This window comes from Drosophila pseudoobscura, chromosome X, assembly GCF_009870125.1.
Source record: "Drosophila pseudoobscura strain MV-25-SWS-2005 chromosome X, UCI_Dpse_MV25, whole genome shotgun sequence".
In the NCBI taxonomy this organism is placed as follows: Eukaryota; Metazoa; Arthropoda; class Insecta; order Diptera; family Drosophilidae; genus Drosophila; species Drosophila pseudoobscura.
This window is the reverse complement of record NC_046683.1, coordinates 45,839,072-45,983,250: the sequence shown is the minus strand read 5'-3', so window position 1 is coordinate 45,983,250 and position 144,179 is coordinate 45,839,072. Positions and strand designations below refer to the sequence as shown.

The window sequence follows — 144,179 nt, the reverse complement described above, 5'->3', positions numbered from 1 at the left end:
CTTTTAGCTCGGAATTTATTATAAACAAGTTTTGAGTCGTCGTCCGATATTTTACTCATATCGGCACGTGCAAGAAAAGCTAGTGAGCCGGGGCTGCAGGGGGAATTATAACACTTATCTGAGGGGCTCTCGGCTTATCAAATTTAGTATTAATAATTCATACACATGGAAATCAAATATTTTCACATATAAATGAATGATTTTACATATTAAGATTAAATATATTTCAAAGTCTTTTATATTCAGATTAAATATGGGCCGTATTAAAAAAACTTCTTAAGAAATTTCCATGTTTAAATGAAATTTAACTCTATTTAATTTCCCTGTATTTATGAGTAAGGCTGTGTTTCTTTTTCCAATGCCGTTTTTCTCCGAGTGGAGGTACTCGCATCGTACATATACATTTTTAATCGAAATACACGATTCTATGGATAAGCGGTAGACAAATTTTGGGCTATTGGAAGCTGGGAATTGTGGTTGAAGCTTCAACAACCCGCAGATGTGCTTCGGGAATAAATTGGTACCTGAAAAGTTCGTGGTTTAATCAAATATGAATGAGTCCAATAACTAGCCGTCATTACACTTTCTGATTGGTGATATGTCTGTGCTGGGCTGTGCCGTGCTTGTGGAGTACAATCGAGCACTACAATCCTCTGGCCATTCTCGTGAGGCGTTACTTTTGTTTAATTTAGCAAACAGTCGTTTATCACCTCACATACTCGTATTTGCCTTCACTTATCGGTTTGGGTTTGAGTTCGGGTTTGGGTTTGGGTCTGGGTTTGGTTTGGGCCGTGTGTTACGTTACCGAAGAGCACACTCTGTGCTGTGCCTGTGCCTGGCACTGGTTGCAGTGTTAGTTCTGGGCACACGAGGCTACGTATTGGTGGGCCTGCTTTCAAAGGTAAATAGAGTTCGAAGTGACAATGGCATCTGTCTGCCGATTGTCTTGTTGTCTCCAGTGCGCGCAAAGCCCTTCTTTTAGCAGCCCCTGTCTGTGAGCAGCAGCCTCTGTTTCAGAGGCTTTTGCCTGAAATTTCGTTTCCCCCGTAGCTCCGGCGACGCATCGCATTCCCATTCGCTCTTGCTCTCGCACTCGCTCTCGCTCTCGCTCTCAGCTATTTAACGTGTTTTCATAATTGATTGCTAAACTGTTTTGTTTAGACCTCTGCATATATTTTTATGCAAATAATTACGAACGAGCACATAATGGGTTGCTGTTGTGGCCTTTTGCTTTTGCTGTTGCTGTTGCTGTTGCTCTGGATCGTTGGCTCTGGTGGCACTGGTGGCATTGGTGGCTCCGATGTTGGTGCTGGAGCGCATACCAGAGGCATTGGGATGGTTTCTCGGACTGGGGTTGGCTGGGGTCTTGAATGCATGCTCGATGCTCGCTTTGTTTGCGAACATTTGGTTTTGTCATTAAAATATTTTCGGTTTTGTTCAGATTTAGCCGCAGTCCTTTTGCACGTCCCCATAGCATTGTACTTTTTACTTGTTCCTTTTTCCCCATATCACGCGAGTATGAACACATGCATATATTTTACTCTTTTTTTCGTTGTTGTTTTTCTTTCCTTTTGCCAGCGCCAACTTTTTGGCGCTCTTCTATTTTCATTTCAAACAGAGCCTGAGTTTAATTATGCCCCGGCCTGGCTCGACTCGGGTATATTTTTGTCTCGTTTCACTTTTTGTTTAATGATTAACAATAACGCCGCAGCAGAGGAGTCTTTCAGAGACACATCGGGAGACTGTCAGGATATGCGCCATTCGCCATTCGCCGGATGCCCGATGCCCGATGCCCGTGGTACGAGTACGTATGCATATTCATATTAAAAAAGTTTCTAACAATAAGCTATTATCTATGCATATTACATATTATACTGCAGCTGCCACTGACGCTCCTTTGCTAAAGGACCCCGCAAGTAAACCCTTTTTCAGATAAAATATTAATTCCGAGCTACTTTAATGGAAGGCAGCAAAAAGAGTTGTCTATGCGAGCTGCCATAGACAAAAATTACCAATATAAGTACTTTGACATGTCCTATAGTATGTACCTTGCTATTCGAAAGAATTCCCTTCTGCTGGCCACGCAAGGGAATGTCCTCTAACGGATTCCGCATTCAATCTGTACAAGTTCCCCGAGGAGCAGGAGAAGGAGAAGCCGCTTACAATAATTAAAAAGTTGCAAATTTAAGTATTAACTCTGCGAATGCGCAAATATGGCCAGACCCTAAGCGGATTTCGCATTAACTGCAGACAATCGGCAAAACAAACTGTCCGTCGGACAAACACTCCGCCTGGATATGTATCCCTTCTCATGCAGCGCGGACAGGGCCTGAGATAGAGAGAAAGAGAGATGGAATGCCAGAACAGATGGAAATTAGAATGGGCGAAAACTGGCAAAAGAGACATCACTAGCAACATTGCAATTATTAAACGGATGAAAACAAACAATGTCGAACAAAGGAAGTGACAGTGACAGCCGGCGAATAATGGTCGGCCGTCCGGAGATACAAAGGGCGAGAGGATTTGGATGAAAATGGGAAAATCTCGGATATTGTCCGACGACACTGGTGAAAAGCAAACCCATGAAATGAGCAAATTTTTAATCTTCTCCGATCGGTGTGAACAGCACCAAGCACAGAATTTGACTAATAGAATTATTCCAGAGCCACAGGTTCTTGCCGATTCAGTGAACTACATATACTACATATCCTTATAGAATGGTGTTATATATATCATTTGATTTATTTTGATTGAAGATATGCTGTTCCATTATAAAGAATTATCCCTTTACTCGACTTTATTCCTCCACATTTGATGAAAAAATACATTTTTTACTGCGGCAAACGGCGCAAAAAGGACAATCTCACAGCTCTTTATCCTTCCTGTCGTCTGCGCTGGCAACATGTGTCTCTGTTATAGTTGAATTATGTCCTTAATAGGATTAAAGTATTTGCCAGTTGTTTTGACCTTTTTATCGCCGGCTGCCGATACAGGAATTCCGCACAACTCATGATTGTTCCTTTGTCCCTTCGCTCGCTCTTTCGCTTGCCTTTTCGTTTTTCCATCAAAGGAGCAGCAGCCTTGATTTTCGGTGAATGTACTGTATGGCCCCCTTTAATCTAATTAGTGCGGAAAAATTGAACAGCACTGTTAACTAACGTCAACAATGACAACGCCCATAGAGCCGATGCGATCCGAGCTGAGCCGCACGTATCCGGCGGACTGCGGCAGACTCCGATGTCATTGACGTGACGAAGCCAATCGCATTTCAAAATCCGGAACGCATTACGGAGTTCGAGTCAGCGCAAGCAGAAATGAGTGTGCGGCCTATTCGATTGGATTGTGCAACAGCGAGGGCCTCGCAGGATGCAGACAGAAGGATGCTCGTTAATGTTGGCATCGATTCGCTTGAGTCGGAACAGGAGCGGAGCGTGAGATAAGCCCCGGGCGACTGGCTACTTTTCAGCCATTTACACCAGCACTATCACGCTTATTAATAAACGTAGAAGGGCAAAAATACTCGTACACGTGCACGTACGTCTACCAAATATTGATCTAAATGATTGCTTTTTGTGGTTACTTTGCTTTTCGTCTCACTGCTAATATATGTATCTGGATAGCTCTTGGTTGTGTATGATTTGGTTAAGGTTTTGCTAAGTAGAGCTGGACTTTTTTCCGATTTCAAGACTAAATATAGGCATTTTCATGCCAAGGAACATTAAAAGCCAATACAAAGAGTTTTCCATATACCTTCTGTTTATTTATTCAAAGTTTACCAAGTTCAAAAGAGTGTTGATAAATAGTTCTTTCGCAAAGTCTCTCTAACATATTGAACTATCTAAAGAAAAGCCCAGAAAATGTACCCAATCTCGGCGAACGGTACACTCGGATTTCTTTGAACTTTTGTTAACCCCGGAATTTGGTAAGGTAATGCCAGTAACGTCACAAAACAGGAACATTTTCTTGTTGGAAAATGAACAATGTATATTTCATATGCACAACAAATAAATATTATACAGATATTTTTGCAATTTTGTGGCCCAACCACAAAAATCAATTCTTTTTTTTTGGTTTATATATTCAAAACCGTACGTTCGATTGTTGTAATTTTTTTTTTTTTATGAGTACAAGGCTAATTAAATGCAAAAAACTAGTTATCAAAATTTGATTTTCCCATTTGTCGTACGAATGAATTAGAACGCTAGAATGGAAATGGTTAATGTTTCTAGAGATACCAGATAATATTTTTTCATATATTAACTTAAAAATATCCTTAAATTTTAATTTTATTAATATTAATATTAACATTTTTCACAGCGTTTAATGTGGACTACAAGAAAATGTTTGAAAAAAACCTAATTTTCAAAGTGGGCGCCTCAATAGAGAAATCAGGATTTTACGTTTTGAAGCTACAGTACATGTGTTATTTATATTATATATTTCGAGCTATGAATATATGTTTGTATGTATGTACATAGGGTGAGTACATAGATGAGAGATCGCTCGGTAATGACAACGATAATTTTGTAAGTACCTAAATTGAGTTACATACAAATTGGCTAAGGCGGAACCAACCCTAACCCAAGTCGAAGCCCAAGCCCACCACGCCGCAACCGTAGTGGTGCTGATGGTACAAATGGCCAAAAGTCCCACCCTGTCTCCAGTTCCGATTGAAAGCATTCCAGTTCTTTGAATACCCGCACCCCGCGGTGCGTCCGTAATAAGGCAGCGCATAACCCATAACCCATAATGCATAGCCGTCGCCGCGCCTCGCCAATGATCGAATGGGAACCGCCGCTGGGGAGAATAGGGTACGTATGTATTCACGATATGATAAATACTGCCAGAACATGGCAGAGACGAGGCATATAGTACAGCGTACAGCGTACAGCGTACAGCGTATAGCGTGAAGGGTAGGCCACCCCGGTCGGTCTCGGTCTTGGGTGTCGCTATGAATGTGGCTCTGGAAAATACCCGTGAGTGGAGGGGCAATGACAATAGTAGGATTTCAATAAAATATGGCCGACCATTATAACCAAGGTCGACTCCTCGCCAGCTCTGCCCGCCATAGCAGTGTTAAACACTCGGAACAGAAAAACATCAGCCCGCTTTTTATCAAATGGGAGGGAGATATAATCGTATTTGCAATGTGCCATGTGTTAAGCCCTAATTTGAATCAAATTCGATTAGAGTTACGTGGACAAATATGAACGAAAAAGAAGACTGTGTGAAAATGAATCCACCGCTGGAGCCTCTTTTAATAGTAGTACGACTGCAATGTTTTACACTGAAGGTCGGGGCGTTGGTGTCGGTTCAAAGGACTTCACTTCCAATCCTGCCACAATCGCGGACGCAGGTGCTGTTAATTTTCTTTGGTGCACTTAAGAGGACAGTTGGCATGTCGGAAGCGTCTTCGGCGCTGACACAGAACACGAGACACAGGCCCAGGCCCAGGCCCAGGTCCAGGCCCAGGCACAGACACAGACACGAGTTCACCCGCAGCCCAGAGAACAGAACAAGTTGCGTGTCGTAAATTTGCGTTTGCTTGGAGGTTGGTTGGAAGCCGAACTTCTTGGGCTGCCTGAAACTACAAACATACTATTGAACAGGTGCGAAACATATTTTCCGTCGACAGCCCGCGATGCCCCCCCATCTCAGACGTGCAAGAGTCTCGGCGGGGTCCTGCTACCAGCCCCAGCCGCAGCCCAGCTCCAGCTCCAGCCCCAATCCAGAAGTAAAGTGAATGTTGTGTTCTCGGTGTTGAAACAAAAGCAATTATTTTGTTTGATTTATTTCATCATTGCGTGTTCGCGGTTATGCCGAGTATGCATTTGGGAGCGGCGCGACGGTGTAGGTGCGTGAATAAAGTGAAGTATTGTATGTGCGCGGTGTAATTGCAACTTTTTTGGGGAGACCGAGACCCTTCCGATTCCCGATAAGTGTGGCCTAGACACTAAAATTACAGCACAGTGTCTCAGTGCCTCAGTGCCTCAGTGTCTTGGGTGTCTTGTGTGTCTTGTGTGTCTCGCGCCATTCCTTTGCAATCGTTTTGACACCCAAAATTATACACATTTGCCAATCGCAATTTACTCATTGTAAGCGTGTTCCTTGGGGGTTAAGGAAAGTGTTCCGTAGTTCCGTACTTCCCATTTATGCCTACATACATACGCACATACCTACTGGTAGCCGACTTTGTTATTATAATAAAAAGAAAACAACATAAATTTCCCATGATGATATTGTTGGGGGCGGGTGGAGTTGGAGGTGGAGCCGGTGCTACTTCCGTATCATCCCTCGAGTGGCACAGCTGCGAGTATCTATAAATGAAGCTATTCGAGAGGCTGAAACACTGCCTTGCCCTGCTCCTTGGAAGCACGAGTTTTCTTCGTGCGGCAATCGAATATTTGAGGAAGAGCAGAGTCATTTACCAGCCATGTCCGAATACGGAATTACACCTTTTAACACCACAGACCACCAGAGACCACCGCAGACATTGGGTTATTTATTTGTGCATTTTGTTTGGGGGGAAAACGATTACGAATATTTGCTGACCGCATTGTTGGGGCGCGGTAATTGTGTGTTCATTATCGCCTGCCTCTCTGATAATAAATCGCGCTGCTATCTCTGCCTCCATTGTCATACATTAAAATTATAGATTATTTTTGCAGATGAAAGTAAATAATAGAGAAACGATAATAGTACACTTCCGATGATAGCGCGTCGAGTCGAGTATACCTGATTACCATTTCAATAAGCGTAATCATTTTACCCCCTTTCGCCGAGGTTTGCAAACAAACTTTAATTAGGACACACATTCTCCCATATATAAGTGTACACGTATTTATTTCGCGACGGATAAGTATTCTCAGCGAAGGGAAGGTCACAACGAAGAATCTCCTCCCCACAAAGACATTAAAAGGTAGGTGTCAGGCTTAGCTTCTGTGTCAGTGCCGGTGTCGGGGTCTGGCCCGTGCCTCGCCTCACGGTGTCTGACAAAAAAGCGGAGCCAATTATGAGGCACGGCGGGTGGCTTATCTGTATCTCAGAGATACTCTCATACCCGAGAGCGTCAGACATCCAGCCAGCCATCCAACCAGCCAGCCTAGACAGAAGCCACCGCAGCAGCAGCTCTTAAATGGCTTCTAAATTAATTATTTACGCATTTGAATTGAGGCATCCATTTAAGAACTGATTTCGAAATGGCTGGCCGTAGCAGCGGGTTGCCGCGTGCCGCATTACGGCTCGGGTCCCCTGCCCCTGCCAAAGCCCCAGCCCCAGCACCGGCCCCCGTCCCAGTCCCAGTCCCAGTCCGGGACGAAGCTCTGGGGCAGCAACGATAGCGACGACAACAAAGCCCGCCCTGGGCGCACAGCCTTAATTTACCAATCAAAAACTCGTAATTAACCTAATAAGCCGAGGCGAAGAGGCAACGCGTTACGTCGCGTTGCGTCGCGTCGCGTGCCCCATGCGGCACGGCGTACGAGTATTGTCTGCCTCGGCTCTGGATCTGGCTGTGGATGTGTGGATGTGGATGTGGCGCGTCATATTTGGGCAAGCGATCTAAATGGATTTACTGGCTCGACGCGGCTCGCTTGAGAACAAATTATGGCGTTTACTGCTACGCGGAGCTCCTCTCGGAATTGAGGCTTCAACATGGCGCGCATGCGGGCAACGCACTTGCTAGGGAGTGGGCATAAATGGAGTCACACACAATATACACATATCCATATATAAATAAACACTTCCTATATATGCACCCATTCATATATGCCTTGCCAGACGAGAGCGTTAATTAAACCCTTCCAGAGGGCACTATGATTTGTCCCAGATGTTTAAAATGCAGTAAAGGAATCATGAGGGTACATATATACTCTTCAAATCAGTCAAAGTTTATGAAAATCGGTTAAGTGTATATTTTCCCCGGGAACTAGAGAGATATTCCTGTGGTTACATGTTTTTCCGGGGTAACTTCCGTTTGCCATTTGATTCCTTTCCTCGTTCCTTACCTATACACACACACATAAATACAATAAGTACAATAAATACATGCATATGTACAAATGCCTGAAAGATCGTATTTACATTGGTATTTTCATGCCTACAACGTCAATAAATTTAAGCGCTAGGCACAAACAGAGATTTTCACACAATAACCACTGTGGCAACCACTAAATCCCTGGCAAAACAGTCGCCAAACAAACATCATATAAGCATTGTGGACCTGGCCCTGGCCCTGGACCAAAGCCACGCAGGGCTAATATTTGTTTAGGGCTCTCTTGCGCTTGATCTTTCTTGCGCCTGCGCATGCGCAGCCACAGGATGACCTGAGGTCGTGTGGCTGCTGCGTTAAATGTTACAGCTAGACGGCCAGGACACCAGATGAGCAGACAGTAGTTACATGTGTATATCGCGCAAAGAGTAAAGTATGTTCTAGTACTTCCACTGATGCCTCATACAAGTCTTGAATAAAGACCACAAACTATTCAGATTCCACAGATATGTACATATATATTTCATTCAAATTCGATCAGTATTAGTAGTTGTGGGCTTTCATACTTCAACTAAAAGCAGGACACCCATATAGCCAAACCAAGACAATAAAATAATAATAACTCGAAGACCGGAAAAAACGCCGTGACATCATAAATTATCAATAATCACACTTTGTTTTGACAGGATGACGACTGTCGGAACTGAACCGCATTGTTCGCCTTTTGCCTGTATTGACACAAGCGCGCACACATCCGAGTAGTCCTCCCTATGCGAGTCCCTATCCTATGCACATGAACTTCAGAAATAAATAACTGCACAACAGCCAGCTGGGAGGCAGAGGAATGGAATCCATTCAACTCTCATTGTCAGCCACTATGATGCGTCAAACGCTCCCAACCCCCAACCCCCTGCCAGTCCTGTCCCGTCCTATGCCGTCCCGTCCCGTCCCGTCCCGGATGGAGAGTTTGGTAAATAAGTAGAAATAAATGGCAGGATACTCGTACGAATTTTCATATGCTCCGACCGACCACCAGGCTCGATTCATTTCATGAACAGAGACAACAACAGAGACAGCGGATATACAATATATTTCCTATATACGTATACTCGTATCACATACTATTTTCCGGTGAAGGAATGACGACCCAGAATGGTTCCAAGCAGACTAAAAAAGGCTTAGATACTCTTCCAAATTAGTGAAAGTTTGCCAAGGAATCTTTTTTGATTCGCTTTGGCTCACAGAAGAATTCCAACATTACCAAATAATTTGTTTTTTTAGATGTATTTTTACTGTGTGACAAAATGAAAACTTTTGAATTTACTTTCCACAAGACAACAATTTGGCTGTAGGCTTGGATATATACGCAAATAGATATTCTAAGTGTATTATAGAAAACTTCGTGCCTTTGACATTCTTTGGAGGATCTACAAGAGGAGAATGGCGTCCAAAAAAATATTAAAAATTCTACAGAAACTTAAACTTTGTGTCGCCTTATCTTCCGGCATATCCATTCTATCGACACGAATCGAAAATCTTGTGAAAGGTCATACAATTCTTTTTAGGCTTTTGACTTTGCTATTGGATATTCGCTGCTTAGATGTCGAATAAAATAAATTAAAGTGCGCAAAGTTACCAAATCACGGTCATATATTATACATTATATATATTATATTTACAAATTTTAAGTATGAGGAAGTGATCTACTCATCCAGGCCTAAAACCTTATATTTCTCTTGTACAAAATACAAAATGAGAGTCAGTGTTAGATTATAGAACCCATCGTTATGGCGACTACTGTGACGGTTTATTTGATACCCAATTTTAGAGATGAGAAGGGCTATACCAAATTAAGCTTACGGCCCAATCGATAGATCTGGAACTTCTTCTCTTGAGTTCCGTAAAACTAAAATATGCAGCCAAAGGCCTCGCTTAAAATACAAATTTGAATGCTTATCGCCCAAAGATAAAGGGGAGCAGGTACTAGCCATTAAGCACACCAAACACCAAACAAACCACATACCTACATACATACATACATACATACGTGTGTCATTTCAAATCTACAGTATTAATAATAGTGATAAAAGGCGAATAAAGCCGAATATGGAGAACCATTTATTTGAACCTTTCGAACCCGGGGCACACCGATTGCGGCAGCAGCAGCAGCGGCAGCAGCAGCAGTAGTCAGGGCGACAGATTCGGCTATGAATTTGGAGTCGGACACACAAAATCCGATACGATACAGAAATGACAACGGAAAACACATACAGAAAATAACAACAATCAGGCGAGAGTAGCAACAAAAAGCTTTTTAGTCGGCGATAACACTCATGTATATATTGTACACGTATTATTAAATGTCATGTTTTGTTAACGGCCGAAACCGGAGAGCCGTTCCCAAAATTGTCAGCATCAACCTACACACACACACTCAAAGGTGGTGGGGAGAGAGGCAGAGGCAGAGGCGGAGTCAGGGGCAGAGTCAGACAAAAGGCAACTCCAACCAGTGTTCCTCTTGTTGTTCGTATCCGTGTTCGGGCTGCTGTTGCTGTTGGTGTTGCTTTTGCTTTTGCTGTTGGTGTTTCTGGGGGTCTCGCTGGGGGCGCACACTTTGTTAATGTATTTTATAGTGATCCGAAAGGAGACAAAATAAATAGATGTAAATTAAGCATTTCGGCTGCCACTGGTTTCCAATTATGCATATTATTCATAGCCATACAAATTTGAATACATACCTACATATATCTATGTATCTATTCACGCGACCCGACCCAACCGGGCCGTACATTAGTTGTGGAAGAAAACACCTGAGATTCCAGCGGAAGATTCGCAATTAAATATATGTAGTATAGCCGGGGGCCTGCAAACGCGTACCTATGATTGTAATTGTTAGAATGTCGGTACCGTTTCGCTACGAACAAAACACTTTAAGTGAAGGTGAAGTTGTAATTGAACTACTGGATGCGGCTCCTAGCTTTCCAAAGAAAACATCGTTAGAGAGAGAGCAGAGCCAAGACCCATCCGCATCTTCAGCTCCAGCTCCAGCTAGAGCTCCAATCCAGCTCCAACTCCAACTCCAATCCAACTCCAGATATACTCGTAGCTACAGCTACAGCCACAGCTCCAGTTCATGCTCGTATCGGTTCGGTTTGAATGACAATGACTGAACTGGGGCGCTGAAAGTGACTTGCCATTAAGCATGGAAAGTCTTGCAACGTCAGTTCTCATAATTGTGTTGAGAGTCAGAGACGTTGTTGTTGACTCTTAATGTTGTTTTCTTTGCATGCTGATTAGTTGAGCCCGGGGAATGCCCCTGTTGTTCCCCGATATAGACTCCCTCCGCCAGATACTCCGTTTCGAGCCTCGATTGCAGAATGAATATCGTTATACCCACAAATATGGATACAGATATCTGTATGTGTGTCTGTGTGTGTGTGTTAAGAAACCTTCTTCAACATACATACATATGTATGTGTGTATGTATGGACTCATATTCATATCAACTCTCAAGGCACTTTGCCTGCTTGTTGCCAGCGAGTGTTTTGATTAATGATGATACATGAAATTAATTTCAATTCCTACTCAACGCGATTGTTTGCGTTTGAAATGAAAGCCTTTTCACACCGCCGTCCGGCCGTCCGTCCGGCCGTCCGTCCGACAGTCGCTGACGCTGTCACTGTCTTGGGGCCTGGCCTCCCTCCTCCTCTCGTTCATGTTCGAATTCGGATTCGAATTCTTATTCAAAAAATGTACTAGTCTTTTTTATTAATATTTCTTCTTTTGACTGCATCGATACGTTTACTGACACCGCGCTACAAAATCCGATCCCAACATCGATCGACTCCAACTCCAACTTCAACTCCGGGTCTTTGAAGAAGTCGTGCTCAATGTCATTAGCGCTGCATCATCCTCTACATCCACATTCACATCCACATCCACATCCCTACCCTATCCCTCATTCCAACCACTTAAAGCTGTTGAATAAATCTCGTCAGAAAGAGGCTTTGTTGTGCTTACATTAGCCTCCGTAATGAGCTGATTTTGATTGGAGAATTCTACTTTGCACCACTCCACATACATGGTGTTCATTATGATCGAACAGTCATCGGCAGTCATCAATATTATTATTCTACAATGCATATGAAACTATGTCCAGAGATGACACTTGTAAAAGATGCGATGCCACCACTGCACAGAGTCGGCGATCAAGGTTATTCGCGGCATTGAAGTCGTCTTCTATCCCGATGCTCCATACATTTTCGGAGGCACAATAAATCCATTACTTAATAATGTAGGCCCAGCAAGGACCTGCCAGCCATGCATTGCGGGACCAATCCTTTCATGCCTAAATTTATTGAATTAAATGAAAGAAATGAAATGAGAAAACGCGATGGAAATGAATACGAAATCAATATTTAGTATCGATTCACAAGAACGAATCTTCCGTTTCTCACATATAGACAGGTCTGTCCGTCTGGCTGTGTGGCTGTCTGTCTGTCTGTCGGGGCATTCCACTAATGAGACTGGAGAGACTTTACGACATATGCCTGGATGTATGCATGGATGTAGGATGTAGGATGCAGGAAGGGGGCTTGGGTATCGTATCAACGTACGCATGTCCGTGAGTATATAACACAAATTTAAAATGTTAACGTTTCTACAAGCTAACATTGAAAATCGTTTAGCGGCAATTACCATCAAATGTTCCCAGCTCTTTGAAGTGTACCGATGTTTGGACGCCAGTAATCCCAGCTCGGCCATGAGCATTTCAAGCATTCCTTTAAAAAGTGCCGCGGATCTACAGCTACAGCTACAACTACAGCTACAGCTCCACCATCTCTCAAGCCGAGCTGATCCGTGGACTCTTGTGTGTGCATGCGCCAGCCATCCAGAGAGTCAGCCAGCGAGCCAGCCAGCCAGCCAGCCAGCCAGCCAGCCACAACGGCCCATGTACACGCGCACGCGCACTAAACAAACTATCGGCGTCTGTTTCTGTTTCTGTTTTGCAAGCTGCAATGGCAGCACCACCACCGATCCGATCCGATCCAAGCCGAACAGAACCGCAAAGCGATGGATGGCCAACTCCCAGGGCAGGCCAGTGCAGGCCAGTGCGGGCCAGTGCGGGCCAGGCCGGTCTTAAGCCACTGCTAATGCGTTTTCAGCCACAGCATTAGCAGGGAAAACACGCTATGGCCATGCAAATCGCTGGCCTACGCAGGGACTGCTTGGACCTGGCTCAAACACGGCAATGCAAATATGCAGCTCGCTCGGGCATTTCGAAAGAGAGACAACACAACACCAAGAGCAAGCCGAGCCGTGCCGTGCCGAGCCGAGCGAATGGGCAAATAAGACAAATGATAAAATGCAGCAAAGCAAAACATCGCTGACGATTGAGGAACAGCGCGGCAGTTCGTTTGGTATTTGAACACTTGTCATTCAATGACTCGGAACCGCTCACATGGCTGAAGAGATCTGAAGAGCAGTCGCTGCGACATGGATCCATCGATTTCTATTTGCTCACAGCAGATGCAAGACCGAGAGTAGCACACACAATCGTACACATACATCGCATGCATACATCTATGATCTATGGGCGGGCCTGGCTCGTTGGAAATGAAGATCCCATGATCATTGGGACGCATCCGTCGCCGATGCGGTGCTTTTATTTGCCAAACGTATCCGCCATCGCCATCGCCGTCACCGCCATCACCATCAGCAACCACTCTGTGTAGAGACACCCGGGACAAACCCAGCAATCCGTTAAATGTGGGCAAATAGCAGTGTCGAATGTCATAATGGAACGAACGAACCCCGTGGCTATTCAAATATTTGAGGTAGTTGCTCACACAATTTCCCTAATCGCACATCGGCCGGGCATCTGCGACTCTGCGGCTCTTACATAGAACAAGCTCCTACGGACAGATGGGATGGGAAGGGAAGGGATGGGATGGAGACGATCTGGCCAAAAGTACGCACAAACAAATAAAGACAATCCACATAAGCTGTTCCCGACCCAAACACCGCCAGAGCGGAGGAGTTCAGTTCGCGGAGCAATAGGCAAGACCCTCAGAGAATGGAATGCGTGTTGCTCGACAAGGCATTGCAATAGGAAGGACAAAGTCCGTTTATAGGTTTGACAGTAGGGCAAAAGCAAAAGCAAAAGCAAAATCAAACAAGACAAGTACTCCGCCAAGTGTTCGCCCGATGCCTGACGTACTTCTGTACGCATACGCATATGCATACCTAATCGACCACAACACAACACAACACAACATGTGCGGATTAGCAGCAGCTTTTTTTGCGTGCAGCTACGGCCGGGTGCCCCTTGGTGGCGACAGAGTCATAACTATCGGGCCGATCGAACGAACAATCGCACAAGTGACGACAAGAGTCATTGGCAGTAGAGGCATGTCGCCGCAATTAAAAAACGCCTTCTTTGGCATCATATCCACTGGCTTTTGGCATGGCATGTAGGCGCAGGTGCGGCATATGTATGCAAGTTGCGAGCGCATGACGCACGACCCCCCCACACCCACTCCCACCTCCCACCACCCGGCCAACGGGTGGGGTATTGTCTATAGAGCTGGGTGGCTCCATACAGCACGCACAATAGCTATGCAAATTTTGTAATACACGCAAATTAACGGCCAAACAAAGACCTGGGCAAAGATCAATCGCTGAGCTGGCGACACTCATCGATGCAGAAACGATACGCTCAGGTTGTATGCCATATACGATACGCATGTCCTATTTGTACATATTTTGGAAGAGGGTATTCCGATTTTGCCCATATGTTTGCAGCAAAGACAAGGAAGACACTTGGACCGGATAATCGTATTCTATATGTACATACAATATACATACATATATGAACCCCGCATGAACAAGCAACCGAATCGATTCGGCGTGATTGATTCGTGAATTCGAGAGTTCGAATCTAGTGATTCTAGTGATTTGGGGTCATCCGAATCTTACTGAGTATAGCTGTGATTTTGTGAATACTGTGGATTCATGCAGGGCTCTAATAGATACTCGTGTATGGACAGATATCTTGGAAACCAGTTGCTAAAGTAGCTCAGATATATTAAAAACTGAGCGGCTTGTCTACAACGAAGATATAATGATTATGATCTAAAGAAAGACGGAAATGAGTTGATCGTAAGTGTCCAGAAGTCAGCGCATACACATGTATTAAATATATGTATCTTGCAACTCTACTAGTACGAGTACCAGGTGTAATTTTCCTCTCAATTATCCCGTATAAGTCAGGGTGTCAGAGTGGAGCTGGCTGTAGGAGCACATACTCGTTATACTGTCATTCAACGGCAGGGCGGGGTGTGACCAAGGCAAGCATAATGCCAGTGTACATATGTACATATAGTAGGTACTACATACATTTCTATATAGTACATAATTATCGCCTAAGCATCTCGTTGAGCATTTTCCTTAAAACAGTCCGCAGCTTTGCTCCGTTTTGTATTACTTTGTTCCGAGAAAACTCATAAAATTACTGCGTAACAAGTGCAACAAGGTGTTATGACGGTGTAACGCGCAGCGCAGCACAGCACAGCACAGCACAGAACAGAACAGCACAGCAGTGCCTTCTGCCACCCTGGATGGCAATGGCAATGGTAACGTAACATTGTTAGGGCTAATAGAAGTAAAATTGTTAATTGCCAAACGCTTGAGTTGGGTTTGCCGGTTGATTTATACTGTATACAGTCGGGGCGGGGTTGCCCAGGGGCCCAGGTTGCCCAGGCATACGTGAATAATTACTGCCAGCTATGTGTCAAATGCTCCAAATGTCATGGGAACGCACTAAGAACCATTCCTGCTGCCGTTTCACGGAACAAAAGCTCTAGGAATTCAGCGGCACATTGCAAGACGAGGTGGGTCCATTCAATAGGTCCTGCTCTCCACGGCCGTCGCACTGCAGTTGTACGATATCCACATGTCACATGTCGCATGTATTCTTCATTCAACATTCATTGAGGGGCGAATTAATTTCTAATTCGCATGCAGCCCGGCGATGTCTCGTTGGCCCCGGGCCGGCACTCGGGAGGGAGTGAGTGGTGGCACTACAAACGATATACGATATAAGCAGTTAGCTACACATGTTTTTCGTCCAAATCTGTGCTGTCACGCTCTCATCACGTACACCTCCCTCCGCGCGAGTCGTATGCGCATGGGCATTCGATCGCGAAAGGTATTAAGACTTATTATAATGCAGACTCTGCCTAGAACCCTTGCCCCTGTAGAATTTCACAAATTTCTGGATAAAGTGGTGGCTATACATGTGTTCTGTATCACCTTACGGTTACGGGGGAGATCAGGCTCTAAATGAATTCGTTTTTTTTTCATTGATTATAAAGGAAACAAAATAAACAATATATATTCGCATTCAAAAGTATCCCTCTGTTAAATAGAAAAGTTGTAGGTCGTTTTCGTAGTCCGATACTTTACACATATCGATGGGAGCGAGTGAGCCGGGGGTTGGCGCATGAGCAAGGCGAGAGCGCAGGGGGCTTAGACCTTAAATACATTTTGCGACTAGTGCCTTAAGATAGTAAAAAATACGCTTTCTAGTTTCTAAGTACATATAGTACATATCTTTTTGGGAATGTACACACATACATACACAAATAAATGCATATGTATGTATGTGCATATCTGACTCCAAAGACGAAGCTAATTAGAAAACTGGAGAACAAGTGTTTAGAGCATGTTTATACGCTGCATGAGCAGGCACGATGACTGCTTCATCTAAAATATATGCATTATGTTTCATGCATATGCAGCAGACGTGTCTGAAAAGAAGTACACCTTGACTGCCTTGAATTGCTCACGCAAAACGCTGATAATGAGCTGGCAATTATCACTTCTTCAGCTGCGACTCCGACACCGACACCGACTCAAACTCCAACTCCAACTCCGACTCCGACTTCGACTGTGGCTGAAGAAGCACAGTTATCACTTCGCGAACTTCACACGGAATTATATGTGATACACGAATGGCAAGAAACACGGTCGAAATGCATAAAACACTATTTGCTATATGCACCACTATTGCCAGTGGTAACGGTAGACTAGACCCGACTCGACTCGAGACCATGGAATACTTGTGGTAGCTGCAGCCCGTTTCGTGTGGCCAATCTGGGGTCTGCTTCAATGGGATAGCGCAGAGTCGGGGGCCCCGGAATCGAAGCTCTGCCTTGTCGCGTGCACTGGCGCTAAATTGAAGAGAGATTGAATCAGTGACATCGCCTCCAACAGTGTCGTCTCTCAGCGGAACAGTCGAGAGTCGAGCAATGCGAAAAGGCAGGAAGCCCATGCATCCGACGAGGTCCAAGCAACCAAGAACGATACGATCATAGGATACCCTTTACTTGGGATGGCCAGGAAAGAGTTGATTTCACCGGTTCTTGTAAGCGTTCAAAAGAGGGGGCCACCAAATATTGTTGGTGCTGGCGATGTTCGGAATTTCATGTGCACTCCATATAGAATAGAACGACTGTTTATGCTGATCAGGAATACATATATGTTACACACATCTGCGAGTATATAATATACCCCTTAACAAAAAATCTTTTGCCATTGAGTGCAAACTTATAATTGATTTTGTGAATTGGTATGCTCCGTCCGGGAGAGTACGACTGTGTGTATGTGTGTAGCCGACGTTTAATAACATGCTTCCATAAACAAACTTGTTTATGGCCCCAGCTCGACACAATCCGCTAAGAGACCGAGACCGACCGAATGATGTGAAGGGCTCTCGCCACGCTAGCATCTCCAACTCCGTCTCCAGCTCCGTCTCCGTCACTTCTTTGCTTGGCTCTGCATTCATTTCTGCTGCATTTGCAAAAGTCAATAGCACAGCCGCCCACGAAATACTCGCACCCAGGGCATCCGGGAAGGTTGTGAAAACGTAGCCGGAGAGTGAGAGGGAGGGTGATGAAAATGGGCATGGGTATGGGTATGGGCTATGGGGAGAGTGCCGGAGAAATTAATAATAATAAGTGCTGAAACAAAACAAAATGTAAACAATTAAAATGGGCTTGTGGTGCGGCTCGCCGATGCGGCGCGACGTTGCCAATTTGCAATTCCAAGCACCGCAGAATCATCATCGGAGGCGGAGCTCCATCGAGAGCCCCAGACGTAGACACAGCGAGAGCCAGAGCCAGAACCGGAGACAGAGGCAGAGCCAGAGGCACGGGCAGAGGCAGAGGCAGAGGCACCCACCCTCAACTATCTCTCTGCCACAACGTGTGACATTGAGGCGCGAATCGGGCAACTGTTTGGAGCTTGTTTGTAAAACAACCGAAAGGTCACAAACTATTTATGTAGCAGTCCGACCTCTGGCACTCTGTACATTTCCCCCCCAGCGACCAACACCCGTGCTCGTACTCACACATGCCACACGCGTACGCATGTACATACATACATATACATATGTGTATGTATATGTGTACGATACAAACGTAATAATAGTGATAAAGATACAGAGATACAGAGCGTATGTGTGTATGTATTTCCGAGTAAGTGTTTTAATTGCAGTTTGCGCAAAACAGCAGAAAGGCAATTAATTAATTGGGACCACCCATAGCCCTAGACCTAGCCGGTGCGCATCCACTCCGCCCACTTTACACGCACGCACACCCACACACACATAGATATTTATGTTCGAGTAGGTGTATGTATGAGTACGAGTACGCCGGAGATCCATCCGTTGAATGGTTTTGGTGACTGTGTGTATGGGGGATAGATGGTTGTGGGTGTGCAATGTAGGCATTCACACACAAATACATGCATACATACATACATATTCGTACATATTCGTACATATTCAACAGAGTACATGTGTTCATGGAATGTTGACATGTGTTCCCATAGATGTACATGTATGTACTGCTACAAGCACGCCCGCACACACCCGCACAACCGCACACACACTGCGACACACTCACTAACTGCCACTGCCACGGACAGTTGCAGTTGTCATGTTCTGTTCGTGAATTTCCTCCAATGGAATGGGGAGCAAAACTATGCAGCGCACTACTGCGCGTACATACTCGCACAACCAGCCAGCCAGCCAGCTCCACGGCAGCTCATTTAAATAGCAAATCAGGAATATTAATGGGAATGCCGATCGCCACTCCACACCCCGTCCACTCCCCGTCCACACCCATCCACAGTACTCGTGTCTGACTTAATGAAATTAAACTTATGTGTGCACACAAATGCATTCGGTATATAGGGAAATAAATGCTAAGAAGGGGTGCTGTGCTACTGTGAACTTGAATGATAATTGCCCTCCTATCTACGAGGTATACTCGTCACACGGGGAGTATGCGTAAATATAAAACATTGCAATATACATACATATAAATATATTATTAATCAGCAATTATACATTCATACATATATGTACATATATTCCATTTTGTAAGTTCAGGATATTTTTCATTTCAATATCCATACAATAGCCACAGAACAAACAGAACGAAATCTTTAATTCCATTTAAACCATTTTGAAACAAAGCAAGAACAAGGCCAATAAATTAAAAAATTATATTTGTATACCTACGTATTATGAAACTTACAAAAAAATATATTCCCTGAAGAAATGCGAAGGTATGGTATACATTTTTTACTCCAAGTTCAATATATTGAAATCTCAGGGATTTGTTTTCTCTTTGTGTCCTTTTTCCCTTCACTATGCATATATTTAGTGATCTACTTAGCAAATGCATCCGAGGTTACACAGTTAGGGAGTATTTATTAGTCGTATTTTCGGATCTATTTCGGATTGGGGCACTCTTGTTTGGTCAACCTCTGACATTATTTTTGCTAATTATTGCTGTTTCGTATTAGTAAAGAATTAGTAATGGGGCCATCAATCAAAATCCATTAACATCGGCTGCGTACTTTGCTTTGTATTTTCAATTGTATTTTTTAGATTGTTAGATCGTCAACAAAGCTAGTTTTTTCCCCAAACTCGTATGAGAACTATTTATTTCTTCAGCCAGATCTCCTGCTTCCTCTGCATTTAAATAATCTCAAAGTGCTTTGACATACACACACACGCATTGTGTAGTAGTATTCTTTAATCCGAAGCAATCATGGGAACATACATACATATGTAGTGATCTGATCGGTGTGGAAAAAAAGAGAAGTCCAGATCTCCATTCCAAGATCTAAACGGGTTACTCTCACAGGGCGATATTAATCGCTCATCAGACAAATTCCAAAGCTGTTTGAGCGGCATTTAACAATCTTTTGACCATTTATCTATCATTCTCCCTAAGCTGAAGCCACACACTGAACACTGAACGGCCCGGCCCGTCCCGTCCCGGCCTGGCCCGTCGTCAGACATTGTGTCGTCGTGTGTCAGGCGGAGCGATTCTTGGCATAGATGGGCATCAGATAAGTGCATTGGGGCTACGGCTACGGCTACGGCTCCGGCTACCGCTGCTGCCTAATTTGTTTTCAAAGAAATGCCGCGGCAAGCCCTATTTTGGTAATGCCATCGGATGGACGGACTCTCTCTCTTTCTCTCTCTCTCTCTCTGTCTCTTTTCCCCTCTTTGAAGCGTCCATGGATGGTCGTCATGAACAGTAGTTTGATTAATACTCGTAACATGGGTTGTACGACCTTTAAAAGCGACAATAAAGGAATAAAATTCAATCGAAACACCTACGCTCCAAAGAATTGATGTACTCTTGATGACATGTCAATGTCAGCCACGAGGAATTTCCCTCTCAAAGATGGGACTGAATCAATCAATGAGATTTGCCACGGATCATACGTATATGTAAGATTATCTCTGCCGAGGCTTAACCTCAATGTCCAAGGACATTGTCCATCTAGAGAGCTTTCCACTATCGAGGCTGATGATCTCAATAGTGGGATAAACAGAAACGATGTCATGATGGTTTCGAACACGTCCTGATCTGTCTGGACATCCACTTAATAAGTAAACATACATACATCCGAGTATCTACACTCATTAAGTACGTCTCGAGGAAGATACGCACTATCGAAAGTGTATAAAACGGATGTCAGAGCTGATACGCTGTGTCATCTGCCCCGTTAATATATTGTACCTTTTTATTCATATTTTTCGTTCCTCAAGAGCCCAGTCTCAGGCTGTGGTGCGCCCTTTACCCTGCGCCCTGCCTGGCTGCCCATTATCAACGCCTCCAATCTAAGTGAAAAGCAAATTGAAAAAATTACTCATTTCCACTTCCAAGGAAACGGTTGGCGAGCCGCTGCCGCTGTCGCTGCCGATCGACCGACCAGCCACGGCCTGGTAACGTATCTGCTGCGTATCTCATTCCCATTAATAAATTTTAGTTTGGTTACTGCTGAGCGTGCTCGTTAGCTATGCTACTGGGCATTTGGTGCTGCTGTTGGTGTTGGCTGCCCCTTTCAATTTCTCGACGGGACCACCCGATTCGACTCCGAGCGGCAGTTCGCGCGCTCATTTGACTGTTTTGGGGAGGCCTGCCTGCCTGGTGGTATTCGTGGCTGAAATTCTTAAAAACAATAAAATAAAATTAAGCAAAACGGCATTTTAATAATGCTGCTGTCGCTTCTGCTGCTGCTGCTGCTGCCTTTCTTTCCCTTAGAAGGTCTCTGCATGATGGAGTTTCAGGTGGAGGAGGCTCACCGCTCACCGCTCACCGTCCACCGGCTGCGACTGCGACTGCTTCAACGGCTACCGGTGTCCGTCCGGTAGCAGTAGCTGTGTGTCGGTTGGTGTCCGTAATGGCCCATAATGGATCTTCCTAACAATTTGATGATTTATGTTGTGCACATAGCGGTTGTTGTTTCGTTTTGCTTCTTTATAGTAGTTTTATTATGTTTATAGCGTTTTTGTCTGCTGTCTGGTGTATCTTTATCGCCAAAACCCACACTCTGTTTCCCAAAACGCTGCCCTGGCCGGGCTAGTTAGTGTTGCTGTTGCTGTTGCTGACGATGATGATGACGATGACGATGACGGCTCCGGCGGCGGTCGGGCCGGGTCGTTGCTGCGCCTGGACGGATCGCCGCCGCGCATGCGCAGTGCCCCGCTAACGCTTGGAGTGCTGGAGCGCTGGAGTTTTGTTTTGTCATAATAAACCACTAAAATGAGCATATAAAAAGTAATTTTCCGCACCTGTCTGCCAGCGGTACTTCAAGGGCTCTCTCCCTCGAGATAATTTACGATCTCTGTTTAGATCTAATCAGCTGACAATGTTGCCATTTCATCATTTTATCATTTCAGTTAATTGAATTTATGTCTACACGTATGCAGTATATAAAAAAATACAAAGAAATCAATATTTTATTATGTGATAAGATGTATTCGTATTCGTTTTGAGAAATTTTGAACAGTTTTTCGCATAGAAAATCCCCCCCATGCAATAGACGAAATATGGAATTCTATGGCGTCGCTTTTTTCGACTTTTTTCGATTGTATAAAGTTTATGTAAATTGATTTTCCCGCGGTGTGTGTTAGACTTTCATCAAAGCCCATCCGGTGGATTGGTGAGGGGGGGTTGGGAGGGGCGGTCTTTGATCGGCAAAGAACTAATACCCAGGCACGACGCGTAGCGCATATATATGAGGATCGGATCGGAACGGGTCGGATCGGATCGGGTATGTACTCGTATGATATTCCATCGATAGATCGTTCGATCCGCATATCGTCTGCTTCTGCTTCTGCGTTTGGTTTTGGTTTTGGGTTGTCGTCGCACGCAGTTAACAATCGCGTTACAAACAGCAAATGTGTCAGAAATATTGTCGTGAGTCTTTCACATTTGTTTCTGGTACAATGCTCGTAATTTGGGACTTAAAGAGCTTTCAATGTGTCGTTACGGCGTGCGCTGATGGAATTTTAAATTAATTATTTCTTTGACCCCACACAATGTTCGTGCCTTGGAGTGCCTCGCCGGCCTGGGTGCACGGACGGACAGGGCCCGTCGTCTTTGAATACCAGTATGGGTACACACTCGCATACTCGCATACTCACTTATGTGTATGTGTATTTGAATCTGAATCTGAATCAATAGTATGTACATATGTACATGGACAATGTACTCTGCTCCGCCTCGGTATCGGTCTCCGACTCAGTCCCATTGATAGTTACTGACATAATAAGCATTATTGTAATGTTCCGATGGGTCTTTGTTCGATTCATTCGATGAACGGATGACCGCCCTCCTGTGCCACTTTTCGTCCACTCACGCACTGGCATGGGCATGGGGCATGGGCATGGGGCAGGGGCATGGGCATCGTTATTTATTAGACAAAGTTACGGCTCTGCCTACGAAATGAATATTGAACTGATTCGTGAGTGCTGTTTGTGAGTGTATTTACATGACGACTGGATACCACTGGGATAAATACCAGGCCTAAAGCTGTGCTGTGCCACCACCAGGCCAGGCCAGGCCAGGCCAGGCGCTTATGCTGGCCGGTGGCCGGTGGCCCCTGTCTTTACTGTGATACTTATGGGACCTACATCCCCGGCAAACTTAATTCGTAAGAAACAATTTGCATACACATACACGAGTATACTCGTACGTCTTGGCGTTCAACAATGGATTGGCAAGGTGTGAATTAATTTGCTCCGCACGCCAACAGTCAACAGAGAGCTGAGAAGGAAAGCCACACACACATCACACACAGAGTCGAAAAGGGGATCGGATCTGGAAGATGCCACTGCCACTGGCACCGCCACCCTTCCTTCCTTCCGTCCGATGGCCACATTCTGGACGTATTTCTACGAAAACCCCTGCATTTAGCATCCCTTTAGCGACAACAGCAGGCCAGGCTTCAGACTTTAGACTTCAGCACTGCGGCCGACTTATCAATGACAAATCTCCAAAATCGTTTGCCTTTGCCTTTGCCTGTCAATTTGGCTTGCTGACACTTCTGCAGCCCTAACACTAGAGAGTCCCCAGTCCCCAGTCAGTCCCCAGTGTTCCCAGTGTTAACATCCAGACAGGTTTTGTGTACCGTACCACACGCCCGCCATTCAATTCAGTCGCAGCACACCTCACTCCCCTCACAGCGCTCCTCTCTCCACCATTCGGCAAGAATATCTCGCCACACATACCGCACTTTTTTGTGATTTCTTGTCTCGACTCCTTATTTTCCCGGTGGGATTTGAGGCTTCATGAATGAAGGGCAAAGCCCGTGCGATGCCGCCACATTCCTCCGAGCATTCACACAACGGATGAGCGGAAGTTGCCTTAGACGGTGGTCTTTCCTTCAATTGAGACAATAAGTAAACATTCTCTGGTCCCTTGGTGAAAGCCCCATGCTTTCCTAGAACATCCATCCCGTCCCGTCCTACCAAAGAAGGGAAGGAAGCAAGGAGAAAGTGTCCAAAAACTCTATAGTATCGGTAGCGGCCATTAGGTTTGAAATTGCTTCAATTTATTGGGCTTCAACTCCTACTCCTACTCCATAATTGTGATTGAAGGGGCTTGCTGTTGGCCCAGGCACATTATCTAGTCCGAGAAAAGTAAGCCCAGCCCCACTGGGACACAAATACACCTAGTCCGTGTAGCTGTAGCTGTAGCTGTCCCTACAGTCGCCGCAGAGATGAAACATGAATTTGTCGCCTTATTGCGGGGCTCTTCTGGGGTGTCAAGGGTGATTAGATCTCCGAGCTTCATTGAGCAAAAGGATAAATATCAGCCACGCCACCAGTCGTCAGAGCTTCAGTCTTCAGTCTCCGTCTCCTTCCATTGCAATATTGTCAGCTTTTCGCCAGGTCCCGGTCCCGGTCCTGGTCCCTGTCCCTGGTCCCTGTCCCTGGGCCCTTTCCCCCATCGAGACACATTTATTTAATCCTCACGTTGCAAACGGCGATTGCCGTTGCCCAGTGCTGCTTAAGTATTTCGCGTTTTGCCAGACAAAGGCAAAAAATACAACAAAAAAATAAAAATAAAATACACAGCGACACAGACACGCTGACAATCGAAATTCGAATTTCTGAATGAAGGCGCAAAGTAAAACAATATCTGATTTGAAGCATCCGGTCGCGATTGTCATTGCCACCTATGCCATGCCACCGACTTGGAGACACGCGTGGTGGCAGTGGCGGTGGCGGTGGCAGTGGCAGTGGCGGTGGCGGTGGCGATGGCCCCATCCATATCCAGCCAGAGACCAGAGACAGAGTCCATGCCGAAATGAGGGCCCCAAAACTCACTTCCTGCGACTGTCTGTCTTTCTGTATGTCTCTCCGTCCGGCCATTCTGTTGCCGTGGCTCTGTCCTTTAGCCGTGGCTGTTGCTGCTGTTGTTTTGCTGTCGCCATTGTCACTGCTGTTGTTGATGGTGATGCTCCAGCCAGCTGCCTGCTGATGCTGCTGGTGCTACCACCACCCGACCCAGTCCAGGCCCAGGCCCAGTCCCAGTCCCAGTCTCAGACCCAGGCACAGACCCGGCCCAGAGCCAGAGCCAGAGCCCAGGCACAGACCCAACACAGAACTATAGTGCGAGTGTGAGATCAATCGTATTTGATTGCAGAATGCGCGGTAGGTAAGCGTTAACGACGTTTTTGAAGTTTCTGTTTCTGTTTCTGCTCCGTTCAACTCTGCTCTTTGGCTGTTCTGTGCTGTTCTGTTCTGTTTTTTGGAGGCAGGAGAGGAGAGGAGAGGAGAGGAGAGAGGAGCTGAGCAGAGCAGCGACAAAAAATTGCGACACGTTATTTCAATTTAAAATGTTTATAATTCAGAGTGTTCCCTGCTGCTCTTTTTGCTGCTCGTTCCCTGGCATTTCGCGAGTACGTACTGCGGGCGAGCGAGCTGTCGCCACTTTTGTCATGGTTGACAAAAACAAAGCGCTGGGAAGCCGAATACGAATCCGAATCCGAATCGGATTCAGAATCCAAAACCAAAACCAAAACCAATCCACATTCTACTCTACTCTGCCGGGCTCCATCTCCATCTCCGTCTCCATCCCGGGCACAATGCCATGCCATTAGCGTATTGTATTTAAAGTTTGAACACCGGGACTGTCGCTGGGTTAGCGTTAACATTCGACACTAACCCCCAACCAAACGGCCATTGCTGGGCTGCTACATTGTTGGCTTTTGCTTATTAAGTGTACGGGTTGCATGCCTCTTTCCCTCTCTCTCTCTCTCTCTATATATATATGTATATATAGATTACCACATCATTTTGTTTTTGCGGCGTCTTGCACTTGCAGAGCCACACAAAGAAGCAAGGCACAAGGAACAGCCACAGGCAGAGGCACAGGCACAGGCACAGGCCCAGGAGGTAGACGTGCTAATATCCAATAAATGCAAATTAAATGCACTTACGGCGCCTGTCTTCAGCTCCAGCTCCAGCTCCACTGTGGGTCCCCACTCTCGCCTCATACATCAGGATGTTTTCACAGTTTTATCACTTTATAGTAGTTCCACAATGAGCGAAGTGGAAGGGGCGGGGGCTGGGGGTGGAGGGAGGCAAACGGAGTAGAGTGAAAAAGGTTCTCGACTCTCATTCAACTTCAACCCAGCAGCCAACAGCAGCGGCAACATTGTTTTCCTGGGTGGCCGAGAAGGACAAGGCTCGGGCATGGGCTCGGGTGACCGATGCTGGTGGGTCCATTAAATGGCAAATACATTTATGACCGTAATTACACCATAAAATTCAAATTATATCAACAAACCAAACCAAACCAAAAACCGCACATTGTGTCCACGGCATGACTCAATCCGAAGGCGAAAACGAAGGCAAAGGCGCTGCCGCTGGCGCTGGCCGGCTCTCCTTGGCCTTGCGGTTCGCCCTGGACATGACACTGGCCATAAACAGACAGCCAGCTGTGTGCCGGCAGCCACAGGCCAGAGAGTCCAGAGCAAAAAGCCAGCAAGGCAAAGCAAAGCCTATTAGAGCTTCAAGTTTAGCAGAGTCACCATTTACCATACACAGCCCCTGTCCCCATCCCCATCCCCATCTCGGGCTACTCATTTATTTTTACAAACTTGTAGCACAATAGTCAGCAGAGGCTTTGTCGGCACGCCTACGCCTACACGCCCGGAGAAAGCCGCCGTCGTCGTTGACTTAGAGACCCGGCCCGGCCTGGCCCGGCCCGGGCCCGGATAATCCAGAAATGCTAAAAACTTTTTAGAAGTCATTAAAACCTTGTAGTGGTAAAATTAATTACTTGTAGTTGCAAACAATGTAGCCACGCCGCAAGCAACGTTTCCACTCTGTCCCCGCCCCCGCCCCCGACCCACTGTTCGTTCTTCTTGTTAGTCGGTATTCTGTTTGGCTTGCCACTGCCACTGCCACTCGAAGTGGCAAGGTCCGAGGCGAGGAACGGCAAGGCAAGGCAAGGCAAGGCGGCTCCGTTGCTCCATTCGACCAGACTAAATGCATGTTGGTGAAAACATATTCACTTTGGAAATTTATGAACTTTGCGTGTTTTGTCGAATTAAGAATCCAAACGTAAAAGTTTCGAAAAATGTTAGCCTAAAAGCCATAGACCCATTCGCCGGGACTCATGCATATTTATTTACTTATAATTTTGCCCCACGAAAAAAAAACAATGAATTCGTATTAACACAAACAGCGGCTTAAAGCGATTTCATTCAAAAGTACCTCTTTCATACTCGTACATTCATGCCTCTCCTCTCTGTACCGTATAGAGGCCCATCGAATGGATTACCTTACGGAATCGAACATCTGCATTGACGTACCTCGAGTGTAGTACATGAAGGCCTTCAACTACTGGATATTATATCATATTATGTTGTACGTATACGAGTATATGTATGTACAATGGACATACATAGGTGGGTCCGCTCATTTCCAAGTGCCATTTCCGCGGACTCAATTCCGTCGCTTCCATTTGTCGATAAATGTTCATTACTTTCAATTAACGCTTCTTAATTGAACATGACGTATTTATGAGTTTGACATCGGGCCAATCGGCGTGCCACCATTGAGAGAGAGGCAGAGAGAGGCTGGGAGGCAATTGCAATTGCAGTGCGCTCTTAATTGATACCAAAGCCTTTATCACGAGGGAGCCAGCGATGCGGACTATAGAGCAAATCGGAAATCGAGAATCGGGAATCAGGAGTCGCGTGTACTCTCTCGCATGCAACAAAATTAGGCACTATCTCTGTGGGCAAAAATAACACATGCCGAACGGCGAAGCGACACTGCTTTGGTTATGAAACCCCATCATCATTAATTGTTTATGGACGACAAAAAGTGCAGTGCCCGCAAACAAAGCCAAAACGAAAGTGCAGAACGAACGCCATGAATCATATTTTGCCAATTAAGCATGATCCGATGTAAGCGGCATCGGCATCGGCATCGACATCGGCAAAACCCCAAGCCCATGCCCATGCCCATGCCCAAGCCCAAGCCAAATCGTAAGCACTAGCATAAGCAAAAGCCATTGAAGGCAGGCATTCTTACACCACGCCGGAAATCCAATGTAGACAGCATTGGCGACTGGGGCGTCGACAACGGTTCGCGGCATAGCCCCGCACGGACGGACGGACGGACTGGCGGACTGGTGGACGGACCGACCGGATGGGCTATTGGGACCACCAAAGAGCAACAAAAATGTGCACACTTTCGACTGCACTGCAGTGCACTGCTTTGGACGGGCCGGGCCGGGCCGGGCTGGGGAAATTAAATGCAAACGCTGCACTCCAGAGCCACCAGAGTCTCCACGATTACATTTGCGTTTGTAAATGCGATCGCCGATCATATTTCAGTCGCTGCTCCGTCCGATCTCCGACAGGCAGGGGCATGGGCAATGACCAACGCCCAGTGCCCAATGGGCATGGGCCCCCGATATGTGTGTTGTCGATTTGCTGTGGGGGTCGGACCCCCCAGAACTTTCATTTGATTACATATTTGCATGCGATTGGCATGCAAAAGGCTTTGTAATGTAATCACGAAAATTAGTTCGCGCCTTTGAAGGTCGTGATCGCGAACAAAACTGACGAACACACAAAAGGCCTGCGACATGTGGTACTTTCGGTGTGGCAATAGCTGGAGAGGCACCAGCAGCGGCAGCACCTCTAGACTAATTCTGAACTAATTTTGAATACTATATTATTCTAGAACTGAGCATTGAATCACCATATGAGAAGTCTTTAGAACGCATTCAATGTAAATACCGAAAAATTTTGTTATATGTTAAAAGTTTTAAAATTAGTACAAGTTTTCGTCAGCGTCATCGGAATCTGTACATAGCCAAAACGAAAGAAAAAACGAACCCATTTAATGAAATATTCAAGAACTGCATTTCGTTCTGAATGAAGCCCCAGCGCTAAACGATGTCAGCAAAGTTAATTGATCGACCGTTCCACAACCATTCACTAGGTAAATACCCATAAATATGTAGGTGTGTACGAGAGCACCATATTGCTCAGATCGGGGTTAAAATAAGTGTGGAGAAAAATACCGAAAATCTGTGAAAGCAATTCTTGATGGAAGGGAATCTACCTATTGCTAGAAAATGAGTACACGTACACGTCTACGTCTACGTATACGTCTATTTGCTAGAAGGTAACTCTGAAAAGTTTCACCAGCTCTTCAATAGTTCCTTTGTCGGCTTCCGAAAAACTGGATACTGCTGGTGTTTTCTGCACTTTTCAATTAATTAAATTAAATAAATGCCCGATAAAATCGGCGGGGCCGAGGAAATTAAATTTATCTTCTTATGCATCCATATTTGGCCCGATATACAGGGTCGAGGCGCCAGCTTATCGCCTGGGTGTCGGTTAGTCAAACGAAAGGCCAGTCCAGCCAGTGTTCAAAGTGCAGAAAGTTTACCGAGTATCGGGAGGTGGCTCTGGCTCTGGCTCTGGCACTGACACTCGATTGTTCTTGACAAAACCTCTTGCCGGGTGGAAATTAATTGCCGGCCGCACGGACATGACACGGTAGATCACGAGACCGAATAAAATCGAACTATTAATCGGCGCACAAGAGTGACAAACATCTATTAGGCATTTAATTAAAAGTTTCGCACTGAACAATGCTTTGACTACTGCCATGGCCGTGTGCAGGGGGCGGAGAGTTGGTTGCTATTGTTTCCATTGATAGCCAGTAGAGCCAGCAGAGCCAGTGGAGCCGAGCAGTAGAATCCACTTCTTGTTGTCCGATACTTGGACAAAGTGTCAAATTCGTGCATTTCAAGTTGCCGCTCTCTCAGATAGCGGCAAAGAGCAAACACAAATATTTGCCTACAATTACTTACCGACCGATAGATAGGCCCTGGCCAGTGGATGCGACAATTGTCTCGGCATATGCTCGTGTGTGTATGTACATAATTGGGCTATCAGCTAGATAGATGGCCAAAAGAGGCGGATGGGCACAGAACGGCAATTAAATTTTCGATGTGGAGATACGCCACGCCGTCCGTCCGATCAAGCATGAAGTGGTTGTGGCGACAGGCTGCCGATCACCCACACCCACAGCCCACACCCATAGCCATAGCCATAGCCATAGCCCTTCTTCTTTGACTGTGCATAGTATGTGGAAAGTATACTCGTATGTGGTATGCGGTATGTGGGACCGGGACTGACGCTGCTGGCGCTGCTGGCGCTGCTGGCGCTGCTGGCTCCACCGAATCAACGTTAATTGGTGTTGAAAGAGCGTCTGCTATTAGCCATCAGCAAGAAAGGAGCTCGCTCACCCCAGGTTCTCAGACTCAACCCCGAAATTGCAACACCTGTCGTCTGGTCGGCTGGTCGGCCGGTCTGCTCTGTTCTGGTCTGGTATGGTCTGGTGCCGATGCGGAAAGTCAGTGACTATGTAATACACTGTGTTTTGGTCAGCCTAACCGCACAGACTACACTCATCCGATTAAACTTTTAAATAGATGTCAAACAAACTACATTCTGCTAGAAACAAGGACTTTCGTTGTCACCAGGTCCAGTCCAGGTCGAGCCCCGAGGCCCACGGCCCAAGGCTTGTCCTCGATGCCGATGCCGATGTCGATGTCTATGTCTTAGGCCTGCATATTCGCACTCGTACGTCCCTCGGGTCGGCGGACACACACTCCTGCATATACTTATACGGGTGTGTGTACGTACATACATATGTACATACGTACGGCCATTCGAGCATTCAACCACCGTTGGTCAGGGTCGTGACGGACAAATGTCCGAAATTTGAAACTTTAAATAACAGTCTTTGGAAGCTTGTGTTTCCGGGGCGGGAGGAGGTGGATGACAAGTAAGGTGTCTATTAGACATACTCCGTAACATTCAGCGGTTGGGCGGAGCTTTGATGGGTAGACCTTCTGAAATTAGTTCTGATTTACCATTGTTTCTACGGCCTGACATCGGTGTGACATCGGATGGGGGTTCTAGTTCTCGTTCCCGTTCCCCGTCCCCGGCCCTGCCCCGGTCCCGGTCACATTCTCTTGTCGCAGATTGTGGGCGTATCGTGTAAACATTAGAGAGGACCACCGCAACCGCTGTTGCCGGATAGAACATGCAGGGAAAACTACAGCTTATATTCGAGAGTGGACTCATTAATTTGTTATGAGGAGTCATTAGAGCAGACATTTAGCCAGGCTCATGCAGCGATAGTTGGAGCGCTTGAACATTCTGATGAATCGAGAACAATGTGGCCTTTTTTCGGATTTGCATATGTACACGAGGGAAACGGGAGGGAAAGTATAAATATTTCAGGACCCTAGGTATTATAATGTAATCGCGGTCATGGTAATAGCACGGGTAAACAACTCTGTTGCTCTATCACTTTAGATTCACCTTTGCTCTTCTTACACAATCCTTTACAACTTTTATCAGCACTCTTGACCACTATCTTGGCATTTGTATCAAAAAAGAGGATGGGTACAGTACATGGTTAATCTAATAAGCGAGAAGCGTCTAAGGATTTACAAATCCATACCCTGAGGAAAAAACCCTAATAATTGAATAGGCACCATTAGATTGGACGATGTATACAAATAAACTTGTTTCAAGAGTGGAAATATTTGATCGAAAAGTATTTTATAATTAAAACAATTATATTTCCTATTTAAACTAAATATTTTCATATTTCGATTAAAAATATTTCCCTTTATATTTTGATTAAATATGGGCCGTATTAAAAGACTTCTTAATGGAATATTTCAGTTTGTTTCATTTTAAGTTGGGTATGGTTCTTTTTACTATGCCATTTTTCTCTGAGTGTACTTGTGTTACAAAAAAAAAATTCGCGTCGAATGTCCAAAGGCGTATAGCTCATTTAACATAATTTACCCCATATCCTTCATATCCTATATGCAGAGAAACTTTATCCTTTTAAAGATATGTTCGCTTACTGTCACAATTGGGGTTGAGAATTTTCTAGCGACCCTTTTTCGACTACGTTGAAGAAGAATACTTTGGTAATGCTGAAATTGAAATATTCATACTAGAAATATTCCTTTTCGTCACTCACGGAGTGGAAGCTATAAAAATGAAGTCTCTACAAGAGGAAATTTATTTATTTATTTACATTCGGTTCAGTTGCAATGAGAAATATACTTTTAATTTAGCTATAAATACTTAAACATTATAATATTTGAAAATATTTAAGCTTTTGCTCACGGGCTATGTTAAATGCCACTAGGATTGCTACTGGTATTCAGATTTCGGCTTATCAATTCTGTGTTATAATATTTGAGATCAAATAGGGGTTGTGCGGGGTTCATGGTAGTGGTTCTTCGTGGTTGCAGATTATGAAATAAATAACGCTAAATGCTCAGAGCTACCCTCCTTCTGGATTTTTCTTAAATTTCTGGTGCAGTGCACTTCGTTGTCATGTATTTGCTGTGCTCTTTCCCAGCTTCAATAATAGATTTCCACATTCTCTCAAAACCAAAATGTATCTCTGGCTGCTGGATATTGCTCCAATTTGGATGCGACTGTCCCCATTAAATGACAGCTTTTCCTAATGAAAATGGAAATGAATTATCAAGCATCAAAGTGCGCCACAAACAAAAATCAAGCAATTGGATTCTAAGTTTAGAACGTCCATTCGATTTTCGTTCTGTTCTTCAATATTTTAGTATGTCTATGTACGTCTGTATGTATCTATCGACATACTCGTATGTGTTCTCGGTATATGGCTTTTCGAGTGCTGCTCAACCTGGAGTCCACTTTTGGCAGATCAATATTTTAACAAATGAAATGTCTTGAAATCTATTTTCGCAGCTGCAATTAATGGAATTTAAATATGTGACAATGTTTATGGGTATTTAGTTTCAAAACTACAGAAGAATATGATTGATAGAGAAATAAAACATCTATCCTCTAGCTCTCTTTTTAGTAACAATTAGATCTTAAAGTAATCTTAAAGTTACAAAACATTCATGGAATTGGTCCAAAAATTATTGTTCTGCTACTTTTGAAGTATTTCATACCACAGCTGCGCATTTATACCATCCTGTGAAAAATTATAATAGCGTTCCTTGTCTTTGTTTCAGTAAAAGTTCTATACAATAACTAATTTCAGTTATTTGAAACTGACAATAATTTTTTTAAGTTGGTTTATGTTTGCACTCTTCAAGATAAAAGTGAAAAGTCCAAGTGTACTGTTGTTACCGATATTTCATATATTTAGTTAAAAATATATTTTGTTAAGAGTTGTTGTGTTTTAAACTACTGCGAGTAATTAGTTAAGTATTTTTTGTATATATAAAAACATACACAAGACAAAGTTACTACTTTTAGGATGGTAGCAATGCCCATTTATACAGGAACATTAAAATTGTCCACAATAATGGATTTTCCTACCGGAACATTGCCGAAGATGATTCACATGGCCTGTAAACTAATGGCGCAATATCCTTTTCTCGGATGAGACAAAATGATTAAAAATATTTAATACCCCTATTGTGGCAGACCAAGAAAGAAACAAATTATAGCCTGTTAAAACTATTAAATGTGGAGGAGTGTCAATTATGGTATGTGGTTGCCATGTGAAAATGCTCCTCAACGACAAGCGTCATTCTGGGACATCCTTCTTCGATAGAAAAACCCACTTGACAGGAATAAGATCAGTTGAAAATTTCGGAAAATAGTCGATTAACAGGGTTTTTGCTGAAACATAGCTAAGTGTTTTGATTATTATTCCCGTGACTCTATGTACTCTATGAATGTAAATATGTAGTTATTTTAGCTATTTATTTTCCAATCGATTTGTAATGTTTTCGCAGGATCAAGGCTGTGCAATGCTCGACTCCTGTTGACGAGAGACACATATCAAAGTTAAAGTTTTGCACAGATTTTTTTTTAGGTAAAAATACATAAAACCTGTATTGTGGTTGTTTTGTTGATGTGAAGGGGAATTGTCTGCGACACTAGAGCTGCCTCGCTCGCACCAATGGCTGAAGGGCCGCAGATAAATGCGCAGCCATTTTGCGGCGCCTAACTAACGAGTAGCAGACAGCGCTGCTGCGCAGGGGAAAATAGTGGGAAATTTGAGCGAGTACGTAGTACGTACGAACGATTAGCCCAGCAGCTGGCTGGCGACGAGGAAATTTTTCGTGTCGAGGAAAATGCTGCCCCATTTGGCAGGAAATTTCCCAGCCACATGCAACGCCAAAGTTTCAGTTGACGAAACGAGGGAACTATATCGGAGCCATGCCATGCACTACGAGCCGAAAACAGCTTTCCCCGAAATCAGTCGGAGCCAAAGCTTTGAGCTTTTTAATGGTGCAACTTGTGAAGCTGCTGCTGCTGCTGCTGCACCCTACGCTGTGTGGCCACCGCCACTTGCTCAAAATGGCGTCGACGGAAGAGTGCTGTTGTCGGAATGAAGGCCGATAAATCAAAGTTCCTCGCTTCGAACCTAATTTGAAAAATGCGCACACTGCGAGAGCCAGTGCCCGTGCCAGTGCCAGTGCCAGTGCCAGGGGCAGTGCCAGTGCTAGGGGCAGAGGCCCACTACGGAGGCAAGTGGCTGCCGCAGCGGCATTTCATCAGAGGGAATTAATCAGAGCAGATGAAGCGACAACCGAAAAATAACGACGCGGCATCTCTTAAAGACCTCGCCTCGCCTTATCTCCTCAATCGCCAGAGCCACAGCCGGCTTTCAGTGCGTGTCCGTGCCTCTTCCACGACCCGTTTGGTTGCAGCCTCTCCTCGTACGTACTCCTCGTATACATACATACATATATTATTGAAAACTGGCGCTTGGAGCGACATCAGCGGAATGTCATTGAGGTAAGTTCCCGTTCTCGTTCTCGTTCCCGAGACCATAACCGAGACCAAGACCGCGACCGCGACCAAAACCGAGACGGAGACGGAGACAGAGACCGAGACCCTTCAGCGTATTCAGCGCCTTTGGCGGTGGCGGTGACGATGGCGATGGTGATGGTGATTGTACTCCTCCCATCCCAGCATCCATTCAAGCATCCATCCGAGCGGGCATCCATCAAATGCGCGCCCAGTTCATGTCAAATTATAAATTCCCAAAAAATTTAAATCTAATTTCCGCGCCTGGGCCAGGCCAGGGCCAAGGCGATATTCAAATACATAATGGATTTTACTTTCGCCTGACAAGTACAAGCCCATTTAATCAATAATTAACGTAATCCATCAAGTACAAAGTGTCAAATGCACTCGTGAGCAGCGCCTCCCGAGCCGGAGTCCGTGGCAGGGGACGGGGGACAGGGGACGGAGAAGGGAACTACAACAGGCCTAAAAGGATTTTCCTGAAAGCGCATCCATTCCAACGAGAAATCAAGTTGTCCCTGTCACAGAGCAAAACAGCGAAAAAGATACACGAAACAAATCCGCGCTCGTCACATCTGCATGTCAAACCAGCACAGGGTCCCAGCCGCACGCGGAAACAACCCCTAAGAGGCAGGAGAGCGCCAGAGCCACAGCCACAGCCAGAGCCAGAGCCGGTGGCAGAGTTGACAGTAACTTTAACCCTGAACACCGTCTGTCACTGTCGAGATAGCAAGAGCAGAAGCAGAAGCAGGAGCAGGAGCGCCAGCCAGCAGCAGCTTATCTAAGCCGAAAAGTCGACCCTGATCAACCACTTGCAGCCCAGCCCAGGCCCCAGCCCCAGCCCCAGCCCCGGGCTATATTCGATAGATATATAGCCCTTGTTTTACGAGTACGTCCGAGAGCATGGCGTGGGTAAATGGATATCTAACTACAAATGTCCATTTTTCAATTTACCTGGCCCTTACGCACTCTCCCACTACCGTCTCTCCCCCCCCCGGTCGTCCACCACATTCCCCTTCCCCTTCCTATTCCCATTCGGTGGGCATAAATTGAATCTCAAATGAAATAAAATGAAATGAAGTGAAGGGAAATGAACAAACAAAAACAAACAAACAAACACCCACCGAATCGCTCTATAAATTAGCCCTTGACTTGACTTGACCATCGACCGATGACCAGTTGGCCGCTCGCTGGCGGCCAAAAGACCGTGAAATTTTCCCAATATGCTGCATTTTATTTGCGTTTGCCGCTACTTCCCCGCCATCGAAGGGTCATTCGCAGTCGCAGTCGCTGTCACAGTCGCTCTTTCTGCCACCCCCCGGCCACTCAGCTCATTTCTCTCGTCTGACATTGCAGTGCATGGGCATGGACATGGGCATGGGCATGGGCCATGGGTATCATCCCGAGTATGGGCCTACAAGTACACTCAGAAAAGTATTTTCATCGAAGGTTGATTGAATGCTGTTTCCCTAGTATTATCCTCTCGCGTCTTCGGGGAGAATTGGTCCCCTAATTTTTTCGAGTGCATCCCAAACGATGGGTATGGGATGCATGGGTGTGCATTTTTGTGGGGACTTCGAATGACATTCTGTTTGACGTATGAATAAATTATGCCCCTCGTGCGTCCCTGCTCGATCGGCTCTTGGCTCTTGGCTCTCTTGGCTAGTTAACATAATTTTAAAGAAAAGACAAAGACAAACGCAAGCGCAAACGCTCTATATATTCAACCGTGGCAGGAACAGTTGACGTTTCCCCGCTGCCTTTAAGGGGGGAGGGGGGAACAATTTATATGCCACAATTTGTCATTTGTTGCAATTTCCTACAGATGCTTCCTACAGTTCTTCCTCCATTCCTCTGCTGTACAAAATAAATATACTACTGATACTTATTCCGACTCAGAAGTTCATTAGCTTTATTAGCTTGGAATCTTTTCTCAATTCAATAAATCCAAATTCGATTAATAAAACTATGTTATGATCATTTATGTGACTAATCTCCATTTGTGTGGATATACTCGTATTTATTCGCAGAGATGTACGATGCTTGTACGGGAATAAGGGAGCGGGAGCGGGAACGGGAATGAGGGAATGCAAACATGTCCGGTCTGACGTTTATGAAAAGCCATCCCATCGCAGCATCAAAGCCAATTAAGATACTGGACTCCACTCCCAATACAAGCTCTAAAAAGGAATACGCGGCTAATTTCTGCGACAAAGCCGACAAACGATCCAGCGTCCAGTGTCCAGTGTCTCTGGAGTCGAGAAGCGGCACTTTTGTCGCAAACACACAGGCCGTAAAATTAAGAACTCTGATTGGTAACAAATGTTTTTGTTCATTCGAGTGATAAAAACGTAGCGAACCGAAAAGATATAAAATTCTCTTTAGTGTCTTCCCAGCCCAGAGATGATAAAATATTTAAATGAGCCGAACGAACGAACGAAAGAACGAACGAACGCCGAACGCAAAGGTTCTCTCTCGGACATTTAGGAAATCAGAGACCCAGAAGAGACCTTAATGGCCGCGCGCACGCACTCGGACTCGGACTTGGACTCGGAGACGGAGTTGGATTCTCGAATGTGAGCAGAGCGGCCTCCTCCCTGGATATGGAGGACATCGACAACCGACAGCCGACAACAGACAACCGTACAGTGGGTACCACAGCGACGGCGACTAAGACCAAGGGCAAAGTGTGAAACACCGACTGGGCGTAACGCCAATAGCGCTCGCTCGTCGATAACCACTGTATCCGAAGTAAGTCGGTCGGCTGTCATGATTAAATAAAACTCCAATGCAAACGGTCCGGCTAGGATATTAAATTACAGCCATAACGGCTTTGGGATTGACTCCGAGAGTGGTGAGTGGAAGGAGTGACAGGGGCAGAGACAGAGGCAGAGGCAGAGACAAAGGTAAAGGCCATACCGGCAGGACAAGCAACCCAAAAGGCTTGTCTTGCCAGCGTCTTTTGGGCCCAAGCCGCAGGGCCCAAGCCCAATCCAAATCCAAGTCCAGGCCAACAGGCACTGCGACAGATACACAGATACACAGATACAGAGGAAGAGAAAGAGCCACGACAAAATCATAAAAGACATAAACAGTTGTAAAGACCCAAACCACAAAGGGCGTAGAATCAAAATTGAGCACTAAAACGTTATCGAGGTCGTCTCAGATTAACTAGCCTTTTGCTGTGTCGATGACAGGACCGACGACACACTGGATGTGGCCGGCCGGTAAGGCCAGGCAGGCGGACAGGTAGTTCATTCTGAAATATCGAATGCATCTTAAAGATACTTGTGCTACATTACGATCATTACTCTTTGTAACAGATATGCGAGCGTAACGCGTCGGTGGGACCTGGGACCTGAAACCTGGACCACGCAGGGGCAGGGGCAGGGGTCTGGTCTGCAGACAAGATGACCTGCCTGCCGTGTAATCCGGACCTGTCCTGCCCTGTCCCGTTCTGTTCCCCCCGCTGGCTGGACGGTGCCTCGTCGACGACCCACAACAGTGCTATTGTGCGACAAGTTTGTCATTCACAACCGTCTCGCCGATAAGAAACCATTACGAGTGTACGAAAGAGGAAAGGACTCTGTACAGAGAGATCTTTCACTGAATGGCGCCAGTTTCACAATGAATTCTGATTCTGGCCAAATTATGGGAATATTTTCAGCCATTGATTCGTAGCGGGGTATGCTGGAAGACCTCCATAGATGAGAAATGATATGAAAGCAAGGGCTTCTTGTTTTAGAGATGGCTGTGACTTGAAATCCCACTGACATCCCAAAAATATGCTGATTTATTTATTGTACGAATACTAGCAATTTTTCAGCTACGAAAGTGGCTCAATTTTATGGGATATTAGGTACGAGTGTACTGTATATAAAAATATAAATACCCACGTAAAATATTTTAGGTTAGCGTCACATTTTTCTACCCCCAATTGGATTTTATGAGACTCGCACAGGGCCAAGGCATCGACGTTGATTGCGGGGTGTATCCAAGGAGGCACTCGTCCTAATGCCTGGCCCTTTAAGGAACATAATTTCATCCACGTGTCGGGGATAACACATTAACATCGCTACTGTGTTCATTTGGAGGGCGTGTCACTACAAGCGGCTGCTCTTAATCTTCATCCTTAGGATAGGAATCAATTTAGTCAGGCAATAATTTCCTTCTCTCTGTATACGATACATATGTACGAGTATGTACACTCGAATGTATTCTTAAAATAAGTAATGATATAGCCCTGTAGACGATGAATGTGTTGTCAATTTGTAGCATACATATATGCAGAATGTATAAACCATTAGAAAACGATTAGACAAAAGAAAGTTGTGATATGTAATTTCCATAAGGGAAGTGTCAAAAATTGACTAGCAGAAAAGTCAGGATCGAGTGCGGATCAATCGGTTCTATATCGGTTCTAAAGGTTGTTATGAAATAAGTTAAGCGAACGAACATATTTATTAAGATCCAATTGAAAAGGTCGTAGTTTACGCTGAGAAACAAGAGACGTTTTGTGTCAGATTGTGTTCTCTTATATGTATGTACAAAAAAACATTGTGTCTGCGTCGAAGAATGAGAGTTTGCTGGAACTATGACCCATCCCACTCTCTTCTCATATTTAAATTCAAATCGGCGCCGGCGCCACCTGTCAGTCCGTCGCTGTACTTTTGCACGATCCGATCCCCATCGTGTACTTGCCTCACTTGCATCCTGCCCCCTTTGCGACTCCTGAAGCTCTTCAGAAACGGGGATCGCCAACGACGCGCAACTGCAGTGTGGCCCAAAGAAGAGAACGTTAAAAACATTGTTCTCGTTATACAGAAATCATGTCTGCTCCGCCCGGCCCGGCCCTTGGAGATCGGTTCGGTCGTGGCCAGTACAAAATGGCAAAATGTACGATCCGATTGTGCATGCGGGCCACACAGAAATCAGGGTAGGGACAACGAATGCTGGCGATAAAAGTGCAGCAAAAGATGTTTTCATTGAGCATTGATACCAGGCTTCTAATGACATCTATGCAGACCAGTCAGTCGGTTATCTCTTTCCCCGCAGAGACTGTCCTAAACCGCAATGACCCCGATCGCCGCAGGAGCATTGTCTGCTAGACTATCGTCCCTGTCCATTCAAACTACTTTCCAGAACAGGGACCAAAGACCAGAGACCAGAGACCATAGGGACGAAGAGTAAAAACTATACTCGTACGAGTATACGAGCATAATCGTATAAGGGGCCAATGCCAATGCGCCGACACCCCGCTGCGGTGTGAGCACACAGCCGCCTATAATTGAGTTATACATTCGTCTGGCTGGCCGACTGACCCCTGGTGGTGCCGGTACCTCTTCCCTCCTCCCTCTACCCTCTTTCCGAGGGTTCGCAGCAGCTTAGCGGACAATGTTTTGACATAAATAAATGCTTGAATGACTTTAAGTGATGGCATTTTACGTTGACTTTCTATACCCCAAAACAGTTTGGCATGATTTATGGCGGACGATCTGGCGATCTGGCGACCTGGCGACTTCTTAGGAGATTACTTTTGTATACTATCCATACGAGGAGTATGGATTGTGCCTGTGGCAGACGGGGGATGCGGATGCTCCTGATGCTAATTCGTGGTTCAGGTAGTAAGCGGAACACAATATTTTTCCCATCCGCTGCCATTTATCGGTCCGCTTTCGGACAGGATACTATGTCTTATTATAACGCAGATGATACTGTTACTTCACATCAACAATAGTATTGTATGTTCTATTGTTATAGTAATTAATTACTGGTATTATTCAATTATAAAACCAAAAAGCTAGCAATTCAGGTTTAACCTATTTAAAAAGGTTGTTCATTTGTTATCACCAAACTTTTCTGATGATTTTTCAAATATAAAACCACATATGTGCTATCTAAAAGAGGATCAGGATAATATAACTTGCTTATTCAAAGATCAAATCAAAGGATTAATTTTAAATTTGTGTAAATAATTAAAAAGGGCGAAAGCAACAACAAAATTCGTATATCTCTTAAGCAGAATAACAATAATAATAGATTATTACAGCAATCAATTACAACAGTGCAACCCCGAATGCAACAAAATGACCATGTAACGTATCGCGTAAAAATTACATGTGCTAGTGGCGCACCGCACTCAGCGGTCATTAATGGAACTTCAATGATCGAAAACGTCGGACAACGTTGCATACTTTTTGGCGGACCCCAGACGTTACCCAACACTGCCAACAAGATCAATTTACAAAACAAAACAAACCAATGCAACACCAACAGAAAAAGTTTATAACAGTGTTGAAATTACAACCGTTTGATTTGATCAATTTTTAGAATTTATATCTAAATATTTAAGTCGAAAAGCAACCTTCTATAGTCCCATAATTTTCTTGGTCATACATCTGTGGGTTCGTGAAGTTCAAAGAGACACTCCGTAATATGTGTATCGTATTTTCGTATACTCGTATATTAATGATCAGAAAGTCAAATTAAGTGCAACTAGCCATGGCGATCTCTCTCTATAATGTAAAGTCTCAATCGAACATTGCAAAAAGCGTTTTTTCTCTTATCTGGAAATTGGGAATTATCGGATCGATCGATTCTTTGACAAGTCTTTTTGAGATAACATTTATATTTTCTAAACCTAATCGAAAGAACAAAATGCTTCTAATTGATTGTTATAAAGTATGCTATTAGACTATATCTTGGCCAAATGTGACCGACATCATACTCGCATTGTTATTATAGGAAATTTGTTATGTCATTGATTGTGGCGAATTCCGCATTAGTTTAGAATAATTCTTAGTAACTATAAAACTTATCCAATACATGTAAGAGCGGTCAAAACAAAAAAAAAAAACTATTTGACCTGCGCGGCCTTAACTGGGATGCAAGTGAGGGATTGCCATCTTATCAGAATGGATTGCTCTCAATAAACCTGCATTCTTAATTAATCGTCTTATTGGTCCGCATAAACTTCACGATTACTATAATATCCACTAGAAACTATGTATACAACGTTGTCCCTTTCGCTTGGTATATTAAATATACTATTAATTCCCTTCTTCTTCTTAAATTACTGATACTAGCATACCAGTATTAGTTTTCCATTTTAAATGCATGCTTATCTCCTTTAGTCAGTTTAGTTCTAATATTACTCGAATATTAGCCTAACATCTATCTTTCCTGCATGTAAGCGATCCTGCGGCAGGGCCCCGGTCGGCTGGGCAGGCGCAGGGCTGCGTCTCTGCCTGTGATCCGCGCGTAACAGGCCTTGGCTTGGTGTCTCATGGCCCACTTGGTGGTGCAGTTATTGCATATCAACGTCCAAATATTACTTCTCCATTTGAATCTCTTCATTGATTTGATAATCACAAGTACTACTGCATAATTACTTATCAGATAAACTTCTCAACAAGATGAACTTAATCGAACGAGTTAGGTCTTCTGCTGATTCTAGTTTTGATTACAGTGGACGGTAGATAGTAAGATACCTTGATACTGTGACATGCATTACTATAAGTGTTCCGTTTTCTTTTTTTTTGTTATTGACGTATAATTAAAGGTAGAAGAAATTGCGATACTCAAGGAAGCTCGTGGAATGAAAATGACAGTATCGGGAGATTGAAAAACAGATATCTGGTGATACCTATACATCTCTGACAAAAACGTTTTTTGGTCAACAGCGAATGGTGCATGGATAGGCTGTTAGCTGGTCTGTCTGAGAATTCTCAGCGCAAATAATAGCCCAGCCCCCCACAACAACAGAAATATTAAAAACTTTAATAAGTTACAATCTTTAAAATGCACCAGAATCTTCGAGATTCCACTTAAGAGTACACTACATACTACACTACATATGTACATTTGTATTATTATTATTATTATTATTATTGTAAGGCCTTGTTGCACTTTGACCTGGCATACATACATATATCTTTGGATCTTTGGACCGGCCAGTTGATGTGGTAGAACCAAAGAACCCTGTTCCTCAAAATGTTGAGGTCTCCTGCTCAATAGTGCAGAGCCTTCACATGTACAGAGAGCCCCGCATGAAAACGCAACCGAGTCGAGTCGGTGGGATTGACTCGGTACTCGCTACGTTCGGTCAGTTCAAATCAGCGACTCAAATTTCTCATTATATCGAATCGCACGACCAAAACGGACTGCCCGAAGCAGGTATCGTCATTTTTACTGTGGCAGATCCGAAAAGTTCACTTCACATTGAGTATGTTGCATGAGTATCCGTAGTGCTCGCACTCGGTTCGGGGTGATCCGGATCTGACTGAAGAAAGGATTCGTAATGATCGAAAGCTTTAAAGATGTATGAGTGTAGCTGTGTTTTTATGAATACTGTTGACTCATGAAGCATAAACCTACAAGAAAATATGGTGTTTACTCTTTTCATGTCTAATGCATACTCGTATACACCATTGATACTAGAGTTATTATAAATATTCAATAATGTTTCTTAAAATATTATTTTTCCCATATAGTTAATTTTCGATCCATCCATCCATCCATCCATCCGTCTTCTGTTCCAGATGCTCTGAAAATTAAAGAAATTATTAGTGATCTGGCCAGAACAATGTAATTTCAAAATAATACACAAACCATATCGATCCGAGAACATTATTTTATTGATGGCGTGTCAGTTTTCAATCTGAAATAGAAAACAAATTTCATAAATAACTTATCCAAATTACATTTAAAGTGAAAAAAAGGTTTTATAAGCTCGCTTCAGCTGATGCTGAAAAATTATCAAAGTTTCACTTTTCAGCGTCGTCACAAGATTCTTGTTAAAAATATACAATTTTCTACAAGAGTATGCCGAGAGAAGACATATCGTCTGCCGAGTGGAGACAGTCTGTCTGCTTTGACTACCTGTTGGGGATGCACACTATTGAAAGTGCTGAGGCTGGCTGGCCCCGACTCATCCATCGGATAAGAATCTGACTCAATGGATTGAAAATGAATGAATCAATTTCATACCAAAGCAAAGTTATTTTTTGTTTTTGTTTTTGTCTTAATGTCGGAATTAAGAACGCATCGGCCTTTTGGCTTTTCCACATCTGAAATATCAAGAAGATTAACCGTAAGATAAAGAGTTTCCGGTCAAACAAAATAAATGACAAAGCCAGATGGATACAGTGGTGGAACGGAATAAAGGTGGCACTGGTACTGGTTTTCTAAAGAGCATTTCTGCCATGAAAATGATCGGCTAAAGGACTGGTAGGTCATTTAGTACAATCCTTATAGAACTTTGGAAATATGTATGTTTATATAACATAAAGCTTCCGAGGGAAAGTCTATCTTTAATGAAAATTAGTCTGCTATTTCTGATGGGATTGTTCACTTATTGTGACAGAGCTGTGCTCGGATCGAACCTGGTCAAAATGTATCGAGTGTGTAGAGTAGCGGCACGACTTTTTCGGACATGCCTGTGTGGTGCGGTGCGGCATACATTTCAAAACAAAAGAACTCCTAAATGAAGCCCCAATGCATTGGAGATGTTGAACGGGCACACAAACCAAATAAACACGTCGCTTCCATACGGACCATACGGTCCCCACACTTCAGGTCCAGCTAATTAATGACGTTGCTCAGTTGGTTCCCTCTCACTCGATCAGCCCGACCAGGCCAGGCCAGGCCAGGCCAGGCCGAAAGGCAGGCACTATAGAGGGCCGCTATAGAGTGATGCCATTTTAGTTTTCGTTTTTCCTTATTCTCGTACTTTGGGGACGACGGTGTCGTAAGTGAAGTGCCAATAAACACGTGATTTACTTAAGCTGTGATCGAGGGTAAGGGAGGAAGAAGGCTGTCTCTCTCTATCTGTGTGTGAGTGTGTGTATGTGTATGTGTATGTGACAGTCAAAATCATGGGGCTTATCGCTTCCATCGGCCATCAAGATGCCGCTCATTAATTTTAAAATTAGGCGGGTTTTCAAGAAGAGCCAAGAAATGATGTCCACCTATAGCTTAAGTCGGACTAAACTGGCAGTCTCGACCCATTCCATCCCATCCCATCCCATCACATCCCTCCTGCGCAGTCCCAGTCCCAGAGTCGATGTTCCTCCCGGACCGACCGACCGACCGACAGGCCGACCCGATGCATTGCGACCGACCATGAGTGCATAAATTAATTAAGCCGCTCGGAATGGGAACGTGTCGACCTTTTGTCTGGCATTCATTGTGGAGAAGGCAGCGCAGCGGTGGAAGCAACCGCGCGATGGCGGCTTGGCGGCTCTCTTGCCCATGTCTCGGTTGGCCCTGGGCCTGGGCCCATCCATTGGTGGACCCATTCGATGTGAGTGCATGTGCCGGTGCCGGTTGCCTGTGCCGGGTGCCTGTGCCTGTGCCGGGGTCCAACCGGCTCGGAGGACGCTGTAAATTAAAAGCCGCGCCGCGGCTGGTCCTTTATGCAGCTCCGACCGACACGGGGCTGAGTCATTTGCATTTTGCCTACTGCCGGTCGGTCTGATTATGAAAGATGCTGCGTGGGTGATAAATGGTTGTGTCAGTGTCTAGGCCCACACCCCACCAGAATAACCATGGACAAGCAACGCCTTGCGATTGTTGCATTTTCGAATACCACATTTTCAACCCCATCTCGGATGCCGGCGCTCGTTAACCCCTTGCTGGGCCGTCGGTGGGAGATTAGCTGCCGTCCTGCCAAATTTATCTGTGTTCATCCCTCTGCTGGCTCGGTCACTGGGCCCTGACAAGGGCCATGGACCGAAGCCAAAGCCAAAGCCAAAGGCAACATCAACATCAGCATCAGCATCAACACAAATCTAATAGATCCCGATTGAGATTTAATTATTTCACTTAATTTTCTGGCTGAATTGATGCGGCCGACTTTGTGCTTAACTTTCATGTCGACGTCCTTTAACAAGTTAATGAAGCGAATAAATTTCTTGGCAATTATTTTGTGGATTGTTTTAATTGACCGCAAGACGTTTGCTTCTAGACGGACCCGAGACCCTGCTGCTGCTGCTGCTGCTGCTCCTGCTGATGATGCCCTGCCTGCCCGCAGATGGAAATGGAGATGGAACCAGTAGGAATCAAAGGATAAGGCGATAATTATCCCAGCTGGAGCTCGATAATTAACTAATTGGGCCAGACATTAAATCAGAAACTATGTAAGCCCAAGTGAGATATTCACCTGCCAGTCTTGAGTGTGTGAAATGTCTATTCATTTTTTGTGCAAACTGAGCAAACTAAGGAAATGGCCTTCTGTAATGCATAGGTAACATACGATACAGGCACTGTATAAAAGCAACCAACCTACTCCTAGCGAGAGCCATCATCAGCTGTATCTCCCTGTCCGGCCGGACTTTGTTTATGATGAGTGATTGTTATGAGTTGTCAAAAAGGCATGTGACCCGAGGTGCAGGCTCGTGTGTGGTACAGACCAGGGTGCAGGGCGGCGCAGAGCGGTGTGGGGTGGTGCTGGTCCCCGTTAAGCAGGAAATCCAGGCAGGATCTGTTAGAATATGCCGTCAACATATGCAAATGTTCACTTGTCTGGTGCCGGGGCGGGCTGGGGCTGCTGTGCTGCGCCGGAGTCGCGTTGAAGGTGGCATAAGTCGGTAGTAGACGACCGACCACCACGTGACGCCGTGCTGCAGATATATTTCAATATTTCCACCCTCGCGCACTCCAAGTGGAAACTTGACGGAGCACACGGTGCTGCTGGCTGTCGACACCGCCCCTCGATAAGAATCAACCCTGTTGTGGGTGCTTGCCTCGCCGAGAGTTTACTTTAATGTTTTGACAGTAAAATAAACATATCCAAGTACTGCTCTGCCCTGCTCTCCACATCGTAACATATGAGTATGAGTATGAGTATGGGAACGTGCATGGGTGCGTGTCTTTGTACAGGAGGCATACGGCTGCGCAGGCCGGCTTCCCCAGTGCGGCCCAAAGCCCATAGTTGTCAAATATAATTCATCATTCCATTGAAACATCAAAGCCGGGGCAGGCTGGCCCTGCACAAGGCCACCGGCATAAGTAAACACAAAGTCGCCAACAGCATCATTATCAGTTTTGGCTTTGACTTTGGCTTTGGCTCTAGCGATGGCGATGGCGATGGCGAGTGTGTTTTTGCTGGGAAGGAAGAGGAAGGGGAAGGTCCAGTACGTCTGGTCAAGTACGTCAAGTCAACGTCCTGAGTACCGTCTGGCTGGGGCCGTCGAAAGCACTGCCAACAGGGGCCAAGTGGCAGACAACACTATGGAGAATCTCTGAAATAGTCTGGCATTCTCGTTACAGGGATTACTTTAAATTGCGACTGGTAGCCACTGGAGCTACTGGGAAAAGCGGCCCAACACTTTACCGCAGGGGCAGAGCCAGAGCCAGAGCCAGAACAGAAACACTTTGGTCGAAAGATTCGCATGACGTCCTTTTAAATAATTAATGTCAATTAGAGGAAAACCTAACTTTGGCCATCAGTGGAAAAGGTACACGGACGAGTGCGAGTTATTCGTCCCGGAATCAGTACTCAGAACACTCTCACAGAAGGGCAGGTAACCTGGCGAGGACTGCCTGTATATCTGTAGCTGTCTGTCATAAATATTTTATAAGATCAATTACAAAGCACTTAACTTTCATGAATTTAATACGAAAGATGATGCTCCCCCTGCCGCTGATTCTGCTTCTGCTGCTGCTCTCCTCCTATCAATCTCCGTGCCTATATATAGTACAGCCAATACAGCCAAGTATATGCCAAACAATCAACACTCAACACAGGAAGAGCAATCGCTTTTCCCTTGTCGCTATCTTCCATGGGACAAGTGTAAGCCGGAAAATGCACACATATGCGCACACGGACGCCCCTCGTATGTTTTTGGCCTCGCCTCGAGTCCTAGTCCTACAGTCCATCAGTATCGGCCAGGGGCAATCCGTATATATTGTAGTAAATGGATAGTCATAGTCGCAGCAGCCTCACCAACAACCAACAACCAACAACCCCAAAAGTGCCACTTTGCTACCGGCTTGAACACCGACGGCGCCTTGTGCACGGGGACTCTACTCTTCTGGGGACTCTCTGCTGAAAGTGCCGTGATTTACTTCCCTTAGATTCCCGCAGTAAAGCAAAGTAAAATCCCAAATAAAATAAAATTAAATACGCATCAGGAGCACAAGTGCTTAAGGCCCGCGGCCAGGTCCTGTCCTATACTGTCCCGGTCCTTGTCCTTGTCCTTGTCCTCGTCCCCCGTCTGGCCGAGAAATCGAAGGTCCGTAGACGCTGATAAAAACAATATCAATACCCACTTGCCACTTGCCACTTGCCACGGACGAGGCACAAGCACTAAGCCCCAGTATCGGATGAAGCGGGCGCGTGCCGATGGCGGCACACACTGAATTCCCCCATTGATATTCATGGTCGATTTTGGTCTGATATTCGTATAAGCGAAAGCAGAAAACAAAACGGAACATACATAAATAAATAAAATTTATGGCAGCCCAGTCCCAGGCCCAGGCCCAGTCCCAGGCCCAGTCCCAGGCCCAGACACAGGCCAGCCTCGATGCAGCAACCTTCCCAATTGGATTGGGCCTCGATGTGTCGGATTATTTTCATTCCGTTCTATTGTTTGATTTGAGCCAAAGTGTATCAATCTTTTCATATGTTTCCCCAATCAATTTAGTTATCATTTGGTGTGGGCATGTACATATGTACATATAATAAGCTGGTTTAGTGGAATACGCTGACTAAGTAATGACTTCTAAAATGTTACGTCTTACCGAACTAAAATGTTCATAAAACTATTAATAGAGGATTATTTTTACCTTCAAACAAGAAATTACAAATAATCATTAATCATACAAAATATATAAATAAATAAATTAATTTAAAATTTAAAAAATCGAGTATTATAAAGATTAAATTAATTAGTTTGTAAGTCTTAATTAGAACTTCCCGAAAAAAGTTGTTTTTCTAAGGATTAATAAACAATAATAATGACGGGAAATGTATATTATCAGAGGACATAATGGCGTGCAGTGAATGCCTACCGAAACTCGGAAAATCTCGAAGTAGAAGGATTGATTTCCCCTTCTCCGAGACTTGCCAGAAGTGTGGGCATTGGTGTGCGTACACACTTATTAAGGGTCGAAAGTCGAAAGAGCTCTAAAGTTTCTGTTTATCTAAATGCTGCATTGTATTTCTAAAATGTCCCAAGAGATTTTCTGAGGCGTTGAAGCGTGCCACCCCGGTTTTGGGCCAACAAAATGCAGTGGTTTCCGGTTCGCCAGCGACCCGGCCGTCCTGCCCGCCTGCCTGCCTGGCCGGAGAGTGCGGTGGGTGTGGGCGTTGCGGAGGTATGGGGGGACGACCCGGCGAGTGGGAGTTAATTCGCCAAAGTCAGTAACCTCATCAAAGAACAGCTAGCTAACCGTCTGTCGGACGGGGCGTGCCCCGGGTGGGGTGTCGTCGTCTACCATCGCCACATTAAATTTGCGCCAAACGACGTGAGGCGCATATGTTTATGAGTCTCGTCGAGATTGAGTAGTCAGAAGAGTCGGTTGCGGCGGAGTGCCGGGCCGGGCAGGGCCTGCAGGGCCGGGGCATGCCCATGGTTAACCGAAAACGGAGCAGGACGCTTCGTGCATAAAAGCCTCATGGTCACCGTTCCTCTAGCCTGTAGCCTGTAGCCAGTTGCCTTTGCCGTTCGCCGCACGCTGCCTGCTAATGGATTTCGTGGCTGCCGCTGCCACTGCCACTGCCAATTGAAGGGTTAGGGTTGAGACCGCTTCGCAGCATGCTTTCAATTTACTTCCACTTCCACATCCACATCCACTTCCTCCACTAAGGGCTCTGCCCTGCCCCCCTCCGAACTCCTCTGTTACTGTTGTTGCCGTTGCCGTTGCTGCTGCTGCTGCTTTGCTGTGACTTACGCACCGTGAATGAATGCGCTGTTGATGCGGGGAGGGGGAGAAGCTTACCCGGGTCCAGGGCCAGAGCCAGGGCCAGGCCCAGGCCATGCCAGAGCAGAGCACGGGGGATGCCCTCGGAGGACGCCGCCGGGCGGCTATTGGGGTTTTTGGTGCACGCGACTTTCACACTAACGTAATAAAGAGCTCAACGACACTCAAATTGAATACGTCTCATGGTGCGAATGGCGTAATGATTTTCTATGTGGAACTCGATGCAGATAATGGTGCGACACCCACGCTCCCACTCCCACTTCCATTCACCCCCTCTCCTTCTATATATATTTCACCCCTCTTGATGGTCGCATCCGGATCCGGATCCGCACTCGCTCGCCCCATTCGCAGCCACCCCACGTACGTAGTGTCTGGCGGCGGCGGCGGAGGCGAGCTGGGCGTTTCGTTTTTGTTTTGTTTGCGTGGTGATAGAAATTAACCCCTCAATTGAGGTTGAATTTAATTTGGCGCAAAATGGCAAAGGGGGTGTGCTCTGTGTGTCCTGTGTGTGTGTGTGTGTCCTGTGGATGTGGATGCTCACATCGCCGCCCAGTTTGTACAGTTGAAAATGATATCGCTGTTAACGCTAAAGGGCCATTGTCAAATTGTCTCTTATTAATTATGATGATGCGTGTGCCGCTCTGCTCTCCGCTCGAAGGGGTGGTGTGGTGTGGTGTGGTATGGTGTGGAATGCAAATTTCGGGCCTTGGTATGGGTTTGGGATTGGGTCTGGGTCTGGCGTCTTTAACGTAATTTATTGCGTGATGCTCGGTGGCAGGCTTAGAGTGAAAAGTTAAGACCGGCAGAGAGAGCGTTGGGAGAGGTCCATGAGTGAAGTTGGAGTGTGTTCTGTTCAGAGCCTGCCTGCCAGATGGAAGGAGGCAGGAGACAGGAGACAGGGAGTGTGGAACATGCAGATAAGGTGGTATGCCATACTCTGAATGAATTGACTTGCTTGGGTGCAAAACTATGCATGGGGCATGGGGTATGGGGCATGGGATATGAGGCAGGGGGCACCCATGCAAAGTTTGCTTAATTTACTCCAGACAATGGAAGCCGCATGAACAATGGGCCACACAATGCCATAGAGGCCTTTGGCCACCCACTCCGGGATGACCACTCCACCTCCCACCATCACCACTTTTAATTCCATTCGAATGCAATTCGACAGCTGAAGTTTCAAGGGAATTCGACGTTAGACTGGCTCAAAATTTCTTTTGCCAAAGAAACTTTTTAATGAAACCGAACCGAAGATCCCAAAAAATAGTTGTTTCCGATCCGCTGTTTCTGTTTCGATTCATCTATTAGTTGGGAATCAGTTTGGGAAAACGCTGGGGGAAATTATCTTCCTTCTGCCTTGGGCCCTGAATGGCTCATTTAATCCAGCTAATTCTCCAGGTGCCTCTGTGCCTCTCTGCTTTCGAAGGAGAAGCCTCTCTTCGATGTGGATCCGGGCAGAATTATCAACAGGACTGAGGCCACAGATTCGCATCACATCCGTAGGGATCTATAATCCGAAATATATCCGAAAAAAGAATACTAATTCCCATGAGCATGGATCTAGCATTATGTAATCCCCCAAGTTTGATATAAAACAATGCCATACGCCCTGCCCTTTGAAATATTCATGCAGCTTCTTTTTGTACTCCAATCAGGTCCAATTTGAAAGCCCACGGTAAAGGGCAATTATTCACCGGATACTGTGGCTGATACAAAGGCAAAAAGCAGCAGACACCTGAGGTGTTGCAGGGTGCCACATCTCGGCGTTAGCTGGGTCCCTAAAGTGCCACAATTTATGCAGTCGCAGCAAGGCACAAAGCGCCTGCTGATCGAGTCGCAATTCGCGTTGGAATCGCCTTGGATCGCCTTGGAATCGCGTTTCATTCGCGGGCGATATTTCATTGCTTTATTAAGTTAATTTCATATATCACAACTGTGGGCGCCAGTCTCGTATAGAGGACATCTCCAGTCTCCAGGCGAGGCTGTGGCGCGCAGCTTGAGCTCGTTACTTTGATGCATTTGGGGCGTGCATCGGTCAGGGCGCGTTTATTTGTGGACGGACGCCTCTTGAGCAACAGCGGGACATTACTCGTACTTCACGGGCGATCCGTTCCCCTGTCCTCGTCCCCGGCGAACTCGTTCTGCCCGCATAAAACACATACATGGCAGGGGGGAGGGGGTGGGTTGACTTGAGCCAGTTCACTCTTTGAATCTAACTCTCAAGCAATGTTCTAGGACTCGATAAGATAGCTCCCTAAGCCAAAAGTTCAAGCAGGGCCCAATTGGCAACATCATTCAAATGATTTGCAAGGAGCCCCAGTCTCCCACCCCACCCACATACGAGTATATCCCTATGCTGAAACATCGAACATTGGAGTGCCAGAGTGGCAGCAACAGCAACGGCAACGGCAACCGCCCATTAGCCACATGCGCGCCTGCGTGACACATCGGCATCAATCAAAGCTTCACCCGTTCCCATGACTTATGCGGGGTTGGGGTTGGGTCTAACGTGGGGGTTGGGGTCACACGAACCTGTAGAAACGACTCTCTCTCTCTCACTCTGGGTCTAGGCGTGTATTGTATTTTCGTTAGGCTGGGCTGGCTGGGCTGGCTGGCTGTCTGTGCCTGCTGCGCCTCAAGCGCGTAAAAAGACATTTTGACAAATTCAAGTAGCGCCATCTACACTCGACTTTAATAGCTTTTATACTGCTTGTCACGATATTTCATCAGTCACAGGGCCATTGCCCAACCACGACCAACGACAACGATACAAAAATAAAAAAAATAAACGAAACGAAACGAAACAAAAAGAATGGATTGACACACATGGAAGTGGCAGTGGCAGTGGCAGGCAGCCGGGGCCAGGGAAAAGTCAAGGAAGACGGCGACACAGTAGCGCGAATTTTATTTGATGTTATTTCCATTTGAAAATGAGTTATTGACACATGTATCCACCCCCGAAAAGGACCAACCCGCAACCGCAGGACCAGGACCAAGACCAGGACCAGCGCCCCTTTCCCCATCCACAGATCTACTACCTACCCCCACCCTCCCGACTAGGCCAAAGGGCGGGGGGAAGGTGGGGGGTGACATTGCGTGGGAGCGGCCTGGGCAAAGAGCGCGCGCATAAATTTTGGGTGCCAAACACGGCTCCCCTTTGTTTTCGTAGCTGCCAGCCCCCTATTACACACTTGCCTTGATTCAGACTCTGCGATTTTCTTTTTCCTTCCATTTCCATTTCCCGATTTGATTTATTTTATTTGCTTTCTATGGCACCCGCAAGTGCTTCCACCCAATGCTTTGCTTTATTAATATCGTAGGCGTTGCTAGTAACGTGTGGGTGGCATCTACGAGAGGGGGGGCGGATTCATTATATTCCCACAAACAACGCCAGCAGAGAGCGGTTAATCAAATATCCCTTAATACGATAGTTATACTCGTACTCGTACTCCTGCCCGAATCCTGGCATAAGTTATTGCTCGTCCTTAAGGGGTCTGCGGTTTGTTTTCTGTGCAAATAGTGGCGCTTGTTTAACTAATTGTGAGATTTTCTGGTGTTTAATCATTGAAATCCCATCACATTTCGATTACCCAAAGATATTTAGCCATTTAGAATGAATTTTTTTAAACACATTTTGTCCTCAAATCGCATAGAAGATTTTTCCAGCATTTTCTTGCTTAAACGCACTTTGTCTGTCTTTAAAGACTGATGCTTTGTTCTATTCCTAGAGTCGGCAAATTGACTAAGACTTTGGAAATAGTTAGATGACTGATTGCTGAAGTACATACATACATACGTTCATAGATGAACGAACGGAGCTGATTACGTACGTGTACGCCACATTAGATATTCATACGTATACGAATACGCATCCGAATTGAGCTTCAGGGAGGGATGTGGGTTGTGGGATGTGGGTATAGGGGATTGGGGATGGAACGATGAATGTCCTGGAGCTTGGAGCCTGGTGCCTGGTGCCTGGTCCCGCCCAGCCACTGTTGCTGTCTGATAAATCACATATTTTCGCTGATCAAATCAATCTAATTGACATCACTCAAAATGATGGCGAAAAAGTTTCCACATTCTTTCTTGCAAAAAAATGCGAATAAATGAGTTCGCAGAGGATGAGGGGGCCACCTCTCAATCGTGCCCCGCCCCAGGCTCTGTTTTGGCTTAATGGTGGCTCTGTTTCGCCCCTTGTGGTGCGTTGCGGCCCCGTGCCCGTCCCCCATCCCATCCCCCAGTTGCCTATGCGGTAAAGCAGCGTGATTTATTTTCATTCCGATGCCACTGCCACCCAAATTCGACGCTCCGTCATCCTGACATTCGAATTGAAATGCAAATTCTGACGAATGTGCGCGCTGGTTGCGTCGCCCGGATGGAACACGGTCCGGGTCCTGGTCCTGGCCCGGGTCCGGGTCCGGGTCGCTGGAGAGGACGGGACGACGAACGACGACGGATTGACTGACGAATGACTCCCGGCAGTAGCGAGAGTAGGCGGTAAATGAGTGCGCTGCTACATGCCATGCTACCATGCCATGTGTGTTACTTACTTCTCTGAAATATGTACAGAGCCAGCACGGCACACACATGTGCGAAAAGCCCGCCACATAGTACATATACTCGTACCTATCCGTATCCGTATCCGTCCGTAGGGGTATGTGCGTATCATTTCACATGCATCCCACGCCATTTGAATTCAATGGCACATCTCATTTACTTTCGCATCATTATTTTTGATGCCAGTGAGTACCTAAGATGTTTCAGGACCGAATCCGATCGATTATTGGAGTGTATTGTTGTCACAGCAGCGGCAACATTGAACCCCTGAACCCCAGAACCCCTAAACAGCTAAGCCCCTAAAAGATATTCATGTTCCATGTGCACCTTTTGGGATAACACTTTGAAGTTTAAACGGGGGACTTAACATTCCGAAAATGGCAAAAATCCCATCTTAAATTTAAGAATCGTTCGTTTCCAACCAGAGAAACTCTTTCAGTAGTGCAGCATTGTTTGTTAATTACTCGTATTTGCAAAGCAGAGGCGAACTTACTAAAGGGAGCACTTTATGGTATACATATGTATTATATACATGTTCTTAGGTACGAGTATGTGTGTGGAAGGAATGTATGCACTCACCCAGACAAGTTCTGAACTAGGTTCATCCTCTGGATCTAATGAAAGCGGCGGCCAGCTTCATAAGTTGATACTCGTACAGCATCTGCGAAATATATGCAAGTATGTAGGTATTTTTTAAAACAGTGTCTGCTACCAGAGTGCGCCTACTTAAAGCCGAGCGGCTAGCAGAGCCCTTCCGTTCCGTCAGAGAGGGCACCAGCCACACATGAGCTCTTCTATCAGCCAGGACGTGGTACGTGGTGTCGGCCAGCATGTAAATGCTGCTTACAGGCGCACAGACAATATTAACAATTCCCCGCAACTTGGATGACACTGTGTCCTACGTATACATGTGTCTGTCTGGCTGGGTGGATCGTACGTGTGTGTGTGTGGCTGAGGATGGTGCGGCGAACATTCAGATATTATATGCACATAAAGTGCTCCTTTCCTTTCGTTTCGTTTCCATTCCATTCCTTCAACTGCAGCCGAGAGCAGGCAGAGGCGGACCCTTCCCGGTGCTCGGTGCTCGGTGCTCGGTGCTCGGTTGCCATGTTTGTGTTTTCGTCCTCGCCATAGTCGACGCCTCCCCCTTGTATACGTTAACAACTGTATCCCTTGCGGGCTGTCGACGACGTCCTCTTTGATGCCCTGTACGAAATGCAAGCAGTCCGTGTCCTTAAAGCATCCTAAAAGTATACCACGATTTTTGTAAAGTTATCCAAGGATCACATGGTTATTATTAGTGACATTCTTATAGATAAGCTTTCACGTCTGTAAATTCCTTCAGTACTTGATAGAAATAATACTGTTTTCTTATAAAGATAATGCTAAATATAAGGGTTAATATTATTGGGATTATTCAGTTAACTGTATGCCCTAACAGTCATTCAAAATCTGGACATTCTGGCCCATCTCTAGTCTGTACTCTCTACACATCCTGATATGCCCCGTGTGTGTGTGCGGGTGTGTGTTTGAGTGGGTGTGATCCTTGGACTGGCGCCGTGTCAGTGTCGTCGTCAGTTTCGGTCCCGGCGGTCCAGTCCAGAGTCGCTGGTGGAGGCAAAGTAAGTTGTTCAAGTGGCAGCTTAATTCGCATAAAATGAAAACACGCTGTCTACATTGTTCCTACAACTTTTCGAGTTTTTTATAGCCCTTAAAATGGCTGCTAGACAAAGGCTTAACAAACGGTTACGTTACTGTAGAATCTATGTACCATACACACATACTCGTACAAGTGTCCATACATACATACATAAACGGGTAGCTCTTGCTCTTTGTTGTGTCTGTGTTGGGGCATGTGCTTTGCCCTCTTGTATTCAGTGTTCAGGTATCTTGAATTTAAATGCCAACTATAATAGTGTGTACAACAGGCTCATTAAATGCGAATAGACACCGACAGTACTCGTGCCCACATACTATCCATATACATATGTGTATTCTCACTCGATATTAGCATTAATTGGTTACTAAATTGCCAAATGTTCTCCTTTAAAGATGCATATATGGAAATGAAGCGGAAACACAACACCCAGAAAAAAAACCCCTGAGAATCGAATAGTTACACTTTTGTAGATTTTAAAGAAAATGTACCTCTTTATACATATCAATTGATTTGCAGCGAGAGTGGAAATTTTAAAAGGAAAGTACTTTTACTTACATTAATATATTATATTTATTTTGAAGCGTTTAGAATGAATAGTTTAATACATCTGCGCTTAGCTCAAAGTAAATTCTATTCAATTTTACTATGTTTGGATTTAAAAATCGAATATTTCTGTGTGGTTTTTGTATGAACCCCCTGTTCATGTTGCTGGGGGTAATACTGTAATGCCATTCTCTTGGAGTATACTCTAAGTACATATATATAGATCGAGATTTTCCTATATCTATTATTATTTACAACACCTAGACCACAGACCACCAAAAGCAGAGATCAATCCATCGGGTTCTCTTCAGTTCGAAGCAGAGTCTAGCCAGTTTTCAGTGGGATTACTGATTCGCGACGAGGAGTGGCTCTCGCCACGAGAATATTGGATATGACCTCTTTTAATTTTGTTTTCCTCCTCTCGACAGCCGAAAGGAAAATCGATAAATGCAAATTCATTTTTATTGTTAACATTTAAATAAAAGGTTGCACTTCATGGACAGTACACAATGTACAAAAAGGGGGAAGGTGAAGGGACAGGGAAAGGGAATGCCACCTCCGATAAACCAACAGCAATGAAAGCAGTCACATTTTTTTGTAAATTCAATATTCTTCATCCGCCTACGCCAGACGAACTTTGCGGTCCTTCCCTCTCTCCACCTGACCAGCGGGAAACGAGAGGCAATTGAATTTAATGTTGGCCAATAGCCGACTACAGCATGTCCTGCATTAAGGACAGCTAGGACACTTGAAGAGTGCAAACCAAAGCACAAGCCATATGGAATATCTAACGTTTCAACGTTGTGATGCCTCATATTGTGTACAAATTGTGTGGATATTAAAGTTAAGGATGATAATAAAGACATTACATAGGAATTTGGCTAGAAAAAATGCACTTCCTGCAATTGGAGTCTGGTATTTTATAATAACAGCAGGGGCTGTGCTGCCACAAAAAGCGTGCCAACCGAATGAGCAGCTTAATCGCTGTCACGAACACTTAAAACAACAACAGTGTAGGGGCCGCTCCCGTGAATGAGGTTGGTTCCTTAAAAAGAGGAAAAGAGCAAACCTGTTTCTCAGCTGATCGTTCCTTTGCGTTTTTTGTTGCTTTTGTTACTTTTGTTGCTGGCTGTTTGTTGTTTGTCAGTGACACCGCTGGTCGGTTTTAATTAAAATTGTATGCTTTTGTAGGAGTCTCATCGCAGCACTAGCCATATATAACATATACGAGTATGTACGTATGCATCCTTGGGCAAGGGCCAACATAAATTCATTCTCAGCCATTTCCATTGGCTCTTTCAGATTTAAATAATATAATTTCCCCATTATGAGAATCAATTTGAGGCCGGTCTTTTTTACTGATTTAATTGTGAGAAAGGTTTGAGAGTTTTTGATAAATATGCTTATGTAGAAATTTGCAAGCTTTCGCAATAATTTACACTCTTAATCAGGGTTTTTAAGAGAAATGTGCAAGTGCGTGCTGGTGTTCATAAAAATGCATTTCGCTGAAAGTATTGTGGTTGGAAAACTTCACAGCGCCTAATCGTACGATGTGTAAGAGGATGGATGCCAACGAATGGAAAATTCTATTTCAGTTGAACACGAAACCGAGTGTTGCATGTTAACAGACTGCGGCGGTAGGCGGTAGGCGGCAGGCGGCGCCTCCGATTCGAGTAGGAATATTCAATTGCGCTCTAATTTCTTGCAAAAGATGTATGTACATTTTTTGAGATACGCAGAAACTGACCCAAAATCACACTGGCTCCTTGAAATTATACATATCATTAGAAAGGTTAAAAAGAGAACAAAAATTGTAAAGAAATCTATTTTCATCGGCTTCCATCAATCGACGATATGGTATACGCTCGTAGTCTAGCAGTTCCCACACCCAAAAGCAGGCAATGACCCTTCATGTAGGTCCAACTTCTTGCTCCACTGCACTTGGGTGCAATCCGGTCGGTCGGTCGGTCGGCCGGTCGGTCGGTTGCATGTGGCCCAACTCGCCGTCGCAGAGATCTGCGGTGTTGCAGTTGCAGTTGCAGTTTAGCGGTTATATTCAGCATAAATGAATAAGTAATTTATTTTTATTATGGTGCAAATTGCGAATTGAATTGTTTTTAATTATTCCATACTTCGTCGGCTGCTGCCGCCAATTTTTCTTAACCGCAGACAGGACTACCCAGCCGTTGAGTAGCACCCCAACACCACGCCTTATGCCATGACTATTTGCCATAGAAAAGCAAACACAAATCATACCTTATTTAGATATCAGAATATCTGTCGGAAAAAAGCCCAAGAAATGGCAAATATTGGCAGGTTTTGAGCACAAGTGCAAGATATCGACATCTGACATGTGGTGTGTGGTGTGCACTTAACACATACTTTAACTTAATACATTTTATGGCCAACTTCAGGGCCTACACTACTGCACCACTACTCAGGGAAGCCTGCCTTCTACTGCGGCAACAGTATGCTAATTTTTAGGTTACGTGTGCGCTTCGAAAGATATTTTTTCGTTCTCGGCTTCTTCTGCCTTTCTGCCTCTCTTTTTTTTCTGACCATAACAAGACGGTGAGCGGTGAGTGAATTGCCGCTTCCTCGCCGGCTGCGGCTTTCCCGAACTAATTAAAAATTCCAGCGCCTCAATTGCAAAAATTGGTCCCTTATCGGTTGTATCATCGACGCCACGAACGAACGCTTATATATAGTACGAGTACAACTACGAGTATGAGTATGAGTATGAGTACAACTACGAGTCGAGTATGATGCGCTGATGAATAACTGCCTAGGCTAAGGGTGGCTAAGACGCGGTCGAGACGTGGCGGCAGCGGATCGGCGGCGGGGGGGAAAATGGTAAAAGTACATTTATGAATATGATTATTTAGCTCATGATAATTTTTTGTTGTTTTTTTTTTGCTTCTTTCTTTCTTTAGCTTTATTTTGCAAAAGCGACGGAGGCGTTTTGCGAAACAATTTCTGTTTATGGTCCCAGACACGCGACGAACATATAGCGTGGTCTTCCATCATAACAGGAGCGAGAGAAACCTCTTGGGAGCTGGAGAAGGTCTGTTCAAAACCCATTGAATGGAACTGCCTCACTTTTTATGTACTCCAAATCAATTCAATAGCGTAAGAATGCCTGTGTTTACTCGTTAAGTTCTGACTATTAAGCACAGGTGGTCTCTGCAGATACAAATTCGTGGGGACCATTTGTTAGGACAATTGTATTGCATTGTATTAAATCTTGTGAAATATTGATTATGCTAATGAACCCTTTGACATCTTGAATTTCAATTAAATTAAAGAAAATGCCTATCAGTACACTCAGAGAAAAATGGCACAGCTCAAAAGAAACACACCCATTATTCAATTATGTATTCGGGGTTTTAAGTACAAACAAATTAAAATTAAACGGAATTCCCTAATAAAAAGTCTTTTTAATATGACACAAATGTAATCTAAATATTAAAAACTTTAAAATAAATATAATATATATTTAATTTGTAGCAAATATATTTAAACTTAATATGTGAATATTTAATTTAAATATGAAATATATTTAATTGTAAAATTAAACATATTTAAATCAAATATTTGTGTAATCAAAATGTAAATGAAAACAATTGTTTTTACAATTTCCACACTCGGATAAAATCTGTTGGTAGGCATTTTTAAATCTATGAGTAAATATTAATATTTCAGGTGTTTTTTACTCTGGGTATAATATAAATACTATATCCACTATAACATTATTTGAAAGAGAAACTATAAATAGTACCCGCAATTGAAACACTACTAAATGTATTATTTACCTGAAAATGAACTGTCTTCTTCGGGCCAGAAGTGAAGGGGGCGGGGGCCGGGGCTGAGGTGCCGGGTAGCAAAGTCCACGCTGACGGGTCACTTGTAATGCTTCCACATACACGAGGGAGGTCGAAGCGTTATACAGCGCCGCCGTTATACAGAGACGCTGAAAAGCACGTGACAGTAAACTTGAACACTCAAAAAATTTGTTGCGTAGTACTTTGGCACTTTGGCAGCGGCTTGGCCAAAGGTGAATGCTTGAAGCAGTCTGTCTCTGGTAAGTAAACATGTCGAGTAGCTAATGGCAGAGACCTGAGGGCCTTGGGCCTTGGCCCAATCAGGGGCACGCACTTTGGGATTCACATGCTACGATATCTATCACTTCCTCTGTTGTCAGTCCACAATCGAAGACGATGAAGGCGATGAAGACGATGACGACGACACCACATCCATCCCACCCTGCCGCAAGGCAACCTGTTCCGTGCGCCCGCCCGCCGACTGGGTCGTGGCGAGGGTCGCTCGCCTGTGCCTGTGCCCGTGCCTGTGCCTATGCCTGTGCCTGTGCCTTGCGCGCCCACTCTCGTCCATGATGTGCGCATTACCGAGCTCGAGAGCATACTAGTCGTGTTGCATGTTCGCGCTCGCTCGCTGTGCCGCACTTAGTTCTGGCTGCCGCAGTCGGTTGCAAAACTGAGCGGGGGTTGCATGGCCCACGGGGCGCATGGGCAGTGGAAACAGGTTTCTCCTGCCGTGTGCGAAAGGGACGGACGCACAGAGGCAGTCACGGTTCGCACTACTCTTTCCAGCCAGAAGGTGGCCTGGAACAGGCGCAGAGGGGAAACGCTCCGCCCCTTGGTGCAACGGAATGGATGGTGGCATACCCATAGCCATAGCCATAGCCATAGCTATGGCCCATGCTTCCACTGTCTTGGTGTTTTTGGGTTAAAACTTTTGCTCATAGACTTGGCAAGGTTTTAATTAGTACATGTTCATGGATCCCGAAATAAATACCCCCGATGTGTGTAGTATATATGTATATATATTCTTCCTTTCAACTAAATGTGGAACATTGCCATCTATGTGCACTCTACATCCTGTGATCCTTTGTAAAATGTTTTTAAAACTTCGATACAGGACGGGGACCAGGACCAGGCCCAGGCCCAGGCTCAGGCACAGGACCCCTTATGCCACCTATGCCACCTTCTTGCCAAATTTGCCATAAAAATTGTGCATAAAGTTGACAGCTCGACTGATTAAAGAAGCTGTACATCGATATCGAGTGCTTAAATAATGCCAACGTTGCAACGTGGCCCCAACCGATCCGAAAACAAGCCTGCAGCAGCAGCAGCAGCATCCCGTGCACACACAAAACTACGGTGGGGGGGTATGCATGTTAGACGCTGGGCGGAGGGGGAGTGCACAGAACATGAGATAATCAGGCAGAGGCTCAAAAGGGGCCTGCCTCGCCGTACTCGCCGTCCTCGCCGGCCTATCCTGCGCTACTCTCTGTCGAAAATTGCATCCATGTCATGCATGCGCATCCATTCATTACCTAGTGGCTGGCTGAGTGGTCGGTCGGAAGACGACAGCGTTTGGCGTTTTGTATCCTCAGCAAATATGCCGTGTTCGCATGTTATCCCAAATGTCCCTGAGTGCTCAATGGCACCCGCTGCTCCTGCTGCTCCTTCGGCTCCTGCTACTCCTCCTGTCCTGTCCTGTCCTGTTCTGTCCTCTCCTCTCCTGTCCTTGCCTGTCCGGCCAGACAGTGTGTACTTTATTTCACCGAACGAACAAACATCTTGTCGAACGAGCCAGCAAATGACTTTTCTGGTCTCAACTTTCAACCGTTGTCCTTTCTGCATGTCCATTCTATTTTTCCTTTTTTTATTCGTTACCCACTAATAATAGTAATAGACTAAAAGGTTTTAGTCTGCTCGGTTCGCATGAAAGAACACTAATCCTTGCTAGTCCTACTTATCAATAAAAGCAGAGAGCCACAGAGCTCTTAATTTCCGAGTAGGACGAAGGTAATTGTTACAATGTAAGTCCATCCATATGAAAAGTTCGCATATGATCGGAATTCAATTTTTCAAAGGTGAGTTCTCTTCTAAAAAAATGAAATATGGACTGTTGGACTTGCAACTCATTTAGATAGTTTAGATAGTTTTAGAAGATAGTTTCTATGTCAGTTATGGGATGTAATGACCCGATCTTGGAGCTCAAATTATTCTACAAACTTGCCGCAAAAATGTTGGTACATTGTGGCAATACAACAGGTGTTTTATGCCCGGAATATATAGTAAAGATCCACCTTTATTAATCAGGGAAAACGAATCTTTCTAAGCTACTCTTAGATCTGTTTGGATCAGCTTTTGAGCAGGGTTTCACGAAGATTGGATAGTTTCAAATTGTTGTCAAAATGCTCACGCAAATTAAATGAATGTTTATTTCGATAGGCAGCTCTTCACTGATAGTTTTCTAGCCCAAATATCTTGGCTGGCCGACAACCATATTGCAAAATTATCGCTATAAGTTTTCATAGCATTTCCCCTAAGCGCACACAAACTGAACATTCAATGTATTTAAATAATTGATTATGAGATACTCAGTCGCAATATCGCAAATGTAGCCAATTCACTGTCCGGTCAACGATAGTTTTGCGTGGAGCTTTGTAGCTTGCCCATGATCTCCAGTCCATGATCCCATGATGGCGAACTCTCGACTGTGCGACTGTTTGTGGCAGAATATGAGAGCGAGATGTTGGCCAAAGCCAGGTACACGGGCCGGGCAGGCACTGTCTGGCCAAGAGACAGCCATCGCTGGAAGAAACATGAGCCAAATAAAAAGCCCATTTGCACACAAATTTACTTCCAAAATGCCTAAGATGCGCATCATTCAAACTGAATGGCCGTGGAAGTGGCCGTGGCAGTGGCCCGGGAAAGGGTATGGGTATGGGTATGGGTATGGGTACGGGTACGGGTACGGTAACTGGACACCGGATGCAGATAAATCTTTGGGTTGCCGACCAGCCCGAGAGCGAGAGCGAGCCCTGGAAGCAAGTGCGTTGTCAGGCCAGAGGCCCAGCAGCCACCGACCGCCTTCGCTGAGGTTGAAGCTCGATCGGAATCACGAGATAAGCGCGCTTGCCACAATCCCTGCCGCTGCCGCTGCCCCTGCCGCTGCCCCTGTCACTGTCCCTGTCCGTGCGGACTGCGACAAACTTAATTGCGCCTATTCCTGCATTAATTGTACACACACGCGCGAAGCCCCTGGCTACGGCGATCCCCAGCCTGCTCCTGGCCGTCGGAATGTGTTAATTAAATATTTAAATTATTCGTACATCAAGCCCCAATGGGATCCTTCATTGCTCGAATATCGCTGATGCAGCCAGCCAGAGTTTACAGACGCGGCACGCACGAGGCGGAGGCAGCCCCGCCCCCCACCCCCGACCCCCGACCGCCCCACTCAGCCCCAGCGCCAGTCCGCTCTTCCTTCCAGGATACGTACACTTTTTGTCTAGACTGTTTTGCGGTCTGCAGCAGCTGCTGCTGTTGTGGAGCCTAAAGCTAACCATGTAACCAGGAGGCCCTGGACACTCGGGTTCGATCAGCGGCGATTTTTTATTTTACTATTTTTTGCAGCAGCATTTGGTAAATGCAAAAATGGCGACACGCGTCCTTTTGGGCAGAAGCCACAAAACAATTTCAATTTTATTTTTACACGTATCAGTCCCGGAGCCAACTATTTATAGCCAACAGTGGGTGGGCGGGGCGGTGGTGATAGGGGGGGGGGATAGTGTCCTTGCGATGGAACAACTCAATTTAAATATATTAATTAAATGTACTCTCCTATGGCGTCCGACTGCCGTGGGACTGGACTGCCTGCCGCATGCCGTTTGCCGCCTGCAAATTGTGCAGTTTTGTACTCCACTTTTCGGGATTTCCTCAGTTGATTTTCAGCCTGGCGGCGCCCCAACAGCCACCGACAATCGACAACCGACAACCGACAATGCAACTGCAAAACGACGACAGCCAAGCAATAAACATGTTGGCCATCAATGCACATTTCTGCATAGATAAATTTCGAAAATACTTACGATAGAGGTATTGGAGGTACAAATTAGAGCTGCGGGCCCCAAAGCTCGGCTCCAGCTCTCCAGCTCCCCAGCTCCAACTCCATCATCAGGAGCATTCAGCCGTTTAAAAGCCAACCACATACACGGGCTCTTGTGTCCATGCGCTAGTGTATGTGTGTGTGTGGGTTGCACAACCGCGGAAGTTGCAAGGTCCACGTTCGTACACCCGGGTGTAACCAGCGGCGGAGGCAACTACCGCGGCCGCCCTGCAGCGCCAGCCAGCGCTCTAGAATGAGTTATAGAGCTTGTTGGCGATTTTATTGCCACAGCGCAGCCATAAAATATGGTAAATTATAGCGGTTTGTTGTTTTGGCCATTTTGTAGCCGAATAATGTTCTACGTGTGCGTCCTCAAGCCCCAATAGACCTGTTCATGTTTCAGTCCCGTCCCGGATTCGTTACACACGCCCACAACACAAATGTGGTCTTGTCAAATGGAAACGCGACAAGTCCCTCTGTTTTGCAGGAACAAACTAAATAAAAATAACTGAACTGAACTGAACTGAACAGGCCATAGACCGTTATTGCTCGTACTATCTTAATTCTTTTGCATCAAATACTACTCTTCCATCTGAGATTCTAACTTCTAATCCTAGCTCTAAGAATAAGAATAGTTATACTTTCAGTTCGAATACTTGACATTTTTGTATCCCAAGTCCTGTCCTAGCACTTTACATAGTTTTTGGTCAGATGTCATAGGCTCTGAAGGTAGTTCAATCGAACAGTAGAGATTGCACACCAGGCAAACAGGACGACTACATTTATCCCAATTAATTGCATTTTACTGCCAAAAAATAATGAAAAAAGATCTACGTAGGTTCCCCAATCAATTAAAAACTGATGCAGGCCTGCCCTTGAGCACTGTCTACTGTCGTATGTATTAGAAACGTTTTATTGTTCCTGACTTTTCAATTACATCCGCATCCACCCCCAAAGCATCGCATCCGATGCTGCTGTCCGTGGTGCAGCATTCGTAAAGTGTGGAATCCCCCTTGCCACAGTGCAGCGATGGGGCAATTGTGCGGAAAACCCCTAAACATGTTTCGGGTTAATTTAAAATGTGGCCCAGCCAGCGATTCGCACAGGACAAAGCCCAAAATTAATGTTGTCATTTTCCACTCTGCGGATAAAATAGCCAGAGAGTCAGCAGCAGCAGCCGACAAAAGTCCATGGTGCACCATCGTCTCATAATGATCCGGGGCTGGGGTTGGGGTTGGGGATGGGTTTGGGTTTGGGCTTGGGGTTGAGTCGGGGTTTGGGGTTTGGGGGTTGGGGGAAACGGAACAGAACAGTTCCAGTTGCAGGCGGCAGTTGCATCCCAGACTGTGACCATATGCATTTCCGAAAGAGTGCAATTGACTGCAGATGCTACCGTGATTCAAACAGCTAATTTCAAAATCACAAAATTTATCTAATTGTTCTCGCAAGTGCATGTCCACACGCTGCACCGTCGAGGATTTAAAGAGTTTACCACCTTTCCTTTTCTTACTTTTCTTTCCTCTAAAATGAACCAAAGTATAGCTTTGTTTTTGGCATGCAAAAATTATAACAATTAAATCCACGCCATGCCGCACCATACAAAAAGTTCCCACCTAAAAAATCTTTGTAATTCTTATTCCTTTTATTCCGGTTCCGGTTTTCCGGCCACTAATTTTGGTCTAAGTTTTCTTATTTTTAATCTCTATCTTGTTTCATAATAAAGTTTTTAGATATATTTCAACTATGTGCATATGCATATGCATATACACATAGACATAGGTATATAGTTTCTATGTATGTTCAGTTTTCTGTGTTCGGACCCAATGTATCTCTAATTAATGGCAATAGCAACATGGGAGCGGTCGCATTCAGAGCATTTTTTCGAAGAAAGATTTAGGTATAGATACATTCAATCATGGGACTGATGTGTTTCTTCGTCGTGTGTCACATAAATAAACGAAAATAATTAATCGTGGATGTCGAAATAATTATCGACCTACCCTACCCTACCCAAAAAGCAGCTTAGCCAGAGAATTCCACGGATTCGGATAATTCGAAGCACTGTACTACAGATTGACATTTGATCTCTTCGTAATATACATAAATCTTAAGGTTTCGACCTTCGAAAAAACTTTGGTAAACCCCCCAATGCCGACCTCACTTACCATACAAGGCAATTTTGAATCAAAACTCTGGTGCAGGAAATGCTGGAATGGCTGGAAAATATGTAGCATTATCCGTTGGATCTGTTCTTCAGGAACACAATAGAAATACTAGGGAACAAAGAGTACTCGTTGGACATTCATATGTTGTGTTAATGAAACTTTATTTTATTTGCATCGATTATTTATTTACAGATACTGTCTAGCGTTTAAAATTATTTCGAATATATGGGTGCTGTGCTTCTTATAGCTAAAGAATTAATGTGAATTAACTGTGTATGTACGTGTGGCATGTGTAGGTAATACCGCTGCTGATCGATCGTTTATATATGTATTTATATGCATATATCACAGATACTCCATTTTGTCTACAATTTTACTTACATACCTACATTTCGTATAAGTTAGAACAAGATACTAGGGATACCTTTGCTAAAAGTTCCTAACTTCAAAAAAAAACAAAAAAAATGTATATATCCATTCTACAATTGTAATATACGACTAAGATATTATGAATTATAAATTACTAATCATGGTTGCACGCACGTTTACATATGTATTTGGCCGACTATTTCTTATATTTCAAAAGTCAAAATTCCGTTCAGAAAAAGCTTAATGGTATACTCGTAAATATCTGTATATATGTTTGATTGAACGATAGAGAAACTTATGTGTGTGCCGCACACCGCATGCCGCACTTCCGCATTATAGGACTTAGGCTCTAATACAACTTGAACGATTACAATAGGGGGCTTAGGCTTAGGCGGTAGCTGCCGTTTAATGTTATTAAGTATTGTGGATTAAGCACTTAAGGTAGGTAGGTAGGTAGGAGGAAGTTTGAAGTTTGTGTACAATACAAGTTAAGACAAAAAGTTCGAGTGATTTATAACACGGCGATGTAGTGTATGGATGTTTCTGAAACTTGTATTGAGATGTGATGCTGCTGAGGCCACAGCATACCACACCACACCGCACAGAAAAGATGAATGAGTTCTGTTCTCAAGGCAGAGTCTCATTGTGTTGCGGGGGGCTTTCGTGTGGTATGGTATGGTGTGGTGTGGTGTGCGTTTATTTCGAGTCATTAAACTCGGAACGGAGAGCCGAATGACTCAAACCCAACGGCATGACAAACACACTGCTGTGTCTCTGTCTCGAGCACACTCCAGAACCGGGCACGCCCGCCCGCCCGCCCCCTCCTTACGATGTGACTGGCAGGCAGGCAGGCAGGCAGGCGGCAGGCAGCGCGACGTGTGTGTGCGTCTCTCTCGCTTGTCTGAAAACTTCAGTCGGAGAGTGGAGAGTGTAAATATGCTAATTAAAGTTATAAAGTGAAATAATTTATGATATGGTAGGAAAAAAAAAGTTTTATTGCCATACTTAAGCTACATTTATTGCAAAATAATTAGTGTAGTAATCGCTATCGCTATCGCTATCGTTATTGTTGGCATCTCTGCGAACTCTTGCACTTGTCCGTGTTCGGGCCTGGCTGTTTTGTGTGTTGTGTGTTTGTTTGTGTTTGTTTTTGTTTGTGTATTTGAAATGTGTAAGTAGTAGTGTGGTATATGGTACTATTTGGTATCTGGTTCAAGGCCACTCGCCGCCATTGGCCGCCACTGGCCGCCACTCGCTGGTGCCACATTACGATCCGGCACGGCTCTCCGTGAGATAGGCGCCACTACTCATGTACGCACTATTCTCCGTAATAGTACTGTTGTTGTTGTTGTTGTTAATAATGCTGTTGTTGTTATTGTACAAAATGTTGACCATGGAAGCCACCGTCACCGGTGCCGGACCGGGAGCGGAATGCATCGAAGAACTGTTGCTGCTGCTGCTGATGCTGCTGATGTGGTGGTGGCCCCCCAGCTTCATAGTGGGCGGCGTCTGGGGCGGGGTATCCGGCTGGATCTCGGAAAACCCCACCCCCACTCTCGCCTGGTGGCTGTTGGGCCCCGATGGATACGGCTCGCGGTGCACCGTATGGATGGGGGTGGTATGTGGGATCTTGCCGGGCCCGATATGCATGCCCATGGCCTCGGTGTACGCCGTAGGTATCCGCGAATATGGCGATGCGCCGGCGTAGCTGCTCATCATACTCAGCGGCGAACCGAGCTCGACTTGAGGCCCCCCCATCGTCATGGTCATGCTGCTCGGCTGCATAACCAGGGACTGGGGGCCCACAGAGTGGAGCTGCTGGTGCTGCTGCAGATGCTGCAGATGCTGATGCTGGTGCTGGTGGTGCTGCTGCTGCTGCTGTTGCTCTGAGGCTGGCGCTTGGGGATAGAAATTCTGGCCGAGGTATGCCGTAGGCGGTGGCGTCTTGCAGGCGGCTGTGTCGGCCACACTCCAGATTTTCGGCTTGGTCGCCGGCACTGGTATGCCACAGTCTCTGCTTAGCGGGTTTTTTTGAGCCGCATATTCGCTGGTGTCATCCTGGCCGTAGCCAGAATGATAGTATGGTGCCGCCACCTGCTGCGGATGCTGCTCCAGATGCTCTAGATGCTCCAGATGCTGCTGGTGCTGCGAGTGCGCATACGAGTTGTAGGCCGCGTGCATCGGCGGGGCAGCGTAGGGTGCCAGGCTCCGCATGGCCACTAGATTCTGGGGCGGCGGCTCCCGCTCTCGCTCCATCTTCGGCTCGACATCCGGGTCCTTTTCCGCCTTTCCTAGTTCGGATTTGATAAGTTGATTGCTGGGATCTGACGATTAGAGTTTGGAATGTGCAACGGAGACACAAAATAAATTTAATTAATTTCAAGTCTAAAGCGGAAGCAGACAAGTTCTTAGAGGAGGACTGCAAAACTTGGCACTCGGGAGGTAAAACTTGGCTGGCAGCTGGCAACGGCAACGGCAACGGCAATGGCAAAAACCCTTGAAATTGTTTGTGGGCGTTGATGCGTGCAACCCTCGCGCGACGTCCCAGACTGCCAGCCAGCCAGCCAGCCAGCGGAGAAAGCTTTCAGCAACAAAATACTCGAGTTTCCGCCAACTACTCGAGCAGTGGAAGCGTGGTGTGGTCCCTCCTCTTCGAGCAGCAAGCAGTACCATGCCCTTGGACGGTGGGTAAGGTACGGGATGTGGATGTGGATGTGGACGTGGACGTGGATGGTCGAGAGAGACCCAAGCAAGTCGCCAACTCGAACAAGGCCACTTGCTCGGAGAGGGCTGCGGAGAGTACGGGCGCAAGGCCACTTTGCCAACAATGTGCTGTCAACTTCCGGGGAGGATGTCGCCTAAGCAGTCAGACAAATAAACGGACGGACGGACGACGACGATGGAGCAGAGCAGGGCAGAGCAGAGCAGAGCAGACGAATACTCGTACTCGTATTGCATAACATTCGTTTCGCCACATAAATTGTGCTTAAAAGCCCAGTGCCACAAATCTGCAGTGGGGGCGGAACGCCCCAAACGGTGGCCCAAACGACAGGCGTTCAAATCAATGGGGCGAGGGACGCTTAAAGAACAATTCAGGGAAGATCAGACTGAAGCACTGATTGAGGTCAGGGAAAAGGGAATACAGAACGGAGAACAAGGAGCAGGGAACACGGAACAGGGGCTGTTGACTGCACTTACCAAAAACTTCAGACGGCAGCTTCCCACCATCGCCTGCATCCTTGTTGTTGTCCTTTTCATCGTCCGACATCAGTCCATCGTCGTCATCTTCGGTCTTGTTTTTGGGCTCCCACGTCATTTTGTTCTCCTTTTTCAGGCGACGGCGCGCATTCGCAAACCACGTCGACACCTGGGTGAGCGTCATCTTTGTGATGATGGCCAGCATGATCTTCTCGCCCTTGGTCGGATAGGGGTTCTTCTTGTGCTCACTCAGCCACGCCTTCAGAGTCGCTGTTGACTCTCGCGTGGCGTTCTTGCGCCGTGCGGCGAGATCATAGTTCGGGCCGTATCTGTCGGGTGTTCAAATCAAATAGTACTGGTCAATAAACGATCCCGATCTCCATATCATAGCCACTAATGGGTTTGCTTAAGGCCTGGAAACCCCAACCCTAACCTCCCCACCCCCTCCCCCCACGAAAAAGAGTTACAATTGCAACGCCCTCTTCCGGTGAATCGGTGAGATAGGGTTATCAGCATTCAGGAAATACTTATGGTCCGCACCTTCCCCACTTGAGTGGCAGTTAAGCAAATGAAAGGAGTACTTTCAGAGCGAGAAAAGAAGATATGCCACTTCTTGCTAGACTTGTTGGGAAAATGATCACTCACTTATCAGAAAACAGGAGAAAGATTTCCCAAGAAACCATTTAAAATCCACTAAAATTTCTACTTATTTTCTTAAAAAAAAACACCCTAAGAATCTAATACTTGCACTTATATTTATAAGAGAAAGAGTTATTTAAGTTAAAATCAATGTTAATTCTATTTAATATAACTATTTATTTGTACTTAAAATTCGAATATTGCACCGTTTTTCACCCAGGAAACAAGCCCTGAGCCCCGAATAGTTTCACATAGATTTGAATATTTATGCCATTTTATATGCCCCGAGAGTACAAATTGTAAAAAGAAATAATTTTCACTTGCATTTAAACCATTAACATGGAAATATTTGATTCAAATATATTTCATAATTAAAATAAATATATTCCATTTTGAATTTAAATATTTTCGTATTTAGATTGAATATATTTCCCACAAATTTAATATTTTATATTAATTTCGCAGTGTTTTATATTTAGATTAAATATGGTCCCTATTAAAAAAGGTTTTGAAGTACACGTAGCCTTAAATCACAGTGAATTCCATTTAATTTCACTAAGTTCAAAAACAGAATATTTAATTTAAATACGTGCGTGTTTATTTTACTGTGCCATTTTTCTCTGAGAGAAGCAGCAAAGAAGAGATCTTTCCTAACCTACATCATAGCAGGGAAAGTATTCCTTCACTCATCAAAAAATCATTCAATGCAAAATAATTTTTGCCTTAAGAAAACATTTAAAATCCACTAAATTGCTATCTATTTTGTTTACGAGAAAACTCACCCATAGGCGGCCAGTGTTGGATCGTACGAATAGTACCCGGTAGTGGACTGTAGTCCTGCAGCAGAGGTCCAGGCATTCATTTCGGTACTGGCGTTGGCATCCTTAATGCCGTAGGGATTGCTCTGGAATGGGGAGATGGGGGAAATGCAATTAGACGGACTGAATCCCCTCAAGCGGCAGGCAGTCAAGCAGCGGCTGAGCTGACATCGAGCTTGTAAGCGCTGCCAGCGGATGGCCCACTGACTGGAGTGGCCTTATGAATTTGTCAATTCCAGGTAATCACAGCCGCAGTTACACACGCGCGGAGCAGCTAACGAGATACCTCGGATACCCCGACAGCTACATGACGATATCTGCTCAGCCGTCGACTTGCATTTGTGCGCGGACTTCCACCGACTGCACTAAGCCAATTAGTGGCTCTGTGGCTCTGTCATCCGTTAGTTCGTCTTACCAGAGGTGCGTAGAAGGCCGAGTTGTCGACGCCAATGCTGGGATACGGGTTCTGTTCGTTAGATGGATATGGCCCGCCATAGACTCCCACTCCCACTCCAGCGGAGGGCAATGCCATTCTGGAGTAGCCGCCAATCGCCAGTCGCGCTGGATCGTACTGGCAGGAGCAGACGGTCTGCCCGGAAACGGGATCCGTGATGATTGGTCGTCCGTTCTCGCAGCAGGACATTCCCTCGGATCGGCGGCCCTGAAGATCCGCAGCTGATACACTGCCACCAGCCACATCGCTGCCTGCCGCCGCATCTCCCACCGTCGGAGAAGTGGATATGACTTTCGGGCCCGCATTGTTCGACGACTGGGAGACTGCACCTGGACTTAGGGGGCCTGTGGTGAGGCCGGTTGTGGTCGAGCCCCCCGATGGACTCAGGGAAGCCTCATTGGTCCCGGACAGCGGCGATCCTCCGCCATGGCCGCTCTGGCTGTCGGTGTTAGCTGCCGTCAACTACAAAGGACAGAAGAGCAGAGAAAAAAACATACACTTCAGTAATACCGAAAGGGCTACGGCTGGAATATTTTTTGCGAGAAGGGGATCTTAAAAACAGGTGAAGTTTTGAGGTCGAAGACTAGGCCCGGATGAAAGGAGGAGGAAAGGGAGGAATGGAGACAACAGGAGAGGAGAGAAGAGGAGAGGCGGGAGGCAGAGAGGAGAGGACCAGAGGTAAGCGCAAAGGCATGTCCCTGGCGGAGCCAGGTCGAAATCAACAAAGCAGATTAAGATGATAACTCCAAATGTCAAAATATTTTATTGGCCTGGCGCATTTTGCGATCCGTTCCATCTATTTTCACTTCATTAATTTTCAATTTATCACAGTCAGATTTCAGATACTGCTGCTCTTCGGCCGAATGCTGAAGTTGAAGCTGAAGCTGAAGCTGGAGCTGCACATCGCACATCTTTGAAGAGGGTACACATCCCGAGTATATCAGTGGACCGATCGATCGCGAGAACGGGCACGGGCACGGGCACGGGTACGGGTATGGGTACGGACACGGCAGGCCTAAAGGGCAATCAAATGATGAGGGACGAGACGTACGAGTAGGTACGGTACGCAGGTATGCGCTCTCTCGGACGATAACCGCAACGAATCATTGTCGGGTCTGGAGGACTGGAGACATATCGTATGAGCCAACAACAAATACGAGCTCCTTTTGGCCCCGGCAATAGAAAGAACCCGAACTGAGCCCACTGAGGCGGACAGACGAAAGACCGATAACTTCCTTACTCCCCGTCCCCTTTCCCTTTCCCTCTCCCTTCCCCTCCTCCAGCCGTTGTCGATAAGTCAAATAGTCTATATAAAGTGGTTAGACATCGGTATCTATCTACCAAAACCTTGGCTTATTTTGGGAGTGGTACCCGTACCCGTACCCATACCCATACCGACCCATACCCATACCGTGATGATTGCCTGTCACGACCGTGACAAATTCCAATTTTCGCTTCACGCGCGCAACCCCAATAAAGGGCTTATGACAGTATCGGAATGGAATGATCATGTCACTGTCTCTGGAATGGGGATCGCGCCTGCTCTTCGGACTCGACTCTATTGTTCGCTAAGAGGACCCAAAGGGTCGTGCCACCGTTTTTCCCCATTGTTATGGCTCACTTGCCACCTACTTATGAGTATTTTGGGGGCTACTGGCACCAGACGGTGCTGCTACCAACAGAAGTAAATGTTCCTGTATGATTTAAATAATAATGGTAATTCAAACCTAAACGAGCTGACTTTCAACACCTCCTGCGGGCTATCTAATCGCAGGGCAATTTCGCGCAGAGACGCCCGACGGCCAGTTAGAGTCCACCACGTCGACCACAACAAAAATTATTGCATAACGAAGGTGTTTCATGAATGAAATCTAATGAATTCTGAATGAATGGATGGACACTGGCCAGCCCCAGCCCCAGCTCCAGCTCCAGCCCCAGCCCCGGGACGTCCAGGAGCAGGGAACAACTGTCGACAGGGGCATCGGTTAAGGAGAATGCCAAGCCAGCCAGCCAGCCAGCCAGCAAGAAGTGGCCGCGTAGTGACCCTTCCCTTGCCTTCCCATCCCTTGCACTGTCTCCTGTCTCCTGCTAATGTACAAAACGCTGGGCGCGCTCATTTCTTATTATTCTTTATTTTTTATGCGATTCGAACATCAATTTCAGTTTTTGTGGCCGCCCATAAAAAACACATATCGGCAACGTCGACGACAACCTCCAAACGCGGCCGTGGACGGGGACGTGGACGGGGACGTGGAGGGGGAGAACCGACTAAGGACGGTCCGAGTCTCAGACAGCCACCGGACCTGAAGCCCCAGCTCCAGCTCCAACTCCAGCTCCAGCGCTTATTATCGGCACGCAAGTCAGTTTATTTTTAATGGTTACCACTCACCCACTCTGGACTGCATTTCGGACTGGCTGCAGGATGGCTGCAGGAAGTGCAGTGATGGGCGCTGTGTCCTCTCCCTGGAGTTTATCGGAAGGTGATAGGATAGGATAGGATAGGACGGGATAGAGTAGGATAGAATACGCAGCCCCCAAAGTTGAAGTTTCTATTTTGCGGAAGTGTCGAAACATGTTGGCAACTCCTAAAAGTTGACTTAAAGTTTCGCTTCTTTTATGACTTCTTCGTGTTTTGCGGAAAGGACAGGACAGGACAGGACGGTGTCAAGGTACTTAAAGTTGACAAAAGTCTTAGTTCCCTCATCTCGAAATGAATTGGACATTTATGTGCACACTTTAAGGCCATAAAACGATTGTTATTTATTCGTTAAGGATGAACGAATATAGTAGGTGCTAATATCAAGAATGTTTCAAATGCTTAATGCAGGGGACTACTCTGCTATACGATACATCTCGCCAGAGGTAAGAGGTGGTCCGCTGATAAGATTTCTTCAATAATACTTGGTCGAATTTTGGCACAAGTCAAACATAAAATAAAATATGCTGGCTGCCGCTGCCGGGGCAAGCGAAAGTGGAAAATAAAACCTCAATAGGCATCGGGTCTGGGTCTGGGTGAGGGTCTGGGTCTGGTTCTGGGTCTCTGGTTCCAGCGAACCGGCATGGACATCTGCATCTGCATCTGCGTTTGCAGGTCTCTGGAATCTGGAATCTGAAATCTGCCTTTGAAGTGCACATCCAAAACGGAGCTCCGCTGATGATGCTGGTGCACAGATGTGCGCCGGGGCCACGGCAAGGCACGGCACGGAACGGCCACCCGCACCCACTCTGGCCAAGATGTTGGGAAAACTGGTGCCGTCACTTTACGGTTATTAATTTTATGATTTATGCTAAAGCTCACGAAACCGCCTCCCGGCCAGGTCCAGCACCGGGTCCAGCACCAGGTCCAGCACCAGGTCCAGGTCCAGGTCCAACCTGCCAATGCTCATTTCATTTCGTGAACGTTTCGTAGGAGTACTCGTACTCGTATTCGCATGTGCAAAACAAAGGAGATCGCTTGTAGAGTGGAGCTGGAGTTGGAGTGGAGTACCATCGTTATGGTGGATGTAGATGTGTGTTCATAATGCTTGTTGTGGTTATTGGGGCTGGCTGCCGTTTCGCTCTTGTTGCTGCTACCGCTGGGGATGCGTTTATGGATTTTTGTTTTTGCACTCCTAACAACTGGGGAAACAAAAGAGATTGCCTGCACTGCCACTGCCGCTGCCGCTGCCGCTGTCAGGAGGGGGAGGAGCAGATGGGGGCGCTTCAACCGCCGGTACAACGTCATCGCCAATGCCAAACAATAAACGAAAAATATAAGGATCTGGGAAGGAAGCAGCAGTCGGGAGTCCCTCTACACACACAAACATGTGTTCGTTGGCCCCAGCCAGAGCCACAGGCACAGCCATAGCCATAGCCATAGCCACAGCCGAGTCTCGAGGCTGCCTCTTGGATTTGGCATATTCTCACATTCATCCACAGGATTGCGGCACTGCCAAGGCCCAAACGATGGCCATACCATATCCATACCCATGTATCGTACATTTGCACGCATAGAGATGGAGATGGAGAGGTAGAGGGAGAGGCAGAGGCAGAGGCGGAGGCAGAGGGAGATACAGGAGGTCCGTTGTGCGTTTGTGCTAATGCGAATAAGTCGCTTTGTTTTTTGCTGGGTTCCTTCCTCTTATTGAATTGACTTCGGGCTCCAGTAGTTGTTACTGCCCGTCCCCATCCTCCCGAGTCGGGGGAACAACTCTTTCTCGGCAACAGCAACGGCAACAGCAAACGGCAACGACAACGGCAGTGGGTCTCAATGTTTGCATTAAAAATTCATAAATCAATTATGGAATGCACACGGCGAAATATTAGTTTTTTCTCGCATCATTTCGAATGATGATGGTCCCTGGTCCCTGGTCCCTGGTCCAGCTAAAGAGAGGCCTACGCATATAGCAACCGGATTCAGGACTCTCGAGTCGACTCGACATTGTCCGACCGAGCGTCGCGACGGCTCTTCTCTTCGCTTTTTGCAGCCGTAGAATTTTAGTTATTTTGCCATGAAATGCGTGAACAGCTCGCATGGGAAGTTGGGAATTCTGAGTGCTCCTCATACGCGCGTCGCAGTCTGCCACTGAACGAACACTGAAAACTGTCAACTGACTGCCACAGAGAGGCACAGTGGAAGTGGCAGTACCAGTACCAGTGGCAGTGGCAGCCGTTGATTAAATTCATATATTGCATGCGTCAACGTTTTTGCCTCATATTTGGAATGCCGTCTTGGCGTTGAAATTAAAATTAAATTAATGAATTCGAGTTCTTATTTTTAAGGCACTCTCTGCTGCCGACCCGCGAACTGCATAAATCTTACGAGGCTTACGAGTGCGAGTACGAGTATTTGTACATTTGATACAAAATCACTGGGTAACTCGTATTGTGTGATAGTCTTCTAAAACATGGAGTTCATTCCAAAGATCCTTGTTCTTAATTGGGCTTAGCGGGGCTAGTGCTCGGAGGCAAAACAAAGACCCAAAGAAGCCCAATCGTAGGGGCTTTTAATCGATCGGAGAGCACTTTACACACATCTGCATCCATAATTAAAGTCGATAATCTCTGAGCGTCGTTCATTATTTTAATTATTGTAATTTACCAAGTTTTGCATATTATAATAAATGGCCCACCCCACCCAGTCCAGTTCCAGTTTCATTATCATAATGCCTTTAATATGTATATTGGTCGTCTGGAAGCACACACACACACACACACAAAGACCCAGGGACGGACACGGACACGGACGGCCTAAGGATAAACGTAATATAACCTCATAAGTCTAACATTGACGCACTAGACCCCACTTTTGTCGTTGCACAAGCCATGGCACTACAGCCACTGAAAGGGTTTTGCATGAGTACTCGTATGTCCACCCTGCAAAACCTCAGCCAACTAATTTGAATTACTGGGCTCTCGGAATACGTACGTACATCCCCCCAACTGCAGCTCCAGCTCCAGCTTCGTACGCGGGTAATTATGACCAGACCCAGACCCAGCCCCAGACCCCGGACGATGCACCGCAATGCCCAAGGGAGCCGAAGGGAGCCCAAGGAAGGCCAGAAGACTGCTGCAGTCAAGGCGACGGGCGGTGACGGTGACGGTGACGGCTGTCCCAAATTGTGAAACATTTCTTTGCGGCGGCCATTATGGATCCGAGAGAGAGTCCAACCGGTGCCAAAGTGCTTGAATATTCATGTACCCCCAACCCTGCGCCAGCTGCCACTTGCCACTTGCCACCAGCTTAAAATGTTAATGAATGTCTTAGCCAGAGATACCGATACCGATACCGACAGCGACACCGAGCCACCCCACCTACAATTATAATTATTAAAGATTTTCCACACAATCTAGCCAATCTTAAAGTAGAAACAACATTTACCGATGGAAGACGCCACATGTCCATGTCTCATAAAATTCATAAAATACAATTCAGCAAGCACCCCTCTAAAGATTATTTATTGAATGGAATGTACATGTGCTCCATTAAATTATTAGAGACACCAATCAAAACCAAGGGGAAGACTGTGACAAAAATATACATAGGCATGACATATGTATTTTCTGAATACTCTTCGTTTAAGATACTCGTAAAAGTTATAAAATACAACTCAATTGATTTTATTAGATAATACTCCTCCACCCTCCATCCTCCCCATCCCATTTATGTATTTCGAAAATCAAAGAATCAATCGGATCGCGTCGAAGAGTGAGTGTGAGTGCGAGTACGAGTGTGTCTCTAATTTGATAATCTCTTTGACACGGTGCTTGGTTCCACTAACCTGATTTGCCGTCGGGTAACCGCCGTATCCAAACTGCGCATATGCAGCCATTGTCGTCGGTGGCGTCTTCCTCCGAGTCGATGATGTGAAGGAGGACGTGGCGGCACAGCGGCAACACGCGAGCGAGCTTCCCTCGCTGTGGGGCGCCGACCCGGGTCGCGGCAAGGATGCGGATGCTGATTCTGATTCCGATTCCGATGCTGCTTCTGATTCTGATTCTGCTGCTGCCGGGATGCTGGCGATACACTTGACAAGGGGTTGGGTTCTTCGGGCTCTCGGCACCGTCACCGACAGCGACACCGACACCGACACTGCCAAGGATGATGATGGCGATGGGGTGGCAGATTCTCGGATGGTGGATGTGGATGTGGATGCCGTGCGTGCTCGACTGTGGGCCGCGGCTAAGCACTTTGGGCGCTTTTGTTGTTTGTTGGTTTGTTGGATGTTGCGCTCTATTGTTGTTGTTGCTGTTGCTGTTGCTGTTTCTGTTGCTGTTGCTGTGTTGGCCTTGTTGAAAATTGATAAAACAAATTGTCGATGTCGAGCAGTTCTGCTAATGTCGCCGGAGCCGGAAAATGTTTTGTTTGTTTTGTGTGACTTTGCTCTTTATTCGTTTACTTTGCTTTTTATTGACTCTGACGCTGGATGGCTCCGACTGTGGCTCATTCGCGGCTCTCTCTCTCTCTCCCTCTCTCTCTGTGTCGGTGTCTGTTAGCCGGCCAGGCGGCAAATCCTCGTATATTCGCTTCAAGTGTTTGCCACAAACAGATTTTCTGACTTATCGCCTCTGAAGTACACATGTACCGTCGTCGTGTGGAGGATAGGATGGTGTGGTACTTCAAAAGACTGCCTGTCGGCAGATCCCACAGCCTCGTTCCCAGTCGAATGCACTTCCTTGCCCGCAAGTAGAGGTAGGTTCTGTGTTCTGTGTTCTGTCTTCTGTGTTCTTCTGTGCCTGCCAGCCAGGCACTGTGTTTTTATTTTTATTTTTTCTTTTTTGTTTTTTTTTTTTATTAATATTTTAATGCACTTTGAAGCTACAGTTCGTTTCCAGCTATTGCACGCACTTTATCAAGCATGTCCGACACGATAGCTCTACGGAAAACGAGTTTCACAACCTGTCAGTGGCCTCTCTCGAGGAGGACGACGACGCCTGACGCCTGACAGCGGCAACTCGTTTCGCTTTTCAGTTTTCAGTGTGTTTTCTGTGTGTTTCGGGTTTTCGGTTTTCGGAGCGATGCGCACTTATTCACGTTCGAACACGAACTGTTCGCTGGCACTGGCAGCCGGCCGCGCGAACGAGACCAACCGGTGCGGGAGCGGGATGGCATCTGTGCCAGCCAGAGCACGAGAGCAGGCGAACGACAAGGGTTCGCCCGATTGGCCGGACTTCCAATAAGACAGGGAGAACGCCACATCTGCCGTCTCCGTCGGGCGGCCTGCTGTGGGCGCGTGCGAGCGAGAGCGAGCCTGAACGACCTTCTCTTCGGTGGTGGGCACGCCCACCTCCCCAAACTGGAAGTGTTTCGTCGTGCTCCGAGCAGCGTCCCCTCTCGCGCCACTGGAAGCGATTTCATGGCGGACCACGATCGAAGGCTTCCTTCCCAATCGGACACTGCTTCTGCTTCGTGGCCAGAGGCCCACATATGGCTGCTGAAGCCTTTTCTGATATATTCCGATATTGAGGCGAAAATACCCGCAGTACAATAATTGGAAAAACAACTATCGAAAATACATACACATGTACATATGTAACTGGAGAGACTTTTTGAATCTGGTTGAATCGTTGAATCTACAAATCCAGAGCAAAGCAGCAAGCAAGGCAGCAAGCACAGAAACTTGATCTAATTATAAATAGAATTTTGATGTATGTTTGCATTGACACATATATTTCAAATATATTTACTTGTATATCTGTATATGTATATCTGAGAGATAGAAAATCATCTTTTGAATCCCGCAATAATACAGATTTCGGGTAGCCATGTGCTATAGGTACTCATAATGGTATCAGTGTCAAATCAAACACCGAACTAAAATCCACAATATAGTAGATTGCTATCCTACCATCACTATTTGAAGTATTTGAGTTTCCTAATTGGCACTGGCTAATACTCATACCCGTACCCGTACCCGTACTCGTCCCCGTGCCCGTACTCGTAGTAAGTACCCTCGTTGTAATAAGAAACCGAAATGAAAAAAACAAACAAACAATACGATTCCACTCTGGATCTGGATCTGGAGCTCGGGGCGTAGCTCGGGTCCACGTCCACGTCCACTCGAAAGTCCTCTACTTGGGATAGGCTCTAATTAATGGCACGCAGAGCAGAGCTGAGCCCCAGACTGTGGGTGGGGAAGGGAGGAGAGGACGTTTTTGAGGAATTTTTGTAAAATGAGATATTTGATGTTTTGGGGTGTTAACGCGCCGCCATTCATTATGAATGTGAGAGCCCACGCTCTCTCGCACTCGCACTCGCATTCGAGCACATGTTCCCTTCGAATGCACTGGGATATGGGATAAGGGATAAGGGATATGGGATAAGGGATAAGGGAATGTGTCATTTGCATCTCGGGATCGTTACAGTTAGAGCCTCAGCCTCGATTGCTGGATGGATGCTCTTGACGGCGCCACGAAACCCAACACTCGGTGAAGTTCTGGGAGTAGCCATCAGTGAGTAAGCCTTGGGTGGAGTGGTTGGGATTGCATTCCAGGGATTGTGCCAGGGGTATCCTTAAATTAATATGGGAATGATATGGGAACTGTTGCACATGTCCATGCACCATACCTGTGCCACACACACACACACATACACACTCGCACACGCACATGTATTCCTATTTGCTTGAACTCTCTTTTCAGTTGGAGAAACACAAACTCTTACTGGACCGGACATGCAGATTATATTGAAAACAATTTAAATGTAGATTTCGGCACTGAGAGATATTGCTCCTTGACACCAGATGCGATGGTTCGGCAGTCTCACAGGCTCACAGGCTCACACATACAGAAGAAGGAGAGAACCCCTTACGAATTCAACTGCTAATGCACGTTGCAGGCTGGCTCCGTGTGGGGGCGTGGGCCAGGTGGAAGAATCCACGCACGGGAGTGTGTTGCAAGCACTGCCTGGCCCGGGCCCGGGCCCGGGCCCTGGCCCTGGCCCCCCATCTGCCCCCAGACTGCTGCCTCCTTAAGTGTTGTTTCATGTCACCTGGAAAGCATTTGGACATGAAATTGTCGCTTTTCAGTATGTGGCACACACACACATACACACACATCGACAGACAGAGAGACAGATAGACAGCCGGCCTCATCTCTCGTGTTTGGGGAGAGGCGACGAAAAATCTTCTTAAATTGAAGGCACACTCCACACACACACACACACACACACCACAGCACACACACTCGGAGAGAGACCGAAATGTGCACACTATCCTCCTCGTAAATATAATAAAATCCTTTTGAAAACAATAAACGATAAAGTCACCGGAACAAGCTCGGAAAGGACTCTGTGCAAATTGCTTTAAATGAATTTGTTTGTGTTTGTCTTTGTCTTTGTCTTTGCCGTTGCGTCTCCAAGGGGAGCCATGTTGCATGCCTCAACACTAAAGATTTTGTTACAAATTGCAATAATCCTCATGCACACTTTTCGACCAGCTCCAACCTCCATTTTGGTTGTGAGCCTTCGGGCAAAAAGTAGACACCGTGGAGTCGCTCTGCCGTGGGGCTGGGGCTGCGGCTGCGGCTGGGGCTGGGACCGGGGTGTTGCGGGTGGGACTCCGGCACCGAGTCCGTGCACCAATCAGTGTGCGGCGTTATCAGCCGCCAGATATCGTATCGGCACCTGGCATCTTATCGACCACTCGAAAATGAAATTGCTGCTCAAACAGAACAAAAGCGCACACAACACAACATTTTACCAAACATTCATAAATGGAAACATACTTATTTACTCACTTTTCAAAACAAATCAACAAAACAAATCAACAAATCGGTGCTCTTTGTGGTTCAAGTGCCGTTTACGTTCCATCAAAGCCCAAGCCAGTGCCGCAGTCTATGCTAGACCCGGGACTTGGGACATGGGACACGGGACGACCCGATCCCGGACTGGGACTACGACTGCGACTGCGACTGCGACTCCGACCTGAGGCCCTTTCCTCTGAATTCTTTGCGCGTGCGTTCCCCTTTGGCGGCGTTTTGACATCCCGCAGTCACGATTGATTGTCGCACCAATTGACGTGATTTCTGGTTTCCAATTGGTTTTCGGAACTCACGTAGATACTCGCTTTTCCCTTCTAGTATCTAGTATTCTAGCATTATCGGCTCACACTCGCGCGTGATGGGTCTGGGTCGGTGTCTGGATCGGGGTCGGGGTCGGTGTCGGGGTCTGGCTGGTCGGGGCATGACAATTAGAAGTAGATGCTTTGTATGGACAGCTGCCGGTGGCATGCGTCACGACTACTCTGCCTCTGCCTCTGCCCCCTTCCGCCCATGTGGCATGTGCTATTGGAACTGGGATGGTATGGAATGGGGCTGCATGCGTAAGCATAGAGGATAGATCGTTCAACATCTATTTTTTGCATTCATTTCAGTCCAAAAGTTTGGGGCAACACTAACCATTACCAGTACCAAAAAGAGTGAGAATACTTTTTGAAGCATCGAAGTGGTATTCTAGAAACCATATTCTTGGAAAACTTGGAAATATCCCCGCGGATAAAGCCTTCCTCCCTCCCAAGTCTTTTCTATCTAATACCATCCACAATAGTCTTTGCTGGGGATCACATAAAGGGATTGATGCCACCCACCAAAATATTACCAAAATAATAAACATTTTAGAGCAGAGTTAAGGGGGCTATCAAAGCCTCGATTAAACATTAAACAAAACTGATCGGCGAAAAGTCTCTGCCACAAGCTAATATGGTAAGATGGGCACTCAAAAAGGGAACTTTTACGAATACTTCCCGTCTCATTAACATTAATATAACAGCCGAACAAATTTGAAGTTTCAGCTGCAAGTGTACAAGCATCCTTCCGAGCATCCTTCCTCCGCCAATTGACTGCAGGATCCGTTGTTGTATTTGCGCTTTGGCCTGCACACAGAAACTTTTTGCTACCTCCTCCATACGTTCCCGTATACGGATAATGTTTGGAAACTTTCGGGTCTCTTGAGACGTGAGATGTTCCAGCAGATTAACATTTTACCTGCACGTCAGACAATTACAATTTACAATTTAGTTCAAGGATACTGCGATGCGATGCTAAAAATAAAGACTAGCGAATAAAAACTTAAAATAAATACACTTAAAGTCGTGTTCAGGGAGAAACCTCACATTTGTATCTATTTTATTCCCCACCAATAAGTGAAACCTTGGCTGAAGAGCCCACCAGTTCCCGTTCTCAAAACAGAATCAGGAGGCACTGCGAAAACAAACAAATCATTCCTTCATCTGGCATTGCTTTTCCCGTCTACTAATTAACATTTTCCTGTGGCACACAATCCCACTAGACCTGCAGACTGGACGACTGGGAGGGACTGGGAGGGACTGGGGGGACTGGGGGGCTGGGCTCGACTCGAACGAATGCAAATACATTTGTTTCGGGGAGAGCACGGGAGAATACGTTAATTTATATGACAGCTTCCTTAGAGCATTTAACACTTTTATTTGTCCAACCGGCGAAGAAAGAACCACGAACTGCATTTGTGTGCGCGTATACGAGGGAATTACATGCCCCATTGTGGCAAGGGACAGGCTCTTTTATGATAGCACAATTATAAATAATGTCTACTTATCCCCGAGGAGCAACTACCACCGATTGGGAGCCGTGTCGCCTCGCCCTCGGCGAGAAGTGCGAGATTCATGTTTGCCACCCAAAGAGAAACAGCATTTGCGAATTTCGAAATTAAATTCCGTGTCATTCCGTGTAAATCATTTGCAAAATTGCGTGCAACGTCGCCGCTGCCTCTAGTGGAGCAGGACGGTGGTAATTTATCAAAAATAAATCATTTTGACGAGTGGCAGGGACGAGTTAAGGCCAACAGCAAGTGCGGCTGCGAATTGCAGTGGCCTCCGCACCAGGGACACCCCAAGCCAACCCCCAGTCAGGGAGTATATACCTGTCGGCAGGGCTGCCAGTCCTCGGTAATATATGGCAGATTAGTTTGCGAATCGCCCAGTGCGTCGCTGAAATATGTGTACGTACGCACCTTTGACAGGCACTTGAACAGCCATCCCCGCCGCGACACGCTGCCTATTTCAGCGTTGCACAGTAATTAGTGCCTCATCTCGTGTACTGCATTTGCAGAACATCGGAGCATCGGAGCATCTCCCCGGGGACATGTCAACGTGCGTTGTGCACCAAGTTTTTTGCTGTCCGCAAAGTTTAGATCCCCCCAAGAATGGCTGGAATCCTGCGTCTGATTGTCAAGTATTTATTCTAATTGCTAGATATTCATCATATCAATACCAGATGGATATGTATGAATTTATTAATAGATTCAAATGTAAGAGTTCATATTACGAAAGGCTTCTACCCTTCAAATCGAAGTCTCCTAAAAATAAAACAGACTTCGGAAATTAACGCGAATCGATTCAAACAAATTGAGACAATGCTCCGGGCGGGGCTTCTGGCTGCTGGCTGCCGGCTGCCGGCATTGGCTCCGCTCCGTAAACTAATTGCGGGCAAGTGTAAGTGTTCCGACTGTAAAAAATTGTCTTCCGCTGGTGACAACAGTCACATGTCGGCGCATTTTAAAAGCAATCATCAATTATTCAGGCCCCAGTTTCGGGAAAACATCTCTGCATGAACGAAAGACAATACTTTGTGTGTCACTCACGACCTATTCACGCGGAGTTTAATGATGTTTAATAATCTATCTAGTCTACTAGCCGGCTACAGCCAGCTATATCTTTGAGGTTTAATTTTAAAATACTGTAATAAAGTATGTGGGGAATGGGGAATGGGCCCTCCCTCGCCCACTGCCATCCAATTCCAAGTCCAATCCATTTGAATGTCGGATGACCGAGTTCACCCAGTGTCCAGTGCAATGTCCGCTATTAAAAGCTCTTCCATTCTGTAAATAAAATAATGCGGAGCTACGTAAATTCAATAAATAATTATGTGAGACCCGTACGTTCCCGTGTGTATGTTCCCGGCCACAAGAGTGGATGGCTGCCGTGGCTATCCGTGAGTACATCTGGCAGTCCAGAAAATTGATTGGGAATGGGATGGAATATTTCGGTCTGCAGTTAATGTACTACCTATTTGGAGGCCAGCTGCAGGACATGAGCACGGCGTTCGGCGTACGGGGCGAATGCGCATTTAATAAATGCGCATCGGTTGTCTCCTCCGTTCTCGGAGTTGGAGTTGGAGTTGGAGTTGCAGTCGGAATCGGAGTCGGACATCGGAGTTCCAATTTGCAGCACAATGCAAATTGCATTGTAGTCGAGTTATTGTATAATTGGTGCAATGTTGTCTGGACAGGGGAACAGTCAGCCAGTCAGCCAGTCCGCCCGGGAGCAGGACCAGGACCAGGACCAGGGCCAGAGCCAGAGCCAGAGCCAGAGCCAGAGCCAGGACTCCGGATAGCATTGTCCGTGCAATGGCGCTTGTGTTCGTGTCAATAAATTAAAATGAGAATTGATTCGCTTACGCCCGATTTAAGCAACAACTGGCTTTATTATGGCCAGATATGCATACACCCAGCCGTGTAAACAGACAGGATAGGATACGGCTACAGATACATTGCTGACCGGGACTCGGGTTTGGGGACTGGGGACTGGGGTCTTCAGCCCACGACTGGACTTTTGGGGTGCAGCCGCGTGTGCACACATTTCGAAACTATTAACAAACAAATTAAATGTTGGACCCGCACTTTAAAAACCGATTTCAGAACGCATTACAAGAAAATTCCATTAAACAATGCTCCGCTCCGATATGTGACCAAGCACGGAGCTGCCTGGCCGGGCCTGGCCGGGCCTGGCCTCTCGGACTCGCCAGACACTCTGTCTCCGTGTGTTGGTGGTTGGCCCCGGACCAAGCACCAAGCACCAAGCACCACAAAGCGACCATCGACCACATTAAGATAAGAGAAATCGTCTAACAAAACGCATAATCTAAAGGGGCCTCAAAATCGGTAACACAATTTAAATATATGTATTTCAAACACTACGGGAATGTATGTAGAATACAAATCATGGATGACCAGAACACAGAGTCGAACAAGATAAGCGAATAGAGTCGATTCGATTCGAATCGAATCAAATCGAAGCCGCGACCAGAGAGTCGCAACTTGTCTGCGGGTCGGTGTCGGATCGGTGTCGGGACACAGCGATGATCTTATGGGCATGCATGGAGGACGGCGACAAACCTGCAGATAGTAAATGTCAGCTGAATAATAAAATTAGCTGTTTTAATGACAATGAAATTGGCTGAGTGCTGTGTCCAGGAACTATGTTGAAGCCCAGACTTTGAGCCGACAGCCAGTCCCGGTCTCGGTCCCCGGTCCCGGTCCCGGTCTCAGTCCCAGTTCCAGTCTCAGTCCCGGGGACTCGTTGAAATATTGGCGGCAAGTAAATCGATTGGTATACCAATCAAACGGCATCGTAAATATTATCATGGCCATCTGCAGAGCCTTGCAGCATCCCATCCATACCCATACCCATACCACTGCCCAGAGCCATAGTGCTGTCCCATAAATTTCTACACGTGACATTTCTTTGTCATGTTAATTAGACCGCCAAGTAGATGCTGAAATCCGATAGGGCATCTTAAATACCTGCTCTAAGAATCAGAGAGAGAGACACGGACACGGCCACGGACAGCAGGCTCATAAAATGCATGCCCCAAAGGCTATTCCCGGGAAAAACGACCTTTGTTCCTCTAGCAAGAAAACCGCAGACGATGTGGCGACATTCGGTGCCCGTGTCTGCCCGCGGAGAAAAACTTTCTCATTAAGATGTGAGAAATTCTACAAAGTGCATATAAATCGAGTATACCGAAAGTCCCGCATAATTAAATAGACTCGACATTGTTAGGTATTTCCGGTATATTAAGAAGATCTTGCATTCCAATTCAAAGTTCAGTAAACGATCATGGATTATACGAGTAAATGTATGTATGTAGAACTCCCCACTTCTGGTTCTGACAAATGCACTCTCTCACTCGAATCTTGGCTATTTGTGTAACACTCTCAAGGTGCGTGTGATCGCAGACACATCCCAAAAACACCAAAGACCGAAGACCAAACACCAGGGCCTAATGTGGCCTAATGGTCATAATTATTTTAGCTTGTCTTATCGACAACAGTTGTCTAAATATACATTTGTTACTCGAGTGTGTACCCCGTACCCGTGCCCGTACCAATGCCCGTGCCCGTGCCCGTGCCCGGTGCCGTTGTCAAGTATAATCAGTTTCTGTGACAAAGGTGGTCATTGGTCCCCCATATTGTGGGCGTTTTTAGTTTTGTTTTTTCTTGTATTTTTTTTGATTTTTGATTTTTTATTTAATTCTTCATTTCTCCAAATGTCTGCGACAGACAGAGGTACGGTCATGATTGATCGCAAGCAATACACGTCCATTAAATATGACTTTAAGCCGCCGCGTGTGGATTGTAATAGATGATGATGAAATGTCCATGGTTTCGGTGTAATTAATTATGCACAGAATACAGTGACAAATCGTATATACATATACACATACATACTCGAATGTATATCCTCAGATATATCTGGGTCTCTAGTAAGACCATAATTTTCTTTTTTGCAGACCCGAAGATCATAATTGTATTATTTGTTTTATGGAGAATAAAATAAACATACCAATAAACAGTTCACGATTCGTAAACTAAAGCTCTCTATACACTTTAAGCTCCAGTAGCCAGCTGTTCATTATCCTTATTAATAAATAGAATTACAAGCGAGTATCTACGTATCTGTCTGTGGATGGGAAGGAATGAATTGCGTGTGGATGTTGCATTTCGCAGAGACCGGTAGACACAATGCAAGGGATGTGTTCATTGAATCGAGTCTATAACTCAAGTACAAGCGCTTCATTGTCGAGAGAAGCATTAGGGAAATTAGCATACGCCATCACGTATACGCCCCCATGTGCGCTCCGCTCTGCTCCTCTCCGCACAGTCCTGTGCATCCTTCGTTCGCATGGCAGCAGCAGAAGCAGAAGCAGCAGCAGCAGCCGGAATAGACACTCTACATACTCATGTCACGATGCAATTTCAGGATATTAATTGTTATAGTTGCGAGATGTGTCTGCTCGAATTGTTCCTGGGGCCTTTGTGCGTTGCAACGAGTTTCTAATCTTGTTGAAAACAAACCAAACCCATCGCATCGCATCGCATCGGCCTGCCATCCGCCGACTCTGTCAAGGGCAGAGCCGGAGCCATAGCCAGAGCCAGAGCCTGGCATCTCGGCTACACTGACACAGGGATTTCCGTACATGACAAGCGGCAGCTATAATTTATAGAAGCTGCGTAAGTAAGCTGCGTGGTTAAGGATGCCGCTGCACACTGCGACACACACAGACACACACGCACGCACACACAGGAAAAGGGCTAGGCTAGGCCTTGGGGCTGGTGCTGAGGGCTGAGGGCTGGGGTTGGGGCAGCGCCCCTTTGGAAAGGCATGTTTGCCTTCGTTGCAGCCCATACCCATACCCACACCCATTCCCAGACACGGAACCGGCTTCTTCTCCTCGAAGACCCAGCGTCTGCTATGATGCTGTATATTTGTTCTCGTCTTGTTTCACTTAAATGACACTTTGCATTCTTGTAGAGTCTTGAAACACTCCCTCTCGCCTGCATCCACCGCCGAAAATGCCTTAGAACGCCCCTTTTCTGTGCGGCAACACTCGTGGGAGTAAGCCGGGTACGGGTACGGCCCGTACGGGTCTGGAAAGGGGTGCGAGGGACTATTCCGGCAAAATGCTGGGACTTAGGCAAACGGATCTTAGGAATTTTCCCTTAATTATTTTGTGCAAATTTGTGTTCTTTGGTATTTTATAATTGAGTGTGAATATTTTCGATTGATATGAAAATTTGTGAAAATTTAATAAAATATCCTGTGCAATCTATAGGGCTCCCCTCAATGCTGCTAATTGGCCAAACAGACTCAAGAACTTTTGGCCAAGAGAAAGCTGTTCGGTGCTTAGTCCTTTAACACATAAATTGTACATGTTTTCCTTGGGAAACGCATACACAAAGGATGAAATGTTATCCATGAAAATATACAATATACTCGTATATGTAAGTTTTTAGAGCTCCTTCCGGAAGTTGGCAACGCAAAGATGGACACGTCTAGGCGATGCCATCAAGTATTTGCATTTTCCAGATATACATACATATGTATCTATCCACTACCGAGGTTTGAGCGGATGCGAATCGTGATGCGTCATAATGATTGAATGCATGATGGGCCCAAAAGATGAGCATAGAAGCCCTGCCTGCCCTTCACGATGACCACTCTGTTGGGGCAAGATTTCTCGTCTGAGATGACGATCCTAACATAAAGAAGGCAACTAATCACAATAGTACCTACTGCGACTGCGACTGCGACGGCGACTGCGACTGTCAATAATAAATTACCTTGATTTTCACATGGTGTTGAAGGATTGCCCACACACGACCGGGATCGGCGATCGGGGATCGGGACTGGGTCTGGGGCTGGGACAGTGAGAGGGAGAGGGGACCGAGCGACGCATATACGTCGTACTGGGGGAAACGGGTTATATCTGGCTGGAAAGTAAATGCGACAAGTTTCCAAATGGGTAACAATTTTCAAAGTGATTAATTCGCCTGCTGGCTGCCATCGAGCATTTGGCCATAGGATTGATTTATGGCCGCAAGACGTTAAGTGGATGCAAGATAAGTTAACTGTCGTATATATCCTCGCCGCTGGTGACCGATCCGAAACAATACCGAGAATGTCGACCGAATGGAAACGGTTGCGACAGCAGCAGCAGCAATCGCTCCGGCGCTGGGGCACCACTGCTGGGGCAGAGATCCCATGGTTTATGACCCATAAATGAGATCGCTTCACAAGCGCAGCGAAGGAAGGACCTGGCCACTCGACGTGCCATGAGATGCCATGAGATACGATTAATTTACCCGGCTTACTGATTGGCCCCATATGTAATGGGAAATTTTATGCCCACTGCGGTCGGTCATTTAGTATTGTAAAACATCTCGTAAAGCGTATAAGGCACTTGGCCTCCGCTAAACTATGGGAACGGAACGGAACGGAACTAATGCCCCGCTGATGGGGCAGGCACCACGAGCATAGAACGTACAGAAAACCGTTTAAGAAATTAGTTACTAAATATGTAGGCAGCTAAGCACCACTGACAGATGAGTACAAGAGCGCCACTCTGCATGTGGTGCCTCCCTACATACCTACATATATACATATCTGTATGTCTGTCTACCTATACCTTTATATATATGTATGTGTGTATGTACTATTCGTACTCGTAATCTGTGTGTATGGAGCTGTAATACCTACATGCGAGCATGTACATAGGTAAACTGTGTCAAGCCAACAGAGAAAATTAATCACTTGCACTTACAAATACGAGTATCGTCCGTGGCTAATTCGGTCTCGTCGGCTCATCGAAACTTGCGATGCGATGCGATGGCATGGCATGGCCTGCCCGCCGTACGCCTTCGCTGGCTGTCAATTTCAATTGAATTGGCAATTTGTTGCATAATCGAGCCACTGCTTAATGTTAATTTATCAATCGCCGATAGTCGTTACAAATTGTTGTCACCATAAACGCCAACTTGGAAGTACCCAAAGCACATAGATGAGGCGCATATGTACATACATACTGCATACGTACAAACATACAAACATACATATGTGCAAATAGACAATGATGCCAAGTCTGTTTGCTGTTTGCTGTCTCGCGTATTTGACAATTTCAGCGTAAACTCGAAAAAACTTGGTCACAGCCGACTATTAGCCAACTAGTGTATGTACGTACATGTCCTATTTGGCTTAGTCATAGAATCCAACGGAAATGAGAAGATAAGACCAACCCAAGTCGGAAATGCCCGTATTCTCCGATCGACTATATTTAGGTCTCGAAAATTGCATCTGAAACACACTCCGAGACACCTGAATAGTAAACATTAAAATATACATAAAAGCGCTAACACTTAAAGCACATTCCTAAGAGATCTGTAAATCTTTATTAAATTTTGTATAATTTTTAGAAAAATACAATAGCAATATTCCTTCAATACTTTTATTTTCGATTTTTCATCCTTCGACTGAAGACTACCACAACCCATATTTATACCCGATACTTAACGAGCTTAAGGATTTGTACATATATGTATTCGATATGTGGTGGAAGTGTAATGGTGGATGTGTGTAATACCCAGAAGGAAGCGTTTCCGACCCCATGAAGTGGATATATTCTTGAACAGCATCAATAGACGAGTCGATATAGCCATGTCTATCTGTCCAGCCGTCTTGTTTGTCGCCTACTTCTCAGATACCATAATTTGAGATATTCTGTCATATTGTTACAAGTGTACTTAAGAATTTCGCCAGATCAGATCCCTAGTATAGCCAGAAGGAACAACTTAAATTGCAAATGCTATGCCACGCCGTCCACGCCCTTACCTATTTTCTGGCTCTCTCTCACACACTCATCGTCGTGCAATGTGTGCGCCCTCTGGCGAAGGGGAGCCACACTGACTGAGTAACGGATATAAAGTAAATTTGCCTTGCCAACGTTACCAACGTTACGTTAGTTTTTTTGTGGTTTGGACACCCCGATTAAATTTGGAGAAACTAACCAATAAAAACTAATTTGCATTGTGAGTGTCGGTATTCAAGTTTCGCACTTTTAAAGAACAACTTACTTCAATTCAATTTCTTTCCTCAATCTCCTATTCATTTTTCAACATTTTCATTAGATTTTGCTGTTAGTATTTGGGCTTTTATGTATCTTTTAAATGTATTGTATTCAAGTGTCACTGAGTATATTCCCTCTCTTTGCAAAGCATCTGAGCAAAGTCAGAATACCTACCTTATATTAGGATGGGTACAAAAAAACACCAATTACATATGTCATACAGAATTGGTCACCATCAGATTTCAACATCGCGCTACTAAAATTAAACTGTAAGACATTTGTGCGCGTTTTTCCGTCTAGACCGAAATTAATTAATGAGAATAACAATATTACACGTTTATTTTGGATTGGCATTGCGAAAAAACTGTCAATTTTATTTGTCAATATCAATACTCGCATGTACATACTTGTAAAGCATCGCTTTTCAGACAACCTGTCGTATGTTAAATTGGAAATTGCATAAATTATAGTAATGCATTAGAGGCGGGAAAGCAATTAGCCATAGTTTTAGCAAAAAGTGTTTGTTGGCGTATAAATTACCAACAAACAAAAAAAAAACAAAAAAATCAATAACTATTTAGTGTAATGTTTTCAAATGTACGTACGCGGTTCCATCATGTTCTACCAGGTGTGGCAGAATGTTGCTTGATGTTTAATAAGTTTTATAAGTGCCGTCCATTAGCAGAACCAGTGGAATGCTTTATTGGTATTCACAGAGGAAAGCAGCATTAAGCAATGTACATATATCTTTTCAATTTGGGGTTTCCCCAAATCGGATCTTCGATTATACCTGTTCTAATTAGTGCTGAACAGTGTCCATTCGAATACTTACTTCCCAAGAATTCCATGCCAAAAAATTCCATGACACAAGGGCAGGGTGCTCAATTATTTTTCATGATTATAAAGATTTATTGAACGATTTAAAATTATTTAGATTATATGTGTTCATATAGACGAAGTGTTTGTTTAGTGTGAAGTCTGTTAGACAATGAAAAATTTATCACAGTTGTATAACCTTATTTTGTTCTAATTTAGTATTTTGTTTTCTTAGCTTAAATTGCTGAAAAAAAAAAAAAAATTGTTTGAAGAGAAACATTTGATCCGATACTCTAAATACGCATTAAGACGATTCATAACTTTAATAAAAAAAAAAATAATATATTTATTTTACGATAAATATATACTAATGTGATATTTGTAGCTTTAATATTAAATATTACACAATTCATTATATTTTTGCACGAACCCGTCGGCCACTTGTATATTAAGTAATCTGGATATCTGTCTATGTCAGAACCGTAAAGCACCTCTGAAGCATGGTGCACATGGAGTCTAAACAGTTAGTCAAATAGTAAATATGTAGGTTCCCGTTGAGCTTAGTTGGTATTTAGTTGGTATACTTCTTGAAGAGCGGCTTGAACATGGCCGCCTCGTTTCGCTGCAGCTGCGGCGAGGAGGAGCTGCTGCTGCTCCCGCTGCTGTACTCATCTCTGGGGGAGTACTCACCGAGACGGGCCGAGAAGTTCATCGGATAATTGGAGCCGAAGTTGAAGGCGTTAATGTTGGTGTTGCCGATACTGTTGCTGTTGCTGTTGCTGCTACTGCGACAAGTAGCGGTCATAGGGGCTTGAGAAGCGGTAGGAAGGAGACTCAAAGCTCCGTTCAACACTTTCATATTCGGCGGAGTTTGGGGTGGAGTATCGGGTTGGGCTTCGAGAAACCCCATCGCCCGCGGATTCACTGTTGACTGAGATGGCAGCTGCTGCTGCTGCTGCTGCTGCAAGTGCGGATGCGGATGCGGGTGTTGGAGTCCCTGACGATGGGCCGAGAACTGAAGCGGCTGCTGTGCCGGAGCTGGAGCCTGGGGCAGGAGGCCCATAGCTCCGTTCGAATTTCCCGTAGTATGGATGGTAGGCGTATGTGTGCCGCTGGAACTGTGTGTGCTGCTGCTCCGCTGGCTGTGCTGCTGCTGCTGCTGCTGCAGCTGCGTACTGTTGTACGGGGCACTGTTCGTAGTATGGAGCTGCTGCGTCGTAGCCCCTAGAAAACCCCCGTAGGCCGTGGTATGCGGCCGTAAATAGGGTGCTCCGTTGAACAGATGATGGTTCCCCATCGGCAGTGTCTGTTGCTCTTGCGGCTGATGGGCTCGCGGCGCTTGCCCCGGACTCCCGGGAACCATGCCCATGTTCTCCTGCTGTGGCTGCTGCACCTGCGGATGCAACTGCTGATGCATATGCTGCTGCTGCTGCTGCTGCTGCGGCGGCATCCCCTGGGCCAGCACCTGCCCCTGGCCCATGTACGACGGCGGCGGGGTCTTGCAGCCAACTGTGTCGGCCAAGCTCCAGATTTTGGGCTTGGTGGCTGGAATCGGCACGCCACAGTCCCGGCCTAATTGGTTTTTTGGATCACTGTGTTCCGTCTGCTTGTTGGCCAGGCCTCCACCGTCTGCTCCGCCGTGAAAGGCGCTGCCCAGCATGCCCTGCTGTGGCTGGTAGTAGGCAGGATGCTGGTGGTACGGGTGGTACCCAGCCGGATGACCACCGCCGGAACCGGCACCGCCATGGTAGGGGCCGGGGCCGGGGCCGGCAGAGGGATACCCAAAGCCGGCGCGGAGTATGTTCGCCTGGCCAATGCACTTCTGATCCTCGTCGATGGCATCCTCCTCCTCTTTGGTCACATCTGTGCGTCAAAGAACAAGGCATACATCCGACTGTGAAGATTACTTCAACGACTAACAATGAAAGCGTGGAGATTACCTTTGGCCAAACTGCTGCTCTGGGATCCCTTGATGGGCTCCAGATCCTCCTTATCCTTCTCATCGTCCGACACCAAGGCGTCGTCGTCGTCGTCGGTGCGGTTCTTCGGCTCCCAAGTCATCTTGTTCTCCTTCTTCAAGCGCCGTCGGGCATTGGCGAACCACGTGGAGACCTGGGTCAGCGTCATCTTGGTGATAATGGCCAGCATAATCTTCTCACCCTTGGTCGGATAGGGGTTCTTCTTGTGCTCGTTCAGCCAGGCCTTGAGCGTGGCCGTCGACTCGCGGGTGGCATTCTTGCGGCGAGCAGCCAGATCATAGCTGGCCCCATAGCTGCAATAAAAAGAGTTAATGGTAGCCTTTAAGTCTTGTCCGTAATTTGTTGTACAAAGAGGCGTGCCAGCACTCTACTCTGGTCGGTTCTAATTGCAATGCCACCGCTACCGCCACCGCCACCGCCACCGCCGCCACGAATCGGGGCAGCAGAAGCGCAAAAGACAGCAAAACATGGAGATTCATTAAAAATGCGGAAAATTCAAATTGATGTTTTCGCTGCCACCAGCCAGCAGCCAGGCAGCCAGCAGCCAGCAGCTACCAGCCCGCGGTATCCCGGTATCCCGGTATGCCGGATCCCGGATCCCTTCAGTGTAGTACAACGTCAAAGTATTGTAAAACACAGTTGTGAAACAGGCAAACGGCCACAAAAAGGAGCAAAGCAAGGCATCTCCAGCAATAACGAGGACGACAGCGCAACGAGAGCATATGGTAAGTGGGTGCAACACTGGGTGCCGGCTGTACTGCACTTATCGCGTTTTTTATCCCATCCGAGGATGTGGCCTCATCCCCATCCCCATGCTCATCCTCATCCGCCTCCACTTTGCTATGCAATAATGGTCTATGCCCTGTCGGACGCTCCCTTTCGCTGGGAGTGGTGCCAGCCTGTGCCTGCCCCAAGCATTTCCTAGCTAAATTAAACCCCAGCCCAGCCCGTGCGTATTCCGTTGCACATCCGGCCCTTCCTTCCGCTCTCGCTCTCGCACTTGCTCTCGTCCTTGTCCTCCTCCTCGTCCTCCTCCTCGTCCTCGTGGGGCATTTCACTTTCGGGTCTTTCCCCGTTGCCCGTTCCCCGTACCGCTCTTTTTTTGCTGTTCTGTTTTTCCAGACTCCACAATAATCGTTCCTTTTTTTTATCCCGATTCACTCTGTTCTATTTTTTGTTGTACTTTTTATTCCTTTTTCATGGCATTTTATGGTGCCACAATCAACAGTTTGTGCGGTGAATTTTACAACAAGATAAAGTACGACAACGGAGCTTGGCCTGCTGCCCGTCGGATGTAGATTCGGGCTCTGTCCGTCTGTCCGTCTGTCCGACTGTCCGTCTGCCCGACTGTCCGGGTCCCTTCTCATTGCTATTCCGCTTCTTTTTTTTTTTGTTGCTCTTCAAATCAACTTTGATTATGGTATGGGCTGTGGGTGGAGACTATTCTATCGACGGAGATGTGGACTTTAAAATCCCAGTGATTCTTTAGTGGAAACATTGAATGGAGAAAGAGGTACAAGTACAAATACAAGTACAAACTAGTAATAGTACTAGTACTAGTACTAGTACTTGTAGTGCATTATTATCGCTCAGGTCGGTAGTTCCCGGGGGCGGAGACGGATACCCCCGTAAATAAAGCACTGAATGATACGCTTAGTGGGCTTTTTTGTTCTCTGATGTTTTACAACCTTACAAACATCAATTTGTCAGTAATTGGCACGCATCCTATTTTCGTTGCGGCCCATATATAATTACACAAAACAGCCATATACATATACATATGTACATATACATACATATGTATGTACATACATATGTACATGTGTCTGCTTCTTTTTGGCATAACTCGCAAACAACAACAACAAGAACAACAACAAAAAAATAAAAATACGTTGCGCACGGGCTGAAATTGGCCGCCTCTGCTCTGCTAGCGGGCCATAATCTTGTTAACAAATCACATTCTTGTTCACACAAATACAACCGACCGTTGCTGCCACTGCCACTGTTCGGGCAGAGACCAAGTTAGAGACGGATGCCATGTTGATGCCGCCGATTCCGATGCCGATGAAGCCGATGAAGCCGGGGCTTTTAGCCACAAAACTGAGGTTGGCCGAACGGACCGCTTATTAGTTTTAGACCCCGCTTACACACATTTACATTTCAGCTTTTATATGAACACATGCAATTTGGTCGACGGCGGTCCGTCCACCAATTACTGTTGTTGCTGTTGTTGTCGTTGTTGTTGCCATTATCTGGGAGCTGCAATTTACAGGCCCCCGAACACATTTTAAACAAATAATGCCCGCACGCCAAAACACAAAATGACATTGGCTCCAGTTGAGCGCCGAGCAGACATGGGCATGCCTGTCAGTCGGTAATTACTGACTGTCACTTGTCCCCCCATCGCCCATCGTCCATCACCCTTCCACTAGACAGACAGACAGTCAGTTTGCTACCTTTTGCAACCCCACAGCCCCCTCGATCAGGGGGTAACGCCACTGCCAATCTGTGGCGATGAGCTACAAATACAAAGCGCAATCATTCCCCCCTTAAATGTTTGTCAACCCATATACTACCTATACGCGTGCATATAATGCTAAGTATGTATCTGTACACTGTACACTGTGCATGTACGTGTATGCTGGCCCCCAATATGGCGGCCAACATGGCGTTCATTTGCTGCTGCTGCTGCTGCTGCTGCTGCTGTGGCTGCTGCTCACACCTCGATCCCCTTTAGCCAGCGCTTACAACTCACTCGCTCACTCATTCATTCATTCATTCACTCGGCTGCAGTCTCCCCGTCCACGTACACGTCCACGTTCCAGGTCCCAGTCTATACAGTCCCGCAGCAAGCTCGATTTCATGGGCTTTCCGCACGCAAGCCATGAGGCCGTCGTCCAACGGGAAGCCGCAGCCGTTGCATGCCACCGCCTCTCACTCGAACTTGGACTCGTACTGGCATTCGTATTCGGACTCGCACTCGGACTCGGACTCCGCCGCCAACTGTCCCGTCCGTCCGCAGTCCGTAGTCGTATCAATTCTGGTATGCGTATGCGTATGCGTATGCACCCACGTGTGTATGTATATCTTACAGATACATCCATATACATACATACATATATGTACAATAAATTCTATATATATCCAGAACTCCTGCAAGAGTATGCGTTATACGCTCTGTCGTGCAATTAACTGCTGTGTTTTTTTTTTTTTTTTTTGCTGCAACAGCAGCAGCGGCAGTGGCAGCAATCATAAATAAATAATTTCGCGCATTCAAATTTTATTATCGCCGCTCCCTAGGGAGAGACCTCGCCACAGCACACAGCAGAGACGCCATCCACCCATCCACCGAAGGCAATTAAACTCAAATCAATTTCAAGTACTCGCAAATATTTTGTAATTAATTATGGACGCGCGATTGCATTTGATACGCAGAGCAGAGCAGAGCAGCATATATATTCAATTCGGACTAAAAGGCTTTCAATTTCTATTAGCCGAGGGGGTAATTAATTCTTATTTAAGACCTCAATGACTGACTGGATGGGGCCTTAATTGTTTGCTGAAAGATATCCGATTACCCGCTGAAAGCCCCTTGCCCCTGCCCAGGAGCTGGCCTGAATGGCGTATAAATTAACGAGAAATATACATATCTTAAAATATCCACCCATAATATCTATATAATATATTGAATATCTTACCCATATGCCGACATTGGGTCATAGGAATAGTATCCCGTTGTGGGCTGCAGGCCTGCCGATGTCCAGGCTCCCATCTCCGCGCCAGATCCCGTCTCCTTAAGTCCGTACGGATTGCTCTGAAATAATCGAGAATATTTTTCATTCCGCAAAAGTTCTAGACACAAAAACAACAAAAAAGAAACCCCCTTGACTCGGACTTTTATAGAGTTATTATTTGTCACAGCCTTAAAGCGTTAAAGCATTAAAGATTCAAGCGAAAAATATTTTCCCACAGTTTTCGAAGTTGACAATTTTGTTAACATGGAATTTATAATTTGCCAACATATTTTGCAATGAAACAAGCAAATGCTCAAACCGGCCATATTTTACAGCCAGATACAGCTACAGCTACAGATACAGATACAGATATAAAAAACAAACAAATACATATTTTAAGGCTGCCGCCAACAACTTTCCTAAAAATCAAAAACAAAAATTATCTAAGCCGAAAGCGCCGATTATTGTTATACGAGTATGTATTATATGGAAGCGCTTATGTTCGAAGTCTCGATTCGAATTTTAATTTGGAGCTTACTAGTGGTCTGTTGGTCTGTACGGAAAGTCTGTTTGTCCGACTGTCCGCTGGCTGTGGCGTGCTGCGATTTATGCCCTCGGAAAATGACAGCCGGATTTATGAGCGACAACTATTGGCCAGATCGCCGGCGGTTGGGCGAGTCGAGCGCCCAATCTGGTTGGCCCTGCTGTCGACCCGAGCTTTTGTGAGCTCTTGATTTATGAAAGGGTATTAACATTTTTAATTGCTTAACATCATGTATGCCGTTGTTTATTAATTTTTAACTCTGCTCTACCTTCACCTCAACGCCGTCGCCGTCGGCGTCGCCATCGGGATCGGCATTGGCATCGCCATCTCCATCGCCGCCGATTCGCCGATTCACCGATACAGATGCCGCCGCATCCGAGTGACAAATATATTTATCAAGCTGTCATTCCGGCCATAGATTGGGGAACAGGTATCGGACATTGGACATCGCACATCGCACATCGCACACGACTATCGCCAGAGAGCCATCTACATGGCCACCACGCAGTGAATAGAGAAGGAGAAGGAGCCCAGAGACTGTCACAGGTGCATCACATCTGGGAGAGTGTTAGACCTCCAGATCGAGCATTAGCACCTCGGAGGGAGGGCAGAGGCAGAGGCAGGGCCAGCAGAGTGGGCGGGCCGCACTACGCAACAAAATTGAGCAATGACATCTTATCGGTGGGGGCCCAGTGATATTTTCTTAATTAAAAGTATGCGCTTCGTGACGGGCCGATAAAGACGGCACTCTGGCCAGGTAGTACGAGCGGGCACGGGCACACACGGGCACACAGGCACTGCCTCTGCCTCTGCCACAGTGCCACTCTGCCACACTGCCACAGCAGAGACAGAGCAGCGGAGGGGAGAGAGAACTCGGAATGAATTTCCTGTTGTTGTAAATAACAATTTAACATGACACTTTGGTGGCTGCCGCCGCAGAGTGTCCGCCCCATTTGCCGCTTCTCCTGGGGGCAGGCATCATCGCCGTTACATCACTCTTTCGCCGAGGGTTCTTTGATGTGCCACCAGAGAGAGCCGCCAAAGTTGATTAGACGCTTTTTACATATTAATTAGACCACACTTCAACTAGCCAAGGTCCTATGATTCCCATAAACATACGTACCTAGTGCCAGTGCGATCAAAGTTTGACACATTTCCTCTCTCCCCCTTCTCGAGGACGAGTGCTCCTCCTGTCGCAAGTCAAGAGAGAGGGAGGGGGAGAGGGAGGGAGATGAGCATAATCCTCGACAAGAACTAACATGATGTCCCTATAAACACACTCTTTGTTGTGGCCCGGTTCGGTTTGGGCCAGTCTTTGGGCTGCTTATTTGTCAAGGCTAAATACTGTCCACGTTGTTGTGCGAGTGCGAGTGCGAGTACGAGTACGAATACGAATACGAGTGTATTGTTGCAAATTCTCGTGTGTGTGTGTGTGTCGGTGTGTTTGTGTGCCTGTGTTTGCCTTTCATTGAGCCAACTCGTGTTGCTTCTGAACCCGCTTCGAGTTCTTTTTTTTTCTTTTTTTTTGTTCTGTTTTTTTTTTTTTTTGCCCGGCTGCCTGCTCGGGTACATTTCAGCGGTCTCCGGGAGACTGCAAGCGGACTTGAGGACTTGGGGGTATGGTATGGAGCATAAGCTTGATTAGCCCACACATACGAGTGTATACGTAGAGTCTCATCTGGGAGTGTAATTGAGGCCATGGGGCAATATGTTTTGTTTCCAATGATTTTGCCTTTCTTTATGCAACGTATCGAGTATCGCAATGGAAGCCACCAGCAGCAGCAGCAGCAGCGGGGGCAGGGGCAACGGGGGAAGCGGGGGCAGCGGGGGCAGGGACAGCAGCAACAACATCGGCATTGCCCATGAATTAGGTAGATGGATAGAGAGAGATAGAGAGCCAAGGATGGATGGGGGTTCAAAAGGAAACTAAACCCGGACCGGAGCTAAATGAGGTTTGACTGAGCTTCAGTCAGCCATAATGATAATTCGATTTACTCGACTGCATTGACAAGCCATCGTCGTCTTTGTTGTCGTTGTCGTTGTCGTTGTCAGTCCCGCTCCCCCTCCCCCCTCACAATCCCTCTCTACCACTGTATCCCACTGTATCCCCGGACAAAAGCCACTGACTACACAATTAAAGTCATATGTTGAGATAATCCATTTAGCCCTGTTGGCTGTTGGCTTTCACTTACCAGCGGTGAATAGAAGGCGGAGCTGTCCACTCCGATGCTCTGGTAGGGGTTCTGATCCGTCGAGGGATAGGGCGTGCCGTAGACCCCGACACTGGCCGCCGGCAGGCGGGAGTAGCTGGAGAGGGCGAGACGGGCCGAATCGTACTGGCAGGAGCAGACGGTCTGCCCCGAGACGGGATCGGTCATTATGGGACGGCCGTTCTCGCAGCATGAGCTTCCCGTTGTGGGCGTCGTGCCCACACCGTTGCCGTCCAGGGAGCCCCCGGTGGCCAGGTCAGCGGCTCCACCGGCCGCCCCCCCGACCACCGATCCTGCCGCCGCATTCGAGTTCTGCGAAAGAGCATTGGGACTGAGGGCACCCGATGAGGCATCACCACCGCCACCGCCACCGCCACTGCCCGGGGCCTGCTGGTTCGTCTGGCAGTCCGCCGCACCTCCCGTAGGGCTCATCGCCGGTGCGTTTGTCATCACCAGCGATGCATCGTTCACATTCGGGGAAGTGTCCTCCGAGGCCTGTGCATTTGGCGGCAGGAGCTGCAAAAGATTCGCAAAGAAGAGACGAGAGATATGTTGATGTGAGAGCAGGCTTTATCGGTACGGGCTACGGTATGCCGTTTTTGGCAAATTAAAACACAAATTCGGCTTAATTAGCTCGAGCATTTAGCTCCTTCTTATCTTAAGTACATATTAAAAACAGAAACAGAAACAGAACCTTCGGAGACACCCGAACGAGCGGGCCCCCTAAATAACTGATAAACCCTGTAGACTGGAGCTACCACTGGTTTACATAACTAATGCCTGTTAATCAGGGGGCAATTTTAACCTTAATTTCGAGCACCTGGGAGACACCTCGAGGGAGATAAGACATATAATATTTGTCGCCCAATCCTGACAGAATGGATGTATGGATTATGGAACCACTTTCAAGCAGCCCCATCTACTGCCTTAACAATCTCGTAATTTGCTGGGGCATTAGACGGCAGGCCTGCCCTGCCCCGCCCTGCCACAAACAGGATGCACACGAATCAAACTAATTTTCTAGAACATTAACTCGAGAAGCTATGTTAACTGGTTTACTGGAAGCGCTTCATAAATATTGATGTCCCGAGATGGCTGTCGCGCATCGGGCATCGCGATACCCATCTCCCGATGGAGGGACCGTGCAAATCCGCGAGAGGAGGCTGCGCAATTTTAGTTTTAATTCGAAAAATCGACAGAGGGTGCATTACAAGATGCACCGATGGATGATAACATGTAAGCGAATATGGTGTTAACACACAATCAGCGCCAGCCGTGGAGGAGCACAGAAGCTGCGTGGATCCATAATCCCGCGGCGATCAGGCGACCAACCGACTTACCGACCGAACGACCGACCGAACGGTCATATTTCCTTAATCAATGGCTCTGCCCTGAAGCCCCATGGATGCGCTCCTGCAACTGCAATGGCGGCCACATCAATTACCCCGCAAATCGATTCCAAGTGCAGCCAACAGCATCAAAAGCAGAAGCAGAAGCAGAGGCAGAGGCAGACTCTTTTTCAGAGTCCGTTGATGTCCTCCATCTTGGAGAGGTTCGCCTATGGCATGCGCCGGTCACTTGGCAATTAATATGCAAAATGCGCCAAGCCCAGCCAAGTCCGAGCCGGTCGAGTGTCTTGGGTCGGGGAACGGCTGTATAAAATGCCAGAAATCATTGAGGGTGTGGCAGCCGACGCCTATAGGTCCGCTGGCCGATGGTGGAGACCGAGATGGAGCCGGAGAGATGGACATGGAGATGGAGACGTCGTCCCTACACCATCAGGAACATGCCGTCGAAGGCTTCTGAAAATTACCGCGGGCAATCTGAAAAACGACCTCGTCCGCTGCCTTAATTTCAAAGTATTTTCTGCTGCTGCCTCTTTGCGAAAAATATCGCTGGACCTATAATTAAGTTGAATGCTTGGGCTGATGGACAGCTACAAATTGATCGAATGCCAACGGAATCGATCCGGAGCAGAGCGGAGCAGAGCAGAGCGGAGCGGTCCCTATATGCCACATACGTACGTACATCCCCAGCCACCGGCCCCAAAGGTCAGACGCGCCGTGCAGCAATTTCTGCCTTAGTTACAGCTTCTGTGGCACGTTCAGGACAGGTCTGAAACATTCTGTGCAACATTTAGGGCTCTGCCAAGCTCATAATTATTTCCAGTCATTAACATAATCTGACAATAGAGCCGGCCAGCCTTCCCCCGAAATGCTTCCCCTGCAAGTATTTTGTTTCGTATTTTGTTGTATTTTTCGTATAATTATTGTGCCGGGCAGTTCTTAAAAGGGATCCATCGATCCCTCTAGGAGATCCCTCTACAAGAAGTTTAATTTGCCAGAGCAGACCACAAAAAGCCCAAAGCCAGAGAGAAATATGATATAAGAAATATGAAAAATTTCAACATTTCATAATTAATAAAGAAAATATTGAGTCATGCTGGAAACGTTCGTCGAATAATAGAATTTCGAGGCCAAGATCGTTGACTATATATAGAGGGACCTACACTAAGCAACATTATTAAAACCAACAAAAACAAAAGCAACCAAATCAACCAAAAACGAAAATCGAAAAAAAACCAACAGCCATTTATCAAATTTTGAGAAATGAATGATTCAGGTTTTTTTTTTTTCGTTCGTTGTGCCGCGTGATTTTAATTAGTAAAAAGCAAATACATTGTACATTTCTGATTGTATGGGAATGAATGTTTTTGGTGGAGCGACGAAGGCTTGAAGGCTTGAAGCCTTGAAGCTTTGAAGGAAGAACTCACTCGCCCAATCGCCGTTCCCATGGAGCACGCACTGCCCGCCGATCCGCTCCGGCCTCCGAACCAACCCAGGCCGGGCAGAACAGAACTCTCACACAATATGAGAATTATGACAACTGATCTGATAGGCGACACCATATAGGGAGCTCTATGCGCCTGCCAGATTCCACTGCTCCTTGGGCAAATGCATTATTCATGAGAAGCCACAGCCACATCCACAGCCACAGCCACAACCACATTAACGTCCCCAAGCTTGGAGAATGAGCAAAGCTCTTGCCTTTACCTGACCACTGGAGGAAGCGCCAGCGAATCCAGCGCGGGACGACACTGGGCCACGGCCATGGCCATGTGAATCGGACTCTGGACATCCACATCCACAGACGCAGTCCCAGTCGCCGTCGCAGTCGCAGTTGCAAAAGCAGACGCAGACGACTGGCAGGCGACAGCGCACAGATAAGATCTGGCCATGTGTGCACTACCACTGCACATCGGAAATTTCTGTGAATCGCAAACGCAGAGCGCAGAGCGATCTAATCGCGACTTGTATCTCCGTCCCCTGCCATCCGCCAGGCCAGCAGCCCAGCAGCCCAGGAGCCCAGGAGGAGGCTGGCAGGGGAGGGGGCCTGGTACGCAGTGGTGCCCCACCGCTCCACTTCTGGTTCCACCTGACCCTCCCCCACAGCCTCCTCCCCCGCCTTGGGAGATGACCAAGTTGATAGCGTAAGTCGGCAAGCGCCACATGGTGGGCACTGTGGCAAGAAGGCAGAAGGCAGGCAGGCAGGCAGGCAGACACACTACGGCTGGAAACGCAGTACCTATTGCCATGTAAAGTAGATCAATCCACTCTCTCATTCCGACACGGAATCACTGGGAGCCTACAGTCATTCGTCTTTGGATCTGGCTGGCTGTTGCTCTTGCTGTGGCCGTGGCTGTGGCTGCGACTCTCTGTAGGACCTCCAGTGGCCATCCATGGATGGCCCTATCAGTGTTGTAGAATCTGAACTGCCGCTGCTCCCGGAGCGTACGTACCGTGGAGCTGCTGGGCTGCTGGGCTGCTGGGCTGCTTGGCTTCTGGGCGCTGGATGCTTTCATTGATTCCCCGCTCACGTAGTCGGGCGCGCATGCTCGGGCGCATTCCCAAGGCCTGCCCTGAGCTGTCACTTTACGGTTATGAAGTTTATGATTTACGATCGCGCCAATTGAATTTTATTGACTTTTCAACAGTTTCACCTGAGTGTGTGCTGCGATCGGCACCTCCCATTACTTCCTCTCTGATTGCCTCTGTCAGGTCCCTTGCCGAGTGTTTTTTTTCTGTTTCTTTTTCTTTGGCTTTTTCCCCCCCTCCCCCCTCTCTCTGTCTCTCTCTCTCTCTCTCTCTCTGAATCTCTCAAGTCGAGTCTACTACAGACATTTAATTGGACTCGTGTGGTCCAAAATGGAAAACGTTTGCGAGGAGTACGAGCGAGTGTGTCTGGAGGAGTCTCCCACCAAATGGAAACAGTGTTTTTCTCTATTACCGATCGTGTAGTAAGCAATTATTGTACATATATGTATGTGGGTTCTGTATTAGCCTGGGATATTTAAATACCCCCTGATTCTGGTCGCATACCTGCTATAGGATATACCCCTCAATTTATTTTAATTACTGTCCTATCGACATATTCAATTTCCCATAAAAGCAGAATGTTTTTATAATTTGTGTGGAGTAATTTGAGATTTTGCTTCATATTTCCATTAGCTATTTTCTTGGCAATCAATTCTGAAATTCTAAACAAAATATCTACACTTAAAGCTATCATCTTAGTAGCATTTAAGGGATATAATCTATTGCGATTGCCAAGTAAATGTAGGTTCATTTAGTACAAAAGTCATCTATTACATCCCATTCAATGAAACAGTCTATTTTTGATGTTAGTCCCATTTCCAATTGGATATTTACACATGATATAAGATATATTAATGTGTTACCTGAGAGCCCGACGGAAAGCCTCCGTATCCGAATTGTGTGTAGGCAGCCATTTCCACTGATTGACTTCCTCTTCCTCGTAGGTGTTGCAAAGTACTCTTCTCGCTGTCTGTCTGTCTGTTAAAGTTGTATCTCGAAGATGTGGGGCTGCAGCATCAATCTTCCACTCCTGACACTACGATGTGGCAGGAGACTCCTCACAGTCTGATTCGATTAGTGTCCTCCGGAATACCGCTCAGTGCGATTACTGGCTCTGTTCACAGTCACAAAAAAAACGGTCACCAAAACCCGCCGACCGATTAGCCAGATTCGGCATTAGGATTACCGGAATCTTTGTTGTGGCAGAGGGACAGGCACAGGCACAGGCACTCAACTCAACTCAACTTAAAGTAACTCAAGGGTTCGTTCTTCGGGCCCACAGGCAACACGGCGACGGCTCTGTGGCACACACAAAAAAAATATACTACGAAACAATTTCAGCGGCAAGAACGGGTATATTACGACAGGCGACGGAACACTCCAGACTACAGATGTGCACCTCCTAGTACGTTCGAACACGAACTAACTGGTTGCGAGCGAGCAGACGACGAGGGCCAGCACGAATGCCGTTGCTGGGAGCCCGGCCCGGCCCGTCCAGAGCCGGCCAGAGAGTCGAGTCGCATTCCGTTGCAGGCCGGGGCAGACGTGGCGCGAGAGTGGGACAACGCTATACTCCCCGGGCGCACACAATCCAACAAGAATGCGACTGGAAGTCTCGGCTGTGGCAATGTGGCATCGTGGCATCGTGGCAACGCCCTCCGAACAGTGCCACTGGTGCCAGTGGTGGTGGCAGCTGGCGGTGTCGTTCCAACGCATACGCTGCGCTGGAACACACGCTCTCTCTCTCACCGCCACCGCCAGCGGAGGGCAGGGGAAGCGACAGCGACCGACTCGTATCCACGGTGGCTGGAAGTACGCCAAAGCCCACCAATCAGAGCGCTCCATTGGGCTCGTGTGCGATGTGCGATGTGCCTGCACGGGCCTTCACGGGCCTTCACGGGCCTTCCTTCAGCTAGAGGGCCCCATGTTCTCGTCGACAGGTGCGACTTTTGGAGAGCAATCGCACCTCGTCCCGGCTCTCGGACCAAACAAAAGAAAGCAAAACTGAAATGGAAAATCGACCATTAACTGTTCTTTATTTTCACTCTTTCCCAGGCAGGGGTAGCACTCGTTCAGACTCTTGTTTTCCGTGGTCTTCGGCTTCAGGCCATTCCATTCCATTCCATTCGAATCCAATCCGTTTGGCAACGCCCATTTGTTTTGTTTGGCTAGTCATTTGTTTGTTTACTTTTGAAACTCGAATGACTTCTCGTTTTGGGTCTCTCTGGTCTGAACCGATCCGATCCGATACGATCGTGCACCGAAATACCCGCCAGTGTTCATGTACTGGCTGGATGACGCCTCTTCCCATTTCTGTGCTGATGGTGGCACAAAAGCCATGATATGATCATAAAATTCATTGGCACTTGGCAGTATTCAGTGGCCGTAATTATCAAAGAATTGCGTGACTTTTCATTCACACAAACGATATACAAATATCTGCATAATGATTATTCCTTTCAACAAAAAACCCAAGACAAGTTGGTTAAGCTTTGATTTAAGCAATTATTCAAGTGCCATAGTGCACAGATATTGAGTTATTTTAATCTTTAACACTACCCACATTATTTTCAGGCATGGCATGCTCTTTTCTTGATACTTATCCGATGTAGGAAAAAGCTTTAGATATGTTTTGCCAAAGTTAATATTTATCTAATATACAGCCATGCTCAAGAAATTATATCCATTGACAGAACTAGCTTGACTGAGAATCAACTTTGAAGACGCATATCATTATCAAACGATCTGCAGTCGCCAATCAGCATGTAGCGATCTGCAACAAAATGCATATCCAGGTCATCACACCGCCCAGGGGCTAGGGGCCAGGGGTCAGTGTGTACTGAGCGAAGAGGCATCATCGAGTGCATCGACCAATCAGATATGGTATATATTCCACCGTGTTGCTATATTCATCCGTGATTAATCAATTAATATACAGCCAAGCTCTGGTTATCGCATATCGCCATAAGACTGTCAAATCGCAAAAGTGCGTGCTCCGGTTTTCACAAATCGTAAGATTCTTACGTTACGTTGTGCTATTTTTCCGATTTCAAAAATGAATTTCACATAGTCTATAAATAAACATTTTTATGAGATGGTAAAACCTAGAAACATATGTGCTGATGTTTTAAATTTATATTTTTATAATTGAAAATGTATTTTCGTAAATCTTAATATTTGTAATAGATAGATATAAATAGATTTATTTTTTATCACACCTCAAATTTTAACACACCCAAATTTTACCAAAACAATAACGAATTACAAATTCCCGATGACCGCTGACAAAATATCGGTTCCATGATTCCCGAAATTTTCGTTTTCTTTTGGTTATTACATTAATACAATGGTAATGCATTACGCATTTTATTACGCAATACAAATTGTGAATGAAAATAGTTGCAAAATCAGGAGCACACAAATTTCAGCTTCTAAGAATCTTTCCAAAATCGTAAACGCAAAACTGTGCGAAAACCGGATCATGGCTGATATTCTTTGTTAATTTCCAGTCATGCTTACATACATACATTTGTAAGTACATGCCCTTTGCGAATACATTTTTATGTTCTAATCTTTATATCGTGGACATCTACTTCTCTAGAAAAAGAGCCAATGGAAACCATGTGCGTCTCCTCAAAATAAAGATCTATTTAAAAATAATTTAGATATTGTTTGAACCGATCGTTGGTACTTATAGTAATTATTTGTACTAAAGTTTAAGTTCTATAAAATTATTATATTTGCCCTAGTGTATATATGAAATGGACTCTAGATCTCGGAGTTTATGAGAGCTTATATTATAAACTATCCTCAAGTAAATGGAGCCCCGAGGAAAATCCTACAAAAAAATATATAAAAAATCTATGAACGCCCCAAGGTAATATTTAAAACAAATTTGTGGTCCATTGATAGCCGTTCTATGGGTTTCCGTTTTTTACAAAGGTAATCTAAACTTTTGATGACTATTCATTCGAGTACGAGTAAGAGTATGAGTATGAGAGTGCCACTGGCGGTAGTTCGTTTCGTAAAAATTTGAAAAAGTTATGCCATTTGCAAGTATAGCCACTAGCATATTCCGAATGCCGTTTTATGATCTATTTTTTACGATTCAGTGGCAGAACGAGCACTGCGCCAGGGAACTAATGGCGCCGCATGCCCCTGACACGCATTTCGGAAATGGTCCTGTCCTATCCTATCCTCTCCTCTCCTCTCCAGGCCAATCCCTGTCCAGTCCACTGTCAGATGAGATGAGATGAGGTCGCCTGGCTATGCCATGAGGTAAACCTCAAATGATTTTGCGGGTGTCGCGAGAGTCCGCTGTACGCCCGTGTGTTGTCAAGCTTGTTTGTTGTGTGTATGATTTTTTTTGTGCATGTGTTTTTTTTGCCTGGTTTTATGATAATGTAATAAAAGCAAATTAACCTATAAAACCCAAAAAGTGCGACTTACACGATGGAATTGCGCCATAAGGTCTGGGCGTGTCCCCACCGCTCGCTCGCCGGAAATACATCCATACGTACGTACGTATACATCTGTACGTATCTATATCTGTGAAACGGAAAGAACGAAAAAGATCCACATGGTGATGATGCCAGGTTGGGTGCCTGTGCCTGTGCCAGTGCCACCCACCATGGATTGTAGAGAGCGGAGAGGGAAATAAGAGCAGCGTGTTAGCTTAAAGCAACAAATGACCAAAAGCAGCTCCGTTTCCCTCGGCTCTCGCAATGGCCCTGGCGCTGGCCCTGGCCCTGGCACTGGCACTGGAGCTGGCGCAAACGTGAATTAATTTCCAGGGAAGCCAAAGCCAAAGCCAAAGCCAAAAGCAAGTCATGCAGAGGGCAGAGAGCCCGGGACCAAGTGCCCCTCCGGGTGTTAAGTACAATATTTGCTGTGTTGCGCGTTTTACGAGTGGCGCTTTTGCAATCCAGCCAGGCGGGGCAGGCGGAGCAGGGGCGGGGCTGAGGCTGAGGCTGAGCCAGAGCAAGAGCTCGAACCAGAGCCAAATGCAATCAATCAATGGGTCAGCATGATGGTACACACCAGACGAGTGCCAACCACATGGGGCGTTTCCATTTGCGGCCGCCACATTGACCACCCTCTGTGTGGGTCTGGGAACGGGAGTGGGACTCTGGCTGGGAATGGGACGCGGATCGCATACGGCCTGGACAGGGACAGGGACAGGGACAGAACAGGGACAGGGGCTGGGATGGGATGGGATGCGGAGTCAGATGCCAGCCCAATGGGCATCGCATCCTTGGGCAAGAGCTGCACTTCACTTACAAATCAGTTGCCGCCACTTAAAACCTATTTTGACAATTGAGCTGTCCGCCTGTCAGCCTGACAGCGCGCACTTTTCACGCCACCACTCGATAGTGCCGTGCCGTGCCGCGCCGTACCGCGCCGTGCCGGATGGTGGTATTGCCATTGCCATTGCCATTTTCCGCACCGCACCGCACCCCACCCGGGGCCATTAGCTGAGGGGCTGAGGGACGCGACGCGCGTTTTATGCTGTTTTAATTGCAACATCTGTCACTGCGGTTTATGCATATATCAATTTCAAAATAGCCAGAAAATGGCAACGGCAATGATTCGAATCCGCAGCCCATGCCCAGGCACAGACCCAGGCCCAGGCCCAAGCATAAAACCCAAACCCGAGCACAACCCGAGCCGCTGCCGCCATGGAAAATGAAATATTTTCATTTTTATTATTCACTTGCACAACCCATACGGCAAAACTGTCACAACACACTCGCTCGCTCCTGGCGGCTGTCGGACTCAGTCCTCCGTTCCTCTACTTATATGACGAGGGGTTGCCCGTTGCCCCGGGTTCTGGGTCCGTGTCCGTGTCCATGTCCGGGAGAAGGGTCAGGATACGCACCACACACACACTCACACTCACACACACATACGCAACGCACAACCTTTCCCTTTTGTCATTGCTGCTGCAGTTGTTTGTGTTTTTCTGATTATTGTCATTTTCAGCGGGCTCGACTTTAATGGTTGTCAGGAAACATTAAAAATTGTCACATGAATATATCGCGCCGTTTCATAATTGAGTTCTTCATAGTACACTCACTCGCACACTCGTACTATTATGCAATGTCTGTCTGTCTGTCTGTCTATCTGTGTGTCTGGCTTATAGGAATACACGTAAGTACCTACATGTGTAAAATTGGGACATGTTTTACTCTCTCTCTCTCTTTTTGAAAACCCGTGGATTTTTACATTATGATTGCGGTACCACTCCACAAACTAATCAAATATCTGTAAAAACTTTCGAAAGTAACTAACTACTTCTATCATTAGTTATTTGGGTTAAGAAGAGCACAAAAAAAAGCGAGTTTGTTGTTTTAACTACTTTATGCTATAACAAATCTTTGGCTCAATCGATTACCATAAATAATCAATAAAGATTTGGGTACTTGACTTTGTGAGGCCATCATTGCAGAATAGTGATCGACACGCACACATTCAAATGACTTGCAGTGGGCTTGTGTGCGTGGACAGCAGCCCAAAACGGAATATGGTATTGGTCTCGGCAACTGCTGTACACGTGTATGTGAGCGGCAGCGCAGCAGCAGAGCATAAGGTAGGGCCTTGCCGACCGCTGTTCTAGAATCCAGATCCTTTCTTTGGGACTCTTCCTGACTCTTTGGGATGTGTTATATGAAAGTTTTGGTTGAAGACGTATAGTTTATACCCGATTCTCAAAAAGAGTATAGGGGTATATTAGATTTTTGGTAAAAAATGGAGGTGTGTAACATCCAAAAGGAAGCGTTTCCGACCCCATTAAGGATATATGTATATTCTTGATCAGCATCAATAGCCGAGTCGATTGAGCCATGTCTGTCTGTCTGTCTGTCTGTCGCCATGAGCGCCTAGTGCTATCCAAATTTCTGTAATATGTCACTATTACACTATGACACTTCCGCCACCGAAAAGGACGCAAATCTGTAGAGTTGCGGTCGCCGCCGCAACTATCATCGTTCCTCCTCGTTCTTTCTTTTAACTATCTCTTTTATTGTAAATCGTTATCTCTATTTATTACACATTTATATATATATTTATATTGCCTTTGCCAATACCTTTCTATTCCTGTCTTTCAAACAAAAGAAATTATTATATGATTCTACAAATACTTGTGAAAAACCTCGAAGAAATATCGATATAGCCATGGGTATATGGGGTTAATCAAATCAAATTATGAAGAGTATTTCCTTGAAAAGAAGATCCTTGCCCAAAAGAAGATTAAGTGTACTCCAAAGTTGAACAACTTATTATAGGGAATCGTAGGCTGAGCCCTTAAAAGGACTGTGTTTCTTTCTGATATAAGTTTAATTGAAAAACTCTCAAGCGTTTTGCAAACATACATCCAGCGTACAGCATATGCAGAGAGGACAACAGGGGCGGGGCCGCGGCCCAATCAGGCTGCAGTTGCTAAATGAGTTTGTCAATCAAAATGCAAATGTCAGAGCGAAGTGACATAATCCCACTCGGGAGTTGGGCTAAGTCGGGCGAGACGAGCCGAAATCCCGGTGCGAGTTAAAGCATTTGACCGCAGCCGCTGCTCCTGCTGCTCCTGCTGCTCTTCCCGCTGGCTGCCTCTCAGGGCGGGCATTTGAACAGATTCCCGTACGCAGCGATCGGTCGTACGCTCGTCCCGGGCTCGGCATCGGAAATAGCAACATATGACGAGGGCGACGACGACGACGACAACAACGACTACCACTGACGTGTGTACTCTCCGAGGGTTTGGCGGGAGGGGGGGACCTCAGAGACTGACTGTGAGGGATAAGGGCGATGGTGAGGGCCATGGTGAGGGCCATGGTGAGGGTGAGGGTGAGAGCGCACGTGGGTGGGGGTGTTAAATTGCATTAATCGGCTCTCGGGCTCATCGGACGATACGACACCGTTTATGTTTTATGTGCTCATTTATAATGCGTACTGCTCATTTGGTAATGGTTCAATAATGACTGTCAGACCACTTAAAGGCTGCCAAGGACTTGTTGGCTGTTGGCTGTTGGCTGGCAGCCCTGTGGAAACCTGACATCTGCTCCGGCATTATGGTGGCCAGCGCATTTTGGGGGCAGGCAGCTTAAAGCCACTTCATCAGTACTCAGGGCGCAACACTTACCGAGCATTTGACTTTTGGACAAGTCCGCGATTTCAGCCTCACAATAAATCGGCTATTGGTTTGGAACTTGGGAAATCCTCAGCTGACAGCTGCCCCCCACCACCCACCCCACCCGATCGGGCAGGCAAACGGAGTGAATCGAAGAAGGAGCAAGCACTCTTGTAATTTCAGGCGCCACTCTCCAGGGGTCAGGAGGAAACGAAGCTGAAGCTGAAGCCGAAGCTGCAGAAAAAAAAAATAAACCAAATAAATAAGTCGCAGGTTGGGAAATGGAAGAGATCCAGCCACGACTTCGATGTGACTGAGCCAGATAGACATAGACCCATAAGAGACGCAGTCAGCAGTCAGCAGTTGGCACCAACAAACAAACAACAACAAAAAAAAAAAAGAAAAGTAAAGAGAAAAAACAGTCATAAAAGTGAATAAGCCCATTCCCAGACCCACTCCCAGTCGAAGTTCCATAGCCATTCCCTCTCCCCAATTGCCAATTATGCCGCAGCAGCATCCCCACACCGACCAACCGACCGACCGACCGACAAGACAAACGTTCCAACTATCGACGATCGTTGGCTGCCGTCGATCCCTGTCTACGGTCGCCAGGCAGGCAGCCAAGCAGCCAAGCAGCCAAGCAGCCAAGCAGCCAGGCAGGCAGTCACCACTGACGCCAACCGGTGTGCGCGGAGACATCATCGGGCAACAGTGAGGGACAGGCGGAGGTCGGACACTAGTCAGAGACTGACTACAAGATGGCTTCCAGTGCTCGCCCGCACCAATGCGGACTCACAGGAGTCCAACCAAGTCGAATCTCTGCAGCAGTGCCACAGTCAGTGCCAGACAGACGTTCTCTTGTCGCATTCGCCGTGTCGCCGTGGCATTCGGATTCGGATTCGCATTCGCATTCGCTGAGAAGCTGCCTCAAGATATTTCATACTGTATTTTATTTAATTTGCGACGCTTATCAGGCGCCACTTACCGACGCGATCGGTGACAATTGCATACAAAATGCAGAACAACGTAAATCGGGGCTTGTGTTCGAGCTTCGAATTTACTTTAATTCTACCAGGCGATAATGGCATGCCTGGCATTCTTACAGGCCCCAGACTTACTACAACAGTCCCTCCCAAAGCTGATGGGATAATTAAACAGTTATGAGACACCCCTGGAATCCTATTGTAAATATCTATAAGATTGGCCTGCAGATTTGTTGAAGCAAGAAAACCGTTCGTTCAGTAATTCCAAATACAGGTACTCCCAGGGACACAACAGCCAGACATTTAGTACATAGATGGATTGATTCGCGAATAAGCACACATATCCCCGACTTATAGTTTTTGGGGAATGGGAGGCATCTTTCGTACACATCCATGCGAATACAATAAGCATCTGTACTGTAAGAGAGTACGAGAATGCCGGGTATAATTAATTCGCATCTGCGAGAAGACGACGACTGAGAACTGAGGACTGCTGACTGCTGACTGCCCTGTGGGACGGCGTGCAGACAACGACACGTCTTGACATTTGCATCTTGAAATGCAAGTGAAAGATACAATCCCAATCTGTGTATCCAGATGCGCCATTGTCGCTGTCATCGTCGTCGGCAGCATCAACAACAACCCGCCGCACGCTGTGGCTTCTTTGCCAAATAGAACTCTCTCTGTGCAGATGATAAATGACGTCGATTCAACAAATTGCCACACACCACACCACACCACACAGGCATTTGGCCATTTGGCCAATTGAGAATGGAATCAACGCCAGGGCTCCGCTCTCCGCACATACTCGTACTCGTACTGCCACACACACTTGCTACATCTGGTGGAAGTTAACTCCCCAAAACTCCGCCTCTTGCGCCCCTTCCACAATTTGGGAATAAATTCTGGGATATTTTAAATTTACATATATTTTGTACAATGAATCGCTGCAAACATCCACAGCCTTCACACGGAATGGAATGGTATTTGACAAGTATCAAGAGCACAACTTCAATTTTTAGTTGTTTTGAACCGTTAAAGTACTCTTAAATCAGCCAAGTATTCAATTTTATAAATATAGCAATAGAATACATTCTTTTTATGGTACGACCAAGCCCACAAATCTTTGCCAAGCCCGATTTTGAAACCACCACAAAATCGTATTCCTATCCTTATTTAATCAATAAGATACGAGTACTTATATGTATGCATGGTATTTACAAATACATTTTGTTTATTATCCGTCCTAATATTTAACCCTTTGACCCATCGATTAGGGTGCTACCAGAAGTTTTGGTTCGTCTTCCAATACTTTACTCCGACCGAAGCGAGTGAGCCGGGGGTTGACGCACGAGAAAAGCAAGTACGCCACCTCTTTTACCGTCGATTGCAGATATCACAGTCCCATCATAAAACTGCATGTGCAACTTTGAGTGGAAGTTTTATAAGAGGAACATGATTTGTTTCAGGTTTATTGATGATTTCTATACAGCAGTCACGTATTGATAACTGATGCTCTCAGCCACCAGTAAAAATGATATTTTAAGCGACTTTCCTCCAAATCCAAGTCTCCCATACCCTTATTGCGATAAGCATCAGTCACAGGCCTTTCAATATGAATATAAGCTTTTTCATTTGGACCACAATTTGTAAAAATATATGTACATATACTAAGATGTACTGGCTTATTGTCACACCAGTCCAAACCTTTCTTATCGGATAACTCGCTTAAACGATTATACGAATGATGAGTTGTGACAAATACATTTTAGCTCAATACCCAGTTCTGGCAAATCATAGAATAGCTTGGAAAAGGTGCAGAAATATTTTTCTAGGTTCATCTCGTCATCGAATTTCAAAATACAACTTCCATATAGCGAATCTCAAAGGGATTTCATTATACGGAAAATTCGTAGCATAGAATTCATTTTTTTTTAAATATAGCATTCAGTGTTTTATAAATTCATATAGAAAACTTCTTTGTATGGAAGTTCGTAATAGAAATGTTCGACTGATTGTCAAACTCTCTCTGAGTCTTCAAATTGCCTTGATCCTTTCTTTAGTGTCTCCTCGAACCTCCATAGTTTGTCCTCGTTCCATGATCCCTTTCAAATTCTTCTCCAGCACTGCACAAGATTATTTCAAATAATTAAAATATATTCATTCTTAACTAATCATTTTCGGCTTATCAAATTCAACTTTCAACAATTCAATTACACCGCTTAAGTTAAGCTCTTGCTAAGAACTATTTCAAATATATCTTTTTTCATTACTATCAAAGGAAATCACTCCGACTTTCAAACAATATTTGCTCCTATGCAAGTGCAGTCTTTTGCCAATAACTTCGATGAATTATATTTAAATGTTTTTTTTTCGTTTTTTTTATTACATCAGAAAAAACAAAGGCGAACAGAAATGATATATTTCTACGGCATTGAGAATGGGGTCCTCCGGAGTTGGCTATTTTTGGATATTTAATTTCCCCCTTTAAAAATAAGTTTAAGAACTTTAAGATTCTCTGTGGCTCTCTTTTTCTTTTGCTATTCTTTTAACTGTGTCTTTTTTCCTTATATCGTTATCTCTATTTATCTTGTAGTATATGTATATCCATTACAAAATCTCGTGTAATCTCTGAACTCCTTCCGGCTCGATTAATTTTTAATAGATTTTAGTTTTATATTTAGTAGGTTAGCGAATAGGTGGTTAAGTATTGTTTATCTTTCTACCACTGCCCGCCATTTTTAAATCCGGATTTAAGTATTTTCGTATTAATAATATCTAAATCTACCATACAAAATGTTAACATAATCGGGGAGGGGGTTCCACAGACGGCCAAACCAACCGAATTTCAACTGAGTTGTATTTCTCATAAAAGTGTTACAGCTTTTGAAAGGTTATTAAATTTCTGATTTATCTGCATTAGCGTCATTTAAGATTTCACTTCTTTTTAATCCCTTTTTTCCATTTTACGAAAGCTCTTGTCAAATCTCTGCTATGACTGCCAGCTCGAAGGAAAATCCGGCCACCTAGTGCCCCTAGTGCCTATTAAGATAGAAATAAAATGTTTATATAATAGTATCTTCGCAGCACATATAGTTAAAACTCAATATAAACATAATTAAATTTGATTTAAAAAAACCAATTGCACGAGTAAAATATCAGCCAGAGTTTTGTAGGGCTGCCATATCAGCGACCTTTTTTATGTCTACAGCCAGGGATGCCCGCTTCACACAAATGTCTGTCAGCCCCTGGTAGCTGTGTTTTTGTTTGTGTCGTGTTTTTTGTTATTGAAAAATAAAAATTGCAATTAAAAGTGTATGCAGCACGTGAAATGGAACTACCGAAAGAGCTTTCCATTGCGGAGATACGCAACTACATGCTGGTGAACGAGTGCAAGGTGACAAACCACGCGTTGGTGAAGCATTTCAAGAAGTTTCTCACGCATCCACAAAGCCAAAGTGAGTCATTGGGCAAATACATAGAGTGTGTTGTGTGTTTCTATGACCTGTTGCATACCACATACAATGCGAGCGAGTTTCGGCAATTGCAATGCGTAATTATATTATAATTGCATTTCAGACGAGGCGCGCAGGCGATTCAAGACATATGTGACGCTGCTGTCGACCATCAAAAACGAAAACAACCAAAAGTTTCTAATTCTGCGCAAGAAGTACCTAAATGAGTGCCCTACCGATGAGGTGGTGGAGCGTGCCGTGGCCGCCGCCAACAACGGCCCGGAACCCTCCAGTCCCGGCGGTGGCTCCATCACATTCGAGGGTGGCAGCCTCGCCTCCCCGATGCGGCAGCCACCGCCATACAAGCCACCGCCCATGGTAACGTCGCCTTCTGCTGGCGTCGCCGTGCACAAGGTTCAGCAGGACAACTATCGGGAGTGCGTGGACGAGTTCACAGCGGCCATACAACGTATTGATCCAGCCCGTCTGGAGCGGCAGCCTGCCACCAAAACAGAGGAAGATGCTGCCACCAGCCAGGAGCAGCCCCCATCCGTCAGTGGATCCGTGTCGCGATCCAATTCCGTGGATGAGACCGGCAACAAGGAGAACATCCCCAGATTCTCATTCTCGTCGGGCGCCTCCACAGACAGCTCGGCCGCTGAGAAAGTATCCAGCAATGAGGCGGACACCGCAGAGAATCCCATGAGCGTGAAGGAGGCTACGCGCAAGTTCAACCGGATGGCATCCGAGGAAGAGGCCAAGATCATTTCGCCGCCAGCCAAGAAAAAGCCAGAGAAGGTGAGTAGCCAGAACCGGTTAAAGCGTATTAGCCCTCTTTTTCATGCCGCTTGTGCAATGCGGGTGTGTGTCTGTGTGAGCCCTGCTTCTTTTATGGTCAACGGGAATGGGAATGAGAATGAGAATGGGAACGGGAACGAGAACGGTGCTAAGTGCAGGCACATGCTTTGGGGCCGCACTGTTTATACAATTTGTTCCATTTCCTGTGAGAAACGCTTCGGATTCTGTGGAAAGCTTCACCTTCAAATGCGACGTTTTTTTGTTTTTTGTCCCCTGGCCTCTTTTGATTAATTATGTAGGAATCGTTTCATAATAGCTCCAGCTGCCGCTGCCACTGCCAGAATGTGCATGAATGCAAAACAAGAGCTTGGATTGGACCACTACAAATCAGAGGCAGATTAGATCTGGCCCTACTTATAGGGGGTCGGGTCGGGACCCGCCAAGCGTCTCGCAATTATTGCTCTCCCGTCCGTCAAAAGCTGGTGCGTCCCAGGCCTAGATGTGTGCCACCTCATGTGGAACTGCTGGCTGGGGCTGGCACTGGGTCTGGGTCTGGGGCCTTAGACTGCTCCCCAAACTGTCAGCCGTGTCAACAATTCTCAGAGCCATGTCACGAACTGCCACCAGCACACTCGAATTGAATAAATCCATTAATTTTATTAGTGGACAATATAAATGTAAGTCTCTCACAAAAGTACATGCGCCTGCATCGTTCACTTTTTCCTTTTTTTTTCTTCTTTTTCTGCCTGTCGTCCGTCCGTCCGTGCGTCCGTGCGTCCCTCCCGACTATTGTCGCCGCGCGCGCATTCGGGCCCGATGCTCGACATGTGTATATGCATGTTGTACAGACAGCACATGTACTCGAGTGTATTTAGTATTTAGTAACTTGCTCTTTGTCCATCATCAACTATCCACGACGACACTTTTCGACACTGGCATTTTGGCATTTTGGCATTTGAGCAGCGGGCAGCGGACAGCGGACAGGGGACAGTGGACAGCGGGCTGCTGGGGCCGGCAAGCACTTTTATGGCCACCCCCAAAAAGCGTATTTGCCAACAAAAATGTACACAAAAATGTACATACACGTTCCCCTCCCCTCGCACACGTACTCAGATCTGAAAATCGGTGTTTCCCGCTGTTTCACAAACGGATAAAACTAGAAATCTTTGGAAAGGGACCGAGAGGCGCTACCGCATGACGCGTGACACTTGTAAACGAACTGAACGCTTACATCCAGGGAAGATATGTAAATATTAACCTAATGATCGAGGAAAATAAGAACTAAACAGATCCGAACGATCGGGAACCTATACCACAAAAGTCCTTTTGGTTCGTAAAAGTGTCTAGGAGGGGGGATCTCTCTATGAAGTTTGCTCACACTTTTCATGAGAGAGAGAGCAAGAGAGAGAGAGAGAGAGGAACCTCGACCGTTTGTTATGTTCTAATGTTAATTTTTGCACTCCGTTTATCCTCCTTTCACCTAAAGACCTATTTTATTTGATTTTTTAAATATTTTATCGGTTCTCTGTCTCTCTCGTCTCACACCAACACCACCTGTGTTGCTATCTCGCTTACCTCCACCACTGCACGAGGAAGAGAGTGTGAGTGATGGAGAGAGAGAGAGAGAGAATGAGTAAGATCGTGGAATCGGTTGCGTAGCCACTCTAAATGGTGGCTTTATTATAAATTCAGACTATAATAATAATCTGATCTGATTGAGATTTGGCGATCTGGTAGATATGATCATTCTCTACGATTCATGACTTCGTCTTGCATGCCCCTGATAACAGGAGTCTGGATACAAAGTTTGGTTGCTCTAGCTCTTATAGCTCCTGAGATCTGGGCGGAAGGACGAACAGACATGGCTATATCGACTCGAGTTTCAACGCTTCCTTCGTGGTATATCCCCAAAATCTCCGAGTACTGGGCATGAAGAGATCTAATCATGAAATTCAATGACAAATATGAATACTCATTCCCGCATTTGGATATTCCATGTGATGATTTGTTAAATGAAATGAAATTCTTTTTAAATGTGGGCGGTATCTAACGAAAAGTTCCGACCACAAGTGGGTCAAAAGTCATACATATTGTATGTGCGAGTATGTATATTTTCTCTCTGGATTTTCTCGCAGAAAATTCAGAGTAAAACATCAAAAAGTGCAGACAATCCCCTCCACTCGCACTATGGAGTCCATATATGTATGTACCTACTATATTTGTACGCCTGATTTTCTAGCATGTTCATACGCAGATACCAATTTAGAAATACAAATAAATGCCTTGGAAATTTGTCAAGCGTTACGGGAACAGGAACATAGTTTCTTAGTTAATTTTACAAGCTATAGAAGAGGAGAGAAGAGAGGAGAGGAGAGCAGTGGAGTGGAGTGGATAGATGGAGGAAGAACAATTGCGCAGAGTTGTCAAACAACTGTCAACCACTTAGACCTGTCAATCATGAAATTTAGAGTTGAAAAATAATATCCCTCGAGCATAAATCATCCGAATTGTCGGCAAAGACGAATGATATGCCATCCCATCCCCCATCCCCCATTCTCCATTCTCCATCTGAAACATGCATAGAAGATGATGCTCTTGCAGCAGTGGATGTACATCAAAATGAGATTGTCAACGGCACGTCAAATGCCATAAAATCCCACTAAAACATCGAGAAGAAGGCCTTAACTTAAGTGCCTATTTGTACAGGCGTTCTTCGGACATGGACAAGCCCATGAGATACGCTCTGTATCCTCTGTATCTGTATCTCCAACAAAAGTGTCACCAGTTGCAACTTTGATTTTCTCACGTATTTCTTGTTTCCGGACTTAAGAGTCTCCCTAAATTTATGCATAGAAAACATACAAATACTCGTACAATATGAAATATAAAAGTTAAAATATATGTAACAGGGGGACTTTTGCAGTCCGATAGAAGGGAACGGAACGGAATGGTCTCCAGGTCATTATTTATTTGTAGTACTCCCCATCGCGGAGGTGCAATAGTGGTAGAACTATTGAAGGGGGGGGGGATGGATACTTTTGTAAGCGCCTACAACATGTTAACAAATTGATTCGCTAACAAGATTCCCATCATTCCATCTCTCGCATCTGTGGCGCCAACAGTCCTAAGGCAATTATTCGAATTCAGTTGTAAGACAATATTGGGATAGGTTTGATGGATGTTCCCCGCCGTTCCCCTCGGAAAACGAAAACTAATCATCGCAGGGGAAAGGGCCAAAAGAAAGTGCCACCTCATGTTGGTCAGAATTTTGTGCTGGATCGGAGATCCACGATCGGAGAGGCGCCAAATGCCAGACCCCAGACCCAGACCCGAGACGACAGGCACTGGGGAGCAAGTGGAGTACGAGAGTAGGGGTTTACGGGTGTACGGTGGTACGGGGGTACTGGAGTAGATCCATCAAAATCGACGCCCTGGCAGCGCTGATCAATTAAATTCGTTTCGATCGTTTTTAATTATCCCGATGATTTTGCATTTAATCCGCTCACTCAGCAAGCATTGATTAATTTATTTCCCAGCAAGCTGCTTTCAAACGGGGGCTTTTTTCCAGAAAACAAAAAACTAATATTGATCGTAGACTATTTTAAACGAAGTTTGATTGATTGATGGAAGGTGGAAGATGGAAGATTGACTGGCATTAAAGAGATAGTTTGGCTTCAGATAAAAGGTCCCTTTTAGTTGAAAATCCTCCTCCCCCTTGAAGCAAAAGGCAACTATCAACAACAGCCCCAAACCCGAATGCAGCATCAAACAAACCACATTTATTCTTATTAAAATACCGGGGCTGGGCCGGGCAGGACAGGCACCTCAGTGGATACCAATATATCCCAATATGCATATAAAACTTTCACATCCCAAACCCGAATCCGAGTCCGAGTCCAAGTCCGAATCCCACCGACCCACATCAGGGCGGCACTGGCAAACCCTTTGGATGGAAACAAGTTGGTGAAACATGTTAACACAGCCAATAAGCAGCAATAGAAATTAGTTAGGCAAAGCTATTCTCATCACGGGCGGCGGTGGCACTGGTGGTGGTGGTGGCGGTGGTGGCCTCGGTGGCCATCGGGCGGCCAGAAGACCACAAAGGACCCAATTAAAAATGTAAGGAAACAAACCAAAAGTTGTTATTGCTGTTAAACAACAACGAAACTGTGTCCCGAAGCGGTTAAATATACAACAGCAACAATTTCTACCCGTCGAGGACGTGGAGCGTCAATGGGGCAGAGTTGGAGTCGCCCCCGCAGCCGGGGAGTACGACATCATTCTGCTCGGAACGGACAGAGCTCCGTTTGGATGCGGGGATGGCGAACACGACCATTTTGTGGTCCTCGGGTCCGTCCCGGCTTTCCAGGGTGGCAGCCAAAGGTAAGATACGGAAGGCAAACGTAAACACAGGAGGAACATGCTTTGGCCATGGCCCAGAGCCAGAGTCAGTGGCAGTGGCAGTGGCAGACCTGGGCACGGCAAGGGACAACAACGGGCCAGCATTGTGATATAATATCGGGGCATAAAGGGACACAGGACATAAGAAAGCTGGCCAACAAACAAGCGATTGGGGAGAAATGAGAAAAATAGACAAGGGGACAACCAGAAGCAGGCACTGGCACTGGCACTGGCATTGGAGCTGCAGCTGGAGCTGGAGTTGGAGCTGGTGGAGTTCCAGTTCGAGTCCGAGTTTCCCCATAAAAAAGGCAACATAAATATACCCTCCCATCCCCATGGGTGGGTGGGGACTCGGTTCGGTTTGGTTTGGTTTGGTTTGGTTCTTTTGTTTAGCATTGACATGGCCACTTTGCCAGGGGCTTTACGAGTACGAGTTCGAGGACGAGGACGAATACGAGTTTTACCGTGTCGTTCTGTCGTTCGGCTGTTCGGGTGTGGGTGTGGGTGCGGGGTGCTCGGCATTTTGCAAATGGCGACCAACTGGCGTTACCTGCGCGAGGACTACGAACGGGTATGCGGGAGGCGGCAGGCGGCATGCGGTATGCCCACGGGAACTACTATTCCGTGTGCGTTCGCGCACGACCCGTAATTGGAGAAACGTGGTCGGGTACGGCACGGTGCGGGAGACTCTCCTGAAGTCAAGTGGCGTGCAAATACAGGCGCACGCGTTGCGGCATCCTTCGGCTAAATGCGGCATTCAAATGGTCTCTCCCCCCCCCTATTTATTATCTACTGTTACTGTACTGGCGCTTGGACGGGGGAGGGTGGATGTGGATTGTTCAGGTAAAATCCCGCGATGCGTATGATGCTCCTGCTCCTGCTTGGTCCTTGGTCCTTGTTTGCTTCGCGAACATAATGCGAATGGGATAATTAGTTGCCGAAATGTGTTCCGCGGCTCGTAAATATGAGGGCACACATGTCGACTGTGTTGTCTTCCCCGCTCACACACACGCACACGCACACTCACACACATGTGTGTTTTATCAGCCTCTGCAACCGCCCCCGTTGCAATAATTAGAGAGAGCTCATTACGAGTCAAGTAAATCACGGAACTCGAACAACAACCAAAAAAACGGAGAGGAATGGTGCGGAGGGTGGGGGTTGGGGTGGGGCAGAACGGAAGGAGGAACAACTTTCGTTTGAGTTTCGAGATCCTCGAGCTCTATTTCACTTAACAGAAGAAAGCAGAAACAGAAACAGAAACCCCATCTCGCACTTAGTGCCGCCGCCTCAAGGCGCGTGCCCTAATAAATAAAAATTATTACCTTCATAATTATGGAAAGAACATCGGCAATGGGCGCCCGTCCCGGCGCTGCCCTGCCCGGCCCGGCCCTGCCCCGTCGTCGGATGCGTGAGCATAATTACCATCCAGCTTTTACACCCATGTCTGTAGCAGCAGCACCCCCCAACCCTCGCAGGAACATCCCCATATGCAGATCCACACATCCATTGGATGCCACACAAGAGTTTTTCGGCGGTGGGAGGGGAAACGGAACAGAACGGAACGGAACGGAACGTATGGGTGTGTAAATTAGAATCGTGTATTCCGAAAGACGACGACGACGACGACTGTGTGTGTGTGTGTGTGTTGGCGTTAATGCTCTCAATGGGCTTTCTATGTTTTATTCCCGGTTCATGCCGATGTTTTTTTTTCTGTTTTTCATTTTTTTTTTCTGCTTTTCTCTGTTTTTACCACTTTGGTGTCTACGCCCCCAGAAACATGTATAATTAATTTATGCCTCCTCTGGTTCCCGTTTCACTGTTTCAGTATCTGTATCTGTATCTGTTTCGGTTTCTGTGTGTGTGTCTTTCAGCAATTAATTGAGGAGAAGGATTCGCCCGAAGTCACAATGGCGCATCCCAAGGCAAAGGAGTGGATTGTCTCGATGGCGAAGGCTAATTACCAAGAGCTGGCCAAGCTGGCCAGCGAGTACCCCGAGCTGGTGAAGCTGCAGGTGAGTGTGTCCCTCGCTAAGGACCATGCCCAAACAGGGCCACAGTGGGCCGGCCCCTGTGCTCTGCTCTAACAAATACGACAAGTACAAACTATTCATAAGCATTAATTACGACAAATTAAGCAGCGAACGCGTTGTTTTTTGCCATGTCGAACAACACTTAAAAATGCGAGGAAAATACTGAAAATACATATAATAACGACGACGCGACGACTGTCAGGCAAAAGCGGGACAGGCGGGTGAAGCGGGCCAAGCGGGGGAAGCGGGCCAAGCGGGCATGGCATGGCATGGCCAGCCGGGGCGACAATTAATTGTGAAATATGTTTCCAACATTTTTAGCACTTGTAGCGCATGTTAAGAAGTGGGCGTGAGCGAACGCCACAGCGCGGGCATAGATCTCGCCATAGATACAGATACATAATAGATATAGACGTAGACGTAGACGCGGACGTGGACGTGGACCCAAACCGCCATTGGGCAGGCGGTGACGAATGACACGGCGGCTAAGTAGTTTGCGGAAAAGGATCTGCCAGGCAGACACACCATTTCCATTTATCACAGTGCTGTCTCTAACCATTTTATCCCTTAAATAAACCATTTTTAAGAATAAATAATGACCCAATAAACTGTCAGTGGGTCTTAAATGTGAATATTTGGATAATATCTGTGAAAACTTGCAGGCGTAAATTGACTAAAATTCGATATAAATTAGATATAAAAATCTCCCTTAAAATGCTTAACACTAAATATTAAAATATATTTTTTGGAGAGACTAACGACAAGTATATACTTATATCTAATATTTACATACATACATATATATTATTTAATTAATCAAAATTAATTATTTAGAGTACGGCTTTATTGCTAGGTAGGGAGGTCCCTTCGCCGGAGTCGTGTAGGGCTACTTTGCTTTCATCTTTAACAGATCCTACATTTAAGTCTTTATGAATATTATCATTCCGTATTTACCATGGTTCCCCAGTGATAGTTCACAGTATCTTCAATTGAGTCCTCTCGATTATTTCTATATTACCAGCCCTAAATAAAATTATGTTCGAAGCCAAATTTCCCAAATGCTGGATAAAACCAGAAATCCTTTCGTTATTCTCTTTTTCAGAAATGCATCTGCCCTTTTTTAATTTAATAATATTAAATCCAAGCGCATTCCAAAGACCTTCATGTGATTTTCGCTCCGAACCTTTTAGAGCAATTTCTTCATGATATTTCTTGCAGGCATAGTTTCCGCGTATTTCCCAAAAATACATAATTACAATGGAAAAATGCCCCATTAAATGTTGATAAATACACTGATAAAGAAACTAGGTTTCTTCGCTTCCGATCGTCCCCTTTAAAATTATGTTGCAACACCCACAAGTGGCGGGATCTCCATATTTACAGTCCATAGACCAGATACCTGGTCGTTTATCACTCATATTTATTGGTATGCTCATATTAATTTATGATATGTATGTGACCCCACACTCCAACTGGAACAAAGCGGAAAAAAAACAGAAGAAAATAAACGAGGAGCGATTCTCGAGGGGTCGCCCCAAATGAGACATAGAAAAATGAGTTACGCTCGCGACATCTTAAAATTCAGAGATTGCTGCGGAGCTGAGTACGGTGGGAAGGAGGGAGGGGGAAGGGGAACCCACTGTGAGAACTCAATACATGCCACAGATTTCGCTGAATGAGGCAAAGGCCAGGGCAGGCCAGGCCACACCACACCACACCACAGCACAGTCGCCTGCTCGCTCATGTTGCTGTGGTGTCTCTCAATTAGATGAAATTTTCGGTCATGCCCGGGGTATTTATGTCCCATATCCACTACTGTGGCAGAGGCTGATGCTGATGCTGATACTGGGGCGTCGGCCTCGTCGTAAGATGATTTATGTCCACCGCAGACTAACATGGGCCCTACGTCTGCCGCGAAGGCGTGGTATATTATGTTTTTAAGCGAACTAATTGCCGTACAAATGCACTGTTCCCGGAAATAATGAATTCCGCACGTTGTATGAGTGCGAATGCCACTGCGACTGCGAGTGCCAGTGCCAGTGCCAGTGCCAGTATCTGCTGCAAATCTGCAGAGCCATAAGTGCAATCAATTAATGAGCGTGCATCCCGCGGCCGCAGCCCCAGCCAGCGAGCCACCAAGAGTGTCAGCCCCCAGGCCGGGAGCTCATTTGCGGCGCTTCCAATTCCTTGAATCACTGAAATCGCAACGAGACGGAAATAGCCATAAATCAGTCCGCAATTGCCGCTTAACCTAATGCCTCGGGTGTTCCATCGCGGGGTCCCAGCGAATTCTTTATGCGATCGTACCCCGTAGCATTGGCGTTGGAGAACGCCCAGGAAACTTTGCATTTTGCAAATGATTCGGGTCCGGTCCTGTGTAAAATATGAAATGTTCACACGCACATCTCAATGAAGATTTTTGACTGCTAACTGACTGGCTGACTGTGGGCTTATTATAGCTACTGTCCATACACTTTTATACTTTTGAAATCAAGCTAAAGAGCACTACTACTTGAGAGTGAGAGCTACATATCTGTCAAGTCTGGTTTGTACGGCATAGAAGCATACGGAGTGCTCATGCTGATCAGGAAATGTGTTTCCTTCTCTACCCTGGAAACCCTCATCGGCGGGACTCGTGTCGAGCATCAATAGACCTTAACACATATTTTGTTTTTGCATTCTCGGGACCGAGAAAGCACGTACCGTAGAGTTAAAGCTATCTATGAAGTTTGGCTTATAAAAAGTTCTTAAAATGATGGAATAAGTCGCCTAGAAACATACGAACATGCTGGTCAGGAAATGTGTTTCCTTCTCTACCCTGGAAACCCTCATCGGCGGGACTCGTGTCGAGCATCAATAGACCTAGGCACGTATTTTGTTTTTGCATTCTCGGGACCGTTCAAAGAGCTATCTATGGAGTTTATACAAAGATTTTTAACTGATGGAATAAATTGCAAATAAACCTCCGGACGAACGACTGTTCATGCTGATCCGGAAGGTGCTTCCTCCTGCACACATATACATATTTATACGTACGTAGTGCTCCACGAGAAACCATATCGATATGCAGATAGTGGATGCCGCATGCACATGTCCAACATTTCTGTACGTACGGGAATCCATAGTCCCACCTATGGCAGATGGGAGATCGGGGGAAACCCCAAATATGTATGTACATTTTCACCAGTCATCAGGCTACATGCGGCAAAAACAAAAACAAGAAATATTTTTAATTTGAATAAGTAATTCGTACAACAGGCAAATCAAAAAAGAAAAAAGAAAAGGAAAAACAAGTCGAAACAAATGCGAAACAAGGAAAATTCAATTTACCCGCATGTCAAGCCGAATTGCCGGCTAGGTCAAACACGTTGATGGATGGATGGATGGATGGATGGTTGGATGGTTGGTTGGTTGGGTGCATGGCTGACCGAATGGCAGGGAGACGCCATAACGATACCCAGAGACCGGAGACCAGAGACCAGAGACCACACCACACCAGACCAGACCAGACCAACACCGGCAACGTCGACAAGCTCAAATTGCAAAACGGTGCAGCTTGTCTATTGGGGCGGGTCCCATCGCTGACCCAACCGGCCCCCAGAGCCGTTGAAACAATAGACACACACACACACACACACACACACACACACTCGATGCTGGTATAGACAGGAGAATGTTTCGCGACCCACACTCACACCCGTGGCAACCGTGGTACCTGGATGAGATGGAAGGAACAACAGCGGACACGAGGCATACCTCGGTGAAAGTACACACACGGACACACACACACACACATACACAAGATACACGCAGACATAAGCAAAAGTTTTTAATTAATACAAAACTTGTAACATTTTATAAGCCGCTACTACAATATTAGCAGCGACTGGCGTTTTGAATGCGAGCAGACGAGCTCACAAATACTCGCAGTAGTCATGTAGGGATATACATGGCATATACCATATAGGGCTTACATAGGGCATTCCATCAACTCATTCTAAGGCCAGCAGGCAGGCCATGGCTCTAGCTCTGGCCCAGGTGGACTATTTAACTGAATTCAAATGTGCATGTCCGTCCCCTCTCCACTCTCCCTGACGCTCTTACGCTCTTACCCAAAGTCATGTCCATGACTGTGCATCCTCTCACGCCTCACGCCTAACGCCTAACCCTAACCCTTACCCCGTACCCCTTACCCCTAACCCTGCGCCATGTGTACGAGTGTTGCCAGTGCTTGATTGCTGATGTCGTATGCCAGAAATTTAATTAAACTTTGGATACAAACCGGACAAGCCCATACATACCCCCCACCAATCGCCAACCGCCAACAGCCAACCACCATTAGGTCTCTGTAGCTAGGAACATGTGCAGTCCATGGACTTGGTCCTAAGAGTGCTTTGTTTTGATCGTTTTATTGGCCAACTAATAAATAGCATAGAACTTTCTTGCCAAGAAATCCAACCAGAGATCCCCCTTTGACAAATGAAAATAAACTGATTAAAAACTCAAGAAGTGATATCTTCAAAGTCCTCCCAAAAGGCAATGGGCAATTCCCTTCATGGCCCACATGACCATGAACTTTTCAACAGGTCGTCGTCGACGGAGGCAATAAAACGTCTGACACCTTTGACAGTCGCTGCCGTATAATCCCCGTATATGCTCGCACATATATTCGTACGTACAGACGTATATGTCATCGGCATTGGTGGCGCCTTCTGCCAACCAAGTGGCATATGATTCCCTCAGCGCTGAAACATCAAACCAGCGGCATGCATGGCGGCGGCGGCACCGGCGGCTTGTGTGAAAGATACGTCGGACGCCGGGGAAGCAGCGGCAGTAGTAGTGTGTCATTAAACTGAGGTGACAATTCAATCAGCAATCCGACAAAGCAACACCGGCGCAAACGGCTTCTTGTCCGTCAAATGAGTCTTTCCGCGGAGGAGGAGTCTTTCCAGAAATCCAAATCAAATGTGTTTACGACCTACCCCCTACTCCGTGCCCCTTTCCCTGCCCCAGCCCCTACCCCTGCCAGCGGGCACAAAGGCTAGCGAAAGGTCCTCCACGTTGGTGGCTCAATTTTATGTTCGCTCGGCAGCTATTAAATTTAATTGGAGCTCTGCTTGTCATCAACAAAAAATAAAAATAAAAATATATATATTCCGTGAAAGCAAACAACGGTGACAGTGACAGTGCCCTGCCCGCACTTTATGCCGCTTGTGGCTTTATATTTAGTTATGCTGCAGTTAAGAAAGAGCTCACTCGGAGTAATGGTGGTGGAATAATATTGTCAGTTGACATGCGAAAGGATTTCCCTTCTGGGAAAGAGTCGCAGTTGCGTCGCCGTGTCATCCGGCCCGTCCATGCCCGTCCCGGTGCGGTACGGGTACGGGTGCTCCACACATAAAACTGCATTTAATTGTTCTTGTCGTAAATATTCTTTGAAGTTGCTCTCTGATTTAGGTCATGGGCCAGTCCGAGCTGATGCATGTTTCTACATATTCTTTGATACGTTATTGGCCAATAACGAGAGCCGACTACTGACAGATCTATCGGTAGAAGAATATTCTGAAACGCTTTAGAAATTCACGAAATCCCCTCTCGCATGGCCAGCTTGTAATTGATCTGTCCAATAAAACGTGTAGATTCCGATCTATTTTGATTTATGGATCTGCAACACGATCAAATCCAGTGGAGAAAATAAGCGCCTCAGCCCCAGTCTCAGGCCCAGTCTCAGCCTCAGTCTTAGCCCCAGTCTCAGTCTCGGTCTCAGTCTCATGCGGCGTCTTGGCCAACCATTAATTTCAACATCACCTCAAAACGCCCTCTGAAACAGTGGCTCAAGAGTAACATATTGTTGTGATGTGATGCGTTTTTCTTGGCTTGGGGAAAGCCTCCCAGGGAGCCAGGGAATGGCAATGGGAATGGGAACGGGAATGGATGGGTACTTGGAACTTGGAACTTTGAACTGGTCATCCTGGTCTCCATTCCTGTGCATTCTGGCACTGGCTGGAATTCTCAGGAATTTGTCTTTATTATTACGTTTACGTTTAGCGTTTAACGTTTAACTGGCATATATTGGGTGGCGCTGTTGGCGCCAACATCTTGCACGTTCCAGCGAATGTCTCATCGACAGAATGTGGCCTGCCCCCAGCCCAGCCCAGCCCACAGCCGATTGTCTCCACAATTATTGTCATTCACAATTACTGGCGACTGCGTTGAGTGGAGTGCAGTGCAGTGCAAGGGACCCCCGAAGGAGGATCCCCACCGAACTAGCAATGCTCTTCCTCTCTCCCTATCTGTTGCGGAAGAATCTTAATGAATGGCCACCGATCTGCAGCTGCAAATATCCTTCGGTTATGACCGTTCGTCGAGCATAATGCAAAGCCAGCAGCAAAACTGTTATGACCATTAAAGAGTTCGGAGGCTAAGCGCTAGAGAGAGCGAGAGAGAGACTTCTTTAAGCGTGTTTAGCTCCGTGACTGGTGGAAGAGGAATTTTTATTTTTGTGCCATCCCAAAATCGGCGACATGTCTCGAAAACGTGAAACTCCTCTCGGCTCTCGGCTCTCAGCTCTCAGCTCCAGCTCCGATCGGACCGGCCCGCCGGTAAAGTGTCAGCAAAAACGAAATTGAGCTTATCTGTGAATGCATCGGCGGGAGTCCAATCCCGTCCCGTCCCGTCCTGTCCCGTCCTGTCCTGTCTCGGACCCAAGACGTCCTGTACTCGTCGTACTCGCCGGCTGGCGACTTGATGCAATCGTGCAGTCGTCAAATTAGCGACATTCGAAAACCTTCCCAGATAACTACGAAAAACCCAAATGAAACCAAACAAACCCGAAACAAAAAAAAAACAAAAACCAAAAAAAAAACGCAGAAGCAGAAAGCAGAAAGCTTCAGGGCCCCGTAGCCTGGACCGTGCGGAGTTTTTCCTTTTTTTATATTTTTTTTTATTTGCCGTTGCCTGATGCTGGTGCCTCCAGAACCCACCAGAGATCTGTCACAGTCTTAAAAAAGAAATAAAAATACAAATAAAACAAAAGCGATCCACGATCATCGTCATTGAGGCCCAAACTCCTGAGCAGAGGCTCCGTTCTACGTGATTTATTCGCTTTGTCAATTGAATTGTTTTCAAGTGGATGGCTCCTGCAGCACCGAGAGCTGCAGGCACCTACTTTCGCATAGTCAATCAGGGATCCAATGATCCAACGATCCAACCATCCAACCATCCAACGATCCTCGATCAGCAATCCGCAGTCCACAATCCGCAATCCGCTGGTGATTTCTATGACTTGATTGACATTTCATGCGCCGGGGGTATAGAAGTCCATTTGCCGCATTCGCCGCCGTCGCCACCGTCAGACAACAACAACAACGACAACAACAATGACAAAAACTGAAGAACAATGGCAGCGTCAAGAGCGAGCGTCATTGATGATCCTCCGAACTGAACTGATGATCCGCTTCGACAATTCCCAAAACGACAAACTCAGGCGCCATGTTAACCACCAAGGAGTCACTGCCACTGGCAATACAATCACATCACCCATTGACCATTGACGAAGATGGATTCATGATTGACTGGACTCTGTCTCTGCCACTGCCACTGCCACTGGATGGCCATTGTTTCCCCCAATCGAGAGCGAGAGATGATTACAATCGATGGACCGGAGATGGCTTTGGCAGACGCTTTGCATTTTATTAAACACGATCCTTTTGATTATTACGCCTCGGTTTTTGATGGCCTCAGGCCGATTCAGTGATTCTGCGATCTCCGATACCGATTTGATTGAGGTCAGTGGCTGCTTTATATGGACATGCAACTTGTCACGTTTAATGGAATGAAATGGACTGGACTCTGTCTCGGATTCAGTGAGAATCCGACTCCGAATCCGAATCCGGATCCTCATCGCCCCGTGTGGGTATGTATATCAATGTCAATGCGTGTGCTGTGGCTGTGGCTGCTGCTGCTGCTGCTGCTGGGATCTGTAAAGCAATCAACGCCGGGGCCCCAGACTTTAAGTAAAGTGCCCAGAGGGCCACCAAATCGAATATGTATATTGATTAGCTTTCGCCTTTCGGGTGAATGCATGTTCCTGTCGCATGCAGTGCCACCGTTCCATGTACTAGCGCCGGCTACCGAACGCCACAAAACCCGACGTCAGCACCAGCACCAGCACCAGAGGGCCCTGCACGTCCCTGCCCTGCCCTACCCGGCTCTGCAAATTTGTCAATACGTATTCCGATGTGCAGCAGCGAGGGCTCGGCGGCGGGTCGGTCATAAATTGTGCAAAATAAATGTAAATAAATAATACTCGTACTCCGCTCGGAAGAGAGCTAACCCGTCCCGGTGCCATTCGCTCGGTTTTCAATCGCCGGCGGCTGCTGGCGACCGTCTCAGCGTCTCTCTGGTGGTGTACCCCACACATTGTTCTATACACCTTGGCACATCGGATCATCGGCTCATCGGCACTGGGCAAAAAGGAGGTGTTGCCACGTTGTTATGAGTTTTTAAATCCGACTAAGCCCATTCGCCAACATTTATTCGAATTTAATCGATTTTTCAAATTGACTCCGTAATCCCTCCTCCTCGTTCGGTCCTGTCGTTCTGTCGTTCCGTCTTCTGTTTAGTGTAAGCCCAGAATTCGTACAGAATTCGCTGAACGCCCATCGGTGCCGCCTATATTGGTTTTGGCTTTAACTTGTTTGCTTTTATTTGTATTTTTCTGTGGGATAAAAAATCAACAATTATTTATTACCCCCGTCCTTTCAACGCGGTCAGCCCCCCGTTTTAGCCACTTGAATCTTATTTCCCCCCCGACTGCTATGGCCCCAAAAGGTACTATTAATGCTGGATGCCTGTAATTCGTGTCACCGCATCACAAATGAATGATCGAATCATTCAGTAAAGTCATATTTCTCCTGCGTAACGAGGAACATCCAAATGCGCGTGTGAGCAAACTTTTTGACAGCCCCGAAAGCTACGCTGTATGCAAAGTACAAATTTAAGAGATTACTCTTTGAGTGGACGGACTAAAGGAATCAATGTGTACAAGTATGTCTTCTATAGTCTGTGCCAGATACTCTTTAAAGGAACTTGGTCTACATTTTCCTTTTGAATTACAGGATGTTTGACTGCAAGCAGCAGTATAATCGTATTAATTGAAAGGGCTATGTTCCAATCACTTATCGTAGAATTACAAACTACCAAGTCCTTGGTTTCTTATATGCCCCCCAGCTAGAATGCCCCAAAAATGCCAAAACAACCTGCATGGCTTGTGCCTGACAAGGCTCATCGCCTCTCGTCTCAAACTTCGTTGATAAAGCTGGACTACTAACAAATTGGCCCCAGAAACGGTAGATATACGGATTCCCTAAAGTACAGATTGTCCGTGGCATTACCTATAAACAGATTTGTAATGTATTCCTTAATTTAAGTTGTTTTCCTTTCGTTCTTAGTTTGTAAATACCAAATACTCGTATTTGAAAACAGAGCTTTGGAGCACCAAACATTAGTTTATAGTTGGGATGCGGATAAAGTTTGAAGTTTGAAGGGTAGCAGCAGCAGCAGCAGCCCACTGACAAGGCTCCAAGGATCCAGAATTAAACAGTGACTTATGCATAATTAATGAGGGAACCGAAACAGGTGTGCTCCATGCGTACGGGTGACAACCGTTTCTGTCAAACATGATGACAAAAGATTACATTCCCCCAGCTTGAAGCATGGGCTGATGATGCTCCTGCTGCTGCTGCTGTTGCTGCCACTGCCGACCCATAATGTTTTGAGTGGCAGGAGGCACAGGCAACATGCTTAAAAATTTACATAAAACTTCTGATAATAGTTTTCCATGCGATTTGTGGGATTGCGGATGGAGCATACGCCTCTTCCCTGCCCCGCCCTGCCTTGCCCTGCCCTGCCTCTGGGCTCTCGGCTCTGGGGGACTCTCTGGCTCTGTGGCCCTCGTGGCTGCTCGTTGCTGGGTTCGCACGTTACCTAAAATCCTTGGGACTGATGCTGCGATAGCGACATCATAAATTACGAAACTAAACTTTGTCCGAAAGGGACGAATGGTGATGATGAGGGAGGTACGAGTGGACGAGTGGAGTGGCTTGGCGTGGTGTGGCGTGGAGTGGAGTGGCATGGAGTGGAGGCATGCAGCGGGTCGCGCTCGCGCAGACTTAAAAACGCAGACACTCGATGGGACGGAGCATGGAGCATACATTTTTCGCCTGAGTGCAATTGCTTGTCAAACAAAAAAAAAACCAAAAAAAAAAGGTTATGCTTCCCAAAAAGTCAACAACGACAGAGAAAGAGAAAGAGAAAGAGAGACCCAAAGGAAAGGCGAGTCTTGATGAACTTTCGGCAGGATCTTGGCCTGTGAAATGGCTGGCCATGGATCGGACATCAATTAATACGATATTCATCGGCAGACTCGATTCATTCATAGTTCTCCGTCTGCAATCTGGGGTTCTCTTATTTAGGCATTCGCCAATTACTCAATGGCCGCTTATCAGGAATTCAATAATTAATTAGCAAAATTAACAAACGATTACTGAGTCGTGGACAGACCAGAGCCAGGGCCAGAGCCAGACCCGAAGCCTGGTTCCTGCACGACTTGCGCGGGAAGGCCAGGCCAGGAAGGCAGCCAAGAATAACAAAATTCTGTTAGTCACGCATGCTAATCTTCGTGTTGTCTCAAAAGTTGCAAGTTGCAAGCTGCAACCGTTGGGGCAAGCAGCAGCACCAGCAGCAGCAACGGAAACGACGACCCAGACGCGACGGTGGTGGCCGCCGCCGCCGCCTGGTCGCTTGGCCGCTTGGCGACTTGGTTACCTCGCTATCGATACGATACTGCATTGTTAAGACCCGAAACAAATGATTATTGTGGGGTCTATTTAAGGGTAATCGTGTTGTCTGCACTGCCGCCTGGGCCGGCCTGAGCCTGGCTCAGGACCTCAGCTGTCTCGTGATGCTGTGTAGGGTCCTGCTTATAGATGATGTTGGCATGCCCTGCCTGGCATAATTGAAGATGGCTCATGAGACGCTTTTAGGTTAATTATGTGTGCTTGAGACTCTCTGCGCTCTGTGCTCTGCTCTCCTCTGTCCCCGCATTCGGTGGCTCAAATTAAATACGCCATTTAATAAATATGGTGGCCATTATCGGATAAGCTTCTGGATCTTTTACTTAAACATGTCACTTCGCATTAATCTGGCTGGCCTCTCGGGCCAAGCCGAGTCTCTGGTCTCCGATCTCCGGTCTCCGGTCTCTGGCAACAGGTAAACGATGAAGGTAAACGAGAGCCAAGTCCAGGCAGGCCACACGCAGCGCCTGGCTGCCCCGCGATATGTTCGCATGCGCAACGCCAGTGGCTGACAGACGCGGGGCTCGGCTCTCCTCGCTTCTTCGCTGCCGAGGGCAGAGAGCCTAGGGCCCAGTTCCGAGGCTACCACACAAAATCGAGATTATCATAAATAATGTGGAGTAACAGTTCCACGCGCTGCTGCGGCGGCCTAGGATGCCCATTTGTTGCACGTTCTCTGCGCGTTCTGATTTCCCAGAAAGGATCAGATGAGATGAGGTCACAGTTACCCAGTGCCAGTGGCAGGGCCAGTGCCAGTGCCAGTGACTGGCTCCCGACCTCCCGCCTCTGCTTCTGTCTCTCTCAGTCACTCTTAATGACGTCTAATTTGTCATCGTTGAGGAACTAATTTTTCAGCTCAGCTTGGTGATATGAGCCCAATAGAGCGCTACCTGTCTTGAACATGATCGCTGAGATTTCTGCGTAAGTTACGAAACTTGCGGCTGCCCCGATCCCCGACGCAGTCCGGTCCGGTCCAGTCGCTACCACTGTGCCACCGTGCCACCGGAGCTCTGGAGACGCATGTGAGAAGTGGTATTTACATACACATGATTCGTGGAATAATAAGTATTTCCATTCCATTTTATTCGTTAAAAAGAAACCCAAAACCAAGCCCGCGATAAGATAAAGAGGTTTTGCGCTTAACCAACAAAAATTTTCTCTGTAAATTTAAACTTATGCTTAAATTGAAGAGATACGGTGTGAAAGCAATCTGAAGTCTGTAATTTGACAATTTATTTTATACGGATACGGTTACAGATTTAATTTACATATTAAATGCACCAAAACAAAACATAAAAAAATAACAAATGGATTTACTAAATGCGTAATTTAATAAATTCCATTTAAAGGTGGTTTCCGAGTAGAGCTGGCTGACAACCATATCAAAAATGTTCCAAATAAACCTTTGATTCGGAAAGTACTGTAAGGGGTTCAGCCCATCTATCCTACGAAGCAGACCTTTGCTTTAGACCGTGTATCTATATTAGATGCACATTGAATCGAATTCTGATTTGATTTAAATCACGTGCGGGGGGTTCTTTAAAATATTTCACAAAAACATCTTAGATTTGATGCAGAATCCAAAGCTAAACCAGCGGGAACGTTATGAGACGCAGCAAGGGTCGCAGCTCTACATTTTATACCCTTCCGCCAGAGGGCGCACACTGCAAGAGGAAGAGCGTGTGTGAGAGAGAGAGAGAGGGAAAGATAATAGAAAGAGCATAGAAAGGGTTGCTTGGCTTCATTCAGACTTTCATAATAATCCGATCTGATTCAGGTTCGGCGATATGGTCTGGTAGATATGGTTATTCTTGTATCATCAAAATTGTGAATGCCATAGATTTTTGTTCTTTGTGGGGGCGGATATCACAGGTGTCTGGGTACAAAGATTGCCTGCTCTAGCTCTTATAGTCTCTAAGATCTAGGCGCTCTTTGGGACGGAAAAACGAAAAGACGGATGGACCTACTTACATAGCTATGCATATGGACTTGGCTATTGATGCTGATCAAGGGTATATGTAGTATATACCTTTCTAACATACCCCTCTATACTCTTTGAGTATCGGGTATACAAATGTATCTATGAGTATATGATTTTAAATCTATGACAGCAAATGATCATATCCTGCTTTGAGACCTATCCTTTAACCGATATGCGGATACTCTTAGGTATCCAAAATCATTGCTAGATATATTTGAAACTGGAACTGAATCTTTTATGTGCATTTATGAAAACGATTAAATCCGAAAACAGAAGTTATGGGCAATAATTTATGGTGCCACACGGTGCGTACTAGATTCTGGACTATGTTCTGTTTGTGTTCATATGGCATTGCGGCTCAATCGATAAGGAATGAATGCGTCTTCGTTTGAGTACCAGTTGAGTACCATTCTATGGACATGTTCTCGATAGCCACAAGACAGAGCTCCACCGACTGACGGCCAGCCAGCCATCGGTTAATGGAGCCGAGAGGTGCATGTTTTTACGGATAAACATATCCGGCGCCTGGGCCCAAGTACAACACACACTCGCACAGATATACAGGGGATACGGGGGATACAGATATACAGATATGTACATTTGTTGCTTTTGTTGTTTTTGTGGCTGCCTAGCGCCATGTGATTGTGATTGGTCTGGGGCTGCATGTTTGCCGGCCATATTAATAATTTTTCGTGGCGATTTTTGATTTAGGGAGCATTTAAAGCGTGAACGACTGCATCAATAATTCCCTTGCAATTTTATTGTGCATAAATTTCATTAATTTATAATTTTGGCTGGGACTTGCAACGGCCAGCACATCCGCACCCGCTGCTTGCACCCTCGCAGAGAGAGAGACAGAAAGAGAGGCATGGAGCATGCGGCATGCGGCATGCAGCATGGAGCATGGAGCTTGGAGCATGTTGCGCCAATGTGTTGCCGCGCTTCGACGACTGGAGCATAAATTATTTTCCGTAGTTTTTGGCAGGGCGCCCGATCCCGCGATGACCGCGCGCTGCGTAGATCTCGCAGATTGTGCCCGATGTGAGGGTTATTCATTTGCCTGCCCTGCCTGTAGGTGTAGGAGAAGGAGAAGGAGGAGGAGGAGGCTGAGACGGAGGAAGCGGAGGAGGAAGGAGTAGAAGAAGGAGTCGTCTCCAGGCACCACCGATCTCTGACCGCCTGTGCCGAGGCTCTGCTTTGCTGCTGCCTACAAGCCAACGCGTATATATCCGATGCTGAAGCTGCTGCTGCGGCTGAAGATGCTGCAAGCTTCATTGAGGAACAGTTGTGCACAGTTGTTTTTGCCTGGCTGCTATATGCTGGTCTGTGGAAACAGAGGTCCTGCGCCTGGGCCTCGGCCTGGGCCCGGCATGTCGCCTTGCGTATGTCTTCGGTTTCTGGCTGCGCAGTTAATTATAAACGCTTGGACATTTTCGCTTTGGTTTGTTTTCTCATTTCCAGATGCAGATTACATTATGATTTATGCAAAATAGTAAATGCGTCTGATGGCAACATGCGCCGCCAGCTGCCAGAACATGCCCAGAGAGAGCCTCTGTCTGTCCACAAAGTAAGCATCGCGATCAGAGCTCAACAAAATTAGAAGACAACTTCAGTTGAATCGATAGCCGATACAGCCAGCCAGCCAGCCATCCAGCCAGCCAGCCATCCAGCCAGCCAGTCGGCCATTCGGCCAGTTGTGCCGCCCACCCAGCCAATGAGCAGCTGGATCATCAGCATCCATCCCATCCCCAGCGACTGTACCTACGAGTATTTAGTAGGAGCTGGGATCCCATCCCTCGGATCGTCGGATCGTCGGATCTCCTGGCTCGGTTTTATTTACCTCATTTGAGCGACGGAAACGCGTCGCTTTGGCCGACAATAAATCAGAAAATGCCATGGAAATGGCATCGTAAAAGTGCTTAAATTAATCATCCCAAAATGTGTATTTGTGTGCTCAACTCGTTCCGATTTACGAGGCCCTACTACCCCGCGGGGCGCCCACGCGCAACAGGTTGCCAGTCCGTCGCCGCCACCGTCGCAGCATCGTTTTGTTTTTCTAAGCGCCATCGTATCCATCGTATCCATCGTATCCATCGCATCCATCGCATCCACCGATCCACCGATTGAAATAACTACGAGTATAGTATAGTATATTTGTATACAGCGTACAATAAACGTTAACTGCGTAATCGTTTTCAGGCATTTTGCATAACATAACGAGAGACGGAGGGACACATGGACGTGGTGCATCATCTCTGTCACCGCCATGATGTCGGTGTCGGGATTCCGATTCCTTTCGATGATGGGCCCCCAAACCTCTCTCTGTCGCTCTCTCTCTTTGGTTTAGTTTGCCCCGAAGGGGCAGAGGGTGGGAAGTGAGGGGGGGTGTACTGGCCACTGGCTCTGTCCATGGGCGACAGAAAATTGCAAAATTAAATTGCATTGTTATTACATGTTTGGGGTCAGCGCAAATTAAATTCCATATAGAAAAGCAATCTTAGCCGGGTGTATTTATTTTGCAAAAGGTCTTCGCATTTCGTGTACGTGACAAACAGAGCATAGCCCAGCCCAGCCCAGCCAGCGACTGACCAGTACAGGACAGGACAGGACAGGACAAGATGTTTAACAGCGAAAATGTGGTGCAAGGGAGCCACCAGGCACCAGCCACCAGCCACCACACGATAGATTGAAAGCGAAAGAGGTTCCTCTGAATGCACTCAGAATCGCTATTAAATTAGTTTAGTGGCATTTAACTTAATCGCCTACAAGGGAGTTAAAACTTTCCGGCTTCAGAGCTTCAGAACTCCGTTCGGTTCTCTCCCCCTCTCTCTCTCGCTCAAAAATTGGGCGGACGTGATTCGATTTTAAAGAAGCTGCCACGAGTGGATGGCAACAAGTGCTTTGTGCCTTAATATCCTTCGAATAGGAAACTCTCCATTGGCCCTGGACATGGACATGGGCATGGATGTGGACGTGGACGTCGAACAGCATTATAGCGACGATCAGCAGCCAAATTGAGTTGTGCATCAAAAACGACAAAGCGACGGCTCCCAGAGGAGCTGCAACGCGATGCTGATGCCGATGCCGATGCTGATGATGATGCTGTCTCCACCAGTGCCTCCCAGGGCCTCCAGTTGCGTTCCCCAGTCCATATTCTTTGCATAAATCGCTCTCTGATGTCCTCTTGCACATGGCACCGATGGATGGATGCCGGAGACGAGGCTGTGTAATTAAATTGCGACACGGGGCAGCTAGTGGCGCCACAACATACATAGATTCACAAGCAGCCGAGGCGGGCGGGGCGGGCGGGGCTGCCGAGGCAGGCCGAGGCAGGCAGGCAAACAGCATATGCATACAGACACACGGATGTGTCCTCCAATCGTATTGTACACATATATTGAGAGCACAGCGAGATGGTCATGACAAAGCGATGGGGACACGACCTGCCACAGTCTCTGCGCACAGGGCACGTTTCTGAATGAAATTCCAGACCGCTCTCGAGCGGTATCCGTGGAGCTCCAGCACCAGCACCGGTCTCAGCTCCAGCTCCAGCTTCAGCTGCAGCGTTGTCTGGCCCAGTCATCGAAGATCGGGCGGGCACACAAAAACCAAGAGCTGGCTACTTGGGCGGCGGCGACACGAAATGAGCGCTCGCAGTCAGCGCCACCACGGCAGTTAATTAATTCTGCATGAAATTTCAGGGTTTTTTGTGGCCCAGCCAGCCGCCCAGCCCCATCTAGTGCTTATATGGCAGAGTCATTGTCGCCGATCAGACGACAGTCTGCTCCGCGGATTGCTGCAGGATGATGCTACACAGTCGGGCCAGGCCACAGTCAAAGTCGTCCCCGAACATAACGTTGTTGCACGTACTGCCTGCCGTCTGGGGCCTCCATGCTCCATGCTTCATGCTCCATGCTCCATGCTGCATGCAGCATGCCCCCCATGCTTGCTAATCAGCCGCACCTCATCAGTCTCCCAAATCAAGTCATTAAGTTAACTGAGTGCCAAATGGAGCAAATAATGCTGCAGCTACTCACTCGTACTCGTACGGCCAGTAGTTCCTTCGTATGCCCGTCGTCCTGGGGGTTCGGCGGAGCAAAAAAAAATCTCTCAATTAGTCGAACAATTAAATCAGCCATCGATTCCTGCCTTCGATCAGACATAAATATTTATTTGCGTACTTCAATTCTTAGCCCGAACGATTCCCAAGAACAGATCGGTTCTTGATCCAGATTACTCATGCACTTGCTCATAAATATATATGAATATATCTTCCCACGCTTGAATTAACTTTAAATCTTCGCTTTTTTTACAAATATTACTTAAACGAAATAGCTTTATTAATGAATATTTCTTTGGTTTATTTTCAGGATCCAGCAACGGTAAGTTTGGAATCTTATTGATCTGATTATGATTATTTATCTACAAGTAATAGCTTTCTTTCCGAAGAAGGAGCTCTCGTTGAAATTAGTAGGGTTCCTCTCTGAAATGGAGCACCAAAACATTGGAACACATCCATATAAAGAGATCCCCACATACAATAATAATAGTCCCCAAACTACACAAAACTCTTTCCGAGTGCTTCCGAGAGGCTCGCTTCCCCAAGTAATTGGCTCTGAATAGAAATGATCGTAATGATTCCGGGTATCAATCAGTAAAACAATAATAATGACGACACTCTTGGTGATCGTTAAAAACTTGTTCGCTTTTTGGCAGGGAGGAACCAGTTTTCAGGCTTGCTTTTTGTCCGCCTTAAGAGGTACCCTTTCAGGCAGTTTTAGGCTTAGGTTCCTTCAGGGTTAAAAGAGTCGATCTAACCGCACTCCAATAACCTCCATAGATTTGCCAAAATTACAGAAAGATAGATCGATGGAACGTATTCCCCCCCTCCGTCCGGCTCGGGCTGTGGGGGATGTTTAAATAAATCCAATTATATTTTTATATGCATGCCCCAGGGGCATATGTACCGACATATATGGTTAATAAAGGACTCGTGTCGGATCATATACATAAATGCACGAGCTGTTAAATGTCGCCAATGGCTTTAAATGCAGAATGCAAACAGAGAGGAGGGAATAAAATAAATACATAAAAAACAAGGAAAACCAATAATTTAGCTTAACAACTTAATAACCAAAAAGAGAAGCAGACTACTGCTGCCTACTGCCACTACTGCCGATCACCTGTTAGCGGGGCTCTACCTCCAGGAGGAGAGCTGCCTCTGAGCGATGGGGACTCATTGTTAAGTCAGGGACAGGAAAGGAACGGAACGGAACGGAACCCTCATCGGCTGGCTCTGTCGACTACTGTATCTGTATCTGTAGCTGTGTCTGTGTCTCCGCGTATCTGTATCTGTGTGATGCACAAACCAACACTAAACCCTGTCGCGGTTATGAGTTTCCACCTGTTTTGCGAATTTATTGATTGCCACATTGACAAATGAGCCACCCTGCTGTTATAAAACCGATTAAAGAAAGGGAGGGTCCCTGTTTTCTCTGGTCTGCCGTGCTCTGGTGAGAATTAATTGGACAGCCAACAGCCAACTCGGCTACTCGGACACTCCCGCGAGTGTGTGATATATAAATCATGGCAGGCAGGCTATCTCCATTATAACAGGATAATCAAACATCAAATCAATTTGGTTTAGCGACCGAAAAAGTGCGCCGTCAGCCCGCTTCATCTGTGTGTTTGTGTGTGTCTGATATTCCTTCCGCTGCTAATTAGAGACACTCGAAAGAGAGGATGGCCCGGAGACCCAGGAGCAGTAGCAGGAGCACCTGCCGACGCGGTCGACGCACTGCGCTAACTCCAGGCATCATTAAT

General features: G+C 46.2%; 3 protein-coding genes and 2 long non-coding RNA genes across 6 annotated transcripts; 2 read left to right on the top strand and 3 right to left on the bottom strand.

Moving 5' to 3' along the window:
- Positions 1-34,721: 34,721 nt before the first annotated feature.
- On the top strand, positions 34,722-41,623 carry LOC26534235 (uncharacterized). Of its 2 annotated transcripts, XR_004470151.1 has the most exons (4): positions 34,722-35,179; positions 37,222-38,440; positions 38,515-39,050; positions 39,102-41,623. It is a non-coding gene; the product is annotated as an uncharacterized lncRNA (long non-coding RNA). The 2 variants fall into 2 exon arrangements; XR_001453123.2 differs by lacking the exon at positions 39,102-41,623 and having other exon boundaries at positions 38,515-39,095.
- Positions 41,624-43,686: 2,063 nt separating this feature from the next.
- Positions 43,687-61,318, bottom strand: LOC26532011 (uncharacterized). Its single transcript, XR_001453121.2, has 6 exons — positions 60,901-61,318; positions 60,689-60,846; positions 55,400-55,917; positions 55,253-55,334; positions 43,802-43,850; positions 43,687-43,736 (listed from the first exon to the last, which is right to left on the bottom strand). It is a non-coding gene; the product is annotated as an uncharacterized lncRNA (long non-coding RNA).
- A 5,784-nt stretch (positions 61,319-67,102) lies between these two features.
- caup (caupolican) lies at positions 67,103-80,000 on the bottom strand. The gene is made up of 5 exons (XM_001353376.4): positions 78,697-80,000; positions 72,398-72,898; positions 71,947-72,068; positions 70,526-70,854; positions 67,103-69,651 (listed from the first exon to the last, which is right to left on the bottom strand). Exons 1-5 carry the CDS (start codon positions 78,745-78,747, stop codon positions 68,594-68,596), a joined length of 2,061 nt encoding a protein of 686 aa, XP_001353412.3. The 5' UTR covers positions 78,748-80,000; the 3' UTR covers positions 67,103-68,593.
- A 13,454-nt stretch (positions 80,001-93,454) lies between these two features.
- ara (araucan) lies at positions 93,455-107,211 on the bottom strand. Its single transcript, XM_001353375.4, has 5 exons — positions 106,591-107,211; positions 101,835-102,368; positions 99,063-99,178; positions 95,326-95,657; positions 93,455-95,248 (listed from the first exon to the last, which is right to left on the bottom strand). The coding sequence occupies exons 1-5, from the start codon at positions 106,639-106,641 to the stop codon at positions 93,957-93,959; spliced, it is 2,325 nt and encodes a 774-aa protein (XP_001353411.4). The 5' UTR covers positions 106,642-107,211; the 3' UTR covers positions 93,455-93,956.
- A 10,838-nt stretch (positions 107,212-118,049) lies between these two features.
- Positions 118,050-142,877, top strand: LOC117183184 (ankyrin repeat domain-containing protein SOWAHB-like). Its single transcript, XM_033383961.1, has 4 exons — positions 118,050-118,290; positions 118,412-119,085; positions 125,361-125,501; positions 142,727-142,877. Exons 1-4 carry the CDS (start codon positions 118,164-118,166, stop codon positions 142,757-142,759), a joined length of 975 nt encoding a protein of 324 aa, XP_033239852.1. The 5' UTR covers positions 118,050-118,163; the 3' UTR covers positions 142,760-142,877.
- The last annotated feature ends 1,302 nt before the right edge of the window (positions 142,878-144,179 follow it).

What these genes read in the sequence shown, in the direction of transcription:
- caup (XM_001353376.4), bottom strand. Translation starts at nt 78,747, where the DNA reads ATGGCTGCATATGCGCAGTTTGGATACGGCGGTTACCCGACGGCAAAT. An exon ending in CGGCCTTCTACGCACCTCTG is followed by an intron (nt 72,069 to 72,397) that starts GTAAGACGAACT and finishes TCCCCATTCCAG; the next exon opens with AGCAATCCCTACGGCATTAA. An exon ending in CCAACACTGGCCGCCTATGG is followed by an intron (nt 70,855 to 71,946) that starts GTGAGTTTTCTC and finishes AACACCCGACAG; the next exon opens with ATACGGCCCGAACTATGATC.
- ara (XM_001353375.4), bottom strand. Translation starts at nt 106,641, where the DNA reads ATGGCTGCCTACACACAATTCGGATACGGAGGCTTTCCGTCGGGCTCT. An exon ending in GCTTTCCGTCGGGCTCTCAG is followed by an intron (nt 102,369 to 106,590) that starts GTAACACATTAA and finishes AATCTTTTGCAG; the next exon opens with CTCCTGCCGCCAAATGCACA. An exon ending in CCGCCTTCTATTCACCGCTG is followed by an intron (nt 99,179 to 101,834) that starts GTAAGTGAAAGC and finishes CGATTATTTCAG; the next exon opens with AGCAATCCGTACGGACTTAA.
- LOC117183184 (XM_033383961.1), top strand. Translation starts at nt 118,164, where the DNA reads ATGGAACTACCGAAAGAGCTTTCCATTGCGGAGATACGCAACTACATG. An exon ending in CCAAGAAAAAGCCAGAGAAG is followed by an intron (nt 119,086 to 125,360) that starts GTGAGTAGCCAG and finishes TGTGTCTTTCAG; the next exon opens with CAATTAATTGAGGAGAAGGA. An exon ending in CCGAGCTGGTGAAGCTGCAG is followed by an intron (nt 125,502 to 142,726) that starts GTGAGTGTGTCC and finishes GTTTATTTTCAG; the next exon opens with GATCCAGCAACGGTAAGTTT.